Here is a 140,919-nt window from a genome sequence, read left to right as displayed (position 1 = left end):
AAGTAACCAAAGTTTCAGTCGTAACTGTATTGTCGCCAGAACCTAGAAGTTCTTTTAGACGACTCACATGAAAGACTGAATGAATTCCGACACCATCAGGAAGAGCGAGACGATAGGCTGATGACCCAATGCGTTTGAGGACTGTAAAAGGTCCACAAAACCATGGGGCTAACTTAGCGCACTTACCCGTAGACAGTGTCTTAGAATTGTGAGGTACCCGTAAAAATACCTTCTGTCCAAGGTTGAATACACGAGGTTGCCTATGATGATCGGCATAAAAACGCGCTCTATCTTGAGCTGTTTTTATATTATCTCGTGCAATATGCAACATATCTTGCATATCCCGAAGAAAGTTTTGTGTACTTCGCAACTCATCATGATGTATATTAACATCAATCGGGGCTCGTGGCTGAAAACCATACATCAACATAAAAGGACTATATCCCGTCGACGTATGCTTGGAGCTGTTATAAGCAAACTCCAAAATTGGGAGATAACGTTCCCATTTTGTTGGTTTTGCACCAACGTATGCTCGAAGCATGTCCTCAATAATTTGATTTACTCGTTCTGTTTGTCCATCGGATTGAGGATGATCCGTGGAGCTCATGCTCAACGTAGTTTCTAACTTCTTAAAGACTTGTGTCCAGAAGTCACTAGTAAACTTTGGATCTCGATCACTCACGATATCCATCGGTAACCCATAAAAACGAAACAATTCGTCAACGAATTGGTAAGCCAATTCAGGAGTTGTTACCGTGGTTTTAGTAGCAATAAATCTGGCCATTTTAGTTAGTCGATCAACGACAACCCAGATGGCATCATGACCTTTTTGGGTGCGAGGAAGGCTAACAATAAAATCCATGGATATACTTTCCCACTTATTATTGGGAATGTCCAAGGGATGTAGAAGTCCTGCGGCTTTAAGTCACATTTAGTCACATAGCTATGTATGTCAGGACGCATCTTAGGCCAATAAAATTGAGTGGAGATGAGAACGAGTGTACGATGTATTCCAGGGTGCCCTGCTGAGGGTGCATCATGGCATTCAAAAAGAATCCTCTTTTTGACCTCGGGTAAATCTGGAACACAAACCTTCCCATTACGGTAGAGCAAACCGTTAGCAATGTGGAAGTATTCCTTCGAGCATGTGGTGGTGTCTGTTCTAGACTCAACTCTTGCCCAGTATTTTGCGAAATAACTGTCATCAGGATACTTTCCTCGAAGGTGATCATAAAGATATGATGATATTGCAGTGAAGCTAAGTGCATCAGCGACAATGTTCATGGAACCTTTACGATATCGTATGGAAAAATCAAAGTCCTGGATGAGATCAGCCCATCGTGCCTTACGACCTTTCAGGTCTTGTTGGTCACAAAAATATTTCAAGGACTCGTGGTCCGTAGTTACCACAAAGTGATTTCCATAAAGATAATGGCGCCATGTTTTGAGCGCATGTATAACTGCAAATAATTCCTTTTCTTGAACGGTATACCGACATTGAGCAGAATCAAGTTTCTTACTCTCGAATGCTATTGGTTTACCATCTTGATACAAGACAGCACCTATAACATAATCGCTTGCATCGGTTTCAACCTCAAAAGGTTTTGAAGGATCAGGTAAAAGAAGTGAAGGAGCCTTGCAAACCAGGTCCTTGAGTTCCTTAAAGGCGAGGTCTAGTGTAGCATTCCACACAATAGGTTTTGTAGACTTACGCGTTTGACCTTTTAAAAGATCAGTAAACGGCGTCGTCAATTGGGAGTAATTACGAAGAGACTTTCGCAAAAACCCCACAAAACCAAGGAATGATCGAACTTCTCGAATATTCCGAAGAGTGGGCCAAAGCTTGATTTTCTCAATGCGAGAAGGATCAATTTCAACTCCTCATTCGGTTATGAGATGTCCTAGATAAGTAATTGATTTCTTGAAGAACTCACATTTTGAGATCTTCGCATAAAACTGTTTGTCACGCAATGTTTGTAAAACAAAGCGGACATGTCTAGCATGTTCTTGTAATGTACGGCTATAAACTAAAATATCATCCAAGAAAATAACGACAAAATTTCCAAGTTGTTCTCGGAAAATGTCATTCATTTCTTGTTGAAAAGTAGCCGGAGCATTGGTCAAACCAAAAGGCATAACCAAAAACTCGTAATGGCCATAGCGCGTACGAAATGCCGTTTTAGGAACATCGTCCTCACTTATTCGTATTTGATGGTAGCCAGTACGGTGATCAAGTTTCGTAAAATACCGAGCTCCCTGGAGACGGTCAATTAGATCGTCAGCCCGGGGCAATGGATACGAATTCTTGATCGTCACTTTATTCAAGCGTCGGTAATTAATACACATACGCCATGTGCCCTCTTTCTTTTTAACCAAGAGAACTGGTGCACCCCATGGAGATTTACTATAACGTATATAACCCATTCGTAAATAGTCCTTGAGTTGCTTAGATACCTCATCTTCTTCGGATCGACTTAAGCGATACGGAGGTATACTTATTGGTGCAACACCAGGTACAATATCTATACGATGGTCTATATTATGTTTAGGAGGTAACCCATCAGGTAGTTCACTTGGAAAAACATCATGAAAATCATTTAAGATTTCATCAAGTTGTTGTTGTTCAAAATATGTTAATTGAATCGGGATATTATCGATATTGTAAACGTGAATGTCCGGATCAAGTACACAATAAAATAACGCAGAACAAGACAACTCAGATATTGATGGACACGAGGAAACAATCGAGAGGGATTGTTTTTTTACACATTGAATAAAATGCGTACAATCGTTCAGTACAAAAGAAATGGAATGACGAACCCAATCAATAAATAAAGAAGAGTTTTTATTATAAAACCAGGGATAACCCAGTATTACATCGGTGGTACAAAGATTCATTACATGGAAGTCTACTTCCTCTATATAAGTATCAATAGAAATTCCTAATGAATGAATCGCCCCGTTGATGTATTGTACACTTCCATCAGCCAAGTGCACCGTGTAGGTGTGATCACTTACGGTGGGTTGGATTCCCCATATCTGAACCAAACGATCATTCACAAAATTGTGTGAGCTTCCCGAATCAAATAAAAATTGTACGGGAGATCCATTGATATACCCGTTTGCACGTAGTAAATGATTGGGACGCAATACATAGTGAGGGAAAGAACATTGACAATTACTTAAATGATGTGTATAGACCTGAAGGACATTAGGAATCTGACCTTTATGGTCTGCAGCTTTAGCTTTGTTGTTGTGCTCTTTCCGTTGGAGCTTTCGACATTGATCTTTTGTATGACCCTTCTTTTTGCAGAATACACAAAAAGGATGTTGTCACTTACAATCGCGATCCAGGAATTCGTTGGGTGTCTTGCGTTTCCCAACAAATTGCGACTGCTTAGTCCCGGGCGCTTCGTTGGGTTTGTTATGGTCCTTCTTCGAAGTGCGTTGATAGCGAAGAACTATTTCAACGGCCTCTTCGAAGGATTTTGGATCCTTATCTTGCACTATCCAGTGATAGTCCGAATTGGGGATGCCATTGACAAAACAAGCTATCAACGAATTGTCCCCTTCTAGACCCGATTTTTGGATTTGGGTTCTAGCATGGTGAACATAGTCTTCTAGCGAGGAAAATTTCCTGCTAGAGAGGTTCATTAAAGCTTGTGCTGCCTCGGTTCAAGAGGGAGGTTGCAGAAATTGGCCCTTAAAAACCGTGACAAAATCTATCCAGGTATCGGGCAATTTCCCCATAGTACGGAGGCCACGCCACCAGGCGGCGGCCTTACCCCCGAGTTCTCGGCCGACATATGCAATCTTCGTACTATCTGGCGTGGGATAGAGCTCAAAATGAGACTCCCATCGTCCCAGCCATGTGCAGATTGCTTCTTCGGTTCTTTCCTTTTTGTCTCCGGTAAATGGCTTAACGACAAATGATGGTTCACCTTGTCGCTCATCAGGTCTATTAGTCTCACGTTGTAGACTAATAACACGTGCCTCAAGAGCACTCTGAGATTGCCGAAGTTCGGTCATCTGTTGAGCGGTGAAACTAAGGTATTGGGTTATTTGTGCCAAATACATCTCAGTGGACATTTGTCCAGGAGGATTCCCTTGAGTTCCTTCCGCTTGAGCGGATGACATCGGGTCGTTAATTTGAGCCATTAAAGATTATTTCTGGAAAAGAAATAGGATAAGGTCAGAGATATAGTCATAACATCATGTCGTGATGTAAACATATCATGGGCGAGCATTAATCGATATCATTATCTCACGTCAATACCCCTCTAGACGTATGAGATGAGGTTCAAGATCAGGTTACTATGGTAACACAAAGGTGTTTTAAAAACCATGGGGGTGACAAATAAATGTCTTTCCCTGATCTCTATATCGATTTTTTTATGGTGGCTCCCCGAGGCTCAACCATGTATGTTCGCGTCATGAATTGTTTATACACGAAAAAAATGTTAATAATCAACTATGTTTCGGTGCCCACACATGTGGTTTCGGCTCTTTAAGTCCTATTACGAGGACCCCGAGGTGCACTTAGACCTTAAGTCTAAACATGTGTTATAGTCATATGTATCAAGGATGTTGTATTGTCTTGGTCATATTTGAACTCGAGACCTCGAGAACAAATACATTAAACACTTGAGCCAACCAAGTAAGTTGCTCTTCTCGAATGCTTAATGTTTGATGCGTATAAGAGATATGCGAGGCAATTGATCATATATGTTTTTTTAAAAGAACATATATGTCAAGGGTCCTTATTTCGCCCTCATTTACCAAAACTATGTTGGTACGTTACCTATCCTCAAGTCTCGTAATTACGATGGCATACGCCAAAGTGCAACCTAATGGTGAAGCCAAATGAGCCCTTGTTTCGTAGTAGGCTCACGTGGGCCATCACATGGTCACGTCATTACGAATGCCTCTCGTAAGAACGAGCTCATGGTGGCATCGTATCCATGTAACGAGGGAGGGATGTTGGATACGTGCGTCATTGGAGTGACCTCACTTGAAGTGGGTCAAGCCCTACGTACTCAACATCATTATGGCTATTGGCGTTTCTTTACGTAACGAAATCGAGGTCATCAACGGGGTTATCAACAATAAAAAATTGTTGAAAAAGGGATGGTGACAACGCCATTCTCACAAAAATGTGACGGCCACCAACATCCTTTTCCCGACCATGACAACTTTCGACATAATCACGTAATAACGAATATACACATATGTTTACTTTTCACATATATACGATCAAATACGTATATATGTGACCACATATGCCAATATTAAACATATCGTTATATTAAATAGCCACAAATGATGTGATCGAGATACGTAATCGAGGTATATACCTCTACGCACACGAAACATCCACAAATAAGAGATCATCGTAATACGCAATTGAAGTATTGACCTCTTACGCATACGAGACCAACCGCATATCGTTTACAACAAATCAAGGTATTAAACTCATACGCAAACGTAACATATGTTCGTGAAAGTAATACGTAATTGAGGTATTAACCTCGTACGCATACGACACTCATCACATATTATTAATATGTCAAACGAGGTATTGACCTCGTGCACATATGTAAACGTTTTAGATAATCAATTAAAGACCACTACAACATCATTGACTTAATGAAAAAAATTACATATAAACTAAACACATGATTAGATGGGAGAAGAGAGAATAGAAAGAAAAATTATGGAAAGAGTTACCGAAATTCTTTGTTGATCGTTGTCTGGATCAAGGTCAACCGCACAATGATCGATCAGCATCAATCAAAAGACAAATGAAAAACAAAGAAACATTAGTACAAAAATCTGATACCAAATATTATAGATCTAGGTACTAAAGTAAGCTTAAGATAAGGATAAAGAAATGAAAGATAGAAAGGAGAAAGAGAAAGAAGGGTGCCGATCCACCCGACCACCCCCGAGCGAAGGGATCGAGATGGACTCGAGCCTCGATCAGCGTCCCATACCACCGTCGTGGCGTCGAGTCGTACCTGGTGCTGGCGCGCTCGCTACAAGAGTTGACCCACCACACGAGCAGAGTCTCGATGTAGTCAAAAGATCCTCAAATGAGGGTAGCTAGGCCTCTTATTTATAGCGATACCCAAGGCCCCCAGGCAAGTTCACACTTGACCTAATGGGTTGTCTCAATCCCGAGGATTAAAAGTAATCCTCCCCTTCTTTACACTCTCGTTTAACCCTCACACTTATCCACGTGTATAGAATACTACGGTAAATTCTCACCACGGGATATTATATGGTCATGCCCGTAACAGTTTGTTTACATAGAGAGAAGCTTGAAAAATGCAAAGACTTGTCGAGAGAGGTTCAGAACAAGGGCAGTGTTAAATGTGGAAAAGCTATTGTTGAAAAGGTTACACCGCAAGGGCAATGTAAATTCGAGATCATGAATGCAAGATTATGTTACTCTTGTATACACGTGTAAGCCGTTGCTTGGGCATGTAGAATTCATGTACCCATCAACTTTGACACTTGAGATAATCTATATTACAAAGGAGAGAATTTCCAAAATCATGGTTCCAATTTTTTCTTTTAGTAATTGTTACAATCACCAAACAATCAGAAAGTTACAACACCAAGAAACTTGCTTTTATGTTAGATCATAGAGAAATAAGTATAATATCTACAATACTGCTAATACTAACCTATCGTGTTTCATTCATAGACAAGCATACACAACTTAAAACTCAAATATGAAAAGTACACATGAGTACCAGATGTTTGATTAAACATCAGGATGTTAGGGAAAACTTTGAAATGTCCTAGGGCTTTTCTTTATTTTCACAAATGAGACCTTGAGTTTTTGTTCTTTCCCCAAATATCTATAGTCAACTTGAGGAGACAGAACGAGGTGATAGGTCTACCATATAGTTGCCCAATGACGTAAAATTTGCCCTTGCATGGGCTTGACCAAGGACATTCGGGGAACAAAACGTCATAGCATTTGGAGAAACAAGGAAATGTGCAACAAAATTTCAAAGTTTTTCTCTAAACTATGTACACATTGGAGGTTGAAAGAAAATGCAACAAATTTGAAAAGGCGACAGCTTTGAGTTCTAGGAGCAAAAGATGATGTAATGTTGGTGAAGTTTTAGCTTTCGATGAGTCAATGTTTTGGCAAGATGATGGAATAGAATATCCTTACGAATATGTCCTAGTATGTCTACTACATTTTGTCTATGGATGGATGCATGTTCGCAAAACTGCATGCCATATTTAACTATGATCTTCACTAATGGATTTCATGTATGTTTTAGTACATTTATATTATCTCCACAAATGCCCTCTTGTTAGCCACATTTAAAGCAATTATATGTCATATTTGAGCAATTATCCAGTTCAATATGAAATTCTTCTTCTCAAGTATCAACTATCAATGGGCTACCTTTTCAATCGATTCACAATATCTCCTCATCTATTGTATGTTTTGTCTATGGAGGATGTTCATGAAACTCTAGTGATCACAACAAATAAACAAATATCATTAATAGCCTTATCATATTTATTATATTTAGAAAACATCCTTCTGCAAAATTGAACTATCATTAAAATGTGCAATTAGGGAACTTTCAAGACTAGTCGTGGATTAATCAACATCAATGCGTCAATTATAATAGAATGCAATCACATAAGAGAAAATATATGGGTAATAATCCATCAAATGTTGTTATATTTGCAATGATAAGTGCCATAAGCAGAGAAATTATTAGTGTATTTCACATTGTTATTAGTTTTAATATTGAAAATTTAGATGAGTTCTAGTGGTATTAAGAATCTCCTTCTTAATGTTATAATGCTACGACATTTCAAATGTCATAGCATCCTTGTTTTAATATGAAGATTTATATTATCAAACTTGGATGAGTTCTTTAATATGAAATCGATGCACAAACATTGGTGAGTACTAGGTGTGTCACCTTCATAGGAGAAAACTCACTTCTTGAAGCGTAGAGCTCACTAGAAGAAATCCTTAGAAAAACGTTGGATAATAGAAACAACATTCTACAATTACATATATCTTTGTGTGATTTCAAATACCAAGTATGGGTCATGTTTCATGAAGAGAAAAATACACATTCAAAAGCTCATCAATATTTTTACCAAACTCTTGCTTGCTTGATGTTGAGTCGAAGATACCCTAGGCATTTTGCTAGTGTCTTACATTTGTTGGGGAAAATAACCAGCTCCATCAAAAACCTAATTAATTGCAAGACCTAATCAATTAGGTTTAGCCATTATTAATTAGTTTGATCTTATCACACTACTCTAAATAGGTTGCATGACTATAATTAATTTTATCTAATTAGTTACATGATAACCTAATGTGGCTGCACCATAATGAACTAGGTTGATCAAATTTGGCACCGATAGCCTAATCAGTTTGCTAAAAAACGTTTCCTTTGGACCCTCTACACTTTTGCCAAAGGTACTTCTGATATGATAAAAAAATATACAGCAGGGCCATAATTGATAGTACCCAATATAGGAGGGAGTATTTATGATATTTCACCTTGGATTCATGTTCAAACTAGGTTTGCTACTGTCTAGTACGGTTTTTCGGGGTTGTCAATATTTTACAGAAATTGTTTCTGCATCAAATCTTCCAAAATTGGAAAAAACACGCTATGTTATTAGAACTTAAAATATTGGAAAATTTGACATTGTTAAAAATGACAGATTTTCTGAATATGAGTCTTCAGCATTTATAAGTTTTACAACAATGCCGAGTTTTTATTGTTACTAGAAACTAGAATGATAACAAATGTACATAGATGAGGAATGCATGTGCCATCCATCTCTGGATTAGGAAATTCACTCGAGACACATTGACAAGCATTTGTTTTTACTCGGAAAGTAATCCTTTCTCTTGTAAACTTCTAACCGTATCTTGAATGACCTTTTCTCTTGAACTGAATGAAAAGCCGAGATCTACTAACTTCTTTGATGGATTCACCACGCGCACGAGCTCCGGATGAGTGTCTTCCTTAAACCTGATATCATATACAGCATTAAAACTCTATCTCTATATTTGCAGATAGCCCTACAAACTTTTTACCAATTTGTTCACTCACTTATACACATTGAAGTGTGGGTACAATTGGCTAACTTCTTCAGCGAAATCACTGAAATGAGTGATTTCTTCAGTGCACAAATGTCTGCCTTTGGCATTCGGGGATTCATAAAGCAAAATTTGAGCTCGCACAACATCTTCGACATGTACAATACCGAGCCAAGACAGCTCCTGTTTGTCAGTAGACCCTGATAAAGAAACATTGTAAGCAATAAGATTTCTTATTTGAAACCCTAATATGTATTTTTTTCCTTTTTCATTACAGAAAATAGAACAATGAAAATAAAGAGAGAAATTTGAAAAGTTTAACATTAGACTGAATCAGATGGCACACAAATTACAGAAAACAATGCAAGTGAGAAACGAATGGTGAAGTATATTGATATTGTGTACATATCATTTTCCTAGCTTATATATTAGCCTGCATAATCTTTCGAATATATGTGAACACTTGTGTTATGTGCACATCATAACATCAATTAGGGCTCTATTTCATTTGGATTGTTTTGTTTGGATAGCTAGGATCCAAACACTGGACTGAGCGCTTATGAACATACAAGGGTCAGATACATACCCTCTTGTGTTCTCAATTCCATTCTAACCTATTTTTCCTCTGTTCTATTAGTTGTAAAACCTCAAGCTACTCTAGTGCACATACATCCCTGACATAAGATACCTGGGCATTTCTGTTGAGTGGAGTGTTCATCATGAAGCCTTCTGCCTATAAATCATGATTACCTTTACGGTTGGGGTGGAGAGTTAATCTGTCAGACTTCTATTTATTAATCATGATTATCTCATATGACCGACTTTATTTGAATCCAGTCCTAACACTTAAAAGTGTTCCATGTGGGTACAACCCCCTCTATATGTGAAAAAATTTCACCTATGGTCCTTAGCAAAACAAAAGGATGAACAAGAATATCTCCACATTTTGGGAGGACATTATAATAGTCTGGCAAATCCTTAAATAAGGTTAAAATCCAGTTCCACTAAGAGTTTCAAAACCTATAAGAGCATTGTAGGACAGTCTTTTTAATAAACTTTGCATGCCTATTGTCTCTGGAACTGCTCAATTCCAGAAAACTCTGATTTTCAGGAGTATTAACGATTTGAACTGTGTCTTAACCAATCAAAATCCTTGGTGTCTTTGCGATAAAAGGAAAAACTTTCCATTTTAGGTCTATATCCATTCCCTGTTTAGGACTATACATGCGACTAGAATTTAAGAGTATTTGGTGTTTGTCTCTTAAATGTTACTACATCTTAGTGGGACATGGTCCTAATCAAAATTATTTAAATTTAGGAATCTATAACTGTTAAAAAGGATTAACAAAGTACAATACCGTTTATCATGTTCAGAAAAACAGCACTACTGGCATTAAGTGCAGGTTGCAATGAGTACCCTAATACGCATGTAGGGTTGATGACAACCACATCCAGCCCATTTTCTTCCGCAAACTTCCACGCAGCTTTCTCGGCGAGTGTCTTTGAGATTGGATACCAAAACTGCATTCCAGACATTTTTTTCTTGGTCAATGGGATATCCTTATCAGGGAAAATCACTCCATTTCTCCTGTAACATGGCTAGTAACACTAGGATGGTCTGTGAGATAAGCAATATAAGGTTTTGTACCTATCAAACTACACCCTTGATCAAAAAGGCAGGCTATGACCATAAAAATTTAATGAGTTATTTACTATAAGACTAGAAACCCTTGGCTTAATATAACAAGTTAATTAAGTGAACATCAGACTAGAGTTGCGGAATCAAGTTTCAGGAAGCGAGAAGGGTATAATTATTCCACTGCTTGCAAGCAAAAACAAAGTCATCAAACCCATTAGTGCTTTAAATTCAAAAGTATCTTCTGCAAATCAGATTACTGATATGAACTGAATTGCTGATTCTGCAGTCTAACATTATTAACTATATACTCAACTTTTTTACCAATGGGTATAATTTGGTATTTCCCAAGGGGAATACTTTTAATATTGCACACAAAAGGGAAAAGCATTTTTGAAATTTTTTCCTCTACTTTCTGAATTGCATGATTAAGAGCATTCCATGGTGTATAACTTGGTATTTCCAAAATCTTGGGAACACTTTTCATATTGTTAACACAAAAGAAAACAGCATTTTTGAAATTGTTCCTCTACTTTCCATCTTCAAAATGAAGACAAACTTGTCCTACCTATAATGTGCAATTTCATCAGGAAATGGTATCTCTATACCTCTTTTTTTTTGCAGTATTCAATGTCAGTCCAACTATTCTCATCCACAGCAGTGCCTGGAGGTAGTTGAGGATTTGGAAACATTGCAGAAATTGAAGATGTCACGACAACCTTTTTTACTCCAGCTGCATGTGAAGCTTTCAAAACATTTATAGTGCCTTGGACTGCTGGATCAATGAGCTCAGCCTACTCAACAAAATACCAAAAAAAACGAAAGAACAAATCATTGTCCCATGGTTATACCCCTTCTTAATTGGGCATAACCCTTACACATCTCTTTATAAAAAGCCAATCAAGAAAAATGAAGTATACTGAAAAGCCATGTTTTAAAAAAAGGAGCAGAAACCTGCAAAGAAACCTTATGCAGAATGGTTTCTGTTTGAAACAGTTTTACTTAAATATGTATATACACTGCCCTGAATGTACAAACGCAATCAAGATTTACATGGCTATCTATACATAAGGATAGTTGTGGATCAATGAGCTCAATCTACTCAATGAAACGTCTAAATCAAGAGATGAACAAGTCATAATCCCTAAGGTTTGTCTCTTCATTAATGAAAGCCTTTCTATAACTCTTAATAAAACGCTATCAAGTTGTATGCAATCCTACTTTCAAATGACAGGGCATAAAAACAGTACAAGGATTTCTGTTTGAAACATCATTATCTAAAAGTTAAAATGCCAGTCTATCTACCCTATTTTGCAAGAATACCACTCATTTTGAAAAATCCTTATTTAAAAGTTAAAATGACAGTGTATTTACCCTATTTTCCAAGTAGGCACAGCAATTAACGCGCCTAAAGCATTCTGCCAATTATTAATCCCCAAGTGCTCTAACTAATATCGCTACAGATTAGGTCGAGATTTGCCTACCTCTAGTTAAGAGAGGCACTACTAATTATGCAACATTACTTAATTAATTATGCAACATTACTTAATTAACTGATCCACTAATTAACGCAAAATAAATTATGCAATGCACAGAATCAAAATAGTTATATTGCATATTTAATTATATTTTTGACCCAGTAGCTGCTATTGCTCCCTCTGAGGCAATGATAGCCGCTCCTACTCCAATTAATTTTGTCGATTAATCAAATACCTTTAAATATTTCCATCGTTATATATATAAGCAACATCCTTCTAATTTGCAACATGTTTACTTCCATAAAAGAACCCTTTCTCTTTTCACTACCTTTCTCACATTAAAGCCCTGAGAGACAACATGTGCAGCTAAAGTTTTACTAAACTATTTATCCTTTTCCCTTTTAAACACTAGTACTTAATCTGAGAGAGATTATGAATGATGATAATTATAATGTTTGTTGTGATGATGGTGATGATGATGATTACCTGTGGATCTTTACATGGATCCAATGTGCAAGGAGAAGCCAAATGGAAAACTCCATTGCTCTTGCCGATGGCTCTTCCCAATGTGTCAAAATCCAGTAGATCTATCTGAAACAGTTCCAAATTCTCCTCTGCTCCCTCGAGACTCATCAAATGCTTGGTCTCTCTCTCATTTTCTGCAAATAAGTCACAACATGTTTCCAAGCTTGGTGAGAAGATGGGAATTGTGGACTTCTAATTAATCCATTGATAAAAGACAGAATGAAAGGAAGAAATTGAATGTTGTTTCTGAAGCTTGATCATGAGGCATGGATCCTTATGAAACCAAAGGCAGAAGAGGTGTGGACTCCTATATTGCGTCGATAGAATAATAAAAGACAAAGGGCCCAAGGAATCCTTGACAAACAGATCTGTAATTATATATTCCATAGATGAAAAGACGGAACGGGAGAAAAAAGCACATTTTTTTAAGGACTCCCTGCAGGCCATGAGTCATCAAGAAATAGGCATTGAAAAAATGGAAGAAGGAAACGCATTTTCCTAGAAAATAAAAAAGCTTGACGATCATGAAAGCCATGGGAATCCTCAAGGAAGGTGCCAATGTTTCTAATTCTAATTCGCCAGGAGAAGAAAAACACATTTCCAAAGAAAGGAATCCATTTTCGAATTCCTGGTGTTTAGGGTTACAAAAAAATACAAAAAAGAAAAACCATGTAAGCATGAAAGAAAGAAAGAATCAGAGAGAGGGAGAGGTGTGTTTCGAGCTACCTATGTTTTGCACAGTGCCTCGGACGCGGTAGCCTCGTTGGAGAAGGAATCGTACGAGCCATGAGCCGATGAAGCCGCTAGCTCCAGTCACGCACACGACCTCCATTGCCCTCCCCACACGCCTTCTCTCTCTCTCTCTCTCTCTGTCTCTCTCTCTCTCTCTCTATTTCTCTATCTATCTATCTCTGCGTCTGCATCTCTCCATGAATTGGATGAAACCTTGCGGGAACAGGGGAGATGTGAATGCCAGACAGTAAATCAAAAGACAGTAAAACAAACTCTCTCTCTCTCTCTCTCTCTCTCTCTCTCTCTCTCTCTCTCTCTCTCTATGCGGGGACAAAAACCGTTGATCAATGCTTTGTATGCCAGAGCTAGACTAGACTAGATTTTTGAAGTATATGTATATGTATGTGTGTATTCTATGTATGGTAAAAAAAGACGAGCCTACAGATACAGAGTTATAAGTTTCATTTGTTTGTTTTTGGGAAAACGTCGTAGCAATAACGATGGCAGTCACCTTCTCGCTCTTCGAAAACTTGATTAATGGAGGAAACACATTCGAAAGATAAAAGGATTTACATGTTTTGTTGTTTTGTGGACTTCGCCAAAAAACTTTTCAAATGTGGTCCCTCGCGAGCATCATTAGAGACACATGGATGAGCTTGAGATTTTTATTTTGAGGGAGGGGGAAAGAGTGAATAATATATGCTCACAATTCTTGAGTCTATGTCAAGATGATAGATAATGCGTTGCGTGCATATGGAATATGATATTTCAGATTTTTTTGCAGTAGCTCTATTGGTCTCGAGTGAAAGAACGTCCATCTCTCGATGGGCAACCCTCTTTGGTTTATGCATCAATTAATAGAAAGAGTTTGTAGCTCAAGAATGCATTGAATAAGTTATTACTGAGAATGTAGTTATATACACAAATGATTTTGTGGTTTCCACCAATAGTTTGGAGTATGATGAAAAGCTTACAAGTGCATAGTAAAACTTTTGTATGTGTCTTAAAGATGGAGCATCAATTACCCCAAAACAAAATAGGGAAAAGTACCAGGATACCCCTGGAAGTTCGTCTATTTACTAGAATGCCCCTGGAAGTTCCAAATTTACCAAACTACCCCTATGTCCAAAAAAATACACTATATAAAGTAATTATACACTCAAATCTACAAACCCTATTTACCAGAATACCCTTCAAACACAAATTTCTTTATTTAAGAGATTCTTTGGGTCCTTTGTACTTACTTTATAAAGTGTATTTTTTTGGACATAGGGGTAGTTTGGTAAATTTGGAACTTCCAGGGGCATTCTGGTAAATAGACGAACTTCTAGGGGTATCCTGGTACTTTTCCCAAAAAAATATTATGTTAGTACGAACTCAAACTAAAGATAAACTATACATTGTCACAAGAACAAGCCACATGAAAACGTAAAAGGATTAAATATGTTGGGCTTATCGTTCCCTCCAATCATAGATGGGATGAATGTGGTACTCGCCACTTGGAATAAGGAAAGAGGGCTTATTGTGCATTTAAGAAAATGTGCAATGGTGGAGAAATAAATTTGGCACATTGGTAACATCCATGCTTCTTCGTGGTAGGTATGGGGTACTAACATCCTTGAGTCCCCATTGAAAACATTCTAAAAATGTCCAAAAACACATTTTTATAAAGTTTCTTCAAGTCAAAGTACAACTATATTAGAGCTTAATTCTAATGTAAGCATATGGTAAGGAAATAATAGATAGATAAATAAGAAACGAGAGAGAAAGAAGGGTGTTGATCTACCCGACCACCTCTGAGTGAAGGGATCAAGACATACTTGAGCCTCAATAAGCATTCATACCACTGCCTTGGCATCGAGTCATACGTAGTACAGTACATGTGCACTCGCTACAAGAGTTTGATCACCACAAGATCAGAGTCTTGACGTAGTCAAAATGAGGTGTCGAATGAGGGTAGTTAGGCCTCATATTTATAGCCAGGCCTAAGGCCCCCAGGCAAGTTCACACTTGGCCCTTATGGGTTGTCTCAATTCCAAGGATTAAAAGTAATCATCCCTTCTTTACACTCTCATTTAACCTCACACGTTATCCATGTGTATAGAATACTACGATACAACTTACAACGGGATATTTTATGGTTATGCCCATGACAAATTGTCACATATGCTCGTACTTTTTGAGGCTATATCACTTCCCATTGAAACTATGGCCATGGAAAGGGTTGCCGCATACATGCGTCGGGTTTAAAAAAATAACTCACATTGACTTCTTGGAATCACACAAGAAAAACTTCCACATATTGTCAATTTGATCCACTCCATACATGCAATCCTCTCACAATCATGTTGTGCACGATCCATTGTGAATGTTCTTAAACTTCAATAATTACTACTTCATTTTGCCCGTACTATGTAAAAATGTTTCCCTACTGGTCTCATAGTAATATTTGTCATGTCAAGATGATAACAAGATCTACATCTTTATCCTTGATTAGCGAATCATATTCTCTCATTTTAATGAATTAATCTTTTGATTAGTGGACCAATCCTTCAAATTGTAAGTTATTCTTCAAACTGATTTATTGTCTACTATTTCAATTCAAGAATGTATCTTTAATTAATAAGCTATATGTACACATGAACTTGTTATTTCACTTACTGAACTTGGATTAATGAACTAATCGGTTTAGGAAGAAATCTTTGCTTAATGCATTCATATTTGAGTAATGATCTAGTCAAAATTTAGGATCTTGATGAATGAATTAACTTCTTCATTAGGACTTTGGGCTGGATTACTGAATTAGCATTTTCATTATGAACTTTATTAGTGACGAAGGGTGAATGTTCTTTGATCAATGACATGTTGTGTTTGTTGTTCATTCGGTGGGGAACGTGAAAGCCTACATATTTATACGATGTGAAAGCAAGGTCATAAAATATAAATAGTGGGAGATAGTAAAGTGGGCACTTTTAAAATGGTAACATCTTCATTCCTGCTTAAATATCAATAAATTATTAGCCGATCGACTCTTATCATTGTAAGACTCAACCACGCACTCCTTAGATTTAAGTGGGAAGTGACAAATTGGATTTGTGATGCATGAAATAAATACATGACTTAGGTTGACACTACAATCATGATGATCGTCACCTTACTGTGATGTGAGTCGGGTCATAAGTACGATATCAACAAACATCGTCATTTCCGTTATAAAAAAGATGATCAAGGTAATGGATATAGAATCAAGAGGTTCGTGATTGCCTACCAACCCATCCTATTGCTACGACACTAACTCATAACAAGAAAATCCTTGACATTGACCCTTGATTCCCCACGGAATATTTAAGGAACTCAATTATAACCCTTAACCACCATGCGTGCTTTGCCTAAACATGGGCTGTATCATCTTAATAATCACAACAAGTCATCCACTCAAATTAGTGCAATGGCCTTGACTTAATGAAGGAAGCTAACCCCAATAATTCATTGCCCATTATACATGCTACCATTTCTACAAGGTTAGCCATATCAAGAATCAATGATTTGATTAGACTATTGCTAAGTATATGCGTTCCATGTAGCCAATAAAGCAACACAAATGAAAATTGGTCAAAATATGATCACATCCATCAACATGTGCAAGAATGGATTCACAATGCTAATGTCAATAATACAAAATAGATAGCAATAGGCGACATGGAGCAATCAATGCTCGTCATGGGAGAACGCATCAAACCCATTCACTCCATTACATAGGAGTTTACCCGACTACTACAACATGCTCTCTTGGTAGGGTGAAGATGGCTTTTGAACAAATCAATGTGGATGTGTGTGTTGGGAGACAGGTCCCTCCGGATGGGAAGGGAGAAGAACAGTGTCGACGAACAAACTCGGCCGAGGCCGAAACGGTATGAGGAGTACCCGGCTACAGAGAGCCGGATGATACAGTCCCGGTGAAGACCGGATGAGGAGTACCCGGCTACGGAGAGCCGGATGGTGTAGGCCCGGTATGAACCGGATGAGGAGTACTCGGCTACGGAGAGCCGGATGGTGCAGGCCCGGTATGAACCGGATGAGGAGTACCCGGCTACGGAGAGCCGGATGGTGCAGGCCCGGTATGAACCGGATGAGGAGTACCCGGCTACGGAGAGCCGGATGGTGCAGGCCCGGTATGAACCGGATGAGGAGTACCCAGCTACGGAGAGCCGGATGGTGCAAGCCCGGTATGAACCGGATGAGGAGTACCCGGCTACGGAGAGCCGGATGGTGCAGGCCCGGTATGAACCGGATGAGGAGTACCCGGCTACGGAGAGCCGGATGGTGCAAGCCCGGTATGAACCGGATGAGGAGTACCCGGCTACGGAGAGCCGGATGGTACAGACCCGGTGAGAACCGGATGAAGAGACATATTCGTAAATATGTTTCTGAGAGCCCATCGAGGCTACATTTGTAAATAGCCGAAAAGTCATATTAGTATAAATATGACTTAGGGCAAACTTTTAGTTGTTGTTGTCATTTTCTTGTTGGTGCAAGAAGAAGAGAGAGTACGTAACGTTGTACAGAGAGAGAGAGAGAAAGAGGTCGTTGCCTCTGTTGTAACCGCCGCGTGTGGCGAAGATCTGTGAGCACGAGGTCGTTGCCTCAGTGAACTCACTGTTGTACATTCTCACATAGTGACAGTTTGCAGCCTGTGGGCTGCCGTGGTTTTTCCCTCTTTGGGTTTTCCACGTAAACCTCCTGTGTATCTTCCTCTCCTTTGTGTCGTGTTTTATTTCCCGTTTTCTGTGTATCATTCTACGCTCGGTTGTGGCCGGGCGTCGCGCATAAGGAACGTTGGGTTCCCGTCAGTGTGGAGACGACATCGACCTTAGTCACTACAATGTTTATGATGAGCCTTTCGAGACGATGTTGCAATCTTGCACGAGATTAAGAGACTAGGATTATTCCATCAACCTAAGATGTCAATTGCAACACACATACAATATGAATATGAGTGACCTCATGGGAAGATTGCTCCCCTACAAATGGCTCAAATTGAGTATTCCTCATTATTGTAGGCACACTTGATGAAAGTTTATCCCCCCACTTACCTGCAAAGAGTCACACAACCATATTAAAATCACTCAATGGATAGTTCCCACAAATGTAAGTTGTAAAGATTTCGTTCATTGGGGAAAGGAAGTCGGTGTTGCTTCCCTACCTAGCAAGCTTCACAAAGTTGGGCCTTCCGGCCACTGAACTTCGGCAAGCCGAACATGACTTGTTTTGCTTGTAGCTCCTAAAGCCCTTGGAAGTTGACGCGGCGAATCCGCTTATGCCACAAGTCGATAGCTGATTCGACTTTTTGCCTTTTGGTGAACATTGTGGTGCCTATGTCGTTTGTTTCGAGGATGAATGTCCTCCCTTCTCGTCGCCCTTGCGCGATGATTTCTTCAACGAAGCAACCTAGGTGGGTGAACCAAACCTGCATTCCTTGGTCGATGATTTGTCTGACCGATACCAGATTCTTGGTGATCATCGGAACATGCAAGACGTTCATTAGGCTCCCTTTCTGACCGACATGGCTCAAGGGGATGTCATCGACATGCTCGATAAGATGTGAGGTGTCGTTGTCGGTTTTGACGACCCCCGTTTAATCCGGTTTCTCAAGATATGAGAACCACTCTTCGTGGCTCATCACGTGATTCGATGCTCTGGAATCAACATACCACACCTCGTTTGAGTTTGAAGTGTTCGTCTTCATTGAGTTGACTTTGTGCTTCATTAAGAAGGCAATATCCGTTTCGTTTTGCTTCGTGCCTTCAGCGAAGTGCGATCATTGTCGATTTCCCTGCACTTTGCCCAATTTGGCTTTGTCAGAGTTTGCCTTCTTCTTCCAACACTCACTTTCCCTGACCCTTCCGGCCACAGTACCAACAATTGGTGGCTTTGTTTTGCCTGCCTTCGGCACCACCCTAACTCCCCCTGCTTGTGGAGGGTTCACTGTTGTCGGCACTCCCTCTGTGCCCCTGCTTCTTCTCTTGTCGGCCGCCACCATTGTGTATCGATCCACCGCGTTCTCCATGACCACGAGGCCTATCTGCCTTCGTGTACAACATCTAGCTCTCCGACTACATGCTTCTTGACGCACTTTAGTGGTTTTCTTCGAACATAAGCATTGATTGTAGATCAAAGAACGACGATGGTTTCTCCCTTGTGCAAATAGCCGTCCAGATCGGCCCATATCTCGGAGCTATAACACCAAGGCAGATCTGTACCATCTCTTCCTCGTCTATCGACACATTGATGGACCCTAAGGCATCACCTATCTCCTTCATCTTCGTGGTGTAGTCGGTGACAGACATATCCTTCTGTCAGATATTGTTGAGCTATGGGTAACCTGCAACTTCTGGGCCATGGTACTTGTGGCAAAAATCTTCTTCAGATTTTCCCATGCCTCCTTCGGCATCTTCACATTCTGGATGTAGCCCATCATCTGATCCTTGCACACAAGTTGCAAGGCAATGCAAGACTCTACTTGCTCCTTGCTCCCAAAATGGGAAATCCTTGTATGTCGATTATCGTGCTACTTCATTTTCTCCTTGTTTGTAACTCTAGTAGCCATGCCTGAGTAGGTGCTAGTGCATCTTGTATTCCCAAGATGCGTAGTTGCTTCTGTTCAACTTCTCTGTCGGAAGAGCACTACCCATGCCTTTGTCCATGTTTCTGTTCTAGAGCCCCGCTAATGACTCGTCTAAGAAAGCTATGTCGAGTACGGAGGATACTTCTCAACCCTCATGCTCTGATACCATGTAAAGATTTACAATATGCGGAAGCTTGTGAATCGATAGTCGGTTAGTTATCCAGAAGATGAATAGTTCATCAACACAAAACACAAAGTACAAGAGAGATAGTAAGACCGAGTGAGAGCAATCAACAAAACTTCTATTACAGAAAAATGCTCAGTACCTTACATAGTGCTTATGTGCACTTTATATATACAAGCCCATCTGCCAGGACCATTAAGACTTAGTACTGGCATGTACTTCAATGCTATTAAAAGAGCATCTGACACTATTTGCCTACGTTGGACCTATTTAATAAAATAGGACACGTCGGCACGTGTGACGTTCTGCCATCAAGATCTGGTATCCGACTTTGGAAAGTGGGCATATCCAACCACATCGATTCCGGTCTGACCTACGGGCTTATCCAACCGGTCCGGTCCATGTTGAGCTTGCTCGCTCAACATAACCCCCTTATGATAACAATGGGTAAAGAAATGTGACATTCACCACATTACTAGAATAGTGCAATGACATTTCAATGTTATGTACATATGCATATTTAGGCTCTAATCATCATAAATAAGGCCTAAGCAACATGGATCAACAATGAATGAGAAAAACAGGATAGAAGGCAATTTGATATTCACGCTAACAAATAGAGGGTCATTACAATGCCATCCATCTAAGTACCTTTCTTTGGTGCTAAAAAGAGTTCCAAAATTGCGCAATTGGGGCAGCGGGAGTAAGAGTTCATGGAAGGACTAGATCATCCCTGGGGGCGATTGGAGCTACGAATGACAAACAGAGGTTTGGAGGTTTGATTTTGAAGTATGGAGGGGGCGGAATCTTCGTGGTGGTGGTGGTGGTCAGCTTTGTTTCCCAATTTATATGCGTCAAAGCAGCCGTAGACGGAAGACGACGAGATCCCTGCCAAATATTCGGAGAGTCTCTACATCAACAGGGATGCCCATGCCATGCCATTCCATTCATAGTAACACGGGTTGGCCCGAGGAGTAGGGATGGGCGGGCGAGAAACACCACGAGAACTATAGACACGAGAGAGAGAGAGAGAGAGAGAGAGAGAGAGAACCAGATGGCCGGCCGACTGGCCGGACGGACGGACGGACGGACGGACGGATAGAGAGCAAAATAGTTGTGTGTGTGTGGCGTATGGTTTCTCCGATCCGATCCATTCAGTCTCTCTCTCTCTCTCTTTCTTTTCTCGTCTTCGTCTTCTTCTTCTTCTTCTTCTTCTCCTTCTTCTTCGTAGCAGCCGGAGCAGGAGCAGGAGCAGGAGCAGTGTGCAGAAGTCTCTCTGACACATCCTTATCCCCTTCCTCTCCTCATCTCCCTCCTTTTCTTTCTTTTCTTTTTCAATCCATCCATCTCCATCTCCATCTCCACGCACGAAGCTCCCATGGCGGACCTCCCCGCCCCTCCTCTCTCCTCCTTACGTTCTTCCTCCTCTCCACGAAGCTTCCACGGATGATCTCACTGCCCCCCCCTCTGACCTATCCGTCTGTCTTTCTCCTTCTTTCGTCTTCTCGAAGCTCTCGTATAGCGAGGACTGACCCTCGCTCCCCCTCTCTGATATATCGTGCTCACTCCTTCATTCTTTTCTTTTCACTTTCTTCCACATTCTTAATATAATGCGAAGCCTTTTCCTGTCCTTTTCTGCATCATCCTTCACCTGACTTCTTCTGCAACCTCCATCTCTAACAATGAGAAGGAAAAGGCGTATTCGCAACTTGTGCAGAAGTCGAAGCATTACAAGCGCTTGAATTTCGACAGGGAATTCTTCACACATATACATAGATATACATATACAACCAAACATAACACACACGGATTCAGATGCCATTGTTATTTAGTGATGGCCTCAGAGATGGATAACGATAACGAGTCTTCGTCCTCAAAACTTCAAGCTAGAAAAACAGTCCTAGTCGTTTTTTCTTGTTCCATATGCTTGGAAGCCATTTCTGAGGAATCATGTGAACGATCAATAGCCAAACTGAAATGTGGTCATCGTTTCCATCTTGGTAAGATTAAAAGTCTTTATGGCTTTCTTTATCTTTATGTATACGTAGTTTTGTTCTCAATGGAAGGTATGTTTGTGTTGATTTATGAACAATCTTCTTCCTCTTCTTCTTGGAACTGAAATTAGGTCACTGTTTTGATCTCTGTAAACTTACAAATTTCTCTGGATTTCTTTCTTTGTGCTTCATAAAATTTGGTATTTTTGTCAAAACTCGATGCTTCAATTGTAGGCATCATATACCTGTTATGGATAGGAAGATCTTCTTCCTTTCAAAATGCACTCTGCCAACGCTTAAATTCTCTGATGTTCTCTATGTTCGTTTCATTGCTTGTCTGTGCTAACCATCTCGTCTCAATTGTAGAGATATTTCTTATTCTTTTTGAACTGAAACGTTGTCGCCGTTTTGATATTGGTGTGCTTAAAATTCTGTATGCTCCATCTTTATTGTCTTTGCCAGAAATGATCTTCGTATCATGAAGTAAAAAGTGTGCTTCCTGTGTCCATGGTAGTATGCATAACTTTCTCTGATGTCCTTTCCGTGTGCTCCATTTTTGTCCCTGTCAAAAGATTTCATCTCAAATGTGGTGATATTCATATTAAGAAGTGGGCCGTCTTGTTTTTTGAGCCAAATTTGTGGTCCCACTGTCAAAATACGCCTCATACAGATACTCTTGAGATGAAGCAGAAAGACTTCTTTTTTGAAGTGAAAATACCACCATTTTCATGTTGTTATGCTTAATTCAATGCTGTTATTATGTTCCATTTCCAAAATATGTTTCTTACAGATATTCCTGTGATGAAGCCAGATGTTATATGTTTTAACTGTAAAGGCCACTGTTTCCATCCTAGTATGCGTCTCTGATATTATGCATGCTCCATGATTGTTTTCTATATCAAACTTTGCTATCTCAATCACAGAGATAGTTCCTGTTATGAAGTGAAAGATCTTCTTCGTTTGAACTGAAATGGGGCCACCATTTCTATCTTGGTATGTGTATGTTTCTTCGATGATCTATGTGCCATTTGTGATCTCGATTTCAGAGACATTCTCATGATGATTGAATGTTGTCCTTTTTTTTGCAATATAAATCCTTCTTTTTAAAGTAAAAAGCCTTTTCTTTCAATACCACATAGAACTTGGAACATAATGATGTTTCTATGGTTCTCTTTCTTTTTTCTCATGTCTGTTTTCTAGCATAACATTTAATATATATATATATATTAAGCTGAAAAAAATTATTTGGAAATTTGTGGTGGGAGTTGCTCTCTTTTCGGGTTGTAGGGATTTCTGCTAGATTTACACGTTTGAGGGTGCCCATCATTATCCAGTGAAGTCAAAGAAACTTGATGGGATAGTTCATGTACATACCATTACTTCATATATGGATCTTAACTTGCTCTCAGATTATATGCCGAGGAATGCTATAGCCTCAAGTCCTTGCCATGCGGCTTTGCTATGCATAAGTGGCTGGCAATTTTATGCATTTGTATAAAGTGGTAGGTTCACAGCTATATGATGACAACTCCATTCTTAGTTTGTGCAATTTCTTCTAGGGGACAATTTCTGTACTAGATATCTCTACAAGTTTTAATCCACAACTGAGGGTATAACCCCCTTTCCAAACATTGGGCTTTTTTAACCTTTACCCTACACCTCTTAGTATGTTAGACTTAGCTTCAGAATTCATGCTAGAATCATTCTCTCTGGTTGGCCTCATGACTGCTCCACAGTCATCGGCCTTTAAGTGCTACCAGGATTGTTGATGTAGCCTACCTTATTGCACCAACCTTATGATGTATTGGTATCTGCATGCTAACACCATGTTAGACAAGTCTTTTTATCCCCTTCTGGGGGACCCCTTATTGTAGGCATTTTGGATTCTAACACGGTATGTCAGGTTCATAGTCATTATTCCTGATGAATTAATCTGTGCCCTTTGGTGCTTTTTCTTCTTTGTCTCATGAAAGATATTGTTGGTATTCACAAATGGAAAATTGGTCGCAAGTACATAGTGTGGACATGGATTCACTTCCAGCATTTGAGTATAACCTTGACTGTCCAGTTTTGTGTATGATTAAGTGAGAGAGAAATAGGACATTATTTCAAATGGCTTTTCATACCGGAGATCCCACTACTTGTGAATTATGGCGAATGTTGAGATTTTGGAACTTCTAAATCTACCATGAATCCATGTTTTGCTTAATAATTTATCATATTTGATAGACAGTTTCCTCTGGTTCTGTAGTCATTTGCCCATGCATGGATGGTTCCTGGTTGATGCTTGAGAGTGTATTGCTTGAACAATCAAATAACTGTTAAAAGTAGTTTATATGATTACTCTTAGGATCTCTGCCTCAAATTTGTCGTGGAAGTAAAACGTTTTTGAAGAAAGGTAGCATTATGTTTAAAATCTATTTACAACCTGACTTAGCTTTTTTACTACTTTAAGCTTACATAATGTGTGGCCGTTGTAAGGTTACATTACAATTTACGCTGAAACATGTCATATATAAATATTTAAACCTAAGATGTTACATCCCATCCATGACCGTGGTTGCAACTGTGCAAGGGACTTTGTTTGTGATTGTCTGATAATAAAGCATTTTGTAATATGTTTCTTGCAGATTGTATTGGATCTGCCTTCAATGCAAAAGGTAGGATGCAATGTCCAAATTGTCGGCAAGTGGAACAAGGACAATGGTTATATGCAAATGGTTGCTGTTTAAATGAAGATCTTGTTGATGATTTCCCTATGGAGGAGGATGTGGAATCCTATGGAGGAGCAACCACGCTGGTAAATTTCAAACATTGGCTAGTAACATTCTTGTATGCAATCCAGAATATCATGACTTCAACCGACTAGTTTCCCATGTCCTATAGAAGTCACTTTTAAGGAAGAAGTTTCCCATGCGAACATGTTTTTCCACCTTTTGGTATATATATATATATATATATCACATATTGAGATATTGTTAAGTATTATGTGAATCTTTCCAAGACAATGCTAATGGTATTACCTGAGATCATCTCCTGTCATTGGCAAGGTCTTAAGATGAGTACTATTTTCTGCAATAACATATTGTATATTTTAGTTGTAAACACATTGTACTAAATAGCTATGGCCTGTGAACTATTCCATGTAATCATTCATCGTCTTTGATTTATGTATTTCTGTCACCACAACCTTGTTTAGGACTATCACCCTTCCTTCCCACGTTACAAGTCAATCATATTTTGGGTTGTCTATTCTCTCTTTCACTTGGAACTATCGTAGTGGAGTCTTAAACACATATGAAAAGGGGTGAATGATGAGAACTGGAGAAACGATGTAGGGTGGCATTGTCTACGGAGAAACCACCCCAAAGCCGGGTGACTATGGTATCTCCTACTATAAATATGACACTAGCTGAGCTGGTAATAGGGAACCAGCGGTACGGCCAAATATAACGTTAGTGCTATTTTCCCACTGAAAACGATTTCTATACTCATTAAGAGGGCAACTTCTGTATCTATAACATCATTGGCAGGGAACCTGGTAGCCAATCATACTGAACCTGCAGTCTTCAGGTCATGAGCCTCACGAGTTGGCCATTTACTCCACCCCGCAAGTAAGCAAGCCAAGGGATACATGAGAAGGGTTTCAGCCATGGCATTGAAATGAGTTATAATAGATTGGGCAACAGCAAATTGTAAACTGTGATGCATTCAGACCATGAGCATCTGGACCATGGCCATGTTACCTTTGTTATTGACAAATCAAGGTCATTATCACCTGATACAAAGGGGCTTTCCGTAAATGTGCATATGATGATGGTGGCGTGGTTAGAGCCAAAACACTAAGGGAGTTGGCTGCTGTGTGAGGAGAGAGAAAGTAGAGAAAACTGTACAGAAAATGGAGAGGAAACCCTAGCCGCTAAAGTCCCCCTCTCATTATGAGAGGTTTGGGACCAATTCTTATTGATAAGTAACTTTTAGGTCATTTGGGCATGTTCACACATGGCCAATGACCAAATGTTATAAAGATAATGTAAATTCCTATAACCCCCCAAATTGGGGCCAAAAATGTAGTAAATATGTGTCTAGAAAGCTCTCGAAGGGAGCTTTCATATGGATCAAAATTGTACAAAAAGGAGAGTGCTTGGGGCCTTTATCCCCAACATTCCGTGTGTCAGAGATATCTCCATCTTGAATCCACCCACGTTAGAGATCTTTGAAGACAAAAGGTTTAGTCCATGAAAGGTCACGCTTTTATATGCATAGCCACCATGACTATTCGGTATCTCAGTCAGTTTTACTAATGTTGCTATATTTAGTCTGGTTTATTTTTCTCCAAGACATGTATTCTTAAAACACATCGATATATATTTTTTGTTATTTCTTTCTCTCATTCTGGTTTCTTTAATTTCATCCTCACTTTTTGATTTAATCACTTGATTCAGTGGTTACCATAGGGTTTGGTACATTAGCAAACACCACCAGGCTCACAGGCTCATTGTCGTTAGGTGGTGTAGATGCGATTATGAAATAAAGATGATGGAAAAACACTGTCGAGTTCCTAAAACTCAGAAACAGAAACCTCGATTTTTTTGGGGATTATATTAGTAAAATTGTATTTACTTTTATAAGCATTTACTTTATAAAGAAAGAGTTTTGCAAATAACAAGCATATTTTAATATTTTCTAAACAAATCTGAGGCATGGGCACTCAGGTTGCTTCTCGTAAATGCTCGAAACTGTTCATGTTGGGCTCTTTTCACTTGATCACATATTTAAACAAGTTCTGGGCTTTGATAAAATAAAAACTGAGGCATGAGCACTCGTATTGCTTCTCATAGATGCATGAAACAGTTTTTTTGGGCCTCTTCACTTGGTCACATGTTCACACTTGATTTTGACATTTGCGATTCCTCTTGATAATAACAGTTTAATATCAATTGCCTATGGTTATGGGCAGCAAAAAAATGATTGTGGTTTGTGATGTATATTACATCAAGGCTCATTTATTTTCTTTCTGTCTCTCTGATTTTATTTAAGTTAGTGTTAGTCCAGGCCAAAGGACAGGTGTATATAACATTCAATTATTTTTTGAGTTCTTATTCCGTTCTCTCATCCATCCCCTTGCATATGAATATCAAGAATCAGTGGATTCATTTGATTTTATAACATGTTGAAAGGTAGTAAAGATAATAATTAATCATGTGGATTTGAATGCATAGACTACTTACTGGCGAAGTTTTCTAAAAGCTTTTTTTTAGCAGCAATATATTCAATTCCTTTTATAGATCACTGACACAATTATGAAATTTTTGTGCAGCAATTCATGCCAACTCCCTGGTGTCCTCATCAGAGCACATATGCACATTTCTCATTGACACTAGAGTGAGTTAAAGCATCAGGCAATTTTGTTTATAAATGTTAAGAAAGAACTTCGTTCTCTTTTTTGGCAATAATATAAAATCTAGGGAAGAACTCTGAAATACACTCTATTGTTTTTTCTTTATTCCCCAAATGCCCTTTCTTTTTTCTTTATCTATTTCCCTATAAATTAAGCATGACTACTCTAATATTTTCTGGATTTGAATTTTGCCAGGGATTTTGATAACTTCCGAATTGGATGTAAGTACATATTGCTGACATGATTGTTATAAGTTTCTGGAAAATGTTTAGATATTTGTAAATGTAGAAGTATTTCTTATCATGTTATTAGTAAATGTAGATATGGATCCAGTAGGTAATGTGAGGAATGGTTCAAGAGTTCATCCTGGAGGACATCATATTTGCCCTTATCTTTCTGGGCGAGGTGTTTCCGTTGGGCAACCATCTGTACATTTTGAAGATTTTTTTGGACTTCACACTGGTCATCATCATCATACTAGTAGAAATACAAATCAACCTACAAGTTCTCATTCATTGCAGAGAAATTCTAATCAGAATCAAGGTTCAGGAATTTCTAATACTACATCAATATATGAAGGGTTCACTCAGAGCTTCCATGGCAGCAGACAACATAATATGGGGATTTCCCATTCTTTTCATGGAGGGTAAACATAATGGCTACGTGTTGTGGACATTGTTCTATTCTCATGTCAAACCATCATTAAAATTTATGGTGAAGCATTGAATGCTTAAAACTAGTTGGTAATTATCAGAATACTCCCATGTTTAAAACAGCTAACAGAATACTCCTGTAGTATGAAATACCAAATAGTTTACTGCTACCTAATGGTATTCTTTTAGATTTCGAAAACTTAACGTATATTCTGGCAAACATACAAGTTAAGAGTATGATTGTGTTTCATATAAAAATATATGAACCTTTTGCTATATTTCAGGAATGATTAATTTCGTTTCTTTTTCAGAATTAATCAAGTCGGTAATGCGGTCTTTGGTCAACCTATGCACATACATAATGCTCATTCTCGAAACAGTCAGATGAATGCAAACAGGATATGGCAAATGGCATTAGGTGAGAGGGCACCACAAGGATGGAATACAACTGAAAATCTAAATGAATATAATACACCATTAGTTGTTCCTGCACCTCATCCTCTTCCATTAGGCCAAACATCATCAACGCCACCACTAGCAGCTACAAATGTTGGTATGAACTGGGTAACATCAACACCACCGCGACATAATCAAGTGGATCCATGGATGTCTCAAATGTATGCATCTCGGGTTTCCTTGGGAGCTTCAAGCAATTGGTGGCCCTTGGTTTCTCATGGAAATAATAATATTAGTCAAAGGCCTGTAGTACCCAATGTAGTACCAAACCCGTATCAGAATGACGGTCATTTTTTTGGCTTATTTCCAGGTCCTACATCATCTCCACCACGAGGAGGCTTTTCTGATCAAACTTCAGAAGGCCCTTATGCCTGGGTGTTCCAATGAGACAATCTATGCTATTTATATATCATATATATACATCACAAAGGCTTATTGATAGGTAAATCCATGACTGGCTTGAAGGAAAAGGTCTTGATGTGACTAAATCTCTTTATCTATATAGATAGATAAAGAAGTCTCCATATGCTTAGTTTGTATTTTTTTAAGAAAGAAAAGGAGAACAAATGATGTTTTACAATATCACTGTTTTACAATACTGCCACAATTGTGCTAGCAACAGATGGCTTTGTGAAATCATCATAAAAAAACTGCCTGAATGGTTTATTGCCGTGATGGTCTTTAAACAATTATTTATATGGACCAATTGTAAATAAACATTCAGTTAATGTTATCAAGCACTAGAGTGCTTGATGTATTTCTTGGTACCATGTCCATGATTTGGATTGTTAGTGGATTGTCACTTTTGGCTAGGGAAAATATTCAGAATTATTTTTTGTTAAATATGACTGCACATTTAGTGTTAAATTATTCAGAATTGTTTTTTGTTGAGCATGGCTGCACATTTAGGGTTCTATTTGTGTTGAAAGTCTCCAAAATGAAATAGCTGAAAACACTAAGATTTCTTATTCTATTAAGATTTGGTCCCCTCAACTCAAAATCATGTTTTCAATCTTTTATTCATTACATATATTGTGATACAAAATTAGAAAGTTGATTATTCTTTTGCTTTTTTTATTTGACATATTAGCTGGGATATTTTCAGGTGTGTTATTGTTAGAGGCATGCCAAAAAAAATAAAGCTCATTATATTACTCTTAATTGAAGGATACAAAGTATTTTCTAAGTGCTCTTGAGCTCTTTATGTTGTTTAATTACATTTTTCTGTCTATTTAATTTCCAAGAGATTTGATCATTAATAAATTTAAATTCACAGACATCATATCACACCACATTATGCTTTGCATATCGGAAAGTCTCCATATTGAGGATAAAACCACATCCTGAAAATTTTAGCTGTGCTAAACAGCTTGTACACTACAAGGAGAACAATAACAAATCATAATGTAAATATTGCTGCCATTGCTAAACAGAGCTTGGACACAACATCCACATTGGGAAGGCAGAGGTCCATCCCAATGTGGCTAAACAGCTTGTACACTACAAGGAAAACAATAACAAATCATAATGTAAATACTGCTGCCATTGCTAAACAGAGCTTGGACACAACATCCACATTGGGAAGGCAGAGGTCCATCCCACGTTCCCACATGCTGAAATAGAAAACAAGTGGCTAGAAAATATTGAGCAGAAGAAAATGTGTCGCAATAATATTATTTTCTCTCATGATATACATGATTAGGTATGTTACGTAGAAATATAACATACCTAATCACTGCACAAATAATGCCTACATGTGCCTTTCTTATTCATATGGCCTTACATCATCACTTTAAAATAACATAACCAGGAGCTGCTTCTTGTGACATTGTTTCATGTGTATAGGTCATGCTTATGATGGTTTCATAACATAGTGGCATAACTCCGAACACTGGCTTTCAAAACTGCTGGAAGTATGTATATTTTAAGTTTTACAAATCTTGGAACATAGCTTCTTCTTCTTCTGTCAACATGGGATAGCTTTCCATCGGAGGACCTGGGCTATCCTCAAAGTTTGATGTGTCACTTGGAGAAACCTGTAAACAGAATTCAAGGATAGACTTAAGAGTAAAAGAAGATAATATGTGCAAAGCCAAATGTGATGTAGTGCCTCTTGTAAACACTGTGTGGTGATTGATTAACCTTCCGAAACCCATCAGAGAGATGGAGTTATTTGAATATTCTGTATAAATATTGACATGATCTTTATACATGTTTACGCGACCTTCATAAATTAAAGTACAACTTTTTTTACAGATTTTTGGTTTGTTCTCAAACACGAGAAAACATTGTAATCTCTTGTTTTGTCTTATATTCCATTTTGACCCCTTAAAGGCTGTCAATGTATCTTTCTTTCATTAGAGAGGCAGTGCTAACTATAAAAACGCACAGGAAAATTAGAAAGAAAAAAAACGAAAAATTACCAAAGGTTTTGGTCTCAAGGGAGGTGTCTCTCTTTTGTACAATATATCATCCCATCTGACACTAGAAAACCAAGCATGCTTCTTTATCTCATTCACTCCCTCCTTCAGGCATCCAATCCTGATGTTCGAAGTATATATTATTTGAGTTCAATGCTATGGAAATTGTATCAATTACATAGCATATTCACGCATATAGTGAGAAGTACCTCTTGGTTAAGTCTTTTGTCAAGAGCCTCTGTATAAGATCTTTGGCACTGCAAACAAAATTATTTTAGTTATAATTCCTATCAACAATTTGGTCAGAAATTGGGAGGGCAAGCTTGATAGAGAAGATCATGAATTTGTAAAACATAAATAGTCTTCAAGAAAAGTTCTCACTTCTTTGAAAAATGGCTTGGAAAAGCCAATTTTCCATCCAATATTTTCTTGTAAGTTCCAGAAATATCTAGGAAAAAGAAAATGTACAATGTTTTATTATGAACCAGAGAGATGATTATTACTGAGGAATGTTTTAACTTTAATAATATTACTGACTCAAGGATGTTTTACTAGGAACCGGCAATATGATTGTCTTCCTGACGAAAAAATGATCGTTTACTTGACATGAGGGAAAACTACCATCAATTTAGGAGTTATTGATTCACCTTCAGAATAAAATGGGGGATATCCGGCTAACATTTCAAATATCAGCACTCCAAATGTCCACCTGAACTATCTACAATAACATTAGCATCAGAATCCCTACAGTATGTGACATGTCACAGATCCTCTTGTTTTGATTGAATTTTCTAGACCAACAAAGGTCAAATCACGATAGGAAAACAAATTGCTGGATTATAAAGGAGTTAGAAGAACGAGAAGGAATGACATACTCGTAATAGTAGAACTATAACAATGATGGTTAGCACATCATGATTGAAGATAGTAAAGACAGATACCTGAATCTTCCAATTATGATTAAGGCATTAAAACACACTCATACTATTATGACGTAGATAGAATATTATCTTACCAATCTACAGGTTTTCCATGTCCTTTATTAAGTAATATTTCGGGTGCCAGGTAATCTGGAGTTCCTGCAATGTGAACAAAAACATTTGACATTGAATAACTCTATGAAACAGAGAAGAAAGCATGAATCTATACTACATACATTATTAACCTAGCTCAATTTTTCCAATTGAACTTGATATTATAAAAAGCATTTGTAAGTTAACGAATTATACTGCCATTGGCTACAGTGAAAAATTGCATACCACACAAGGTAAATGTTCTATTTTCTACTTTTTTGGCAAATCCAAAATCAGCGATCTTTATGTTTCCTTTCTCATCCACTAAAAGATTTTCTGGCTGTTTATGTGTTGACAAAGTGAAGAAGAAAATATATTTACAAGATTAATATGAAGATTAACCCACAAAATTCCAGCTATCATTAGGTAATATTTTTGTTCCAAGACAACAACCTTACCTTAAGGTCCCTATAGATAATGTTCATGTTATGGATGTACTCAAACGCAAGGAGAACTTGTGCTGCATAAAAACGCTGCAAATTCCAGAAGTTGCCAAACATCCAGTTAAACTTCTGTATCTATTTTGATTCAGCTGTAGCATATTTGCGTGCCTTTCCATATAGTCTGATGACCAATTCAATGTATTTTACTTGTATTCTAGACATTTGAAAAGGCCACAAAGCCTCACGACATCAAAGAGCTCAACTTACAGCCGTATTTTCATCGAATTTCTCCCTGTCTCTCAAGTAACCAAAGAAGTCACCTCTGGCAAAAATATAAAAAATCGTAGATTGATTCAAAATTTCCTTTCATATAGGCTTTTTGTAGATACTAGAAATTTTAAATGCACATACCCACTAATATACTCCATAATAAGATGCACACATTTACTGTCTTGACAAGAACCGTGGAGGTTCACAATGAAAGGAAAATCAATCTCCTGTAGACTGCCTTTCTCAGCCTTTACATGGTCTAACTGCAAACACATGTTTGAATGTATAGCAGGTGTTAACTTCGAGAGATAGTACACTTCTCTGAACCATACAATGACAATGAATTGAGCATGTCAAACTGAAACCACGGTTATCAAACAAGGTCTCATTTACATCACATTCAATCGGTGATTAAAGGAATCTACACATATGGAGATCCATTGTTTTTGTAGTACAACTAAGATGTATGATAGTAGAACCAATCCTTGGCTATTTCATGAATTAGTTTATATTCTATTTAGTAAAAAAATTTAATGCAGTCGGAAGTTTGAAAATAAATCCAACATGGATAACCATAAAGACGGAATTTCCTACTTATCAAATATTTATTATCTTCCATGGATATCTAGCCTCATTTGTGAAGAACTTGTAAACAATAAAAAGAGCACAATTTTGTAGCTACATTGATATCAACCACACCTTCAGCCTGTGAAGTATTTAACGCAACTTTGCACTGAAGAACATGTAAACAATGAGAAGAACAGAAATTTGTGCCTAAACTGATATCAACCACATCTTCTGTCTACAAATATCCAGGCAACTTTGTAGTGAAGAACTTGTAGGCAATAAAAGAGCACAGAAGTGTGGCTAAATTCTATGAAGCAACAAATGCAACTTTGGACTGAAGGATTGATAAAGAATAAAAAGAGCACAAACTTGTGGCTAAACAATGACAATATGCTAAAAGGAACTATCAGTGGTGGTTCAACAGAATGAATTGTTAAGAGCTATTTAAACAAAGACAATAATTTACCTGTTTAGATTTTAGAATAGCAGCTTTGGAAAGAGATTTCGCTGCACAAACACATTTTGTTTTCAAGTGTGTAGCCACACAAACTCTACCAAAACTTCCTGCTCCTATGAGTTTGCCTAGTTCAAAATCTTGGATTTTACAATCATTGAACCAGACCTATAAATGCACATTGAAAAACCCAGAATTAGATTATTTGTTGGAAAAACTCTAAAATATTCTTGAGGTTTCTCTATTTCCCAAGCAAACCTGGTCTATTCATGAACGAGAGAAGGGGATGAATTGAGCATAATTGCTCAAATAGCAGATATTTTTGTGGGGCTGAATTGATTACATAATTGATTAAATAGCATATATATGATTAAAATGGAGGTGACCAAGGGCATTCGATGAAATAAAGAAAAACTTGGGTATTTCAAAGTTTTTCCTTTTATTTAGCTTTCTGCAATAGAAACTGAGAAAATAGCTTCTTCTTTTATACCTTTGGAACAGAAGGTGGGTGTGGTGGAGGTGGAGATGATGACGCTCCCACAATCTTTCGAGTGATCATTCTCATAAGGCTTGCCATGGTTGAGAATATGTAATAATAACAATACCATGAATTGACACGGATTCACAAGACCATGAAGCAGACTATCCAAGAATTCAATGCGTGCATCTTCTTAGATAGCATTTCCTGTTAAATATATAATATGACCAAATCAAACATCAAGACAGTTTATAACTCATTTCCAGCACTAACATTTCTTGAATAGAAGTAGAGTTCACATAATATCCATAGCTATGTGTATGTGTATGTGTATGTGTATGTGTATGTGTATGTGTATGTGTATGTGTATGTGTATGTGTATGTGTATGTGTATGTGTATGTGTATGTGTATGTGTATGTGTATGTGTATGTGTATGTGTATGTGTATGTGTATGTGTATGTGTATGTGTATGTGTATGTGTATGTGTGGAATTGAAGAAGTTAAGAGTTCATATAATATCTATAAATGTGTGTGTCTGTGTACACATATGTACCATCCTTGGGAAGCCAAATATGATCCGTGCAACCCACACACCAATACATATCTAGCTATCTACCCTCTATTAGAAGAGGCATCTAGACTTTGTTAGCTTGTCTCTATACTATAATAGTTGAGCTACAGCTTTCCAAAATGCCACCCTGAACTTTTGTTAAATTTGTGCACGTGTAAGAATGAGAGAGAGAGAGGGGAATAATAGATATGTCAGTATTCCGATGAGGTTTTCAAAACATGTACAAGCAGAGACCACTGAAATCATTCATACAATAAACAAGTATTTCTTCATAAAACCTGTGTCATGAATTTGCATCTGTAATCCATGTTAAATAAATCAAAAAAGCTTTCTTATTAGATTTCAGACTAATTTGCTTGGTTTCACGTGATAGAATGCATAAATTCAAATAACACCATGTGCCCAATACATCGCATATTTCAAAATTGGTAAACAACGCTCGCATATTATCTTTTTCCTCCATTGAATGTTTCATGGAGTACTATTCTCAATGCAGATTCAGAAACAATAGCCAGTTTTGACAAAGTTCTTCTCGCTTTGCATATATAATGTCCATACAGACACATATGGCGAGCATGGTTCTCAATGCATTAAATGAATTTCCACATCCATATATCAAGATAATTCGGAATCTCACATAATTTGAATTTGATCTGTTTTATAACGTTTTCCATAGAAGCCTATTGCAGCAGAAAAAGTTTATCTGAATAATTCTCATTTTCCAAACGAAAATCTCCCAGATTTCATGAATGATGCATTTCTCCAAAATTAGGAATGATTTTACCAGGGAAAAAAAAAACATGCTGTGTCTTTCATCAATTCAATGCACACATTCAAGAATGCAACAAATTGTTTCACAAGATTGATGAAGTTATGGGTGAAGACAAGATTCTTAGGCCATAAAGCACAAGTAATTCAATTGAGTGCCATGAGTTCTCACCAATTCCTCAAGAGGAATCCAATCAGTATATTATGAGGGTTTTACAGATCATATATAATGCATACAGGTCCCTCGCAATATGATCCATAGGACAGAATTTCATATCTAAAGGGTGCTCTCCTTTACAACACCAGTCATTTGAGCTTGCCAGCTGGAAATATGTAAACATATGTATTGTGTGAAAGGAACAAAATCTAAACTACATATCTAAACTGTTTTTACAGATTTTCTATGATTTTATGGCATGCTTCTCATAGTCTCTGATTATCCTATGCATGAATGGAACTTCACAAAACGAATAAAGAAGGAATTGATAGTAAGGATAGTGTACGGAAACATGTCCATTGTACGTGAAACCACAAGAGGCTGGTCCATTCACGTGGTGAATGGGGTGAGGCGTGAGCATGGCAGGATAGCTGGGTGTTTATACAACTTTAAACCCTAGGAAATGTGCATGAATGATGTTTATCTAAACTTCAGGTATCATTAGCGATCAAGACTCCATGCACCCATAAAATCACCTGATTGTTGATTGGCCTATCTTTAACCTTGATTTTTGACTCCGATTTTTTTTTCACATATTAAATGAGTCGTCAGATGTGTCCTATGCCCAACCAACAAGTTTTCAAACTCCAAAACGTCATACAGCCACCTGAATATTGATTGCTATATCTCTAAACTCAATTTGATTCCCAAATTGCTTATTAATGTGTACTTATATACATCAATAATGTTATCTAAATTCTAGATCGCCCAGGCAGTATAAGGCTGCCAGAATGTTGATTCGTGAATATGATATACTTGATTAAATCCTCATCTCATATTCAGTCTAGTTATATGTATGCAAATAAAAATAAGAGGTGTAAACTATGTACAAACTTTGTATTCAGACTATAGCTATCCAAATTTCAGGTGTCCATAAGGCTACATGAACATTGAGTAGCGATTTCTAGCCTTGATTTGACTCCTGATTGAATACTAGACATGTAAATGTGCATGTATGTGGTATATGTTCATAACAAACAATGCGTTTTTAACACATACTTTAAAATGTGTAGTAATGCAAATTAAAGGCATATGTTCATGAATACCATATTGATATGAGGAGCTCTTGATAAAGCCTCAAAGAAACAACGAGAATTAAAGGGACAAAAATAACATTTTGAGCGGTGGGAAATGCTGAAATACTGAATTATGGTCTAAATAAATCTTCATACTAAGGACCTTTTTTTGCTTGTTTCTTTTTCTTTTCTGAAGCTTGCATCAGAAGGATGAGAATTTAGGGGAATTTTTTTGAAGAAGATGTTTGTGGGAGAAACATGGGGAAACACATTTAGAAATTGTATAATAGCAATAAAAACATGATCATGAAATATGGAGAGAACATACATGAGGAATAACGAGACAGGGAGAGAGCTTACATTTGATGAGAGGTTCAGACACAGGAGAAGAGAAGAAAAGAAACAGAGATAGAAACAGACAGTACCTTACAAGGGAAATGGAAGGTTCTCCGCTCCATCGCGAGCCGGAAAGCGGTACATGGAAGCGTTGAAGCGACGCCATGGATACATATATTCATGTGATACATACATACATATGTATTATTATGTAATGTACATGTGTGTCTGTCAATGTATGTACAGAAAATGAACAAATGACTTAATTACAAACGTAGGCCTCACTGACGCTTTTCCTTTTTAAGCTCCTTTCTTTATTTAGACACTCCCCTCCCACCATTTTGCTCGATCGAATCAACCCACACAAATGTGTTCCAACGATTTATATGTATAATGTGACCCATGGTCATGATACACCCTTTCTGGGCGTTCTGCCCAGGGGAGCATTCGAGAGAGCATAGAGGCAAACTAAATATGGCCGCCTATGTGTTCCAACGATTATGTGATCAGTGATCGTGATGCACTCTCTTTTGAGTGTGTTGTGCCCATGGGAGCATTCGAGAGCGCATAGGCTAATGCATGCAGTGAGACCATGGAACTTTAGGTTTGTTTACTTGGTCGATGCACTCTTTTCACAAAAAGGTATGACACTAATTGAGCTCTCTCTCTCTCTCTCTCTCTCTCTCTCTCTCTCTCTCTCTCTCTCTCTCTCTCTCTCTCTCTCTCTCTCTCTCTATGCTAATGCATCCGATAAGACCATGGGACCTTAGGGTTGTTTTATGTGGTTGATGCACTCTTTTCAGAAAAAAGGTATGACCCTCACTGAGCATTTCGAGGAGACCGACCGTAATACCTTAGGGCTATTTTTACACAATGTCTCCAAGGCTATATTTATATGCTCATTGCACTCTTTTGAAGGTATGACCTAGAGCGTTTTTAAAAATTGCGAGGACTCGATGCCTATTTTGGGAGATAAACAAAAGTTGGGCACATAAATCATCGTGTAACACAACGACCTTCTTGTGTTACGATGATTGTCTTGCAAAATCACTAGTGTATAACAAACATAAGTTATTTTTTTCTTGGAGGTACTAGAATTGTTCACATATCCTTGAATGTCCATCATCATTGTATAGTTAGTCATATGAGGTGTACCACAAAGGCACGTGAGGGTCCATGCAAAAGGTGAATAATTGTCCAAATTAGTGTAGTGATGGAACATGTTGACACTGGAAATCGTTTTGAGGCTCTCCTATCTCGAATCAAGGTTACCTTTTCTATCAATCATGGTTAGCATCGTGGGAGTGCCATCCTTTGATTTATTGTGTTTATTTGCTTCGACTTGTTTGTTTAGGTAACATGCATGCCCATTCATCTTATTTGGTTCAATGTAGTGTAAGAGAGGTTTGACAACTCTCTTCACTTGTCTCACCAACAACAAAGCAGCATGAACCCTTGACAACAAACCAGCAAGAAGGTAAAACAGTTAAGCAAGTGTGTGCTTGACAGATATATTAGTAGTATGTTGCAAATGTGTCATTCATTGCTTTTTTGTTGTTGGGAAAAGGCCACGTTGCAGAGGTTTACCCAAGCTTAGCTAATGCCCAACATGAAACTTTTCTTTCAATCTCAAGTACCATATTCAAACGTAAATCCATTCATAATAAATCTAATTTACACGTTGGTATTCAATAAGTAGTGTGATCGGTGATATTAGATCAATGATTAACATTGCGATTAGTAAGATATTTGCGATGATATATGTCACGATTAGTGGTAATTACAAGGAACACTGTGATGATTAATAACAATGATCACAAAATGCTAATTGCTATGATCAATAAAGCTCGCCATACTAATTAATAGTAGGCACAATGTTATTGATGTCCATTAATACTAATCATGACTAGTGGGAATACTAATTACATAGAAACACCCTTATTTTGATTTTGCTCCCAATAATTATTCGAAGTTTACTAAACAATCGACATGCATTGCATTCTTTGGACTAATCATTAAGCAAAACCGATGTCACCTCATTTCCAAAACAATAGTGTCACGTGATGGAAGCAACCTTTAAACCACGCTAACCACAAATAACAATTATTGGCACGAGTGGTGATTACATTCTAGTCCGACACAATCCCTCCTAACGAAGCACCTATCTCGACTACTCATTGGTTGACAAGTGCTAAGATCGTTTCCACAATATGTAGCCATGTGATATTGGGCAACTCGAAATCGCATTGATCAATCACACATACTAAACAACTGGTTAGTAGCCCTAGCACCGATAACTACACTCGATCGAAAGAAATCGCACTGATCAATCACGCATACTAAACAACTAGTTAGTAGCCCTAGCACTGATAACTACACGCTTTCTACTACTACTACTACTACTACTACTACTACTACTACTACTACTACGACTTCTTCTCTCGTTCTTAGCTCCTCCGCATGAAGCACCCTCATTTTCTCACCATTTTCAGCTACCGGAGCTCACAAATAGTTGTCGACATGCACTAGATTGTCTCGGCCAATCGTCCGCGGACACGTGTGATCTCTTCCACGTGGCTGGCCTCACGTGACTGAGATGTCACGTGCGCCTCTGCCCCCCCCCCCTCCCCAAAATCGCGCACAGAAGCAATAGAGAGAGAGAGCGAGCGAGCGAGAGAAGCTCTCTCTCTCTCTCTCTCTCTGGACCGGCGGCGGCGGCGGCGGAGATGCTGAGTCGGCGAGTCTTACGCTCTCTCCTGCTCGGACACGAAAGACGACAGAAACCGCCTCCTCTGTTCTCTGGCCATGGTTCTGCAATGCAGCCGCAAAGATCTCTGTATCTTCGTCGCCCTTCTTCTTCTTCTTCTTCGGCATCGTCTTCATCTTCCAAAACCATCGCTGAACCTCCTCGCCCATTCTTTGCTCAGTTCTATCTACGTATGCTAGAGAAGCGCCCTGTCCTCACTAAGAGCATCACTGCTGCTACCATTTACTTCTTTGCAGATACCACTTCACAGGTGGAGTGATTCTTTCTCTTTCTATTGGTATCGCATTGCATGTTGACTTAGAGTCAGGGTTAATTCTAGGGGTATTGTCTCAGGGATTTAGGTTTTAAAATAAGGGTTAAGGTTTGTAAACAGCAGAGTTTGCTTTTTGCAGTACTTAGATTCCTTATGATGAGGAGGTTTGCACAGTGTAAACGTTGTTTGTTAAAGTATCACAAATTTGGACGTTTTGAGCCATTTCACTTTTCATTGATGGTACTCAAGCTTAAAACCCAAAAAGAGGTTGATTTTGATGGTTAATAAGTTAGGGTTTTTACACTCTATAAAGGTTGGCTTCTGCACAAGGTAATTTTTTTTTTCAAGTAAACAAGTTCTTTTAGAATTGCTAAAATCTTTAGGCGTATAGTTTTTGTTCACAGATGAAGGTTGTTTTAGTATCCATTAATTTCCCAGGGTTAATGTTTTGCATACAACGATGGAGTAATTTTAGCATCATTTAAGATCCCTAGGTATATGGTTTTTCAGACCATAAAAGTGCTTTTTATCATCATTTAAACTCTCTAAGATTTAGTTTTTGTACAAAGTAAAGTTTTTTGGGCATCATTTAGATGATTAAGGTTTTGCACATGCTAAATGTTCTCTTAGCATCACAGAAACCAAGGAGAAAATGCGGTATGAACATGACCTTCTGGATCTCATGAAATATTACTAGACAGTTTTCTACTTTTTTTTAGTGGATATTGCACCTCTGCACTTTAGGACATATTATGAACTTTTGTTGTTAAGGTGGATCATATCTAGTTAGGTTGTGGACCCTTGCACACCTAAGATCATAATGCGAAATACTATAGGGAAATATGAAGGAAAGTGGCTCTTTTACACATAGGAAACGGCAAGGTGGGCTCTTTCCCCAATGGGAGAAATTTATAGAGAAGCTCACAATGTTAACCTCACAGTGTTGAGCACTACATCAAACTGAGAGAAAGTGGGATCTTTCCTACATGTTTAAACACTTCTTTGACTCTTGTAGAAAGCCAATATATTAAACCTTATTGGTTATAGCAAGGTAAAGTGGACTCTTTTTCAGTGGGAAAAATATCAAAATCTGCTTGCAAGGCTCAGAAAAACTCATAATTGTGTCTTTTGTTAACAAACCACAAGGCAAAATGAGCTCTTTTTGGCAGAGGAAAACTTATTCTGAAGCTCCCATAATCTGAATGTTTTGAATGTTGTTGGGAAAACATGAGGAAAAGTGGGCGAGAACATCAGGTGGTAGCATTCATCCCTCTCCCTGGGCTTGATAAAACTGACGTGTGGAGCTTCCAGAAGGCATTAAAAAACCAATCAAACCATCACTTTAACTAAATTTGCTTCACTGGAGAAATCTTATATAAGCGAAGAAACATGTCCAACATGTTGATCCCAATGGCTTGTGTCCCTTTCAGTATTTCCTTATTAATAATTAATAGAAGAGGATACAATAACAATAGGACAAACCATAAAAACACAATCGTCAGTTTAGGCCCACCTTTGTGACAGCCACTACTATATCTGTGACAATTTCAGCAACTAAAATCTGAGTGTAGAGCTTTCGAGATAATTCTCTTGGGCATGGTAAAAAGAAAGAAAATCAGCTCTAAGACTTGCTGATTTCAGCTCTCTAAAATAATTCCCGACTTAGGTCTAAAGCTAAATTTCGAGTTCTACATCAAAAGGTATTTGTAAGGATAAAACAAATCTTGTGTTTCCAAATGTCACATCTTCCAGCAAATATCTTACCTGTCAAGAATCTAACTCTCGTAGAGTTGAGTATGTGGAAGCGAAGTGCGTGTGTGAGAGTGGGTGTATGAGCAAGAGAAAGGAAACAAAGAAAACAACCAGAAATAATAAAGTACACATTAGGGGGATGACAACTTATGTACTGAAGTGAAAACTATATTAATCAACTAAAGATCATCAACAAAACACAATGGTCCAAGGGGGTTTTATATACAAGTCCTCAAGGGACTGCCACATTAAATGTGGTGGGTGGAATCTAATCAAGATATCCACTCGAGTACAATTCTATCATAAGAATATCTGATATTCGTTGACCACATTTACACTTGACAACTACACAGATTACAATAAAGTGTGCTCATGCACTTTTTCGAACATTGTGGTTCTTTTCATAAGCACATGGTCACACGAGTTGAGCTTGATTCTCAACATTACCCAGTCACCTATGACTTTAAATGACTTTATGCCAAACCTAAAGCAAATTTTTAAGGCACAACTTTATGATTGGATGTGCAGAACTCTACACTCATCAGAATCAAATGCTAGTTGGACCAATTGCCTGCTGATCTTGGGTACAATTGGTCATCGGATATTTAATACTATCCATGCAATGTCGTTTTACCAGATTTAAAAAGTTCAGGGAGAGCAGCTGAAGAAAGAACTGATTTAACAGCCATAAAAGAGCAAAAGTAACTGCCTCCTCATTGTGACGTATGGTTGGTCTATGAGGAACACCCATAGGTCAACCACCCCACAAGAAGATAATTTGCATTTCATAAACAATCCTTCATATCTTGGAGTGAATAGCCATTTAAGGCTGTTTCCAAGCACATCATTATTACCAATGTTGAGTTCCCCTAATAGGCAACTCCTATCTTTATACGTAAACACATGCTATGTTGAACACATGACATACACATGTGTGACCCTTTCCTCTACGACAGCAATTAAAGTTTCAAACACAACGTTCAAGAGGGGTTATAACGGATCGGGCAATAGAGGTTTTTCATAGACCTAGTCCATCTGGACATTCTGGCACCCTTGTTGTAAATCAAGGCCATTATCGCCAGACAGGAAAAGGTATTTTCCTTGCTTCGGAGACTTTTTCATACAAGATCAGCTTATCCTGGCGACCTTTTGAAGGAAAGGCTCGTGATAGTAAGTGCTTATCTAACAGCAATATTTGTTACCTGCCCTACGCAACTTTACTCATCCAGTTATATTTTATTTTGGTTTATTTTGTCCAAGATGACACAATATTTAAAGTTATAATTTCTCTTTTGGTCTTATAGGACATTTTAGCCTCAAATCTTTCTTTCTTCCTGTGCAAGTTGCATCTATTTGAGATGAAGTATTCTACACTGGCTTTTCTTTCTCGTTTGATATGGGGTACTAAATCTGATTGTCCATAATAGTAAATTTCTTTAACCGTGAATCTGTAAATGCTAATTGCTTTCTGATGTACCATTGTTCTCATTTAAACTCTGCCCTTCTACTATGATTTATGTATCCCAGAATTTTTGCATTATACCTCAATCTCTTATATAGTTCATATGTTATATATATGTAGGTTTCCTTCTCAACTTCTTGATATCTGACTTCCTATTTAGCTTACTCACTTTGAGTGTGTGCATGTGTAACTGTTTTGCTTTGTGTATATAGTTATTTTTTGTAATCTCTTCATATTGTTTCTTTGCCACAACTAGAAAGCTCTTCATGTTGTTTCTTTGCACAACTAGAAAGCTCTAACTTTTCTTGTTCTATATGACATCCAATTTAAATTGTTCACTTCCAGTTGTGGCATGTGCACATATAATTGTTTTTCGTTGTGTATATAATCATTTTCTGAATGCTTCTCATATCTTCATTTTTTGGAAGACAAGACAACATTTTAAGATGTAATCCTTTGTTTTTACATGCTATTTTGGACTCTTGGATGTTAATATATCTTTCTTTCTTGCTGCCACCCATCCTGATTACACTTGTCTTTTGGTTGAATCAAAATATTGCTTGTGTCGCCATTTTGCCCTTTATAGGTTTCCCACCTTTTAACTATTTTTGAGCAAGATTGCCCTTTCCGTTATAGAGAATACCTTCGTTTGATATTATCGCCTTGTTCCTGCTAATGATGTTATCATCTCTTTTCTATGCGCATGATATAGTATATGATATTACCACCCCCTTCTATTGTTCTATATACTGCATGTATCACTGTTAGGGGCTCTTTAGTGTATTATTCTCTATCAAACGCCAGATCCCCCAAGCAACTAGAACTCATTAGCTGTCTAGAGCAGTTTATGCATCCCATACCACTGCAACTGCTCGTACTCAAGAGCATATGGTGATGTCCACAATATGGATGATCAAGCTGTACAGTATGACTTTAGTGTAGAAGAATCATGAAAAAGACATGCAAAGGGTACCTAACTCTTTATATAATCACAAACCAAGTCTATGTCAAGACATCAGTCATTAAGATTGTGGCTAGCCAAAGGCTGTGGATTCAATAATGTGCCAACTGTTTAATCTCGATTTCATTAACTTGAAATGGCTCAGAAGTCACATCCTTCACCCTCTCTTCTTGTTTATACAGAATTGAATTAACCCATGTCGACAATTCACTCCATGCCATTGTAGCTGATGTGATGCAGTATGCCACTAATGTTTGAAGCAAAAGTTGAAACTGAAAGCTATGGGTTCATGTCGTTCAGTCAAACCGAGAAACCATCTCTCATCAGTGCGAGAAGATGAGTCTCTATAAAGGCACCTTTATCTCCAATGCATACATTGGCCCCCCATGTCCTATTTCATCTAAAGATATTCTAGAATAAATTTCATTTAAAAACGTGTCACTCTTGAGACACCTTTATTCTTAAAGTATGATTCAATGATTAGGTCCATAACATGGCATGATTTCTGGGTAAGTCTTTTTCGTTAAGCTCAAAATATCAAATTTAATTGATACACAATCTAGTTTGACTGGCCAGTTTTGGTTTGGCTCTAGAAATACTATTCAGATGCGTTTGTATATACTACCCTTTAAAACATTACAGAGTATCAGCAAGTGGCAATCAGAGCAGCCTGAGGAAGTTGGGTGGGATGTTAAAAGGGCAGCACGCATGTTTGCTGCGGGGCTGTTCATATCAGGGCCCTCATTGCATTTCTGGTTCAATTTTGTTTCAAGACATGTTCCGAAGCGCGATTTGGTTAGTACGCTGAAGAAGATGGCAATGGGGCAGTTGATCTATGGCCCAATATTCACAGTGGTTTTCTTCTCACTTAATGCTTTCGTTCAAGGTAATAAATAATACTAGTGAATTGCAGATGACTTTTTTTTCTAGGACTTTAATGAATGAATATTATGGTAACAATTCTTGTTCAAGAAATTAGGACTTAACAGCCATTTAAAATGCACTCTTTTTTATTTCCTTTTTCTTAGGCGAATCAGTAGATGAGATCATATCACGTCTCAGGAGAGACTATTTTAGGACAATTAAAAGCGGACTTCTATATTGGCCCGCATGCGATTTTGTAACCTATCGTTATGTGCCAGTTCATCTTCAGGTAAAACACTTCATGAGATATATTAAACACATAACATCATTCTTCTATTTGGCTTTATATATATATATATATTCTTACAATTTTTTATCTGTTTTGAAACGCAGCCATTAGTGAGCAATTCATTCTCTTTTCTTTGGACAATTTATTTCACATACATGGCATGCTTGAAGAAAGTGGAAATAGTCGAATGCCGAGAGTGAATATATTAAAGAGCTCTATCCAAAGAATTACAAGCGAGGAAAGTATTTTTACTGCTTGTATCTTATCAAATCCAGTGGAGAGCTTTTTAGAGGCAATCTTGAATCAAAGCCCTTTTACAATAAAAGTCAATTCTTTTCTTTTGATTGTTTTGTATTCTTACAAAAAAAAATTTGAAGCTTGTTTGTAAAGAAAATGTTGAATCGGAAGGATGGAAAATACGGTCTTATTCTGATTCAGTAAGATCATATAATGTATTCATTGATTATTTAATCAGAAATTGTTAATTAAGTTATCATCCATATGATTGGATTCATTTGTTTTCAATTGCAATAAACTGTGTCTGGTGTACAACATCAGAGGGTAAATAAGTCTTTATATTCACGAAAACTGAACAGAACTCTTGAAATGTTTGTTATAACACTTACTCTTCATCGTCTAATCCTGTATCAATTATGCGCTATGCTTTGTGTAAGTGTAAGCTTTTGAAAAAATAGGAGCATTAAATAACTAAGCCGATATAAACTGCTCTTGGTATGAGATGATATGAGAGCAAGATGATGATGTATTATTGTTTGCCAGAGTCAGTAATGGGATCAATGGAAGTCATCAAAATGTTTCAAGAGGACAATCCCTAAACAGAGATCAGGTTAGTGTGATACTTTGTGACAACTCTTTTCTGGTTTCTGTGAGTTATTTTTTATGCTCAGAGTAGAGAGCATGCATGTATATATACAGAGTTAGTGCATAGAAGAGCAGGGTTAATCATCTCATCCAAGCCAAATATTAGGGAGATCATGGATTAAGTATTTTAATCTTCACTGTGTCATTAGTATGTAGAGCCGGTCAATATAAAACAATAAACATATATTATCCCCAAATCGTCATTGTTCATTAGGAGAGCATGTGAGGCCGCATTGCCTGGAGGTGGGTATGAAGTGTGTGGTATGAAGTGTGTGGTATGAAGTGTGTGGAGATTTGTTATTTGTTGTCATGACAACCAACTATTCGATGGTTTTTAAGTGGGCACAATGGCATTGCTACATTACCCAAGGGCATTTTAATGATAATATTTTCATTAAGAAACTTAGTGACACACATAACAAAAAACAAATTTTAGTTATGTTGTGAAGAATGAATTTGTGGTCAAGATTTCAGGTGAGCACATTGACTATGACTATGGATTCCTCTTGCTCAAAGAAGTGGCCGCAAGTTTTTAGTCTTATATATACATGTATAATGTTCTTATATATATATATATATTGGATATCTCCCATTTGTCCATGTCTCCATTTTCTGACCTTCAAAAGTTCTATTTAACCTTTCATCAATTGGATATCAGATTATCATCACCATCATCAGACTCATTCACTCACGCGAGATTGCAATGCAATATCAAGTTTCAAGAGACTTTGTGTCTCATTGGTATTCCATGGAAATGCACATTTTTGGTCGCATCGGTTATGTTTTTCCTCAAAGAACAAATAATAACTCTTTGATATGTGTCCTATAGGCTCCAAGGTCAATTATATCATCATCATCATAATCATCTCTCTCTCTCTCTCATTTATTGTGTTATTGATATGATGCATACATTTAAGAATGTTGCATTTCAATTTGGAAATATACCATGGGAATTATACCAAACGTTGAGTATGTAATAAGTTATGTGCAAGATGCGTTGGGTGTTACTAAAGGTAAAATGGAAAAACGTTTGAAGTCTCATCTCTCATCTCTAAATCTAGAACTTCCAATATGTACAATACTTTACCCCTAAAGGTATTCACAAGCAATGGGAGTCTATTGGATTGAGCCTCGACTTGAAATAACATGATTGTGAAGAAATGAACGCATAAGTATTGTACTAAGAAGTGAAATTTGATACCATCATAATTGTGCTAATTTGGATTTGATATGTGTGGAATTGGGAGGTAAAGAACATTTCCTAGAAACAAGTACTATAAACACTTGCAAAGTGGAATCAATTAATCACCTTGTGCCGAACTTGGAATCAAAGATAAAGAACACATCACCAAGTGGACGTTGAACTTGTAATCACATTAACATCTGGTTGTTTTTGGGTGCATTCCAATGTGAACATAGATAAAAATGGAAAAAGTTATGTGTGTGTGTGTGTGTGTGTGTGTTTGTTGGGGAGGGGGGCACTTAGGTTGTGTCTTTGGGTTTAAAAAGTTAGTAATAAATTGTGGATAAATATGGATAGACAAATCCCCCAAAGAAGCGGCTTTTGGGTAAGTATAAATGGCAAACGGAAAGCTCTAGCTACTCGTGTGGATATTTCAGCCCGTTTTAGAAAGATGACAAATAAATTTGATAAAACAAACAAAAATAAATGCGTAACATAATAACTACTCCACAAGAAAAGTGAAAGAGATGATGATTGACTAAAAACTAGACCTTTGTGCGGATGTAGAGAAGATTGCATGTACAAATAGGACGCCCCCGATGTAAGTATGTCCAGTCTTCATCATCAAGAAGATGGGACCCACGTGTTGGGTATGTCGGTGCAAGTGTTGGGGTTTGTGGAGTTGGTCACTGCCGGCGGGATTCTCCTTGTCATTGCGGTCGCGTCTCTTGTATGCATCACACTCATATTACTTGTTGCAGTCTTCTTGAGCCCTGTGCTTGTGCCACTTGGTGGCCTCTTATTGGTTGGCATCACCTTCACCCTCACCTCCGGTGGTGTCGCCATCGCCGTCGCATCTGCCATGTCTTGGGGCTACCACTACTTCGTAGGTCATCATCCTCCAGTTGTCCTACGTTGGCTCTTGCCTCACAACGACATTGATGAGGCTTTTCATAGATCCCATGTTGCCCCTAGTGCTTGATGTAAAAAAAACTATATAACCTTTAATTCATTTCGATGCCATTAGAATTATAATTTCTATACACCTTGGCTTGTGTCTTTAAACTTAACATCCACATCAATCCTTCCATTATATTTGTCGTTTTCCTTTCCCTATGCATCACATCTATATCCAAGGGATATGGTTCATGTAAACTTTTTCTAAATCAAAGTTAAACGGTATTCACCGTGTATGCTTTGAATTGTTTGGTATATGCACTTAGTGAGTGTGCTCATACAACCTACAATTTATGAGTGAACATGATTTGGTCTTACATATTATGCTTGAATCCTTCTATTTTTGTTTCATCCTTTTATATAGATAGAAGAATTGTGTGATGCCAATATGATCTAATAGTTATGGCAGGATATGATTTGATCTTACATATTATGCTTGAATCCTTCTATATTTCAAGAATTTTGCTATTAGATGTTGCAATTGAGAGTAAACATTTTGATTGTGGAAGGAATGTGTGTACAATGAGTGGATGGAGTGGACAATGTGTACATTGCAAAATTGAATGTGGTTGATTGTAGCACATTGTATCAAAGTGTGATACTTTTAACTATGGCACTTGGTTAGGGAAAAGATTGCATGGTTAACGAGTATCTTCATTGTGCCCCAATGCTCTATCTCACATTCAAGAGAATGTAAGCATAGTCGTATTGAAGCAATGAAGTAATGGTGGGATTGGCATAAAAAGGATGAGCGCTAACATATGTTGACAATGTAGTTTCTTGAACCAGAGAAGAATATGGTGGTATAGTTTGGTGCAACATGTCTCATTCATGGAGGAATCTATTGATGCATTGGTGTGTGTGGAAGAGAGAGAGCCCCTTACTTGGTGGTTTCATATGATCAAGGTAGATTGGTGTTCCCGGTTTATGCAATTTGTTTAGGTAATCATTTGGAGAGTTATGGTTGGAGTTTTATCATTGGGGGATGCATTAAATAAAAGAAACATTGTTAGAGGAATGTGTTGTTTTTATTTAACAAAATTGGAACATAGTAGGAATTTATTTCTTTCATGGATGTTGCCTATAGTGGTTTGGAGGTTTATCAATTTAGTGTGGATGTCTTTGACTATAAAACTATCTTCATTCAATCAGGTTTTTCCACGTATGGAGAACAATGGAGTGATGCCTAATTTCCAATTTATTTTAGTGTTCTTGAGGTATTGTGGGCTATGGCTCAATTGGAATATGCACAATGTTTTCACTTTTGATCCGCATGTTGGGGTAAGAAAATATGTTGTAAAAGTTAAAATGACTTTTTTGTGGCAATTGATAGTGTTAGAAAAGTCATGGAATCTCAACTACAAAGAGAGAGCCAACTTTGCAATGTCACATGTCATCATACTCGACATTTGAATTGGTGTGGGGGATGGGATTGAGTTCGTAGTAGTATTTAGATTCTTAGAGTTCTATATTTCGTTGTAAGCATCATTGTGGTGTTTTTTCTTTCATAATGAAAGAAACTATTTATGAAAAAAAAAAAGTATACCAAAGACAACACCTTGTACTAACAAATAAATAGAATGTCATGATGAGAACATTCCTAAACATATGCCAAAAATAAAGAGAGGGGCTTGGTTTATATATTATTCAGCACATTCTATCATGAAAGAGAATGGGTAGAATATCATAATATGTTCTTCATTGAATACCAACAATGTCCCTAATTGTATATGATAACGATGGTGACCATTGGCCACACATGACATAAGGTGGTGGTCTTTAACGCACGTGTGCCCCCACCACTCATGCATTCACATGTTTGGTTCAACTTGATATCTCAACACACCCTTTCTAGCTCAGCTACATTGTATTATCATGTGGACGAAGAGCTTGGATTCATTTGATTTTGCAACCCGCTCAAGTTCATGGACTAGTAGAATATAAGTTGAGTGTTGTTGAAAATTGTCCAAGTTTATCCACTTCAAATGCATTTCGGATGTAGTGGTAGTGCACTTCCATGTGCTTTGTGTGCACATGGAGCACTAGGTTCATGCCAATTGTATGTATGTTGATGAGGTTGTCACAATAGATTTGAATTGGTTTGAGTTATATGTTGACGTACTTTAGGATTTGCATGAGCCAAATGACTTCACATGCAACAATAGTTATTCTCCTCTATTGGCCCATATGCAAGAAAAAGCCAGAATAGGTTGCTTCTTATTTGTCCCAGGCAACAACACCACATCATATGCAAAATGCAACACTTAAAGTCAATTGATAATCTCTCGATCTACCAACCCAATGGGCATCAGTATACCATTCTAGTCAAACCGAAACTTCTATGTCATAAAATATATAACAGTCCATGGTGCCTCTCACACATCTCATCATTTGTTTAACATAATGCAATTGCATTTGGAAGATGTTGGCATGATTTTTCTAAGAAGGTGATGGTGTAACGTTGATTGTGTGGCTACACTCCAACCCGACTTCTTGTTGTTTTGATAATAGACATAAACTATGACGTCTTTCCCTTTCCTTATTGAAAGTTACTTCTTACTCGAGTGTTCCTATTGAGAGCCTTATCGAGGTTGATGTGCAGGGACATACCATCATCTACCCTTTTGTTGGCAATATGGGCGAGAATGATTGTCAATCACTACCAAACCAATTATACATAGATGAACTACTAAAGCAACTCTAATCTCACTTTATGATTTTAATGATTCACGATAGACAAAATCTTACCACTTAAGCATGAAGACACTTTACCACATTGCGAGAGACAATAAATCATCAGCTCAGGCTACATTCTATTACTCTATTTAGAATAATTACAAGCTATGAAGATTACAAAAATTAAGCTTATAACTTACAATTAAGGAGATGACTAACAAGAGAGAGAGCTTAGACCCACCTTATTCTATCGTTCACTTTCTCATTCTGCATCGCCTTTAATTTAATCATTTAGTTATTTTTCAATTATACCTACCTTTCTATTACCTCCGTTATTGTAACTCTAATGCCTTCTTTATATTGACCTCATTATCCCCGTCTCATTGACCCTTTGCATCATTATTACCCCCATAACCTCTTACTATGATCCTCTACACCACTCCATTGTACCCGCCACTCTCGACATTATCATTTTTATCCATAAAACATCATCATCAAAAGCCAAGGCACCTTGAAGTAAGAGACCTCGACACACTCTATAGTTCGGTGGATCATGAACTAAAGTTTGATGAACATGTTACAACAACTAAATAGTAAGTCGCATGGATTTGGTTGTGGATGTATGATGGAATCAATTAAACATGTATTGTGGTCTTGTCCTAAAATTACGCAAGTATGGAAGAGAGTATTAAGGTTGCTGATATTGATACATGCAAATTGTTTGATCACTTGGGGTGCAATTAGGTGGGGCATTCTAGAGGGACAATTGTTGTTATATGAGAAGGAGGATATGGTGGAAGCCTTTCACATAGTTCCTCCTCGTATGTAAATGGTTCAACCTTTTATGTTTGATAGTTTGCAATTTAGGGATTATATTATTTGGAGACAATTTCATCATTCTAATGTGGGTAATTTGGAAGGCACAATACGATGTACAACAATTTTTTACAACGTCGCTCATGATGTTTCTGTTATAATAATTGTTGAATTCCGATTGTTACTTATTCATACATTACGTGGTCAGTACGAATGGTTTACATGCAGTGTTGATGTCATTTTCAGGAAGCAAATGCATTTTAAAAGGTTACGGGATTCAATGCTCATTTTTAGGGAAGATGGAGATCACATAACATGGATGTATATTGTTCCCATCATTTTGGGAAACAATGTCTACTAACTTTGTTTATGGATTCTGTTGCTACAGATTACATTGCATGCTCATTTGGAGAGCGGGAGGAGTAGACCATAAAAATCTTGGAGATATGGTGTACAATATGTGTAGTTTTTCTTTTCTTTTCAAAAGAGATACACCTTGGTATTATAAAATCACAAGAAATACAAAAGTAGTGTTAGATCAAGGAGAATACTAACCGCCTCCATTGTGCTCACATCATAGCCGATTTGATGTGTATATACAAGAACTACACATATTTGTACACCATATCTCCAAGATTTTTATGGTCTACTCCTCCCAAATTGCAACTAATCATGCAATGTAACCTATACCACCAAAATCTGTAACAATAGAGTGTCCATAAACAAATATGTGTAGTTATTGTCTATACACATCAAATTGGCTATGATGTGAGTACAATGGAGTCGGTTGGTATACTCGTTTATCCAACACACCTTTTGTATTTCTTATGATTTTGTAATACCAAGGCGTATCCCTTTGAAGTTTGACGAACATAAACGAGACTTGTGGTGCTACGATGAAACATTCTTACAAGACTCATCAAACATAGGGCAAAACAAAGGCTTGTTGTTTTGTAAATAAAGAACTAACATTGTCTAGCTACCCCTACAACATTGGTCATAGAACATACAAATCCCATGATTTCAATATGATAACGCAACACTTAAGCAAAAATAGCACGTTTGTAACAAAGAGTGTGTTCTCAAACCATTGCACTTTACTTCTTTAGCAAAAAGCTATTGCTTAGATTGCACAAACATGCTCTAGTAAATACCATGCATTCACATCACATCACCTATTCGGTCTAGGAAAAAAACATGCTACTCACATATTCTAGACATGTTCTAATGCGACAAGCATGTGTTCCCGCACAACACCTAACAAAGAACACATGAGCCCCATTCAACTTAAGGTTCAAAGTTTGGCTAAATGACGAGGGCCTAGGCTTTGTGACGTTGTTGTGGTTAACCCCTACATTGCACAGTAGCATCTACTAAATTAAGAAAAATTATGTACAATGCAAAAAAGGGTTGTGAATGTCAAGCCTTGGACCCAAGGCATTGTGTTGGTAGTCTAAGAGCTTTACGACACACAAAGAGAGAGATGTATGAAGTATGTAATAGAGAAGTGAGAGAATTGGGTTTCGAACCCAAGACATAGTGCATGTAGTGTAAAAACTTACCACTAGGGTAAGCTAATTACGATGAGAGAGAGAGAGAGAGAGCCCTACATTCCACAGTGGCATCCAGTGAATTAAGAGATAAGTATGAAGTATATAATTAGAGAGGTGAGTAAATTTGGGTTTCAAACCCAAGACGTAGTGGCTTGTAGTGTAACAACTTAGTAATAGGGTAAGCTAATTAAGAGAGAGAGAGAGAGAGAGAGAGAGAGAGAGAGAGAGAGAGAGAGAGAGAGAGAAGTGAAGGAGCACCAAAAGTGACCTTTATAGTATTTTTCAACATTATTTGGGTACTTTTGCAGTGTAGTGGCCACAAGATCTTTGTCTCTTCTTTTTTGTCACTTGCCCCTTTATTTTGAATCTAGGCTCGATCCTTTTGGTAGCTAGTGCCCAACCAACATCACCGTCATCGGAAAAGATAAGGCGAAGCGGGCACTAAATAGTTGGCAACTAAGTTAGAAAGCAATTAAGAACGTGGAAATCTTGAACTGTTTCTCCACGTAAGTAAACTCAAGGCTGCATCTCGAGATTGTTAATGTTGTTGATGGAAGGCAACACAACACGGCTTAAGCCATAGATTTGTTTGTGTTTGTGTGTGATTTTTTGTGTGGTGGTGCCGAATAAGTGAAGGGGGGGGGGGGGGGGGGGAGCATAGTTTCGTAATTTACCATAAATTGCAAAACAAAAAAAGAGCACAACCTCTAGGCTCTCAGGGCCCAATTCTTATTTTAAATAAAATAAACTTACATAAAATTGGCAAATAAAGCAAGAAGAAAACAAAAACACTGTATTATTCCATTCTTACAGGGAAGCTATCGGTGGAACGCAGGTATCTCTCTGTCTATCTGTCTGTTTGTGTCTCTTGTGCTGTCTGATCAAACTCTAATTTCTCTCAGAAGAAAAAAATACAGGGAAATAGACCGTCTCGATTTTCTTGATGGTCGATTTCTTCTTCTTCTTCTTCTTCTTCTTGTGACTTTGTCTATTTGAATGATTCGTTCATTTGCGCTTTTGTCCTCTTCTCTTGTTTGCATTGCCATTTTCTGTTCAAATCCATACTTCTTGGACAAATCCGTCTATAATGACGCACAGTTTCATGTACAAAATGAAATCTTTTTGAATAATCAATGGGTTTTTATGTATCTGATTATCAATATGTTTAGATTCTTCACTCTTTTTTATATAGATTCTATTTGTTTTTTTTACTTTCCATGCCCTTGAGTATTTGTGTTGTTTCTCTCATCCGTTTCAATTCTAATTATATCCTTGTTAATTATACATAGATTGATTCTTTATGATTTTGTAACTATTTCAACTTGGTCTTTGATATTAACTTACTATTTCTGCCTTGCGAATCATGTGTATGAATGTGGTATATGTATAATTTGTGTTAACAAATGGCATATGAGACTTGGGCCTCTATGTTGCTAATCTGTTTCAGCTCCATCATTGTTGATCTTAAATACATTGAGCATGTATGCTTTTCATTTGTATCAACTACATCCTTATTGACCTTACATGAACAATTATGCATGGTTTTTCCACTTTCTTTGACTCCATCATTATTAACTATACATGCTTGATTATGTATGCATTTTCATCTGTTTTTAACTTCCTCATTGATACATGACTAACACATGCGTGATTCTATATGTTGCTCATCTGTATTGGCTTCATCACCTGTGCTTCTCTTTTAACTTTATCACTGTTAAACACACATGCTTGATTATGAATGTTGCTCATTTGTTCCAACTTCGTGATTATTCACCCTACTTACTTTCTAACCTTAGATATATGTGAATGTATGTGGCATATAGGTACAAATTGGGTTATTGATATACAACAAAGAAGCAAGGGAGACAACGTCGATCATTTGTTCTTTTCACAAGGTGCTTGAAAGTGTTTAAAAACCATGGAAGACTATGAAGAAAGTGAAATAAGCCAGACGATCTTCCAGAATGCAGATCCCATTGGGTCTATTTCCAGAAATACTCCTAGTGTTTCAATTGGTCAGTCCGTTATTCCCTTAGTGAACAAGTTACAAGACATTTTTGCACAGCTTGGGAGTGCATCCACTATCGATCTTCCTCAAGTGGCAGTAGTTGGAAGCCAGAGTAGTGGAAAATCTAGTGTTTTAGAAGCCCTTGTGGGTCGTGATTTCTTGCCTCGAGGAACGGATATATGCACACGTAGACCTCTTGTATTGCAATTGATTCAGCTACCTCAACGTCAAGATGAAAAGTCAGAGGTCGAAGAATGGGGTGAATTCTTACACACTCCTGGAAAGCGCTTTACAGACTTTTCGTTAATCCGCAAGGAAATTCAGGTTTCTTTTTCTTTTTGTCTTACTTTGTTGAGGTTTTTCTATTGATGTAGAAATTCTTAATTGGGAAAAAATCTGAAATACCAGGATTTCCCCCCACTAAATGCACCTATTTTTTGTTGTTCCCCCAAATACCTTGGTCAACCCATGGGAAAGAGAAGAAGGGGATGTATTGACCATATCATTGCGTAAATAGCATTTGTAATGGGGAAATAATGAAAACTTAGGGGTATTTAGGGCAATAAACAAAACTCAGGGGTATTTCGCTATTTCTTGTTTTCTGATTTTATTCTAAGATTGCATGGTTGCTTTTCTTTGAACTTTAAGAGAATGAAAAAGCACTTGCTATTGCCTTTGTTTATGTTACAAACTTCTTTTGCCTTGCAGGCAGAGACTGAGAGGGAACTAGGATCCAATAAAGGCATATCAGACAAGCAAATTCGGCTGAAAATCTTCTCTCCGCATGTATTAACTATAACGTTAGTAGATTTACCTGGTATTACTAAGGTTCCAGTAGGTGATCAACCTACTGATATAGAGTCTCGAGTAAGGGCTATGATTCTTTCCTACATCAAACACGAGACTTGCATCATTTTAGCAGTATCTCCTGCCAATGCAGATTTGGCGAATTCAGATGCCCTTCAAATGGCAAGAATGGCTGATCCAGATGGTAATGAAATAATGAACATACTCTGGAATATGCTTCAGTTTTTCTTTGTTTCTTCAAATCTCTTTGGTCAATCTCCCAAAAGAGAGCAAAAGGGATATAAAATGGACCCTAATAATTGGCACATTTAATTGAGGAAAAGGGTATGCTATGATTTGGCAATATAAAAATTCAAAAGAGTGTTCATCAAGGGTATTTAGAGAAATAAAGAAACAAACAAGGGTTTTCAATGTTTTTCTTAAATTCAATTGTTTTCTTCTTCTTTCCATATTCTATTTAGTCTCTCAGTTCTTTTAAATAGGATTTTGTCTCTTTAAATAAATTATGTATTCACTCTTGGTACTGTTCTAATTTTATTTATGAGCTCATTTCTTACTTAATTGGAAACTTCATTTGCTAGGATCACGTACAATTGGCGTAATAACCAAGGTTTAAAATCTCCACTTCACTGGATGTAAGTCTCTTTTGGAGCTTTCACAATTTGGCTGTTCTCATTATTTCTTAATTTTCATGCAGTTGGATATCATGGACAGGGGCACTGATGCTCGTAACTTTCTTCTGGGGAACGTTATTCCCCTTCGTTTGGGTTATATTGGAGTTGTGAATCGCAGTCAAGAGGTAAATCTTGCTGAATATTTTCTCTGTCTTCATGGAAATTGAATCAATATTTCATGTTAGCATGTACATATGAATGAATATAAAGTCAATTATTTTTTTAGAAGTCAAATGAAGCAGTAAGCTGTATGTTTTGCAATTTTCAATTGTGGGCATTCAGTCCTCCATTTACAAGAATATCAGAAGCACAGGCTTTTGGCCAGATGCTGAATACTTTAATTGGTACCTGGAATTGGATGAAATTTTTACAACATAGTTCAAGAAGTTGTCTAGATTAACTCATTAATAAGAACTCTGGAACGCTCATTATGTCTTAGACATTTCCCACATACTAGTGAACCTGAAGTTTGTGTTCTTACTTTTATTACTATTCAAAATCTGAGGAGTGTTTTTCATATTTTCATATTTTCATATTTTCCCTTGTTTTTTGTATTATGCATGAAACAGTTTTATTGTTTCAATAGTGCACTTGTGATTATCTTTGTGTACTATCTCTGTACTTGATGTTGGTGTTTTTTGATTCATCATAGAGTACAGACATTTCCATAAATAGAAAGTAGATGAGACAAAGTTTTCTTGAAGCTTTTATTGTTGAACATAGAGGTCAATCTAACGCAACATCACATTTAATTCCTTAACTGATTTGTGTACAATAACAGGATATTGTCAGAAACAAAAGTATTTGTGATGCACTTGTATATGAGAAGAACTTCTTCCGCTCCTTCCCAGTGAGTTGTCGTGTTCAGTTTTGCCATTTCCATATCCATTGAATGTCTTCCTGATTTATGCTATGTTTCCAGGTTTATCACAGTCTAGCTGATCGTTGTGGTATTCCTCAGCTAGCAAAGAAATTGAACACTGTAGGCTTGTGAAATTGTGCTATTTTATTTATGTTTGTTCTAATGTTGGCCAGTAGCCAAGGGTTTTGTAACATTGTCTTCATGCGTTGTAGATCCTTGTGCAACATATCAAGACAGTCCTTCCTGATATGAAAGCCCGTATCAATACACAGATGGTTACCCTTTCAAAAGAGTTGGCTAGTTATGGTCAAGGTACAGATTCAAAAGTAAGTAATTGCTTCTGCAATTTATATTTCCTCCCCAAATGCAAAGAAAGGACACATCATACGTCTATGAGATACTTGAAAATCATTTAGTCCTAATTATCAAATTTCTTCTTCTTATGGCCAGTCAGGTCAAAATGTATTGCTGCTTAATATCATTACACGATATTCTGAAGGTATGATGCCAATAGCACAAGTTATAAATAAACTTGTATACGGTGAAGCAATCCAAAGAGATTTTTAACATACCATTTTATAAACAGGATTTGCATCAATTATTGATGGTAAAAATGAAGAGATGTCATCATCAGAGTTGTCGGGTGGTGCTCGTCTTCACTATATATTCCAGAACATTTTTGTTAAAATTCTTGATGTAAGTAAAGGGGATTAAGATACAGATGTGCATGTGATTGAAGCTAATGTGGATACTTTGTATCCTTTGATTAGGACTAGTCATCTTCATTTTTTGCTTAGGGTTTACATTTTTTGCTGTTGCTAGGACGTTGATCCCTGCGCTGAGTTGACAGATGAAGATATAAAAACAGCTATTCAAAATGCCACTGGAGCAAAGAACACAATTTTTGTTCCAGAGGTGGGTTGAGAAGTATTTATTCTACTGGTTAATTGATATGTATCTATAACATTTCCATTATTGTTGAGACAAGAAAATACATTTTATTTGTCTTATTTTCATTTTTATGTTTTGAGTGTCTGGCATAATGCCCAAACCATAGAAATCTTGCTTATTTGATATTTGATATTAGCCCGAATCTACTCTTTAGCATCAATGATGTCAATGCTTGAGCTTACATTCGAAACTGAACTCAATAAATTTATTTTTCTTTCATTTTCTGGGTTTCTATTTGCTCCTTCAAACTCATAAAATTCAATATGTTATTTTGTAGTTATAGATGTATCCATTGTAACGCATATCATATCAGCTTTTGATATAATGATCGATTCACTATTCTATTCTATCCATAGTTCTAGCCATACGTCCCATTCGTGTCATACTCAAACGCCAATATTCGTATCATACTCATACGTGAAAAGGCTCCAAGTATGATTGAAATCCATAGACGGTACATAGATATATACATATGGTGTATATGGTGTACATAGTGTGTGTGTGTGAGGGAGAGAGAGAGAGAAACCCTGTTTTGCATGTGTGAGGAGACAGTGGTTGAGTGTATATCTAGACTCTAGAGAGAGAGAGAGAGGAGCTATGGATTTTGTGTGTGTGAGGGAGTGTGTAATATGTATATTAGAGATCTAGATTTTGTAGAGAGAGAAGATCTGTCAGTTCTCGTGTGAGAGAGAGAGAGAGTGTGTGTGTGTCAGACGTCTCTTCTATTCACAAAGAATTATGAATATCAAAAATTTAAAAACCCCCAAAAAAGGGCAAAAAAAGAAGAAGCCAAATATATCGCGTATCATACGCGTACGTTTGCAAACGTTCGCGTACGTCCAGTAAATTGGACGTACGCGAATATTAGGAACTATGATTCTATCTATTGTTTGAGAGGTCTAATTATTGGCTGGCTGACAGTTATATTTGAATGGAATTATTATTTATTTAGAGAATATCCTTTTTATTCAGTACCTTGTGATTTGCTAGTCTATTCACATTCATATGGATATCCATACATTGATCAGAATTTCCAAATTATAAATAATCTGGCTAACTAGGATGCGATTTCATACGCATATTATTTTGGTTTTTTCAACCCGTCAATAGCTTTGAACTGTGTTTTGAGGCTGTTCTATTTATATGTCAAATTTATCTTATTATTCTTGCTTCTTTGTTTTCATTTCTCTGTTTAGAAGTTTAAAATCTACAATCGGTATTCCTACTGGTATCTGATGATGGATGACTCCTATACGAAGAATTTTCATGACTTATTTAACATGATAGGTACCTTTTGAAGTCTTAGTTCGCCGACAAATTGCTCGATTGCTTGATCCGAGTCTGCAGTGTGCACGTTTTATATATGATGAGCTTGTCAAGGTAGCTTTTTAGATTTTTGTTTATGGTTTTTTTGTTAAAAGTCAGAATTTGTGTTATGATTTGATGAGCTAGGATTATACTGCGTAATAATCTGACATGTGTGCTGATTTTGAGAGCATGCTGTTAACATTAATTAGATGAATTTAATATTTTCTATTTTGCACAGGTTTCCCATCGATGCGAGTCTTATGAATTACAGAGATTCCCTGTCTTGCGTAAACGAGTTGAGGAGGTTGTTAGTAGCTTCTTGCGAGAAGGACTAATACCTGCAGAAACAATGATTTGCCACCTAATTGAAATGGAGGTGCAATGTTTGGGTATTGAAGAGATATGCTGTGTTTATGTGTTTTTCTTCCATTACTGATGTTTTTAACACAGTTTTAATATATTATGCCAGATGGACTACATCAATACTTCTCATCCATCATTTATTGGTGGCAGCAAAGCTGTCGAGCTGGCTCTTGAGCAACATCGAACTACCAGGATGTCCACACCTATTAAGGTTCGATTTTCTTTGTGTATGTGAACTATTTAACAATTTAGTGGAAGATTACAAATACCTCCAATGCTCTTCTTTGTTTCCCCAGATATCCCCTAGTCTTTATTATTTCCCAAATGCCTTTGGCCAGACATCTTGAAATTTTGTTGTTCTACTAAATATTCTGTAAGATTCATGTGACTGCAACTTTCAGACTCATAGGCCACTCTGGCCTTTTGACAATGTCAAGGTTGTCTTGTCTCCCTACACTGTATGATTGTGAAGTATGGTGATGTCATACAAAAGCAGTTGTACAGGAATACACTGCAGAGATATGTTTGAAAACATCTGAAAACTTGCTAACTTGCCTTGTAACTGATAAATTTAAAGCCAAAACTAAAAGAAAATCAGGAATTGTGAAAGATGTTAATATAACCTCATATTTCATTTCATTTTTCTCCTTTTCTACCTTTCTCAATGAGAAACTGGGCAGAGAGAATTGATATCGAACAGTGATTCTGTACATTGGATCACGTAATGACCCTTCAAGTCCATATCGAGGAAGAAAACACCATAGGAGGAGAATTTTTATGGTGCTTCATGGATTTCTTGAAGACCTTTGACATTGTGTTATGTTCTCAGCTCATGCAATGACTAGAGTTCCCAGAGTACTGATGCACATGCAATGGGGGATCTATGCATTGTATGAATCAGTGTCAAAACTTTGACAGAGGTCTGATTCTCTTTGTGAGAGGCTGTCTGTGCTTGACTTTCTCATGGTTATGCAGCCCTCTGTTCACTTGGAGACAATGAATGTGCATATAGTTCCAAGTATCACAAATCTGGTGGTTCAATACACTAAAACACCAACTCTTCTCTATGGGGTGGACATTTTGAGACCAAGCCTTCAAGAGGCTGTAGACAAGTAGAGAGACCTTTAGTTTTGAAGATTGCATGTGTGATGAGAAGCAAGCATCATTACCACATGATATAATTCAGACTGAAATAGAATCAGCCCCAATAGTGACAGGCAATTTTCAGTTGAATGATTTGCATCCACCAGGTTTGGGATCGCCCAAGCAAAATATACTTGAGATTCGCATTAAACTCTTTAAAACAACTGGCATAACATGGAGATAGTATTGGTACATTGAAATTCAGGGATGGTTACATGGATTATCAACATGTATACCAACAAAATGGAAAAGAATCAAGTGCTGAACTGATATAATTTGATAATTAAAGACCATGGAACAGCCCCACAATGATGCTTGTAGGAAGATACCTCACAATTAGTCCATATCCATACTGTTGTATGCTGTATTTATTATTAGGCCAGACATATGAAAGGGCAGCATAGGACGTTTTTCACATCAGTTAGAGATTGAGACAGATATGCCTACAAAACGATGGAGGAAGGGCTCCAGAAATCATGCCTTTGGGATGCGGAATCAACAGAATCATATGTTTGCCATTGTATAATTATTATGATGTACAGAGAGATGACATTCCCTCTTACCAGAGTCTTAAGCCACCCTGCAAGGTAATGTAATACTTTATGTCAGTTAGAAATTGAATGTGCAGATATCCATGAAAAGCTGAGGAACAGACCTGCTAATTGTGCCATTGGGATGTGGAATCAGAAGAACACTTTGTTTTTCATTGTATTGTTATCTTTAAAATAAGGGGGAGATAACATTCTCCGTCACACAATTCTTTGGCCACTTGACAAGACGGAAATGGAAGACCAACTATGTTTGTGATTGTTGCAAGAAATCCAGATCATAGTATGAACCATACGTACCATATGTGCATTCACATTTGAGAATGTTTCAATCGTTCGAGTATGGTAAACACCCTTAAAGTATGGTAAATACCATACTTTTGTATTCATTATTTATTATGAGGTAGTTTATTTTTTAAGGTAAGAAGGTTAAGGTAAAAAGTGTAAAAAAAAACATAAGAATGTTTTGATAGCATACGCATTCGTATGAAAAAAGTCTGCCAATGCATTTGAGTATATTACGTACTATGATCCAGATACATAGAAGGCAGTTATTGAAGAACAATATGGCCATAAAGCTACATGAACAAAGAACAAAAGCGTTATTTGATTGAAACTACCCTAATTTGCTGGAAATAATAAAGTAGACCTTTCATAGAAGATTGAGGTTTTAAATGCTTTTTATTGATAAAATCTGGGTTGGATAATATCAGCAACTTCATGACTCTTGGATAATCCTTCAGTAACAACTTGGTCTTCACAACCTCCCCTGCTGGAAGTCAATCAAGGGCTACCCAAATAGAATCTTGATCACAACATTCAGAAGGTGTTGCAATAGATTGGACAACGACAATTCTTGATCCATGTAGACCATGCCCATCTGAACCTCTCCCTCATCACCCTGTTCTTTTAGGAATCGGCAACAGTTTGGTTAAGCCTTAACCGATTTGGCCTTGTTCAAGCCAAACCGGTTAAGCATTAAAAAGGTTTTCTAACCTGAACTGAAGCAGAGCGAACTGATCCCTAAACCGGTTAAGCCTAAACCGGTTTGGGAACCTGTTTGGCCCAGAATGGTTTGGCAAGACTCAAGCTGAACCGAACTGAGTGAAGTTTTTGAATGTAAGGTTGTACCAGAAAGTGTGAAAAACTTCAAAATGGAAGGTTGCAGATAGTTAACTAATGTGAAGGAACCCAGTGAACAAAGAGGGGATGCGTGCATTACTATAGCACAATATTTGTTTAGATTGGAATTTGGCAAGATAATCTGATCACGATGCTGTACAAAAAAGGCAATAGAAATCAGGTCAACTATCACACTATTAGGCTGGGAACTTGAAAAGCCAAAAATCTAGCAGCATTGATGTACATTAACTCTGTGAATGAGCTGAAAAACACAACAGAGAGCTGTGGGGAAAATTGTTCTCAACCTAAGCACAACACTTTTGATCTTGTTTTTGTCGACAGATTGTAATCGGGGATAGTTTGCTGAAAGGACAACTATTGTAGATTGCAAGCAGGCTTTCTGCAGAACCCCAAGGGCAAAGATATAGGAAAAGAAGAGAATTTTTTTGGATGATGCACATTGAGGAAATGAAAGAAATATCTATCTTAATGTCTTTGAAGAGGCTAGAATCACCTCTAAGATTGAACAAGAGACTACATTTTAAAATGCTGCTCGTCTTTGAGATCAACAAACACAACTAAATGTAATCAAGTATAGGGTACTAAAGAATCTAGCTATCTAAGCAATTAAGATTCTGAACTTAGATAAGACTGGAACTTTCTTATTAAAAAAATCTCCAAAATCTGCCACTCCAAGATGGAGAGATCACCGAAGAAAACAAAGCACCTTCGGTGCAGGTGATAATGGCTCTCTTTTGTCAATGACAAGGGTGATGGAGCTGTGCTCTAAATAAATGCTTGGGGCCTATGTCCACATTGTAACACGAGTCTATGTTTTATTTGGGCACATTGAAAACTCTCCACGTGGAATGGAGAACAACCCAACATAGATCAAAGTTTTGAGTACTAATGCAGCCACATTAATGCTCAATATTGTGAAAATTACCGAGGCTTGCTGGCTGGCTGATGTCCAAGCTCACATCCAGATAACACAACCATGGCCAAGGGGGGGAGTGAGTAACACACGTTAAAACATTGGAACTGGAAGTACGCTTTACATTGAGCTGTGAAAAGGAAATATACTTACCAGAAACAAAAGAATGTCACCTTCGAATGCTTTGCATTGAGGAAATTAGTCATGACTTTGAAGAACTCCTAATGTAGATGGAAGCATCACCAATGATGCTAGGCATGCTCATCTACTTGAGAAACAAACTCATCAAAGATCAAAACAGTGAAATTCAGCAAATAGCTTGGTTTTTTCCTAAGCTTTTTTGCATTACCATTTAAAAATCCCCCCCCCGTACGTAAGGATTTTTGCTTTCATAGGTTATGTTGCTCCCTTATTGATGTTGATACAAACACATTCTGTCTCAAAAATCACTGAAAAGTAGATTGTAAATCTAGAAATAGAGGGACCTGATCAATGGCATTCAGGGAAATAATGACAACTTGGGCAGATTTTGGAGTTATTCCCATTGATTTATAGGTCATTGAAAATATCATTTGTCTACAGGATACGAGCGAGTTGAGGGATCCTTTAACAATGAGGCTTTCTTTACCAGCAGCTTCTGAAAAAGTGTCAAAGTCAAGAGCCATCCTTGGGAAGGCAACTTCAGCAGATCATGTTTGTATATGTCTATGCATATAGATATAGATATAGATATATTTATATATTCCTATGAATTAGAATGACATATCCTCTCCCCACTCAAATCTCATTATCCATTTTGTGGGACTTTTTCAGGGGAATAAACCTTCCAATATCCGACCTGATACTTTAACAGGTGTTAAATTATTTCAAGAACTTAGAATTTCAGCCATCCTTGAAGACGTTTGCACTTTAATCATGTTAAACTTTTAGCTGTGCATATTTATTTTCTTCGGGTTATTTTTTATTAGCTGTTCCTTCTGGGGGAAACTGGGGAATTTCATCAATTTTTAGTGGTAACGAAGCAGCTTCGTCAGCTCGTTCAAATTGGAAGGATGCCACAATTACTAAACATTTCAATGAGCCAATTCCCAATTTCGAACCAGCATTTGCAGCAATTCAACTCAGAGAGGTACAATTCTTTTGCCTTTGTTATGCATTATTATATATGCTTGGTATATGGTGTTCTGAGAGGTTCAACATATTCTCATTGGTTATGAGTTGCTGTATATGCTGTACGAATTCCTAAGTTTTCTGTTGCTTTTGCTCTTTTTCTCAATCTTATCAACATGTTTCAGCCACCTGCTGTGCTAAGGGCAACTGATGCTCAATCCGAACAAGATTCTGTGGAGATATCTATAACTCGATTATTGATCAAGTCCTATTATGACATTGTCAGAAAAAACATTCAAGATGGGGTGCCGAAAGCCATCATGCACTTTCTGGTAATTTTGGCATAACATTTTAAAATATCAAGCATATACTTTGAACAATATGGTTTGATGAACTGTTTCACTCTATAGGTCAATCACTCGAAACGTGAACTTCACAATGTATTTATCAGGAAGTTATACAGGTCCTTCACTGCCTTTTGTGATGCATATCTGTCTGATAAACATAGGAATGATTTTAGATATAGAGGGATACTATCAATACACCTGCATGTATTGAAAAGTGGAATTTGAAACTCTTTGTGAAAAATATTCCTTTGGCAGAGAGAACCTCTTTGAAGAGATGCTGCAAGAGAGGGAGGATGTAGCAGTGAAAAGAAAACGATGTAAAGAAGTGCTCCATGTCCTTCAGCAAGCAGCACGTGTAAGAAAACTGCAGAGTTAACAGAATCGTTTTAGACATGATTCTGATATGGAAATATAGAATATGTCAGGAATAAAAGGTAAATTGTAAGCAAACGTTTCTATCCGTTTGTGTGCAGACATTGGAGGAAATGCCTATGGACTATGAGGTATCGTCTGGACGAACGAGCATAATGGAGGAGAGTGGATTATCTTTTAACTTGAATAAAGGTTCAAGTATACCATTCTCAATGAGTTAGGGTCACAGAGTCCAAGTGCTGCATATACAAAGAGCAGCAAGACCAGAAAGTCTTTCTTAGGAGAGCAACAATCACTTATAAATGGAAGCTACCTTGCTCATGGTGGTGCTGTTGGAGGGCCTTTTCCTTCAATTTACACTTAATTGTTTTTTCCTATGCATCGAAAATCCTCTGATCCTTGCGTGGTTTATGGTTCATGGTGTAGACAATAAAATACGTGGAAAGTGTTTATAAGTAGGGAATGTCCCCAATCTTGTACATCTCATTATTGAATGAGATGATTATTATTCATTCTTTTCTCATATGTATACAAGCAAAGCTTAGAATGAATAAGTATCTTTTTACATGATTTTTCTAGGAAGCCTTTATATATAGAGGCCTCTTAACATATGTACATCTCATTATTGAGTGGGGTGATCAATGATCATCATTCTTTCTTTTTCATTTTTATATAAAAAGCTGTGAATGGATTAAATATCTTGCTGCATGGAATTGTCTCAAGATGCTGTGATGAAGGGCTTGCTAGTCCCCACTATATAGCTCAACATCTAAGGGTCCTGGAGACACCGTGTTCCCATGTGTAATCTCGGCTATCTCCATCAGATGAGAGGATTTTACGTCGTTTGGGTTTCCTTGTACATTTGATCTAGAGTTGCATGTGCAAAATGATATAAGAATGTGCTAGAATTTCCTTCACATGTTGACCACGTTGATGTACTCCTACATGATAATGTCAATTTTGATGCGTCTCATTCATGACTTGAGATGACTAAGATGCTGTGATGAAGGGCTTGCTAGTCCCCTCTATATAGCTCAACATCTAAGGGTCCTGGAGACACCGTGTTCCCATGTGTAATCTCGGCTATCTCCATCAGATGAGAGGATTTTACATCGTTTGGGTTTCCTTGTACATTTGATCTAGAGTTGCATGTGCAAAATGATATAAGAATGTGCTAGAATTTCCTTCACATGTTGACCATGTTGATGTACTCCAACATGATAATGTCAATTTTGATGCGTCTCATTCATGACTTGAGATGACTAAGGGGCTGTTTAATGCTTAAACATGCAACATGTCCTAAGCTTTCCCAAGTCATCCCACAGCATAGCTTGTGGAGATACTCTACTCCTTGGAGAACTTGGATTTCAATGGCATGTGGAAGTGCTCAAAATTGTGTTTGATGTCTATGTAAGCTGTGTCTTGCATTTTGATTTGAATAGAGACATTGGGTAATCTGATACAGTCTAGAAGAAGTGATAATTGATGTAGCAAAAATATATGATAGTAGTGACTTGAACCTATGACCTTATAATTATAACCAAATTGACCATCACTAGGGCAAGCAAACAATTAGAGAAAAAGAGAGAGTGAATGACATGGGTATCTTAATTGTTTTGATTGAGAGGTTGTTAGTTTGATATGTGGCATGTAGTTTAGGAGTGAACAAATATTGAAACTAACATTCATGGAAACACAACAATGTCATTCCATGCAAATAGCTTGTACTTAGCATTGTGAGCTTGTATAATTAAGGAGCAAGAGAGAGTATTGAACAATGAGACTAGTTATTTGAATAAGCGTAAATGGTGTAACAAAGATGTATGAAGGTACATGCATTTGAACCGATGTTGTAATACCTTACATTGAGGTAATCCCATCATGAATGAAAATGGAAAAGATTAATGTGGAGCAATGTAATGAGATAAGTTTTGAAAATATTAGTGGGGGAGGGTGGGCTATTATATGATGTAAGTTAGAGTACAAGGATTTGAACCCATTGTTTAGATAGCTTACAAGTTAAGTCAAGTCTATCTACAATGAAGAACGTAAACATAACTACAAACATGGGGGTAATTGGTCGGGGGTTTTTTTCACAAAGACATACTCACATATGGGTATTATTTTTGAGAGGGTTCACAAAAACATATGCACATACAAATATGCATACATACATACATACACACATACATACATACATACATACATACATGCAAGGGCATTGTGGGGTTTTTCATGAAACAATCGAATAGAGCATTAGAAAAAGACAGGAGGGTATCGTTGGCAATTTCATGATGAATACAACGGGGTATTCGTTACACAAATAATAGTGGTAATCAAATTAGTATGTAGTGTCATATTCTTGAACTTGGTCGGAGGATGGTTTCCTGATTTATGTATGAGCCAAGCCACCTTCTATAGTCAAGAAGTCTTCCTGTAATAATCTCTCCTTCCTAACTAATGTGAACGGAGCTTCTTTTTGGGAAAAATAAAATAAAATACTAATCAAAATAATTAACGAAACATTTACATTTCTACAGGAAACCCCAGCGCTTCTTAGGGTAAATTCTTTCTGCACTGCGATGCCGATGGCGAGCTCGAACCTCCTCTTCTTCTTTTCCTGTGTTCTCCTTCTCACTACATATCCTTCCCGCGCTTTCTACCTGCCTGGTGTAGCACCTCAGGATTTCAGCAAGGTAAAGCTTACCTTTCTTTTTCATCTTTACTTTTTTGATCGTCTCGAGATTGATCGCAATCGATGTCTTGATTCGATTCGTTTCGGATCTATGTCCGTTTCTTAATCAAAATCTGTGTCGTTTCGATCACTCTTTTCATTGCCCTTTTTTTCACCCGATCTTTACTATTTTCGAGTCGAGATCTTTGTATTTATATAAATATTTTTTTGTTCCAATAAGATTGATTTTACTGAAAAGATCTCATCTGATTTTCGCTGCAAGATGTTACTTATACTGAATTTTGTTTTACTCGTACCCATGAATTTCTGTTTGGTGAAGATGTTTTCCCCTTTTTGATCAGTAGTTTATACCTTAATTTTGTTTCCCAAATGACTTGATTTTGTTGAAGCAGCTAAAAAATTGCCTGAATTTCCTTTGAAGATGACCAGTTTCTCGATTTCATTAAGAAACGTACCCCTGATTTTTTATCCAAGATGAATAATTTTTACCCTTGATGAATAATTTTTTCCTGTATGTGTGCAATAAACACTGTCTTAACTATGTCTGATGTGTAAATTCCTATATTATTTTCGTTGGATATAAAGTCCACCTTATTTTGTTCCAAGATGATTGCTTTTACTTGTTTAGTTGAATGGATGCTACCTGATTTTCTTAAGAAAGGGACATCTTAAACTTGTACTGATGAGCAACTTTTGGTTTTTGGTCCAAGATGTCTGTTTAACTTGTTTCGTTGAATTATTTTTACGATCTAAATGTTTTTATTTGTTGGACGAATAACTTCTACCTGATTCTTGTTCAAAGATTAATGCCTTTACTCATTCAGGTGAATACGTTCTATGAATGCCTTTATTTTCTATGAAGTATAATTGATGAATGATTTACCTGTTGTAATGAATAAGCTCTACCAGTTTTACCTATCAAGATGACTTATTTTGTTCTTCTAATGCATAAATTCTTCCTGATTCAGAATTAAAGATAATTTATTTACTCATTTTCATTACATGATTTCTTTGAAATATAACTCCTTTAACATGCAGTGATAAACAATATCTACATAATTTTCTTTCCAAGATAATTGATTATCCCTCTCTGATGAATAAATTTCTCTGTTCTGCACACATCAGGGGGATGATTTATTCGTGAAGGTTAATAAACTAACCTCTACGAAGACACAATTGCCATATATCTACTATGATCTTCCTTACTGTAGACCAGAAAAAATAATTAACAGTGCCGAGAATCTTGGAGAGGTGTTAAGAGGAGATCGCATCGAGAATGCACCTTTCTCGGTATAGTATCAAACCTTTTGTACCTCTAATTTATGAAATTCTGGAATAGATGTTCTATTGAAGTTCAGATAAGAGATAGCAAGATGTACATCCCGTATGTCATAAACATTTGATCTTAGTTAAGAGATGGCAAGTGCATGCTATGTGATGGAACTATGTGGTAACTTTGCTTTAGTTGCAAATAAGAGATTCCAAGTTTTAAATGATGCTATGAAACTAGGAAATAGCTATTGGATCTCAGTTGACATTGTGAGTGTGCCATCTGTGGTATGATGTACATTATGTAATCCCAACCATTTTTCACCATTTACTTCATGAAATAAATTTTCAATTTTAGTTCAAATAAAAGATAGCAAGATGTAGAATGTAATAAGAGATAGAATGGATCTTTTATGCCTTGTTCATAATTTTTATGTATACTATTGCTACCTGATCACTTTCTTATCTCAGTTTCAAATGAGAGATAGCAAGCTATGCAATGTTATTTGCAAGATAGACAAGCTTTCAGCTGAGGATGCTACCAAGTTCAAGGAAAAGATTGAGGATGAGTATCGAGTCAATATGTAAGTGAGTTCGCAACTACTTTGATTTGGTTGTAGCTATATTTGTAAGTATCTAAACACATTATTTTTCATACTTTCTCATGCTAATGCTGTTCAGGATTCTTGATAACCTGCCTGTTGCAATAAAGAGACAAAGACATGATGTGAGCTCTTTCTTTTATGAAAGGGGTTTGCCTGTTGGGTTCAATGGGAAACTTGGTGATACTGAGGTATGAACTCTTTTTAGTAGAAAAACGAGTCAATTTATGCAATAGAAGCTGTCGATGTAACCCTTCTTCTTTATATCAGAAATTGGAGTATTTTATCCATAACCATCTCGCTTTTGAAGTTCTATATCACGAGGATACTAAGACAGATACATCTCGAATTGTAGGTTTTCAGGTGACGCCTTACAGGTATTTAAAAACTGGTTTCAAATTCGGGTTAGGCTATTCTTTGCCGCGCTAAATTTATTTATTTTGCATTACCATTGCATTCAATTATATTTGTAGCGTTCATCACGAATATGAGAAACCATGGGATCTTTCAAAGCCACGCCTCACAACATGCAATCCAAATTCCAAAATATATGTTACAAATGCTATGCCACCTCAGTTGGTTGAGGAGGGCCAAGAGATCATTTTTACATATGATGTCACATTCATGGTACTGAATTGTTTGTTGTCCCTTATCAATAGCTTCTATATTCTGATAGTTTTTCTCGCCCACCAATAAGGTTATATCTTTTCTAATTGTTGTAATACTACCATTCAGGCGAGTGATATCCAGTGGGCTTCACGCTGGGATGTCTATCTTAACATGTCAGATGATCAAATCCATTGGTTCTCTATCATAAATTCCCTCATGATTGTATTGTTTCTATCGGGTATGGTAGCCATGATAATGATGCGAACTTTGTATAGGGACATTGCCAAGTATAATGAATTAGAAACACAAGATGAAGCACAGGAGGAAACAGGATGGAAACTTGTGCATGGAGATGTGTTTAGAGCCCCACCACGTGCAGGGTTGTTGTGTGTCTATGTTGGATCAGGTGTACAATTATTTGCAATGACACTCGTCACAATGATATTTGCTCTTCTTGGATTTCTTTCGCCAGCAAACAGGGGCGGTTTGATGACAGCTATGTTGTTACTTTGGGTATTTATGGGACTTTTTGCTGGGTATTCATCTGCCCGTCTTTACAAAATGTTCAAAGGATCTGAATGGAAGAAGAATACATTGAAGACCGCTTTCTTATTTCCTGGTGTTGCATTTGCTCTATTTTTTGTTTTGAATACATTGATATGGGGAGAGAAGTCATCTGGAGCAGTTCCTTTTGGTACCATGTTTGCGTTGGTATTTTTATGGTTTGGAATCTCTGTACCTTTGGTGTTTATAGGAAGCTATTTTGGGTACAAACAACCAGCAATTGAAGATCCAGTTAGAACAAACAAGATTCCAAGACAAATCCCTGAGCAAGCGTGGTATATGCAGCCTGTTTTCTCAGTGCTCATTGGTGGAATATTACCATTTGGGGCGGTGTTTATTGAGCTTTTCTTCATACTCACATCAATATGGCTAAATCAGTTCTACTACATTTTTGGGTTCTTGTTTCTCGTCTTCGTGATCCTAATCGTGACGTGCGCTGAAATAACAATTGTACTATGCTATTTTCAGCTGTGTAGTGAGGATTATCACTGGTGGTGGAGAGCATATTTAACATCCGGCTCTTCAGCGATTTATCTTTTGCTCTATGCAGTGTTCTATTTCTTCACAAAGCTTGATATTACAAAACTCGTTTCAGGTTTGCTTTACTTTGGTTACATGATCATCATCTCCTATAGTTTCTTCGTGCTCACAGGAACAATTGGCTTCTATGCTTGCTTCTGGTTTGTGAGGACCATATATGGATCTGTGAAGATCGATTGAATGAGTACAAGTTTGAAATGACAATTTTAAAAGAGAGAGAGATCTTGGATGAGCTAAAGCCATAATGCAGTGATACAACGGTTTTTTGTTAATGGACTGTGGATGCATTGGAAAAATATCTGCAAGCGATTGAACCATGTAATGCTATTTCCCCACTTCAAATATATATGTAAGCATCACTTCCTCTTCTTTCTGTGCAACCTCTTACCTGAAACAGATGTTTCAGGATAGATAGGAAATTGTATGAGGAATTATATACATATGTTAGAAAACATCAGCATTGTAATGATTAAACCATCTTTCTCTGAATATTTCATTCTGTGGTCTTTTATGTTCTGAAAGGACAGGAATAATTTGATGTTTATAGACCTAACTGACTACCTGTGACTGGTAAAATAGCAAACTCAACATATCCTCTTAAAATCATTATCATGTTTGTTGTTGAAACTGATAGCACTGGAAGTTTGGTTCCAGAATGTTATGATAATCTGTGTTGAATATCAAACCACCTTATTCTATAGATTTTAAGTTGCATATGGCTGTTTTGAGGGTGTTATGGATCATGTTCATATATGCAACAACAATATTTGTTGGCATTCATTATTAGATTACTAGCAAGTAATTGTATGGCTCAGAATGTAACTCATATATGGGCTCAACATACCATTCAAAACAGTTGCTTATGATTGTGGGCTCAATATATGATCTATATCAGAGCCAGTTGTGTTGATGTGAAATTGTAGGGGATTGGCATGTCTTGAACAAGGCCAATGGAAAATGGATAGGATATGAAGGAATGGAAAGCTATATCCATGTAAAAGGTTAGAGAAACATGTGAGGCAAACGAATTTACAAGACAGATGGGTATCACTTTATGCCAAATATATTAAGAATACAATCACTTGAACAATGCTGATTAGGAATGGAAAGTTATATCCGTGTTAGGGTTAGAGAGTGTGCAGGCACACATACGCAAAACCAATTGGTATCACTCTATATTGAATATATAAAGAAGGCTATAATCATTATCTTAAAGAAGGCCAATAGCAAAGGGAAGTGTTATGAAGTAATGGAAAGGTGTATCCATGTTAGGGTTAGAGAAAATATGTGAAGCACACAAATATACAAGAGCAATTGGCATACCTTCATATTGAATATATTATGTATTTAAACCTCTATGCTATCACTTAGTATTGTATCATTTTGCCATCTAATTTCAAATTTACTGGTAAAAAGTATTTAAACTTATATGCAAGCACTTAGTAGTACCATTTTGCTATCTGGAAGGCTCGGTGCTCTCTCGTTTTTCATTAAGATAGAGCCTCACTAACTGAAGGGTCAATGGGATTCTATTATTGGAAATTCTGATGATAAAGTTGCTCAGCGCCATCAGTTTCTTACTGTGGAAAGCTTCTCCACTTATGTCCTTGAAGAATGGCACTCCTTTTTGGTACTTTCAGCCAGAATGGTTGTTTCCTCCGACCATCACATGGGAATCAGGATTCAGAACTTTATAATTTGTTTACACTAATGAATGGATTTTCTTTTTTTTCTTTTAATCACAGATTGAACTGGTATATATCTAATGATTGTATTGAATATTACTTGAAACAAGGAAGATCTTCAAGAGATAGAGATGATGCTAGGTCAAAGTAATATAAACAAATTTAGGAAAGCGCCTATCCATTGTACTTGTATATATGTAATGATTGGATTGAATTTTACATGAAATAAGGAAGATCTTCAAGAGATAGAGGTGATGCTAGCTCAAAGTGGTATAAACAAATTTATGATAGTGCCTATCCATTCACACATGGCTGTAATCCAGATAATCTTTTGATATGTCAAAAAAAGAAGAAGAATTGTATGTAAACAATAAACCCCTCTTCGAGTTATGTTGTGATATCAATGGGGCATGAAGAAAAACCTCGGATAGATTAGTAAGTTGTAACAATGTTGTAACAAATGTTGTGGAGGTCAAAGAAATAACTAACATTGTTTATTCAAATATTTAATGATATTATGAGCCCTATAAAAAATCCATTTTTCATGCTAGGAGTCAGGACCAAACATATAAAAGTCTACTATCATTATATTGATGAAAAGGTGATTGAAGAGTCATAAATCTAAACTATATCACAGACCGAAAACCAAATCGCAAATATTCTCACAACCTTCTTTATAAAGCTAGGTTCTTCAAATTTTGGGAAAATTTAGAACTTTGTTATCTAAATATGTGCTTTGGGGGGGGATATTGAATACAACAAACAATGAGAGCTACAAATAAAATTTATCAAAGGAAAAGTTTGTCTAGACTCTTAACCAAAGACCCATTTGTTATGAGTCATTGTTATAACTCTACATGTCTCATGTAAGCGCTAGAAAAGCAATTTTATATGATGCCCTCTCACTTGACATTTAATATGAGTGACATATCATATGAAGATTTGATGAGAAGAATATTCTGAGTAAATCTTTATATTAGATTTAATATGAAACATATTATGTTTATGGGAAATTGAGATCCTTCTCTATCTGGACTTTTTTTAATAAAAAGGTCTATACTAAACCTTCTATTAAAAGAAGGCCAACACTTTCTTTGGCTATACTTGCTCAACTTTCTATAGAAAAATATAGGCAACACTCATTGGAAAGTGACCCCTTAAGGGAGGCACAACATTATTAAGTAGGAAGTAATTACGCACTACTTAAGGTGTACTTTCCTATTCAGCTATAAAACCGAAGTACACAAGTCTTAACCATTGGTCTAACGATATTGAGAAAATTAATATACATTTATACCATTTTTTTCTTGAGAATTTTACTTTATATTCTCTAATTTTGCATCTAACTCCTTACATGAGATTTGCAATTACGAGGTTATGTGCATAGGATGTGTTTCAAGGTTTTGGAGTGGTTCCTCCGTGTTGTATATATTGATCCCACTGTGGATTTGGGTTGAACTTTGTTTATTCTGTTTGCTAAATAATGTGAAGTAGTGTTTTTTTGGTAAAAAAGAGGATGTGTTTCAAGGTGATAAAATCACAATGTTATTGAGCATGTACTCCGTTTTGGTGATTAAATAGAACAAACAAATATTCTAGTTGGGTTAGTGAGCACTTGTGTGTGATTACCTTAATCATCCTTTAGATACTAATAATCACACAATAGAATGAGGGAGAAGACTTAGAAAAGAGGATTCGCAACTAAAATTGAACTAGAAGGTTAGACCAATGCCCAAATTCTTTTTTTTGGGTGATATATCCTATTAAATGTGGGGCTAACTTTAGAGTGTTGTTAATACAAGTAATACTATTATGCGTGTTGTGTGTGATTGTTAACTAAGACATATAAGTACCATACATGTTTGATATTTGTATGTTGATAACATTTTCTTGATATTCCTTGTCCAACTGTCAACATTGTGTGCAAGCTCTGTTTTTATATCCTTCATCACAAGACAAATGACAACTATGCATGATTCCTTGTCTAACATAATGTCCACAAACTATGCCCTCGTGCACTTCCTCGGAAACATTGTTTTCCATGCAAATAAATTGAGCTAGGATGAGACATATGAAATGTGGAAACTACCATTTCCTTGCCTATTGCCTGCCACATTATGCCTTATGTGCATGGGATAATTAGGCAAAATAGATGCCTATTGTATATGTATGATATCATTAGTTGTCACACTCTCTTGCCCTTCTTTCTTTAGAATATTGTCCAAAAGGTAATCTTCATGTGTGTCTTCTAACATCCATTCATTATAGTGCAGAATATAACTTTTGGGCTCAAATTAAATTGGGCCTTATAAAAAATGATTTCTCATTGATGTACTTAATGCATTGTGGAGCAACTAACTTATCTTGCGGGAGGATTCAAGAAGTTTGAGGAGTATATTCATTTGGATGTAAAAATTATTACTTTTCTCTAAAGATCAATTCCAAAATGGTTCCAATGGATTTTTTGGAATAACAATTTTGGTTCCAACGGAAGCCTTTTTCCTTTTGGTCGAGAGAGAATAATTTTGTAAAATTTCGAATCTATCATGATGTCCATTTTGGGCCCTTCTAGTTATAAACTATAGCTTCAAGCAAGCATAATGTTTTTTTGCAGCAACAACACCACTAACATCTTCCTCTCAACTTTCATGAGCCTTTTCGATAGATACCCTTTCTCTACAAGGAATCTTAAATCAAGTATCCATCTACCTGTATCCGTGTACATTATTGCTTTTATATATGTAGTGAATTGCTCCATTTAAGTTGTTTGTGTGTACCTACATATTTGATGCCACACACCATAATTTAAATGTTTGAAATCTACTTTCATGAATTTATAAGCGAATTTATGTAATTCTACTTTTGAATTAATTCTCTCTATGTTGCCATGGGTATATTATGAGTCAAAATAGCCAAAATAAGTGTAGAAACTCATAAGCTCAAAATGCTTTTACATTAGGTTCAAAGGTTAGCGAAGCATGCTCTACCACAATAGGATCCACCTTTGATCCCACTTGAACTTGCTTTCCCCACATTTTCAATTGTGATTCTCAACCCATCTTCTAAGATTGTATTTTCGATCATAATGTGCACTCTCAATTGCAAGGCCTATCAACAACATTCTTTAAAACTAAGAGACGTTTTACCAACTCCAAATACATCGAAAATGTTAACATGGTTGCATAGTTCATATCTTAGCTCTCTCTCTCTCTCTCTCTCTCTCTCTCTCTCTCTCTTCATGCAATTGCCCACTCTTGGATATAAAACCTATCTATTTCTCTAGATGATATGCAAGTTTGTTGGGCTAACTACCATTTGTTTGAATCTACATAATCTTCTTCTTCTTTTTTCCAAAAAAACACTACGTATTAGTTAGCAAACAATTACACCATAGACCACCAAAAATTCAGCAACCCTCACTTTGGCCTTCTCTTCAAAGTGGACATAGTCCCCACCTCATTTACAACAAAAGTATCCACAACTCCTATAACCTAGTAATTTGTACCATATCTATACATAGTTACACACCTGGGCACTGATGGAAGCTATTGGGGGAAACAACCATTGGGGTGCTTGGTAGTTCCATTTAGGCCCTGATGATGATCTTCCCACCATAGGAGAACTACCCCATTTCAACAGGAACTTTGACCGAGCTCTTTCAACTGCATCAGATTCCCCCTGAATCGAGTTGTACTGTCCCCGCAGCCAAGATACCATCTCGAACAAGATATTTAACAACACCTCACCGTTAGGGATCTTTTCTTGTTGAAAAACAAACTTACAATGCCTGGTCCAAATGTGCCAAACCGATAAAGAAGCCACCATCATTCATATCTCTTCAAAAAATTCTGAGTTAGTGCCAGGTCGAACTCCTGCACATTGAAACACCTTGCTACCCTACACTATAAATTCATGACCATGGGGGTTTAACTATTCAACCTAGCCTTCCTCTGTTAACTTTAGCCCCTGTATGGAACCCCATACCACTCTCCCATTCACGCCACATGCTGCCACTATCCTGAGACTTCTACCCCAAATGTAAATAGCCTCTCAACAATTCCAAAAACAGTGAGGAATTGATTCCAAAGGGTGTCCACATATCTTGCAACCAGCCTCATCACCATGACACCTGAGCCACTCCCCCACTGGTACCGCTTTATGTTTAAGAAGCCACAAGCAAAGCTTTATTTTTTCTGGCATATCGAACACCCATAGTCTCCTCCAAAATGACTTCAACAAGTCATTAGAAATGCCTTTATCCTTCCAACTATTGCGAGTTAGAGCAACACCCATAGATTTGGAGGCAATGACTTGCCTTCCTAGCTTAGTAGTGTACTCGAAAAACCGTTCCACTTTGTTTGTTCCCGGTTTCTGCCACCACACCTCCAGTGGGTCCCAATCCAACTCACATACGGGCTTGTGTCAACTATCTAAAGCTTACAATAAGATTCCAGCTTCCCTAGGTCCGGGTTTACTTGCCACTTCTTACCTTCCAACACTGCCACTCGCACTGCCAACCACTGCTCATTGTCTGCCAAAGCACTTAGGTTGCCCCATAAACAATACTCATTAGATGGACACCTCACCCTCACCTACAAACCACCCAAACCAGACCCCCTCTTCTTCGTTCAGGCTAGCTAGACCATCAACAGCCTTATCTATCAAACAGGTCACCTTTTCCAGCCTGCCAGTAAACCTAGTACCACCAACCGGACCCTCCCTTCTTTTCCTTTTGAAAACCTCCTAGTCTCTTACTGAACTCACATTGTACCCTACCATTTGTCCCCATGGCAAGTATTTTTTCTAGCCAAGCATCCTACCGTCATCGCTTTTAATGATGGGGTTCCAGAACAATGGTTGACGGAGTTGTTCCTGCCTTGTTTTTGGCTGCATTAAGACCAACCCTCTCTTAAACTTGACAAGGCTCTCATTATGGTGCGGGCCACCCTATCCTCCATGCTAGTCGGGTCTTTTAACTTTAGGCCTGGACTAAACAACCACCACTTCTTTGCCTTCCAAGGGTCGCCATTCCTCAGACACCAGAGTTCAGCTCTGTCCCTAAGAAGCAACTTCCACAATTTTGGTCCAGGTTGGAGACTTCGCACCAGGAGCTTATCGAGTAAAGCCTTACTTTGGTGAATCGAATCCACCATCCCAAGTCCACCTTGATTTTTTGCCTTGATCAAACAACTCCAGGCCACTTTAGCCGAACGTCGTCTCATGGTCTCTACCCGACCAAAGGAACCCTCTCACCATTGCCTTAATATTTTTGATGAAATCTTTATCTAACATCCAACATGCCAACGAGTACCACATGGTGGCCAACAAAATGTGGTTTACCACAACCACTCTACTTGCAAGGGAAAGCTTTACTGATGCCCATAACCGAAGCTTTTTTCTTATTTTGTCTTTCACTTGCTCAAGCTGATGATTCTTTTGAATCTCAACTCCCACCAAAAAGTCCAAATAACCGAAGCTTTACTGATCCCCATAATCGAAGTTTTTTTCTGATTTTGTCTTTCACTTGCTCAAGCTGATGATTCTTCTGAATCTCAACTCCCACCAAAAAGTCCAAATATTTAACAACCCTTCCATTAGGGACCCATTGAAAATCAGCATTAGGACGCTAAAGTGGTCATGAGTTTGGACTTACCCAAAACCCTCTACTTTTGTCCCAATTAATTTTCCCACCTGATGCTTTACAAAACAACTCAATCCGTTGTCGTGAGGATTTTCGGCCATGGTGAGAAAACCAAGTGGGATGGATAAAATGGGGATGTGCAATATTGCACATGCACCTAGAAGATTTGTAAAAGAAACAAATGTAAAAAAGGAAGGGTAAATGTAAGGTGTTAAAAGTGCACTACGAAAATTCATAAAGTGTAAATGTGATGTGCACTTATGTGCACATGCACATGTAGACTAAAGGAAGGCCAAATATTTCCCCATTGAAATAAGGGGGGGTTGACCTCTTCTTTATGTAATGTGCCTCACCCCTTACTACTATAAAAGGGAGTGAGGGGCCATTTTTGAGGGGTTTCCACTTTTTGGGTTTCTTTGGGTTGCCATTAGGGTTTCGGAATTTTGGGTTTTAGGATCTAATTTTAGGGGTTTCATTCTTCTTCATCTTCTTCTTTTCCCCTATCCGGTTAGGGTTTCATCTACAGGGTTTAGATTCGGCCTACACGGCCACAGTTGTAATTGGTGTGGTGCTTTCCATAATGTATCTTGTCTTGTTTAGATCTTATTCTCTTGAATCTTAATATCTTGAATCTTAATCTTTCTCTTCCTTCTCGGTTGAACTCCGAAGCTTCTCTCCCTCCTCTTACTCCCTAATCCAAGACCCTCGTGGTCCCATCCTATCCGACACGCACATGCGGATTTCCGCGACACCGTTTTTCAGCCTGTTGTAAATTAGCACCATTGTCTTGCAAATAGAGCATAGTGCATCTGCATACATGGAGTCCAACAAGTCCTTGCAAGCATGTGGGACAACCAATCCCCGAATTCCTGCATCCGGTCTATTTAAAAAGAAAGAGAATGCCTCTGAAATAAATAAATAAAGATAGGGGGCCAATGGGCACCCCTGCCTAACAGACCAACATAATGGAATTGATGGCCCTAGTTGCCCTAACACGAACACCCTACTCGAGCTTCCTTTGTAAAGGACCAATGCAATTGATATCCATTTGGAGGGTAGTCCCAACCGCTCCATGACTTTGTCTAAAAAAGACCACTGTACTCTGTCATATGCCTTCTCGAAGTCAAGCATGAGACATGCAATATGTTGATTGGTTTTTTTGCTAAGGCAATCGCCTGCCAAAAGGTGTTGACATTATCAATTATACATCTATTTTCCATGAATCTTGTTTGTCCAACATTAATTAGCGCATGCAAGTGGGGTTTGACCCTCTTGGCCAGAATATTAGCAAAAATCTTATAGATTGTGTTGAGCAACGTAATCGGTCTCCTTTGCCTCACATCCGTTACTATACCATGTACCTTAGGAATTAGACATATCAGCCCCTCTTTAAAATGCTACGGGAGATACCCAACATCCCATGCCTCATTTAGACCAACAACAAGGTCAACCTTAATCACTTCCCAAAAAATTTCAAATTTTTTTTTTGATAATCCGTTGACGCATGGACAAGATCTGCTACATATACTTGCCAAAGCGTCTGACACCTCCTCTTCCAAGAGAGGCCCTAACAACTAAACTTGTGCAACCTCTAAAATTCTTGGTTGCATTCCCTCCAATACAAATTCTGTCAGTGACGGTTGGTCTGGGAGACTATAACTATTTGAGAGTAGCCCACTATAGTAAGTTGTGACTGCCTCCATGATCTCCGATACATCCTCTAACAGTGAACCATCCTCCTTAATCAACTTAGGATTGTAGCTACTGTTTGTTCTCGGTTTTTTAAACTTAAAATTGTTGGTTCACCTTGTCCCCATGCCTGCTCCACCAAGTTGTTGAACTCATGAATACCATCTTATTTCTAGACACAATCAACTGTTGTAGTATTTCTTTAGCAACCTCCAGAACTGATCTCGACCATTGACACTTGGGATTTTTCTGAAGCATTCTTTGGGCAGCCGCTATCGCTCTTTTTAATCTCACATCTCTTTCCTTAGACCTCACAATTCTATTTTTAGTCTCTTCATGCAAATACATTGAAGTTTCAATAAACTTTCCTCGAAGATTATCCAGTGCACCACAACCAGCTAGGTTATTTTCCCATATACTCCTTATCTTCCTTCCCACCTCCACATCCTCAAAAAGTTTACTGCTAATCCTCAAATTGCAATCCCTTTTTTTCCTCCTCTGATTGACCATCGTAATCGTAACCGGCATATGATGAGAGTAAGCTGAACCTGCGATGATTTCAACATTGCTACCATATTTTTCCGGTTCCAAGCCTATGTATATTCTATCTATGCAAGACATACAAAAGCCATTTATATTGCAACCTGCTCTTGAGAAGCATAGCGAGCTCCGAGGCCTTTTTAGTACATACCAAGCATCTTTCACTCCCATTCTGCCCATCAACAAATCCCATGCAACTAACTCTGACCCATGCACCCCCGTATGCATGCCCCCCACCTTGTCCTCTATGTGCAAAGTCATGTTAAAATCCCCTGCGAGGATCCACGTATTTGCAATCGGTAGGCCATCGGCCAATTGCCTCCAAAAAAGGGCCCGCATCGCTGTCGAATTGGGCGCATACACATTTATTATTCCAATGATACATTACTACCATCTAACAGTCACATAGATGGCACGTCCCTCCACTATGGTGCCCTGGCCCACAACAATAATATCTGGATTATTCTTTATAGATGTACAAACACCCCCTTTTCTACCATGCTCACCCTGCGTTGGGGACCAAAAAGTATGCCAATCCCGCGCAAGAGGATTGGCAATCTAAATAATCTTTATTGAGGACATAGAGAGATCAAACACTTCAATGCATTAGTAATCCAAGGTTAGTTATAAGGTGTAGTAATGTGGGGCTCACTAGCTAAAACACCATAGAGATGGTGAAAAGATGTTCATAATGTCACACCCTTTTGGTCAAGGCAAGCATTCGATACTCAATGTGTTCTATGTGGCCATTCAACCATGCATCCACCCAATGCACTAGCCTAGCACAAGTTATTTAAGCTAGGTACACTCACTATGTCTCTTAGGCAAATAAATGTTCACTCTACTCAAGCATAGACTTCTAGTAAATAAATGTGCACTTTACTCGAGCATAGGTGTGAGTCATGACATGCAATTTAGTAGAGGAGACTCAATTCCAATCCTTTCTTGGATCTATAAGTCAAGATATTGGGCACCTCATCATCATCTCTTTTTGTCTTTCTCTCGTGGGCATACCATATCTGATTGGCATACTCTCATACTCTTTTTCACTTGTTTTCGAGGGCCACTATGTTTTTTCCCCCAAACAATGTTTTTCATTTGGAAAAATAATATAGAAATCTAGAATTGCAAAGTCAATTATAAAATAATGAAAAATTGAGCATTCAAATACATACAGAAAAACAAGCATAAGTTAATTCATGACAAAACCAAAAAAAGGGTTGGGAATTGAGAATAACACATAGGAAATGAATGTATATAATATCTAAAAGACTCATTCCAATTGTTCATGTTGATAAGATATGCAAATTAATTGGAGACCCATGTGAACCTTCCTTCATAGGCTATTATCGTCTTCTTCTAGAATAACTCCACTCACGAGTTGTAATGTAGTAAATGTTTCTCTTATTCTTCTACATTCTACAAAGATTGTAGCATTGTCACTAGGTCTTATGTTTTCTGTTTGCATCTTTACTCTTGTTTTTATTTTCCACCCATACATTTTCCCCAAAGATAATCTCCTTACTTTCTTTTCCAACATCTTTGCCTATAATGTGCGATTTTAGTTGGCCTTTGATCCACACACTAACTTCCAACTACATGGCATACAAGTAGGAAATTTTGGCATGCCCTCATTAATTGAAATTAAAGGCTAGATGAAAGGAAAGTTTATCATCTTATGAGTTGGAAATATCATTTGAATGCCTCTGTGGGTTTGTATCTTATCACCATTGTATTAGGATGATGCATTTTCAGCCATAGTAAATCTTCTCATGTAATTGTTGGTTCCTTTGCATGGCATTGTGAGGAAGATGCATAATAAAAGCGTATCTACCAAAGTCTCAACCACTTCACCATGCATATGTGACAACGTGACATAGCAAATCATCAAGTAGCCCACAACACTATACTAATTTCTAATGTATATTGGGCCTAAAGAGTATAAATAATTTTTAGGGAGGAATATCTATCTCAAATACAATATTGCATAGCAAGGTTCACGTATGTGCAATTGGTAATGCGAATATTCGTGAACCCAAAAAGTTTTTATTCCTATTTTGTCTCTTGACTTTCATGTACATGATAAAACTTTCTCTATGTACATACATATATGTAGCTAGTCATGGGTCATGTTAATGTATTTCACGTTTGCTATCAAAATTGATGGAGAAAATGAGTTTCCAAAGAGATTAATACTATATTAGTCTCTTTAACTTAGACAAGAGTGCATTTCAAATTGGGATATTTTGAAGACTTCAATCTAAATATGGGTTATTAATAATGTTACTAAGGTTATCTATATTGGAATATTGTGTAAAATATTGCAACACACACATACAACGAAAGTCATATGGAGTCTTGTTTTACTATGAGTACGTCCTAATGTTAGAGTAACTCAACATTTATATATCAATGTACAGCTTTAACTTTAACCTTCTTGTGCTTGGAAGCATTTAATGTGCAAGAGTCGTACATATTTAGACCTTTCAAAGGCCTTCGAGCCATGCATAAAATCACATCACCGAAGGTTCCATTTGCACCGCATAAACATAACCTTAGAACCAAAATGAAATGCTCATTGTGAATGCCTCAGGTACAAGACACAAAAGGTGAACCTTAAGGTTCCATATAAAAATAAATCAGTCATTTAGAGATGATTTAGAAGTGGTGGTGCATATTGATTATGATACTTTAAGGAAGTGCACATGGGGAGAAACAAATAGTTCTAATTTGAAAAGGAGAAATAGAAAAAGGAACAAAAATACACATCTTGACTTTGGATCTTTTATTATGTTGTGAACTTATCATTACATTTTGGATTAGTTGGAAAGGGGATAATTTTTAATATTTAAACTCAGCTCCATTTGTACGTAAAAATCTATGGATCATGATGTCAATTCTACGCTAAGAAGAAGAATATATGTAGGGTAATACAAAGACTCTTTTAGCATGCATTTTCTAATGGAGGGGCATTGTGCATATGTGTGGTTAGCAATAAAGTGTGGAAAGTACCTATGAAATGCTAGGGACAAGCGAATTATTTTGCCATTCAATCATGAAAAGGAGTGTCTACCCAATTCTGAAAAAGAGCCAACTCGCTGAAGGAGAACAAAAGCCTTTGCTCTCGAGAAAAAGTTTGTGTTGCGGCATATTATGCCATCTCAAAAGCAATAGTACAATGCTTGGATGTTTGTTTTAAACAAGAAAAATGCACATAAAGTTATGCGCTTAGTGCACCCATTATATCATGTGCAATAAGAGGGTCTGTATTCTAAGGGGCATCCATATGAAGATCAAGAACTTGAGCTTTACAGAATGGAGAATTTCCCTGTGATGTTAATGTCAATCATTGTGATACTCATAAGTTGTTAACAATGGTGTGGTACTCTTGTGCAACTACATTTCAAACTAGATGGCCTTGTTCTTTCCAAGTATCGTGTACCTGTTGGTTTATTTAGCATTGCCTTTAAATGGTACATGGATGAAGTAAACATTCATTGACTGATTACACCCACATGATTAATCAGTGGAAAAACTTAAATCAAAAGTATGGGTCATGCATTATGTCCTTCAACATAAAGGGGGATTTTTTGAGCCTCGGCATCGATATGTTCGAATCTCATTTCAATTTGTACAAAATTATTTTTTGAGGGCACCACATATTGATGGAACCCTTAGCCACGTACCACCTTGACACACCATAAATTTGCATCTCTTATGTAGATCTACACACCGTAAATTTTGCATCTATTTTGTGAACCTTGACCTAGACTAGTGGTTCTATTGTTGTGTTTCCAGTCTTGATATGAATGCTTTATAATTTATATCAATTTCTAGAACATTTCAAAAATTATGCAACATGTTTATCATGCCGAAGCTAGGCAATGGTCGAATAAACATCTTTGATAGAACTCAACATTAAATTAATTTTTGAACTTTGATAAAAAGAATCGCAACAAAGGTTGATCTTGAAATCTTTGGATTATTTTAAGAAACTTCTAAAGAAATCAGGAATGAATATTTGACAGTATGTATATACCACTACCACAAAAATATTTCGATCCTCAATGTGAGGGAAGTTGATATGTCTATGTTTAGAGCAATAATATCAATAATTTATGACATGATTGTGTCAATGTATTGCTATCACCACGTGCAACAAGGCCTAAAATGACCACCTATGTGTGATATATTCTTTTGCTCAAAGTTTCAATCATATGCTTGGTATGCCATTCTTTGCATATTCATAAACATTCCAATGAGTTACATTCTCTTTACTATTAATCGATATGTTACAATGTCAATCTCAACTTTTATACACAACAATGAGGTCTTTGTAACTACATTTGAAGTGTCATTGCATTAGAATGAGTGGTGTGCCCAATGGACATACGTAATCTCTATGATACACATATCGTATACAAAAGATTTGAATAATATGCTTACAATACTAGTGAATGTGTTTGAAACAAAATGATGAAGGCACCAAACCCAGTCAAAGAAGTTTTTAAGACAATATAAAAGTGTTCATTGGTGCCCATTGCCTATGCATGACTTTGAAAAGCCAAACAAGAGCCATTACTCTACTAAATATCATAAAATGAAAAGATATAGACTTCACCAAATTGGAATTAGAGCTTTCAATGCCGAGATACGACACTATGCTATAGGTCGATTCTTCAATGTAGTACTCGAGATGAATCTCCATGTAAAAGAAAGTCATCTATCATCCACACCATTGGGCTAGGCAAACACTCTATTCGTGTGTTTAGGCATTGTGCATACATCTATTAATTAAAGGCTAGATATTAGCTCATAATGTGACCCCGATGCTCATATAAAATTTTGGAGGATGTTCGCTTATATATATTTTGGGTCCCATGTAACTTTTTAGTTTAATACAGTGTGATGCTTGAGTGTTTTGACATGGAAAGGCACATCCCAACCATCTATTATGTATGTGCCCCAAATTGTGATCTCAACATGTCAACGATGTGCATTTTCTGTGCTAACTCAACAATTTTCTTGCATTCTCCTAGCTCGGTGAATTTCAACCTGCCAATGATGTTATAACTTCTTTTGAAGTTACACCTTGATGTTTGGGGTGGGGGACAAACGACCCTACACTAGCCATGAATATCCCTCCAAAACGTACAATCAACCTGTGGCCCCCGAGAGAGGGTCTTTCTATCTTTACAAACTACATAGCATCGATGGATGTGACGACCATAGCGTGTATCTATCCATACGTTGTCTTCCCCACAATAGTGAAAATTTGGCAAGCAATTGTGAGGAATGTTAAAAGAAATTGAGGGGTGATTCTGATATAGGCACTTTGGGCTCAATGCAGGATTGTGAATGGGTAAGGGTAAGTAAGGCACACACATAGTGCGTGTATTGTATTGTATGTATAGCTGATACATAGCATCATACATCTGTCATCTATTGAAAGAAAGTGAATCAAGAGAAAACAAGCAACATTTATAGAAGGAAAAAACAAATACCCTTCCAATTTCATTGAATAAAATGAATTCGAACTTTAGAACCTTCACTTCCAATTGCTCATAAAATAAAAATAGTGATATTTAAGAAAAGCAAATGATATCTTTCGTTATGTGTTTCTTGGGACTGACTGCTTTCTTTTTCTTTCATTAAAACGAAAATGTACACAAAACGAGCAACGTGTTGGGAAGGCATATACATACATATATATATAATTATTTTGTTATTAACTAATAGATATTATAATTATTGTTAATAAGATTTGACCCTTTTTCCTCTTGAATAAATATGTATAAATATGCAGAGTCATGGCTCTGTCTTTTCTATTTTCTATTTTATTTTGTATTTAATTCACCAGCTGTACTGCTTTTACATCACAGCTATTTATTTCCTCCATTTTCTTCACTAGTACTTTTACTACATAAATGGTACTTTCTCTGTTTCTTACACATACACATACACATACACATACACATACACATACACATACACATACACATACACATACACATACACATACACATACACATACACATACACATACACATACACATACACATACACATACACATACACATACACATACACATACATAACACCTTGTGACATCGTCGCCCTTATAATATATATATGTACATACATATATATACATACATGTATCTATACATGTGTATATAGTGTATGGTGGCATCATGCGATCATTCTACATACAATAATGGATGATCATTTAATTAGCATTATTATTTCAGCGTCGCATTCTACCTTGAATATTTTTCCAATCATTATCTCTTCCATTCGTTTGATCATCCATACATGAATTACTTACTACATTGCTATTTCTGACCTTTAATTCCAATCCATCGGCCTACAGTTGAACCACACTAACAATTCTCTCTTATCTACAATTGAATTACACTAACAATTCTCTCTACTTACAACTGAATTACACTAATCAATTCTCTCTATCTACATCAGCATCCATACAAGCATCGCTATAGAAAGTCTGCGTGTTTATAAATTGGGAAGATTCTTATTTGATGGTAGGATGGCCGACAGATCTTCGTCTAGATCAAGTAGCTGGCCTTGGAGGAAGATTAAAAACTCATCTAAATCATCATCATCATCATCGGCAGCAGCAGCAGCAGCAACAAGCTCAGATCAGCATCATGACAAGGTCTGATTAAAACTAATATATTATCCACAAAGACTAGTTCGATTCCTCCTGCGCCAAATCCACTCTACTTATTATCTTCTCAATCCTAATTACTTATGTTGCGCCTAAGTGTGAAATTAAGTGCTGCTGATTAATCAACATGTTTATTGCTAACCGGAAGGATTAATTGCTGTGTATTAACAATTGTTGCCAGGACGACAACATTAGTGCTTCAACTGGTAGTATACTACCGAAGGGTAGTATGGATGTCGTGAATGGCGATCAGCTGGCTATGGCATTATCTAGTGCCACATCGTCTCTGGTCCAAGAGCTTGCTGCTGCCCGAGATGAGATAGCGGTGAAGGAAGCATCAGTGAAGCAACACCAGAAGGTGGCTGAAGATGCCATTGCTGGTAACCATAATTTCGAGTTAAATCTTTCTTGAACAAACAATCCTTAAAATTTTCCAACATGCACTCACATCATCACTGGTTTGTCTCGCCCTTGCTTCTCAATCAATCGATAGTCCGAACTTTTTAGCGTTAATTGGGGCCAATACTTGCTAATTAGGTGTCTTGACAGTGCGCAATTGATTGGATATATAAAGCAAATTTGCCGTCTGTATGTGATTGGATATATAAAGAAATTTTGCAGTTTGATTCAACCTCTCTGCTACATACATACATGGATCTTGACATTCTAGTTTGAAAACAATCAATCGAATCGTGTGCATAGTCGAAACTTAAATTAGTGATCCAAAATTTTAAACTTGTTTTTGTTTTTCATTAACTGATCTGTGATGCTATATATATATATATATATATATGGATGGGATTGGGGACATTAAAAATGGTTGCTGTAAACAGGATGGGAGAAGGCGGAAGCAGAGGCACAGTCTTATAAGCTGGAGCTGGAGGCATCGAAGCAACAGAAATCGATATTGGAGGATCGAGTGGCGCACCTGGACGCGGCGCTGAAGGAATGCATGCGGCAGGTGCGGCATGTGAGGGAGGAGAACGCAGCGAAGATGGAGGAGGCGATGGCGGGGAAGAGCAGGGAGCTGGAGAAGATGAAGTCGGAGGTGGAGGAGCGGCAGGCGGAGCTCCAAGGGAGGCTCATGGAGTGCCAGGCACAGAACAACGCCATGGCCAAGTCTCTGCAGGAGAGGGCCAGGAGGATCTCGGAGGCCAACGAGGCGCGGTCCAAGGCGGAGGCGGAGGCGAAGCTTCTAGAAGTGAGGCTGGGGTCGTACGAGAAGGAGATCGCCTCCCTCAAGTACGAGGTCCACGTGTCGGCCAAGGAGCTGGAGATCCGGAACGAGGAGGTGGAGTTCGTGAAGAGATCCGCGGACGCCGCCCACAAGCAGCACCTGGACAATGTGAAGAAGATGGCCAATTTGGAGGCGGATGTGAACAGGCTCAGGGTTCTGCTGAAGAAGAAGCTGCCGGGCCCCGCCGCCATCGCCCAGATGAGGAAGGAAGTGGAGGGGCTGAGGATAGTGGAGAATGCAATGATCACAGATCCAAAGCGAAGGACCAGCACCGGCATAATAAGGTCCTCATACCATACTCATACTCATAATCATTCCAATGTTAATGTCAATGGTAGCACCAGCACTACTAGCCCTAGGAGCTTCGCTTCTTCCATGTATTCTACGAGCCCCGGGCGGCACAACGGAAATGGTATCACCGGCTCCTCCTCCAGCGGCCATGCGGAGCAGCAGCACGAGCGGGATGTGGAGATGCTCCGCGACCGGATGCTTTGGATGGAGGAGGAGAACAACCTACTGAAGGAGACTATGTCGAAGCGGAACGAAGAGCTGCAAGCCGCGAGGCTTCTGTCCGCGAAGATGGCCAGCAAGCTCTCGGTCGCCGAAGATCAGCTCGAGACACTCGGGCTGTCATCATCCATGAATGGCAATGGAGTTAAGGTCCCCGATAACATGGTGCATATGTCCGACGGCCCGACCAGCCCTGTGGACGGCCATTTCGTATCTGAGGATCATCCTCCCTTTGAAGAGAGCAGTAATGGCCATGGTGCTCCTGATGGCGATGATGATGGCGACGCACAGGAAGTCAGCTGTGCAGAGTCCTGGGCTTCCGCTTTGATGAGTGAGCTCGCCCATTTCAAGAAGGAAAAAAGCATACCCAGCATTGCTAATCCTAACACTAATTGTACTGTAGAAACTACTAACGATCAAACCTCCCCAAAGGTTTTGACTCATCGATTAAATGTAAGTAGCAATCCCAACGCTGATGAATCTTGCGACCAGATTGACGCTAACTCTAATCCCATTGCCGTTAAGGATCATCAATCTCATGATCCATCAGAGTCTCTTAATACTATATTAGAAAATCATTCCGTTAGCTGTAATGGTGAGAAACAGAGCATCCCAACTATCCATGGAGACACCACCGTAGCCTATATTTCGCTTCTAAATACGTTGTGTCAAGATCTGGGCAGAAAGCTTGGCGCCATCGAAGAGCATCTGAAGCCTACCGTCGCCATATCCGAGAGTCAGATGCCATCTAGGGACAACGCAGTGAGCGTGGTCATTAACAATGACAATGAGGAGAGCAGATCAATCAATCAGGAGGAAGCAGCAGCAGATGAATCAGACAATAGGAATCATAATAGCAATGGCGATATGGGTGATGGTAATGATGCATTGCTTCAGGCTATGGTGGATGACGCTCATAAGAAATTCGCAGAGCTGGAGAAAGAAATCTATGCATTAGCAGGGATCCATATCCATAGCCATAGCCATAGCCACAGCGACAGCGAGAAGATGATCAGCAAAGAGACTGACATACAGGAGCTGAATGATACCATTCATGAGCTGCGGGGGGAGCTGGACAAGGCCAAGGCTGACGTGGCCCTCCTCGTGGACACCAAGGCGCAGGTCGAGCGTGACATGGAGGCGGCCAGGGCTGAGGTGGCAGCGGCCAGGGCCGACGTGGACAGTCTCAAGGCCGACGTGGCCTCCCGGGAGGAGGCGATGGAGCGGGAGATTGAGAAGTCGCGGGCCGAGCTGGCGTCGGCAGGGGCTGAGGCGGCCAAGCTGCGTGTTGACGTGGCAACGCTTTCTGCCGAGCTGGCGGAGCAGAAGAAGGCGTACGATGACGTGGCGGCCAGGTGCGAGGAGCTGGAGCAGAAATTAGTAGCGATGCAGAGGTTAGTATTATGTGTTGTGAATAATTAAGGGAAAATTCAAGTATTACCCTTGCGAACTTTTCTTTATTTCCACAGATGCCCTTTTTTAAGTACCCGTTTTATGATAAGCTTGAGAGCAATTATATTTCGTATTTCACGATCAATTAATTAATTAGGAGCAATAACGAGACCTTACCCAACTGACTACCCGTGGCAAAACAAACACCCATTAGATTGAGCAAGTATTTCGAGAAGTAGTGAGAACTTAGGCGTGGCACTTATGGAAATTACAAGAAAAATGATTTCCTGTCACATTGTCCTAAACCTTTTGCTTTTTTGGGTTTTTGCTATTGCTTTTCAGCTTTGATGACTCCAATGGCTCCAATGGAGACCATTGTCCTAAACCTTTTGCTTTTTTGGGTTTTTGCTATTGCTTTTCAGCTTTGATGACTCCAATGGCTCCAATGGAGAGGACCCCGACTCTCGAAAGGTAAGCGAATAAAACTTATACCTAAACGTATTACTCTAGAAAAATGCATGTTTGATTATAGACAACGTAAACTTGTGTTGCATTGGGCATAGTTAAAATCATATTCATGAAACCATCTTTTTTCTCGTGATGCTATGGACAACGACCAAGGTTTCAAACGTGATTGCAACCCTATGATTTACGTTCAATTGGTGTTATGCGAGAATCTAGATTCCCATGCTACTTTATGGATACTAGGAGTTTGTATTACCAATCGTAGTAGCATGCCATCCCCATGTTGGTTTTATCAAAAATGTTTCAAATAGGAATGGATGCCACAGTAACACTTCCCACTTAGCTAGTTCAAAATACAAAGAGGTATGTTCTTTCAAGATGTATAATTTAAGAAAATGCTCCCTGGTTGCAAACCAATGTTGCACATTCAAATCCTTTTATGTGGTTTTATAGGAGGGTTGACTTTTGTCGGTGGGCCAAAAATGAAGTTGTTATGTCATCTCCTAGTACACATTGATAGTCTCTCCACCCTTGGTTGTGTGTGAATCCTTCATCTAAGCTTCCTTTAATTTCGTGAACATAATTATGTCAATGGGCATTGACATTATTTTCGCGGGCCATTGAGAATGAATGTTTTTCTTTTCGAATTACATGTTGCCATTCTCTCCATGTCTTGTTGCACGCAAATAACTCTAAATCACAACCTCGTGTGTCATCACATCAAGACTTTCTATGGTTTCTTAGTTATGCTTACTCTAATAATGCAGATTTCCCTTTATACTTGTAGTTATACATCACAAAACATGTTCTTAGCTTATCATGATTTCTGTGGTGCATTAGTACCCAACACCCTTGATAGTTGAAATGTTAACATCGATCGATTAAAAAAATATTTATATGACTAAAGATCCCTTTTCACTTTGATGTCTTTCTATAAATTTACACGTCATGGAGGGCCCTTTCACTGAACTTGACATAGATTTATATGTTAATACATTTGAGTTATTTATACCATGTCATATATATATAAGCTCTGTGTGCGTGTGTTTTGTATGTATCATGACTCATGTGTCATTGTTTGTGATTAATAGCTTGGTCTTTCCCCTCGAATAAGTTGTTGAGCCCTGTTTTATATAAATTTCATCTCCCTTCACGACTTCTTTATCGTTTCTTTTCCTCCATGTTTTTCTTTATCTTCGGTTGTTAAAAGATTTAAATTAAATTAAACAAGTGCTTTCTAAGCCAAGGAGAGGCTTTTCAGACTCTATGAGTTAGGAAAGGCTCATGATTTCACTCAACAAAGTTGGTGTTTTACCACAATTAACGTTTCTTGTCATCTATATCGAGATTTCATCCCATGAATTACTTTCTTTGTCTTTGGCTTCTTCTTTAAAACCATTACATTGAGTATACTTGTCAATTAGCAAAGTACCATTCATATGTAAAAAGTCATTTCCCAATAATCATCCAATTCATACCAATACTGAACACCAAGGTAGTCTGCAATACATATAGGCAAATTTCATTCCTTTTTTATTTATTGAAAATTGTGTGAAATTAATGCCCCTTCTTTGTTGATGCTCCTTTGGACTTTTAACTTGCGGGTTTCCTCACATGTGTGCAAATCATCTACCCACTTTTAAATTTGTCCTTGCATTTTGTTTCTACATCAATTTCACAAAACACGCACAAAATCACAACGTATGTGTATGTTGTGTCAAGTTCTTCATAAATCACAACACATAATATATATACCCATTGGTTTAAGCTCTAATTGATGGATGACCTAAATGTTTTGAAAGTTTCCTAGGATCTAGGTCAAGGATATGTTCAATGTAAAGGAGTTGTAAAATTTTCCAAAGATTTACAATCAACGTACTTTGAATGTTAGGTAGTGAAGGATAAACATGAAGTAAATAATTGATGGGAGGACTAGTCAGAATGTCTAGAAGTTACCCTGATTATGTCATTAAAATTCAACAGAAAATTTCTTATGGGTTTTTGAAAGGGGAGGTTTGGGTTGACGCATTTCTAAAACTTATTAGGTCGATGTTTGTCAAGTCAATTTAATGTTAAGGATTGGTATAATGGATTCATGAGAATGAATGTATATGTAAATAAAAGGGTCATCCAAATGTTCAAGATTGTTAATCATATCCTACATTGTGCATTCAACATCATCTATTGAGAAGGAATTGGAAAACCTATCCAAATCATTGTTTTTTAATGAAATGTTGCATTGAGTAAAAGTGAAAACAGAAAGTGCTCACTTTGGTAACATGATGCATTCTAGAATACAACTAATGCACATGACACCAAGAATAGACATCTATCATTAGTAGAAAAAGGAAACTATAAATATATGCCTTATATTCATTAGTAGGTATCCCGTAAATATGCTTTCTCTCTTTAAACCTATAAATTATATGGATGTGCGTAGTCACAAAGTGAGCCCAAATATATTTACTTCTACTCCTTTATGAAACTAGGTGATTCACTTTTGGATCAAAGTGCATATACATGACATTGAAAAAGATGAACCAACATACTTTTTCGGGTGTGTAAGAGTGAGCACCCTATTTTTAATAACTTGGTCCCTTAAAGCAAGTGACAAATATTTGGGTTATCGGATTTACACATGGTTGGCCACTTTCATATAAGAGAAGACATCAAAAGTGCCCATTATAGTACTCTGGTACTTGGTAATTTTAATAAAGATACTCATCTCATAAGGTAATTATTATCATACGGTAATTAGAAATTAGGCAAAACTTTGTACGGTGTACCAATGCATCCTACATCGATATTATTAGACCTTGGTCAATATTAGCCCAAACACTCAATCAAGCTCCCCTTATACGAGCACATGTTAGTGTTTACAAGACCTTGTCGACATTACCCTTTACACAACCACACAATGGTATTGAATACCAAACCTTGTCAATATTATCTTGATGTGAGCACGCCAGAGTTTGTGTGATGTTTTTTCCTCCATTTTAACGTCGTGCCGAAAAGGAACGGAAGTGTAGTAAACCAAATGGTTAAATTTTAGTATTTACCATAACATCAAAGTGTACATTACATTAATAGATTTGTGTGTGTGTGTGTGTGTGTGGGGTGTGAGTAGGAACGGGAGCTAGTGGCAGCAAAAGAGAAGCTAGGGGAATGCCAAAGGACCATCCTAGCCTTGGGGAAGCAGCTTACTGCACTATCATCCCCTCCCGGGTGCCATTCACCGGGAGGCTCATTCGATACCGCGTCATCCTCGATGGACTCCGCGTCCCTTCTCGCGGCCGCGGCAGGACACCCATACTCTAACCAACACCACCATACCAACACTTACATTAACATGGAGGAACCCAATCCCCCGTCCTCGGCCCGGTACCACCATAACCACCACCACAACATGAACCGCCGGCACGGCCCGCCCCTCACACCCCCCCGCATCAGCTCCGCGAATTGGTCCCACAATGGCAGTGTGCCTCGCGGTGGCAGTGGGGCCTTATATGATGTGGATGAACCGGCCCCGCCTCGGAGCGGGTTCCCGCGCTACACCATGTCAGGACCACAGGGTACCCCACCACCGCCCTTCCTCGATCAACACCACCACGCTTACGAGCAACAAGCCGCGATGCGGATGTCCGGGCAAGTCTACATGGGGCCGTCCCCACAGTTCTACACGAATAGCAACCGGTATAACGGTGCGGGATGGGCCCCACCCGGAGACGGCCCACTAGATGATGTGGAGACCGACGGGCACCAGCTGGCATTGACATTGTACCACAGTCCACATCAGCAGTCCAGTGTAATGTCGCCAGCTAAGTCGCCTGCCCGCTACTACGACCAATTGAACAGCACGGGACGCAACATGGCCATGGACATGGCCTTCCATCCTACCAATACTACTACTACTACTACTACCACCACAACTACTAAAGAGCCATCCCCATCCGGTTCCGGGTTAGGCCGTTTGTTCAAATCTAAGAAAAAACACTAAAATTTAAGCTCTGCTTTCACACTTGTCCGCTTAGCATTTAAAATTCGTTTTTTTATACACATTTTTTTGTATAGACATGTTATAACAAGCTTTTTACATAAACCACTTTGTTCCGCAACATCCAGCTCATTTACACCAAGGATTGTATGGGTGCAACAACTTGATATTCTCGCTCTCCGAGTGCTTGTCACTATCGATCTTCCTTTAGAACCTTTCGCCCGTCGGCACGAAATGCAGATTAATATATGTCGCCTTGCCTTTTGTATATGCCATCCGTATGACACACACATAGGTCTATCATTCTCTTATCTGCTTTTACCGGATTTCGTGGATCTTTAGCAATTTACTCCATTGTAACTTCTTGCAAATATGAGGTTGGATTGATGCAATATTATTAAAAGTAGTGCAATCTACACTTTGTATACATACATTGTGACTTGACATGCCATTGCTCACTTGATGGTTGGTGATACCTTTCCACACATAGTCCACATAGCTTTCGATGAATTTTTTAAAATAAGGTTGGTTTAATTCATTAAGAATATAATGCTACTGAAATTTGTCAAAACATTATGTTACTTCACAGAAAAGTAATCCTTGTTTGCCATAGGCAAAAAGTAATCACAATGTTGATCTAGTACAACCCTCACTTTTTATTTTTACAAGATCGTGTCCCTTTAGAAAGAAATTCTTTCTCCACTACCACGCTTTTGGGATGCTATGAGTCTACGTTTAGATATAGTTTATTCCTATTCTTTTCCTTAGAATCGTTTAAAGCTATGGGGATATTATAAGTAACAACATGTTTCTTCAAGCTATAGAATGTGTTACTAAATCTCCCATAATATGATATATAACCGTACATACTCTATTAAATGTTAATTTCAACAATATTCTTGTAATCTGTTCTACGTTTTAAAAGTAAAGCTTGTACAAATATCGAGTAATAAGAGTCTAAGTGTTGGGTTTGATAGTCTAATCCCCCAAAACATGATGCTAGTACACAATAAACCACTTGATAAGTTCATATGAGATGATCATAGAGACATTTCTAATCATACAATAGAGATGAAAGGAGAAAACTTCGGCACAATTCACAAGCACATGGTTTTTAAGTCGTCCAACAATGGGATCCAATGTTGGACAATTGGGCATTTTATTCATGTATTTACTTATTGAAGTATCATGCACAGTTGAAATAGTTTTCCCAATCCATCTCATGGAGAGTGTGGTAATTATTACAAGAAACCAACTTTAAAGTTCCTCTATGGTACGTTTAAAAGAAATTACCAAATGCTCAACGTAGCCTTTAGTTAAACATTAATCATGCATAGTCTTATGTAAATATCCAATCCTAGGGTCTTTACATGCACACCTACGCACGACACTGTAGAACATTGTACAAAGAAACCTAGTGTCTCTCTCATTGTATCATTTTCGATCACATCCATTGTAGCACAAATTACATATTTCAAGGTATATCCAAAGTTTATAAGTCAACTAAATATAGGAAGTCGAGAGGTGAACTTGATGTAGGTCACATCACTTGCAACCAAACATTGATAAGAAATCCTTAAAGTTAATCTCTTAAGTACTTCAAAGTACACTTGCAATTAAACTTCTATTGCGTCTACATGAGAATATGAAGAAAGAACAAGATGTTTTAGCCATGTATATAATTGATAAAAAGAAGAACACAGAATAAAGTGTGCATGTGGTCGATGATGATAGGAAGGAGAGTTGGTTACCTAATGTTGGAATAGGTGGTATGTCTTACATCGTTAGGCATCTAGATTGACTTTCCAAAGTTCAGCTTTTCATGAAAGTGACCTAAAATGACATTAGGACCTCGTCTAGCACGTGTGTTAACTTACTTGTAGGGAGGTGTGGTAGTAAGTTTATTGGTTGTAAACTCCTCAATGAGAAACCAGGCTCAATTGCTTTAAGGTTGGTGTGAGATTGACATATTTGTTCGATGTCTAAATGTTGTGTCTAATGTTCACCTACCTTTGATGAGGAAGATTTCCAATTGTGATTTGCAAACTTTCATTTGTTGAATCACACCTACCTTTGATGAGGAAGGCTTTTGACCATATAGGTCCACAAGTGCCCAATGACAGAAAGTTGTCGTAGTCGTCATTTAGAGTTTTCATCAGGTGATAGAGTTTGATCTATTGCAGTTATGTTTTTGGATTGGAGGTTCATGTTCCATTCTCAAAGAGTTTGGAACGGAGGACTAACACGATGTAAGTCAAGTTGAAGTTGATGAAGACTAGGAGCTAAAGTCCAAGAAGATCAGCGGTGGGATCCAAGAAGTCGAGGATAAGGCAATGTTTTGTGTAAGATGGGAAATTATGTGTTTGGGAAAGCTCATAATCAAAAATTGAATGCCAATTGATGGGGGTAGACAAGAATAGTAGAGGAAGATATAAGCAAAAGACGAAGAAAAAGGAAGAATATGTAACAAAAGTAAAATAGGCAATAAGAGAATTGAAAGAAGCCGATGAACAAGGATATAGATCATTAAAATTGAAGAGATAATACCAATAGATAATAAATATGCATAGATCTAAGGGTATGCCCATGTCTACATCCATATCGAAAACATTAACACTTGCAAAAAGGCGAGAAATCTAGTGGTTTGTCATTTTTTATACTAGTAGTAGTGGAGAATGAAAGAAAACTGAATGACAAGACATTTTCATTCAAGAGAAATCGTCATTATCTACTTGAAAAGTAAGTGGGTTCTATTTTCATCATGATTCCACCAATATTTCATATAAAGATGCCTTAATTAACTATCGAGAGTAGTTTGAGTTTAAAGGTGCAAGTGCGATAATAGTAAATGAGAAGATGAACGTGGAAGACTTACTTGTAGTTAAACAACATGATCTAATATTTTGGCAACATAATCTAATAATTCTTGACCAAAATTTAGTCACAAGAAGAATATAACGTGCAATCATCTAACGAGCAAGCGGTAAGAGAGCTTCTTAATCAGCGAGGTGAATTAACGCCCGCTGAACATATCCTTGAGTAGTGAGTAAGTGTTTAGAATATATCGATTGGACCCAAAGGTGTAGGCATTTCGTCATTAATCCAAGTAGAACGAAACATTTCAAGAAAAAGAGTGTTTTGTCTTGGGGGAGTACATATGCGAACCCTTGAGCCCGGATAAGTGTCTGAGTTGATGAAAACCCGAATATCAAAATATATATAAGAGATTTGCTGGACAATTCTCAAGAGACCATTAGTTAGGGGGGTTTGCCTACAAATTCTAAGATATAAACTTGTTTCTTGAAAAGTTCTTCGATTTGTAAGCCCTAAAATTTGAAACTCGGAAATAGAAAATAAAGGAACCCTAGTTCTTGATTAGAAGACAGTAAATGGGACACCCCAACTTCTACTAAAGAGACAAAACAATTAAGAGAAGGTAACGTTCGATTGAAAAAGACAAGCGCTTAAAAACCCTAATTTATTACTTCATATAACATATAGAAGACCAAAGTGTCATAACAGCCAACCCTGACCAGAAACCCTATTTTCTCTAATCTTAGGAGGAGAAGTATCGTTTACCCAAGTCAGTATGCACTGTGAAACCATGGCTTAACGGTTCGGTTCGGTTCGAGCCGAAACCGTGCCCATTGCTATATGCACGTTAGACTCAACGAGCTGGTATTGGTCGCCCGTGGTCACAATTCCCATTGTGATTCAATCTTGTGTTCACATTGGAGAATAGTATCAAACTCAAGACGTATCTATATCCAATCACCGCGGTTACACAACATCGATTCAAGAGTGAGTGAAGCTCACTCACACTCGAGAATCATGGATTCGCACACATCGTGATTCACTTGAGCCAATAAGAAACCCACACGTAGTACTTTTGCTTAAAACAAATAATCATGAAATGTGTTGGCATTGATACAATCTCTCGCCAATTATTCTTATAAACCTATCTTAATCATTACAATTAACTTAAGTAGCTCACTAAAACTACAAATTACCTATGATCTTGATACCCAATTGAGAAGCATCTACGTGTACATTGAGATCATAGCTGTACATAGTTTGGGAACTACCAAGTGCATCTTGTCTATTGGTAGAAAGCATTGGCAATAGATCTTCATGTCCTTATCTTTTAAAATACTAGATTTGCTTAGCATGATTTATCAGTTTAGTTTTATAGACCTAGACTAATTTTGGATTATTTTTGTTAAGTTCATTTGGGTAATGACATCTTGAGGTTATTTAGTGATTCAAAATGTTAAGAGATGGATGTGTAACGTGTTTACACATGTTTGTTCTTTTTACTACATCACTTCTCTTTGTTTCTCGTAAGCCTACTTGATTGGTAACTTGAATCTTTTTAAAAGCTTGTGATTCATATTTGCTTTGCATGTTGGATTTCGAGACAACCACTACTGATTATTTAGGTAATGTACACCGATATGAACTGTTGTGATGACAAATGTGGTTATTCAGGTTGTGTACATCTATATAAACAAAATATTGCAATTTGACAAAAGGTTATTCGAGTAGCACACACTTATCCAAAGAATTTAGGTTTCTCTTATTCAAGCACACTTACAATTAATAACAAATCGTATATCTTAATATATTCGTTGTTTTCAAATCAACTCATTTCTTTCAAAAAATAGATAAATATTTTGAATATCCTAACTAATGCAATTTAATTGATCTACCACTACATCACCTTTGTGTCTTGCCTTTCTAGGGTTTCTCATAAGCTCACTCACTCTTGTACATGATACCTAATTTCCCAACTAAAACATTATATCACATACAAACATTGTACCACTCCATGGATGTGTGGCCAGTTTCATCTTAAACACTTTGTTATTTATCATTAAGAAAAGAGAATCACAAACAAACACTCATCATAACAGGACAAGCTTTGTTTAGGGTTAGGGTAATGCAGCACCATAAACTCGTGATTGAAACAATGGACTCTTAGCAAGCATTTGTATGTATATGTCTCTAGAACAAGTTTGTATGCACACATCAACATAGAGTTTAGTGCAACATGGATGAAGAAAAGGACTTCAAAGTTCACACCCACCTTCCATGCTTTATTTATTATCTCACTAACAAAAGCATAATTCTGATAGCCGATTTTCTGATTTCTTGAATTTCAAACTTTCAATGAGATGATCCATACGTTCTAATGTTGGAGTCTAAAACAAAATATTGGTCTTTGGCAGTATACAAGTAGAGGACAAACTCCGAAGACAACATACATGCTAGTCACCAATGGATATAGAGAACCCATATATATAGCCTTCCAATTTCTCTCATACATGAAAATCCAATCATGTATTTCAAATTACCAAACTTGGTTCATTCAAAGATTCGCAACGTCCATGAACTTACCCAAAACTCATAGGATTCATTATAATGGTTAGTAGATGCCCAGAAAAGGCCTTTAAGCAAGACTTGACCAAGTTAATTTTATATGGGTCCAAAACACATGTTTAAATGTCTGAGTGAAGACTAGTAACCAAGACTAATTCAAGGTAGTTTTCAATAATTTATCATTCATCAATTGAATGTCTAATGAGAAATAAATATTCATCTATATTTAATCATAAAGTCATGCCAGGTTAACTTCGTGGGAAAGGCCTGACTTTTGATCTAAGGGTGCTTAGGCATACTTTAGATTTGTTACATTGCTGATTGCAGTTCATAAGGAATATAAATTTTGCGAAAACGTTTTTAAAGTTTCATTGAAAATCAGAGAGACAAATATTGAAACAAACACTTCCGATAAGTCTTATCAACATTCTGATTTCATTGAAAATGCTAAATGTAAAGAGAAGTGTGTTAGAAAATAAACCCTTTCTTCAAGTAACCTTGCAAAGTCAATAGGGGCAACCCTTGTCTCACTGAGACTCTTCAAAAACTCAGAAACATCACCACCAATACCAAGAGACGATGGGGAGGACACCTTCAATCCAATCTAAGGAAGCAAAAAAGATGTAGGAATAGCCACAAAGTAATACAACATACAAATTGATTCACAAACATTTTTAGAAGTATGGAGCCTTATGGACTTTTGTGAAGCCCAACTCTCCATTGTTACAATGGTATATACAGTAACCGAGTTTAAAGTATGAAATATACAAAAACTGGACTTGGGAAGCCAATTTTTCATTGGTACAAGGTATATTTCTTGAGACAGAGGACTTCCTAGCACAATAATGTTAAGCAGTATATAAAAAATGTAAGAGTGTGATCATACACAGTTTACATAATAATTTGTAAGGACTGTTATCATACTTGAGGTATGACAATGTGTTAAGAATGTGATCAAAGGATCACAGAAGCACTATATAACAAAGTGAATTAGACATCTAGTATATAAGGTGTATAGCTATGTGATCCAGTAATTAAACCCAAACACTTATATGTGGGTAGATGACCCAATTAGCTATTGGGTCTCCTTTGTTTTTGTTAAAGAGGATTTGATTCATTGATGAAAAGCATCAACTATCAAATGAAAATACTAAAATTGGTCCCCAAACTTTGCTCATTCATCAGCTCACAAGCAAAATTTGTAACAAGGCACTAGCCTTACCCTTGCCTCTAGAGGACCCTGTCTCAAGCAAAGAATAGAGGGAACTCACACATGATTTCATATTCATAACTTGCTCTACTGCCTGAGGTCCTCCGCACATGCAAAAGTTAAGCAATGCTGCGGCTGCATTCTCTCGTGCTCTTGATGTTCCGGTGTCGAGCAAATCCATGATCACAGAAATGGTGGGGATCCCAGAGACCACTTCCACACTCTCTGGACAAGCCAAAGCTTGAGATAGAACTGCTAACGAATCTTCTACAAGCCCTGATAATCTTTGCATAAGCAAAGAGGTGAGCATATCCATCAATCCACTCGTTCTTATCAGCAAAGATCGATTCTCAGCACATGTAGCAATGTAGAAAAGTGCCTTTAGGGCATCCTTCTTGCCTCGGGCCGATCCATTCAGAAGAAGATCGAGAAGGGCTTCTATCACACCATCGCCCTGCCCTACAAGAGGTCGATGTTCTTCTACAGTCATTAGACTCGTGACAAGGGCAGCCGAATTCTCCCTTGTCTCCATGGTATGTCCTGCCATGAGACTGTGAACGAGAACATCCATCACTGCAGGTTCATTAATAATCACTGTTTTGTTGGGTTCGGAAATGGAGAGGTTTAATAAGGTTGTGATAGAATTTTCCTGTATTTTCGGGTCGGGGGTAGAGGAAACTAACTTGAGCAAGAGGGGAATAGCACCTACTTTTGCGATGGCGGTTCGATTCTCAGGATCAAATTTAGCGAGCAATCGGAGCTCCCTCACGCCTTCTCTCTGCAAATCCGTCGATGTCGACGCGAGCTTGGAGACCAGAGGAAGCACCAAACGGAGCTTCAAATCCATGGGCGAGAAGGAAGGATTAATGGAAGACAAAGGGGCAGAGCAAAACGAAAACCTAAAACACAAATGCTATATAGAAAGGTGCCCTTGAAAAGAGATCAATTACATATGTATAAAACACGAGAAGGGGGTTAGGGGGGGAATAATTCAGAGACGAGCCCTAATATCTGTACGGTTACGAAGAAGGACCCTGCAGAAAACCCTAATTTTCTCTTTTCTTCCTCTTCCAATAGGAAAGGGAGAAAAGGAATGTCAACAATTAATTGGTAGTAATAGCAGCTGACTTAGGCAACTCTGTTTCCTGAATTTGTTTTTGTTCCTTACAAAATATATACCCTAAATAGCATGCTTTCACACTTGGATTGGATCAGGATGGTTTTGTCCGAACAAAACTAATACATACCCTAAACATGCTTTCAAACTTGGATTGGATGGTTTTGTCTGAAGAAGGTGGGGGGGCCTTCTCGCACTGGTTTTCAAGGGTCGGCCGTGGGCTACCCTAAAGGTTGGCACATGCTTTCTTTCACACCTCGGATTTGATACTTTTGTCCGAAGATTGACACTGGTGCATTCTCCCGTCTTTGTTCATTCCCATCACCTAGTTGGCTACCGAGAACTTTCTCGCACTAGTTTTCCAGGGTGGCCTTCAGATGGTCATAGGTTATAACCTCATACGGCAAATATATCTCCTCGTGGTCGTCACTTTCCTTATCCTCAACCATCTCTAGTTTCTTTTAGTCCTTAATCTTGCTTGGTGCTTACTATATCAACACTTCATTCGTTCTGACTACACTTTCTTTTAGATCACTTATTTGTGTAGTATTATGGTTTACCACGTCTATAATTTGTGCCATCAAAGCCACTTGTGACGAATTCCAATTTTGAAAGATAACTTACCATGATTGTATTTTGTGCATGGCTAGTGGAAGATAACATTTGGAGATCCTAGGGTTGCATCATCCAATGAGTGAACTTCCCATTAATGGTGATATCATGACAAGTAAAAATAAGGTGGGATGGTCGATGTGGAGGTAGTGAGAGAATTTGTCTACGTTATATAGGCAATTTCAAAGGGTTCTCATTTGGTGGTCGAGTATTGGTCGGCATTGGAAAACATCCAAGATACTAAGGGTAACATTTGGGGTCATACAATATCATCAACATATTTTTTATATTAATTCGTAATGAATCATAAGAGTGAGTGGGAGGCTTACAATGACCAAGGCGATATTGTCGTTGATGGTACACTTGTTATGCTAAAAGTCAAGGATATCACCCCAAAACTCCTCATCCTAAGCCCTTTTTGCCCTATGTAAAGGTTCGGTACAAACTTATGTAGTTTTGATCCACTTTCCCCTAACTTATTGCGCTGTATGGGAATTATAAACAATATATTTATTTATCTAGACTACCTCCTTGGTATTGACATGGTTTAGGAAGAATTGTAAAACGTATGTTGAATTGTAGTTTCAAAAAGCGTGGCGTTGCTCTAGGGCATAGTATGAACCATAAGTGCATTTGCTTTCGAGAATGTTTCAATCATTCAAGTATGGTAAATACCATACTTCTGTATTCATTATTTATTATAAGGTAAAAAGTGTAAAAGAAAACATAAGAATGCTTTGATAACATTCACATTCGTATGAAAAAAGAATGTTTGCCAATGCATTCAAGTATATTACGTACTATGGTAAATACCACACTTTTGTACTTATTATTTATTATAAGGTAAGAAAGATAAGGTAAAACGTGTACAAAAAAGGAATGTTTGCCTATGCATTCCAGACTCCAGTATTTTACTTACTATGCTCTAGGATGCTTGAAAGGAAACCTGCGAGAAATTCATTTTCCCTCATTTGAGGAGCTTCACAATTATTTGTTCATAATTTTGCAAGAAGTTGGATTAAAATGCTCTTTCATCGCAACACTCAGGAGACGATTGTTTGGATATTGTGTTTTTCCCATAATCATCTTTCCATGGATATTGCGTTTGGATAGATAGCAATGAGTTGGGGCTATAGATAGCAATGGGCAAGTTCATCGTAGAGTTAAGTTGTCTAGATAGCATCAACACTCTTCATGATCATGTTTTTTGGAAGGTTGGTGATCCACTAATCTTTTTCGTACTCATGGCATTCGTTCTACAATTGGTAACGATAATTGCAACTAAAGCTTTGGTAGATGTCACAATAGTTACATCAATCACAACTTAATCGTACACTTGATACACATAACTTAGTTATTAATTACTCATAGAACAATTCATCCCTAGTAGCCCCTCAACCAATTGTTAAATTAGAGTACATGGGTAGGAGTCATCAAAGATTAGATAACATAAAAACACTTCGAACATTTTCAAATGCCTTCAAAGTTGCTCCCACCCCATCCTTCAATCCTAGAAATTGTATTATTATAATCAAAGAATCAAAGGATTCTTTCTTGAATACCTAGCGTTTGATTTCTCCTCCATTACATGTGTTCTCAAATGCATAGTAATGTTTTTTCTCACTTCGAAGTGGTGAGTAAAACATTCTTTTTGTTTTATGTCAATATCAAGGTATTTAAAGTCGTAATTAGAGGGATATATGAATTAGGGGATCACGGGATAGTGGTTACCGTATTTCTTATGGCATCACCCTAGTGATTCTTGGCATAGAATGTAATAAAGATTAGTGTTGTGTATATATTATATAGGTGTTAGAAAGAGTATGTGTTTGAGGGCATTTCCATGAGGTCTCATGATTAAGGAGCTTCATTGGATCCATAATATAATTGCAAGAGAGGGAATAAATTTTTAAAGGTATGAGTAAAACCAACTTGCTTAGCCACTCTTGTGGATAGAAATTTGGTGTTGATGAAAAGAGTTGATCCATAGCATATCCTTGTCAATACACCTAAAGATGCAATAGATACATATATGCAAATATATGCAATATTTTCTTACAAACATTCAAAACATACATGTATACATGTCGAGAAAAGGAAGATATTTGTTAATCATATGAGTACTTTTTATACATTGAATGTCTTCATATTGTTTACAAAGTCTTGAAGGAATTTAAGAAAATTGAAGAATTGAAATAATTGTGTATTTATGCCTAAACGCACATATAGGCATGTGCTCAAATAGAGCATCAATACAGTTCTCGAAACAACATACAGTAAGTTAAAATGATGTTAGACACATATGAAAGAAATTTATTGGGAGTCAACTAAAATGTTGACATGAAAAATGCTTCAAACGGTAAGCAATGATGGTAATGTGGTAGTGTGGGTTCCTAAAACTTGAGCTCTTGTGTCTGGAAATGTCTCATAACCAAGCAAAGTTTTAACATCACCGTTTGAAGAAATTGTTATCGGATACGGCAAGAGATGTCCAGGCATATCAACAATGGTTTTTTGAGTGTAAAGATTCCAAAATGATTGAGATAGGGATTGAACCTTGTTAACACATTCAATTCGCTCCGGAAATTTAAAGTCCTCATGTAACTCTCCGAGATGTTCATACCAAAGTGAAAGACGAAACCCATGAACTTGTCCTTCTGGTCTCTTGCTCTCTTCCTCATTCATCAAGTGGTGTGGTTGGAATGCACCGATTGCAATCTCTGAATCACGAGCACCATCCATCGAACGTTGGTTACAATTGGCGGAACCAACAATGATGTATTCATCATCAACTGAAAGCATACAGAAGTTCAATTTGTTATGTATGTTATTGAAATCAATGCATAACTAGATTTTGTAGGCTTTATTATGTCATGTTGAACAAGAACATCATATGACCTTTAAAAGAACCATTCGTCTAGTTTAATTTGGTTAGAAATTTTGAAATGCCAGTGAAATGAGCACATCATTTCTGTATTATTCATGGGAAATCTAATAAGGAAAATACATTCAGAAATTAATAGTACCATAGTCACTATAGCATTTGGAAGAGAAATTGAGAGAAATAATAATTGGCTTATTCAACTAATAAAAAAGAAACTTCATCTATGGTTTCCAATGGTTGATAGGTATTATCATTGGCATTCATGAGTTAATTGATTTACCTAGAGAGTCTCTACATTCTTGTCTTATTTCACAAAGAGGAAGTTACGAAGGCTATATTCTAAGAATGTTTCAAGGTAATTTAGAGGATTCGGTAACCTCACACTATGCTATAAATATTATTATATGGCTCCACCTCACATGGAAGTTTGCTACCAATAATTAGATCAAACTCGCATTGGTAAAAGTGTTCCATATGGACAAGCACGTCTAAAGTATGGAGCAACTTCAAAAGTTTCAATAATGTTACGTTTAAGATCATAAGAAGGAAAGGAAGGTCAAAGTAAAATTACCGATCATAGTTTTTGCATGGACATAGATCATGAAACGTCGATGCAATTGGGCGAGGCCATAATGTGAAGATGGTTTGGGAGGGTGAGAGGGAGTATAGTCATGTGGTTGAGGGACCTCTCGATTTCCTAAGCAAAAGAAGTTAAGAAAGTCTGTTGGTTTAGCGAGGCCTACCAAGCCATTATCTTTGATGGCTTTCGCAATGCGTTTGTACATCATTTGCATGGTGCAATGTTGCCAATGAAGGATGCTTTGGACACTAGAGCTTTCTGGGACACCTTCCGGCCACATCGGGATGACCACATACACAGTAAATCTCTCTCCTGCTTCAATCTTACTAATAATCTTGAGTGTGAGCTCCATGGGAATCAATTGTTGAGCTCCAGAGTTTTGTTGGGATTCCCAACATGTGGCACCACCAACAAAGTATTGATTCTCCATGTAGATGAAGTGCTTTGCTCGACGTATTGCGCAAATGTATGCATCTTGTATGCTTCGATCTATAGTGTGTTCCTTTCCTACCACTAGTCCCATACCTTCTGCCATCTTCGAATCTTCAGGGAAACCTACCACTGCCCCTGCATCAATCGATCTAAACACTTGTCCATCCCATGCTTCTTCATCATCCTCGGAGATAACATCGACACTCATGGGAAGGATGTCTTTCACCTCTTCGATCCTCACTAGTGATGCCGCCGGTCCTCGCAACGTCATTCTACCCCTTTGCCGCCCTTGCCGCTTCCATCTATCCTCAAAGTTCTTGAGAATGTCCCAAGCACATGGCCCTTCTACCCTTGCGTGCACATCATGCCATGGTTCCCTAGGCCCTCCCATGCCAAGGTTTGCATCCTCAAAATTCGTTTGATGGAAATCATTTGCATGCACACCGCCCGCCCCCAATGTTCGAAATAAGGAATGGTGCGGTGTGTCGTACCGTCCATCGCAAAGATCAATTCCCCCCACAAACGCAACCAGTCTCCTCTTGGTGTCATCATCTCCAATGGCCACATCTGTTACGACTGTCTTTTGATGGTGTGTGAACATGAGCTCAGTTTTGATCTTTTGCACCTGACTTGATCCATCATCCGGATTCCGTGGGCACAACACGCATTGTACCTTGGTTCCCTCGAAAAACGCTTCCGTGTTCTCGTCGTGGGTGTGCATAACTCCATTGGTCTTGAGGGCACCTTTGAGCACACTAACGGAAGTGGTGTCGTCCCAAACCAGCAGCAAAACCCGAACCCCTTCCTCGCTCTTGCGCTTCAAGAGTTCCCCCAACGTCACGCCCATCGCGTCGGGGATTGTCCGGCCGTCTCGTACGAGGGTGATGCTAGTGAAAACCGACCATCCGGCGATGTAGATGAGGTGCTTGGCACCAGAGATGGCGGTGTATACGTCCTCCCAGCATCGGGCGGGACGGTAGGGGCGCCCACCCCGGAGGGAGATGGGCGGGGAGAAGTCATGGGGGACATGGGCGTCTTGGTAGAGGTGTATTAAGTTGGCTTTCTTGTGCTTGAAGAAGCTACGGGGGACCAATGGAAGTGTGGGGTGTACCCCACGGCACCAAGGGACTAAGGGGTCCTCGTGGGCCGGGATAAACTTGAGCTTCAAAGATATTCTTCCCCTCACTTTGGAAGGGTTGTTGCAGCTCCGAAGGTCGTAGCAGCCGTCCAGCTGGCGCCCCGTCAGCAGCTCCGACGCGTCCACGTGGCAGAACCCGAGGCACTTGGTCAAGCCCGAGTCGTCGTTGACCCTGACTGTCAGCCCGCCGCCCTGCTGCCCCGGGTCCACCTCGTGCGCGCAGAAGATGCGGAAGGTCTCCTGCCACGTCGGATGGACAGGCTGGCGCTTGACCACGCGGGTCCTTGCCAGCGTGGCGTGCTCCCCGAAGCTGAGCGACACGTACAGATGACTCAGCCCGCCATGGCCGATGCAGTCCGCCAGGCCGCAGAGGCCACCCTTCATTTACACACAGCAAAAAATGAACATGAAAATGAATGAGAAGAGTTAGAATCAGCGAGAAAATTAAGAATCCATCTAGTAGTGATCCTCATTCCTTGCTTTTCATCGTTCATTGGGATGGTCTTCTGTCGATGCATCTGACATTGTATTCTTCAAATTCAATATATTCATTTGTAGTAGTTTCACAAGTCATCTAATGCTAATTTTAAATTTTAAGTCATGCTTACTCATTATCGTTGATGAGTTAATCAAAGAGTAGATTCAGTGAATCTGCAGTTGTATAATGAATTTATGAATGGAAAATCAGAGGCTTAAATATGGTCCAATTAGTAATTGATAAACAAATTTTACAGAAACAATATGATGATGATTACAGTATGAGTGGTTTATTAAGGGTACCAAAGAGAGGAGGCAATCGCAAAATCGCCGATGCTCACGGACAATGTCTTTCGCCTCGCCGATTGTGGCAATGAGGATGCCATGGAACAGATACATATGATCTAATAGTTAGGAGGATTAAGGATGTACTAATCAGTTACTTAATTGCTGGTTGATACTTTGGCTTGTGGATTTTTAGGATATATTAGAAGATTTGAATTTTATGGTAGTTTGAATTGTCTAGATTTTTGTGAGTAATGATACTAGATGGATTGCTCTCAAATATATGTAGTTTATGAGTTTATGTGTAGCCAAAAGTTCTAAACAATCTTATTTGTGTGGGTGTGTTACGGTCGTTGAAAGTGTCATTGGTTTGCTATGTTTTCATTGGAAACTAAAGGGTAAATGATTGATTTGCTTTAAGACGTGAAGGAAAAGCTTTATCCTTTTTGGACTCTCTTTAGGTGTGGGTCCTCATCAACATTGACAACTATACACTTAGACCCCCACCCCACCCTAATGATTCCCCCCAACTCCCCATTATGTATGTTACATCCCATGGTATCAGCATTGCCCCATCAAGTGCATTACCTAGTGGTCCTATCAAGAGAACCATCTCCAAAGACCAGGCCAATATCTCTTTTCAAATATGTCAACGCTAGAGATCAAGCAACGTTATGATACCAGAGTAGATATTTATTTACTAGAGAGCAACAATTACCTCGATGAGGATGAGATAGAATGGTGACCTCAAAGTTCACAAGAGAACCGATTGCATGAAGTGTTATCATGTTTAGAAGTCAAATTTGGACATCGTACCTCGACTTTTCAAAGATGATACTCGATAGGAGACTTTGACAATGGGATGCATTTTATTGGAATTGATTGGGAATACCCTAAATGCTTTAGAAGGCCTAAGATTGAGTACCTAAAGGTTTTTTTGCAAAGGACATTATAGGCAGGAAATGTTAGGGTTGGACGTAGGAAAACTTATCAAACGTTTGTAATCTTCAATGTCAATGAATTAGGATTGGCCATTTTCACATTTGAGGCTTCTTATTAGACCAACATATATATATTAATCTTGCTCGACAACTCATGAGAAAAATCGGTAACTTGTGAGAATATATTGAATTAGGTTTAGGTCATTTTTTTAGCAGGAAAGATGAAGCATCAATTAGGGAATAATCCATGAGGAGTAATTTTTCATCTTAGAAAGAAGAAGAAATCAGAGACATGCCTAACTTTACATTTTCTTTTTGTATAGTGTAAAGGAAATTTTTGCGTGGAGATACATATGCTTTCTGTGTACGTCCACTGCGCATGACAACTTGGGCCATTGATTTCAACATGTAAGCATGCATTTATGGGTTTAACATAAATGTGGGTTTTCCAAACTGTTATGAGAACATTACAACATTTCTTCTAAGTTCTATCCATTTTTCAAGATTTAAGTGTCACCTACGCTTGACTATTTTGGTTCAGCAAAAATGTGAGCTAACGTACAAGGCAACCCATAAAAACATATTGTCATTCTGTCCTAAGAAAAATCTTATTCTACAAACTCCATTATTATTCTTCCATAAAAACAAATATGACCATCATTTACTGTGGACAACTACTTATAATCATTGGCCTTAATTGAGGTGGACAATTAGTTTCTTTCTATTTAATCAACAATATATATATAATAATCGTGTTCTTTAGTTTAGGTTAATTTCGTAATGTTTCAATTCCTTGATACGTACTCCATTTGTAGACATTTTGCCTAATTACATTTTTGGTTAGGAGAAAGCGAGACAATAGGTAATCCTTGTATAGCGCAATACACCAAACCCAATATCAACTTGTTACATCATTCTTATCAAGAACATTTCACCGAAAAAAACAACGTGAATTCCTTTATAATAAGTTATATTCTTTGACTTGTTCTAAAGTTTTATGCTTCTTTAGTTGTATCCAATACTTGACAAACATTTTATGCCTTTGCGGATGACTAGTGAGAATTTTGATTAAAAAAAATATGTGTTGTGTAGCACTAGTCATCTATCGACTTTTATCCACGGATTGAAACACTTCTTATGCCATTATTGCCATTCGGGTGTTCTATTGTTGAAAGGTCCTTGCATTGGAACAAGCCTATTGCCGAAGAATGTGTACATTAGCTCATATGTTACTCGTGAAATGTAGTAATGGGTGTATTCTTGTTTCATTTGTTTGTCAATATATGTTAAGAGATGGATTGGGCCAAAACAAAATAAGACAAAAAGGCGATGTTAGAATTTACTCTTTGCAAAAAGCTAATGCCCAAGGAAAGTAAATATATGTTAAGTTCGCAACACCACAATTTTCTTGTGTGTTTGGGAAGTTTTGGCTATTGGAATTTAGTAGCAATCAAGGTCGTAAAACTGCATTTTTATTCTTGGTTTTTTTTTTAAAATTTATCCAATGACTTACAAACATGTTTAGATTCTCATGTCATTGTGTCGACTCATATGTCCATGTACAATCTATACTCTTTCGGATACAAGTATACAAACAAGTGAAACCCTACCTTCCACCACTATAGCATTTCACATACATCCATATAAGATGATGTAATATCTTCCAAAAATGGAAGTATATCAAAACAAATGGTAAAGAATAAATAAGGGGTCTTAGACAAAATGAAGGGGGCTAATGTCACGAGGGTATACACTCAAATAAATAGTTTATGTATGTGCTAACCTTTAATCGCATTTAATTCTATGTGTATGTTGTAACATATCAATATATGAAAAAAAAATCATAAGTTAATGTTTTTTCTTAACTTGATATGAAAGTTTTATAAATGTTAAAAATACTTTGGTTAGTATTTTTTAAATGTTATGTTTCCATTATGAAATGAAATTGTGATGATTACATGAACACGTAGATCCTCAACATGACAAGAAAGTGAGTTGCATGAAAAAAGTACCCTTTGACGTACTCTACATGTACTACTTAATACAGCTTTGAAAGTGGGAACTTTGAACTCGTGACAACCACTTACGGTTGCTCTAATGGAGGAACTTATCTTTGTGAAATTGAAAATGAATAAGATTGCTTATCTCAATGCATCACGTACACTCTATATTTCCTAGCCATTTCTCATTGAGTATGTTTTACTTGTTCAAATGTAATGTATGTATTGTGTACGTAAGCAATGAGTACTAAATAGCTCAAACATTCAACTTGCAACTATCACAACTACTTAAACCTTTTAAGCATGATTTATAAGTTCAAATGTATTGTGTGCTTGTGCTATTCGTCAACAAGCCAACAACTTCATGTTGCGACAATCACAAAGTTGTCTTATCCCTCCTATGACTTGTTTATGCACATGCATGGTAGGTCCCATGGTTTATTGTAACGAGAATTGTCTACATTAGAGCATCTTTTCATATTATAATTGTAAACGAATCATTTACAATATTGAAATATTGTGACCTAAGATGAAAATCACGTGGTCATGTTTTATGGCTATTGATATCAACACATTCTTTTTGTGCTTACTACTCACATATTGTTCATGTGCTTCCTTATTGATTTTGCGAAGTGTTAGCTAGATACCTCAATTAAAAGACTTGGTCTCACAATACAAATGTTAATATAAAGAAACAAGTAGAAAAAGCCTCCAAAAAATCTTTGGAAGTGCTAAGAAAACAAGCCTCATATGTTTTCTTTTTCCCCAAAAAACTCCCTCCATTACTTATATACAAATCCCTGTAGGGACGTGATAGTTCCATCTTATATGCCCACTCATTCAAGAAAGGGAGAAGACAACCATTGTTGGATGAAGGGTAATCGTTGTCTTATAACTCCATCGGATCCGCCTATGAGGCCATCGTATTGGCTCTTTAGAGTGGTTACAACTTCACTCTAGATCTCTTGCATTAACATTACTTTATGCACGGTTTGGTGGGAGAAGACCCGTTTACATTGTTGTTTCCATATAATCCAAAGAGTTATTGAGCTGACCAATTCCATCGCAACTTGAGCTTTGGCATTAATAGGAGTTGAGTGAATATTGTCAATGTTGGGAAAAAAATCTCTTATGCTTTTATCCTCAAAGTCAACCCCCTCATGATGTTCATACTTGTCAACTAGGGTCTACCATGATAACCAACAGACATTCTCCAACTTGATTGTGTGTTAGTAATTACACCTAGCATAATTGCAACAGGCGGCCAACCCCCCCCCCCCCAATGTTCAATGAGTCTCTAGGCAGTCCCACAAAGCGTGTTGGATTCACTCTATTGCATTTGGGAACACTACACAATTAGGAGAGCTAAGGTTCCCTCATTGCCACGCTCCAAGTAGTAATGACTTATGTATTAATAACCATTGGAACGTGGTAAATCACCTAGCGTGCTATTGTTTCTTCTTCTTCCTCTTTTCCAAAAAAAAACTCCTTCCATTAATTATAAAGCATGCTATTGTTTCAAGATTTTTTGCAAAAACTTAGTGATAATTTTATGGGGAACATGATAAATTTGTAGTAGCCAGCTCTCAAGCGGTTTGAGCGACTAGAATGTGGCGACCCAATCTACTCATGAATTGAAAGAAAGGGATGACTTTGTTTCCTTGACCCGCATAAGGATCATGCATGTCCATTGAGGTTATAAAAAGGAGAAATGTGTAAATATTTTAATGTATATAAGTATAAGAAATAAAACTATCTTTTACACTTCTTTCCCTTATATTTAAGCTTGAGCTTTAATATTTTTTTCTTATAAATAGTAAGTACAAATTACAAAAGTCGAATTACAATAATAGATGGACGATGATTTCCTATCAACTCACCACAAAAACAATGAGGATTATCATGGCATTCCTCATCTCTATCTAGATACATCCATGGTTATGGGGCTAATATAGTCCCAAGTGAGTAAGGCCAATACAAATGACAAACATGATGCCTTGCCAGCCTACAAGTCCCTAATTGCTTCTTGCGTTCTTCTTATTCCTTTATACCCTTGGACCTTTCCACATTGCAACAATTTCTATTATTCATTTGTTTCTTTCTTTATTCTTTTGTATGTTTCATTAGCATTGTCACGGTTTAATCCCAAACACGATGATGAATAGGAAAATAAGAAAACAATGAAAAGGCAAGATTTTGAATTCATAAGAAGCAAGGATTGCAAGAGAGCATTCAAACTGACGTTGAACCGGAATGGTTCAAGAATGATTGCAGCTTCTATTTACAAGTTACATAGTGTGGTTTGAGTCATACACGTTTACCTCCTGTGATCACCACTTGGCATTCATGCAAGCACTTGACTTACAATTATGCCATAGTTTGTGTGAGGTGCTAAGACAATCTCTCATAATATTATCTCAATGCACATGTATTATCCATGTTTATAAGACGGAGAAATAAATGTATCTAAAATATGGCACTAAGTGTTTCTAGTGGTTCAAATCTCTATGATAATCATAACCCTTAAGGGTGTTTATCACACTATCCTTATAAGATGATAGAGTTAAATGTATATTAATATATATGATATATCATATGGTGCCCTAGTGGTTAAGGCTAAAGAATTTATTTTAGTGGTTCGAATTTCTATGATGATCATGACCCTTAAGCGTGTTTATGTCACTATCCTCTCAAATGACAACGTTTTCCACTCTCACCTACAAGTTGAAGGGTATTTAGTGCTCTCCTGTAATATGTTCTTGGTGATAGAAAACCTGGTCTCCTCATTTTCTTATTCTTTGATTCGTCATTGCTTTGGGGCTTCGACCATAACAATTTAAATCAGAATTGCTCAACTATGGCAGAGCTCCTAATTAGATAGCACACTTCAAGTAATGCATGCTAACACACATGATCATCACTTGGTATTCAGACAACCATATTAGTGCTAAGATGACAATATCACATATTATTATTAACACAAACAAATATTTTGTATCCTAACATATCTTGGAAGCTACAGAGAGACAGTTTACTTTAGGTAGGTCATGAATTAAAGATAGTGACCTTGTTCATTTTATGCTAATGACAGTTCCCTCATAATTTACAACCAACATCTAGGTGTGTACAAAAATGGTTAACACAACATAACACAAGCTATCTCAAGCTCTCGCTTTGGCATGGTTTAAATACAAATGCTAAAATTCAATGAGTGCATTGCCTTCATACAAAATATAAGAGCCATGTCCGATCTGGTATTCAGAATGTCAATACCAAAATATTAAGAGGTCATAAATTTTTCCTATTTTTCAACGATAAAGTAATTTTCATTTATAGATATCATGTTACGGTAGCATGTTCTAGGACACACAAACATGCATTTCGGATTTATTGAATGCTAACTAAATCTACCAATGTACAAATATAGCCATTTACAAAGAAATTGAAGGAAGTTTTAGCTAGTTTTCAAAACCATAGATCAATCGTAGAGAAACATGCAAAATGGGATACAGACAATGTCCACACTCCCTGTCAGAGAGATCTGGACAAGACTCTTGTTTAGTGGATGATTCTATAATGCATGAAAGGTGACATGAAAAAGAGCTACATTAGTGCTAGTCTCAGAACTACTACGATGATAAAGTACTTGCATCAACAACATTAATGGTGATGTAAATGAGGAATCCCATACAAACACAAAGATTATCTACAAAAAAGTCTTTTTTATGGACAATGTATATCAAAAACTATGTAGCTACTTGAAACATTCATACTTCAGAGATAGGTGCTTGCAAATCTCATCGCACAACACTTTCCAATCTTCACCATGCGCCACATTATTGTCTGGATGGTAATGAAGGATCGCCTTCTTTAAGCTTTGTTTCACATTCTCTTTAGTATCAAGCTTAGGTATAATATTCCTCTTCAACTCTGGATGTGGATACTCCTCATACACAAACTTCAGGAAAGATTCTGCACTCTTGTTAGCTGCTTCTTCAGAAAGTTTGTTGATTTTGGTCTTCAATCTTTTCACTATAGGTTTTCTACTCTTGGCATATTTGACTTTCTCCTCTTGCACCTTCTTCACTTGATGCTCTTGCACCTTCTTCAGTGAGTATTTGTACCAATCTGATTGCTCAATCCGGGGTGACATGACCGTGAGAGCGAGCCTCACGTATTGAAAGTGGTACTTGTGCGCAGTAATTGCCATCTTATGAACATCTCCATATACCTTTCCGATCCTATGCATGGCGATTGCCTCCGTCTCCATGTCCTTTTCACGTGTGGCAATTGAAGCTTGCCTATAATAATCCAATGAATCTTTCACACTATCCATGTTAAGATCCTCTTCATCCATTAAAGCTTTGGATAGAGCTTTGTCACCCAATGCAGGGTTTCGGAGGCCTTCACATATGCAATGGTGAATAGAGACGGAGTTCTCAAGCATGTGAACCTCTTCAACTAAGCTCTTGTATTCTTCTGTTGCGGCTAGATGCTGTAGATAAGAAATGGCCTTCCGTAAGGGCACATTGCAACCATGGAGCAACCACGCACACGCAGCATAGTCAATGTTGCTTTTATCTGGCAGTTGCTTGGTTAGAGCCTCGTTGAAAAGCGCCTCTGAGAAGTTCTTGAATGCTGGGGTTTTTAGGAAGCTTCAATTTGACGAAGATGCCCGTGATTGTTTTGAGGTATGGCACATGTAGGATGGTCAGAGAAAGCATCGCAAAGGTATTGGAGAAGGGGACTGTGAGGAAATCGAAGAAGGAGAGATGTGTCAGAGATCCATTTGATGAAATCGGTGAACGAAAGGATGAGCTTATCTATCCATGCCTTCGGCTTGCATGGATGATTCGCATCCAACTCATTCATATCAAAGCGGAGCGCAGCAACAAAGTTTCGCACGGTCTCAGACACATGTAGTTTCATGGTGAGCATGGCTTGATGTGGATCTCGAAGATCTTCTTCTCTTTGGACAGGAATCAATGTGTGCTCAACGTGAGCTCGGCAAAACAGATAGCCAAGAGAAGCAAGGTTCTTGGCACAAGAAACTTTTTCATCTGAAGAAGTGCTAGCAGCCATGGCTTTGTGGTAAAGGTCATTCGCGCGATCTAGTTTGGCTTTCCTGAGGACAGGGCCGAATGAACTAGACATGGAAGCATCTACGAGTTGCATGTAGATCTTGTTCCCTTCTTTACGAATCTTCTCGCTGGGGGTAGGGACAGGTATGCTGGCGGATTCCATGGCGATCAGAGAATCTCCCTCGCGATTGAGAGTAATGACTGGCTCAGTAGCACGTATTCAAGTTGCAGGCGAGTTAAGTAAAAGTTAAGGGGTGGAAGAAGAAGAAGAAGAGGGAGGGAGGGAAGACGACGACGACGACGAAGGCGAGAGAGAGAGAGAGAATGAAACCAAATTTCTGTGTATTTATTTTTCTAGCCTTTATGATTTGCTCTGTTCTCGAGATATGCGAAATAATAATGGAGACGAGAAAAATCAAGAGATATATAGGAAATAAAATCAAGCGAGGAAATATTAAACTTGTTATCAACTCATGCATGAAATGAGTCATGCTATATGTATCTTACAGTTACTCTTAAGCTTTAGTTAACAAGACTTCATGATGTAAATAGTATGCATGCATCCGATCGTTTGGTGGGTCATAAACTCACGTATTTTGAATCAGTTTGACAATATAGAGAATAGCATAGCCTATGAGCTCTATCTTAAGGTTATATTGATATGCTATTAGTGATCTGAATTAATATTTAATCGCTCTTTTGATCTTGCTTAATAGTCTATAATCAACAAAACTAACCTTTATATACATATTTGTTTCTCTGCCCATTATGCTTTGCTCAGTTCAAATGTGGAACAACCTCGAATTGGCAACGGTTCGGTTTCGGCTTAACCAGTTTGTCCCAGTCCAAACCAAACCTATTAAGTCTTCACAAGTTTGGGAGTTCTCGAACTTAAACCAAACCGGTTTAGCCCAAAACGGTCTGGTTCGGCTTCAGTCATCCCAAACTGAGCCCAAATCAGTTAAGGATGTTGAAGCCTGAACTTAGCCGAACTGACTGCCAAACAGTTTAGAACAATTAAACGGTTCGTTTTAAACTTGAGTTGAGCCAATGTTGACTCCTAGCCTTACCCCACGACCCAACATTATGGAATCAAAGAAACATTGTTTACGAAGAAAAATCAAACAAACATCACAACATGAATACTCCATTGGGATGTCGTAAAAAAAAGAAATAGGGATTCCATATATTGTTCATCCATAATATTCAATGGTGGTAATTTATTTCATCGTGAAGTATCATGATGAAGTTTTAATGATTTCCCTCACAAACCGTTTCCCATCTACTCTTTGTTATACAAGCTTGCCTCCTCATCAAAACATGCTTTATGTTGCCTAAATGTGTAAAACAGAGAAATGTGGCGAGGTTATCTATGTGATGTTTAATCCATAAACCACATACAAACATACACATCACTTTTCTTCATTGGTTATTACTTTGTGGCACACTCCTCACCCTTGATTGTTGTAAGTAGGAAGCTTAGCCTCACCAATAGAGTCTTGAGAATGCCTCAAGATGTCACGAGAAGGGGATATCTAACCACCTAAGGCTCCCTAGCTACCACACGATCTCTGGTGTCATAGGTCCCTGTGGGTTTATTGCAAATCCTAGGATAAATTGTTTCCCAATCATCTCATGCGTAACACATTACCATTAGCTATAAAGTTGGTCCATAAGGTTATGCCTATAAGTTATAACAACCATTTAACCACAAATTGCACCCATATACTTGTATTCTCAAAAATGAAACTTATGTGTACTACCCCTAATCTATTCTCTCATGTCCTTTGGTTGGGACACTAATATATTATTTTCCTTAATCTATCTTTTATTCTTGTACTCATCATTAATTTGATCCGCAATAGTGGCGATCTAAATCAGTCTTCTCACAGTGATCTATTTTACCTCTTTGTTGCTCTTGGGGAAAAGAGTATGCATATCAAGTATAATAAATGTGCATGAGTATGTGTAGATGTGTCTTTTATACGCGAGAGACAAATCTAAACAAGGGAATTCCATGAATAATAATCACACAAAGTTGGGAAGTCCTTTGTTTGGGGCACTAATATATTATTCTCCTTAATCTATCTTTTATTCTTTCACTCACCATTAATTTGATCCGCAATAGTGGTGATCTAAATCAGTCTTCTCACATTGATCTTTTCTACCTCTCTCTGTTGCTCTTGGGGAAGGAGTATGCATATTTAAGTATAATAAATGTGCATGAGTATATGTAAACATGTCTTTTATACGGGAGAGACAAATGTAAACAAGGGAGTTCCATGCAGAATAATCAAACAAAGTTGAGAACAAGGATCATGCGCATCAAGTGTATTTCTATATGTTGTGTACATGTAAAATCATGGTATTTTAAGTGATAGTCATACATTGAGTACAGATTTTGCATTTTATTCATGAGAAGTTACTTGATGAGTAAAAATTGCACAGATTGCACATGTGCAATCTGTGCATTTCAAAGGGTACTTTAGAGTTATATATACCCATGGCATATATACAACGTACATCAATGAGGGTATAGTCTAGACAATTAAAAACCAGAATAAGAAACTTGATTGAAACATGCTGTTCTTTAGCTATATTGATATCTAGCTATTGTTCATCATATGGGTGTGAAAATTTCTCAACATATTGGCAAAGACATATGTTGACACTGCTTGAAAACAAATTTTTCTTCGAATAGATGGTAGATACATTACACATACTCCCTCTTCTAATTCATGAGGAATTATAACACACCAATGAGTTGAACGAAGACTAGAAAACACGGCAACTGGTTATTGAATAATGTGATAGATAGGTAGTCGGGATGTGAGTTTCAGACAACATTGTATCATCAAATCACATGAGGAATTGAAGCAACCTAATGCTGGAGTGCTTGTAGGATGTAATTTAAACAAGGGTTTAAATTAAATAATGCCATAACTTGTAGGATGTAATTTAAACCCTTTGAAACGGGCGGGCGGTCATGGCAGTGTGTGAAAACGTGAAGGAAAGAGACGGCCGGGGAGGGACGGACACCGAGAAGAAACGGAAACCGTGATCGTGAAGATTGGAGAGAGCCAAAAAGAGAGAGAGGTCGTGAGATTGCTGTCAGGCGGATACAATACATGTGAAAACAAAGGGAGACAGACAGAAACGTTTTATCTGATGATGCACAGACAGACAGATGGACATAGCAACATACATACTTTCGAATGCTGTTAAATCATAAGGCAGCTATGGCGATCTCCTCCTCCTCCTCGACGTCTTCTTCTTCTTCTTCTTCTTCTATGCGGTTTTCTCTCCAAGAAACGCAGAAACCGCTAAGGCGTAGAGCCACGCAAATTCCAATTCCCTCAGAATATTCTCTGTCTCCATCATAACCATCGAAGCATCCTTACCAGAGTTTTGAAGATTTCGTAATATAACAAGATTTCTGGTTGTTTTCCTCCTCTTCGTCTTCTTCTTATTCCTGTTTTTTCCTTGGTTCTGTGTGGAAGAAGAAGAAATCTTCACATTTCTGTTTCTGCAAGTTCTGTGGAGAGACCTAAATGTTAGAATATTAGAATTCAGACCATCTCTTCTTTCTCTTCTTCATTTGCGGTTGGTCTCTCATGTAGAAGAAGACGATATATACATATCTCAAATGCATCTTCAATTGCTTTCCTTTCGGATACGAGGCATGAAGAATCTGTTGTGGAAACTGAAGGGAAAGCTCAAGAAATCTGTAACAAGTTCAAAACATTATCGCTGCGATGATTCTTCTTGTCATCAGAAAGGGAAATGTTCTTGTTATGTACCTGATGTTCCCCATGGATTCTTTGCCGTGTATGCAGGAAGAGAACGAAAGAGGTATGTTATTCCTACATCGTACCTCAATCATCCTGCGTTTTTCCTTCTCCTTGAGAAAGCGAAAGAAGAATTTGGTTTTAGTCAGAAAGGAGGCCTTAACATGCCTTTTGAAGTTCTTTTATTTGAACGGTTGCTATGGCTTCTTGATCATGGTGAACTTTCTCCTCCCTTCCATCTTGACATCCAAGAATTGGAACAATATTACATAGAAAAGTATCGCCTTTGTATTGAACCGATACACCTTGATGTTGTTGATGATGATGAGTTCTGCTCTTGATGATGATGAGTTCTGCTCATGATGATGAGTTTTGTTGCGGCCGTTGGATATGATTATGACAGTTTCATACTTGTCTATCTTGTAAATGTTTTGTGAGAAACATCATCCATTTTGATTCTTTTAATGGCTTCTTGATGACATGTAGAAAGCGTTTGAACCTTGTTTCGGAATTATTTGCACATTCAATGAATCATGGAAGCATTTTTACCATAATTGTGTTGAGGATTTATTTGCGTTTGAGATATAATCATGGAATCTAGTAACTATTTGCGTTGCATTTTTTGTGTGAGATGAATCATGCTTCTTAACAACGGTGTTGAGATTGATTTCCATCTAAAGATATATTGTGTTTCTTAATTCTTGTATTTAGGACTGATGTCTTTACACCTGAGATGATTGATGAATCACCTAAGAATTGAAAGATTGTCTTCAAAAATGGTTTGCAATTCAGGTTTTCATATCATGTATGTCAAAAGGATTTACATCTTATGGATTATGAAATGTGATTTCACAGCTTACTACATTGAAACATACATGTTAAATTCAAATTCTAAATGGAAGCTGTTAGTCAGTTGGGCCTAGTTCACATGTGAGACGCATTTTGGAAGCATTTAATAATATGTTTAAGATGAACTGATTTGAATTAATATTATCATACACAAATATGTCTTAAGTTAATTAATGACCTGAGTCAGTCAATCATAGAAGCATTTAACCTTTGTGGTGGGAGAATTGATTTACTTTCATATGAACCACGGAGTCTTTCAAACCATGTGATTATGATTGATTATATACTTTGTAGAATCATTTTGGAAGCATTTAATAATATGTTTAAGATGAACTGATTTGAATTAATATTAACATACACAAATACATATGTCTCAAGTTAGTTAATGATCTGAGTCAGTCAATCATGGAAGCATTTAACCTTTCTGGTGGGAGAATTGATTTACTTTAATGTGGACCACGGAGTCTTTCAAACCATGTGCTTATGATTGATTATATACTTCGAATGAATCATTGAAGCATTTAAGTCCTGCATCTGACATCTAATGGACAGTTCACATGAGTCATAAAATCAGCTTTACTCTTTATCAAGGATTGATTTAAATAAAATATATGAATAAAGTGCCATTTAATCCAAATATTTAGTATTTTTATTTATATTTTAAAAAAGTTTGAGGGAACGATTCATGTTCTTTTCTATTTGTTGCTCCACAATGTTACATACTACCAAAGACTAGTGGGTTGTGAGGTTATGTGGTTGTGTAAATTATACAACATTTGCAACTCAAGAATACCATGCTCCATGGTTCCTTGGATGACATCTGATCAGCCAATCGTTCGGAGTAACATCTCAATCTTATTAAGCCACACCTTGAGAACCAATGGCACACTTTTTGAAGATATTCTATGATATGTGAGCATGTGCTCTATGGATTCACCAACCAAATCAAACTCATTTAGAGTAGATTTAAAGCACTCGGGAGGAGGTTCCTTTCTTTTATAGTATAAGAGAGTTAGATTTGTATTTAGAAGAAGAATTGATGGTGGATCTTGGATTCTCTATCAAAGACCTAATACAATATCAGTGGTTGAGAAGATATGTAGAATTTTGGGGTATTACATTGCCACTTGTGAAGTTGGTTTGGTTCAAGCTATCTTAAGTAGATCTTGGAGGACTTCCACACCCACATCAATGGAGTAGAGTAGATCTTCACCAAGGCAATGCAATGTCCACTTCAAAACTTTCCAAATTTGAAAAATGTATTAAGCAATCATACATTGTATGAATTGATAAGTACCATCTTCCACTTGAATCATGCAAAAGAAGCAATTGCACGTGCTAGTCCATGTCCCAATGCTAACCCCAAACGTAAACCTTAACCGATACTTTCCAAATGTAGACCTTTGTTATGAGTAACAAATTTGAAAGCCAAGCGCATTTAAATTCCTTCCATCATGCACAATGCTTTCAACCTTAGATAGTTGACATCAAAAAGACTCAATGGAGTAAGGGTACAAAAGATTAGTTGTCACTTGTAAAAAATGAGTTTAACTCTATAAACAACAATGTTGCTCTTTAATTTTTATCTCTGTCTTATACATGTAACTTCTATATCTTCATTGCACTATATAACAAACCTTGATATAAGCTCTATGATTCATTACACTTTAGTGCACAATATGTAGATGAGTGTTTGACATTCAAGGATATCGTATATTGCAAAAAATTTCATCCATCCTTTCTTGGAATGTTGTTGAAGATGTGTTTGATTCCAATGCAAACATACCATTCATTCCCTGAATTGTTTCTATATCTTGTTGTTTTGATTGTCTCATAAAATGAGACCAATAACAAATCCACCATGCATAAGGTATCCCCAATTGATACACATTTATGATCCTCACCAAGGCTAGATTGGCATTATGTTCTGTGTTTCAAACTTCCTGCATGATTTTGAGTGAAGTGTGGTAAACTTCATGTTAATTATTCATGCAAATTGAAAGTATGGGTACATATCTTGTCCTTTCCCTCACATGGACCAATGATATATATATATATATATATATATATTGTTAAGTAATTAGGTAATTAACTAGGGTTAATTAGCGACTAATTATATGGTTACGTTAAAGAACGGAAAATTAGTATGATATGCGCGTGAGAGTGTGTGAGAGGAAGAGAGAGAGAGAGGAAGTTACACTTGAACACAAAGATAAATGGGGGATGATTGACTATATTGAAAAGTGTCATCACATACAAAAATACCCACAATGAGGTATATATACAACCCATGTGCAAAGGTGCACATGTGTGGGTAGAACATAGGTACTTATGTGTAAGTCCTACATTAAATGTACTAAGGAGTGGAGGATCTAGAATATCCCACTTAAGTACAAGGTCCTATTTAAAGGCTTAAGGTCAACACATTAACTAGATTCGATCTAGGTAACTACTAAGTTACATGTGTTGACTAACTAGATTAAACTAGTTGAGCTTGATATCTCAATATATATATATGTGCTTGGCTTTCCTCATAGTCTCCTTCCACAATAGCTCTATTGTGCCTTGTGCCTTTTCGCAAATTAAAGCTTCCTTAATAACATGAGCATTCGAGGACTAAGCCCTTTTCAACAAGAGCCTAACCAAGGAATTAGCCAATAAAACCAACATAAATTATCTAGCTTGTGCTCAATCGCTCCATGATTGTGTGATGTCCTTATGGAAGGTCATCTCTTATACACCACATCTAGCAATAACGACAAAAGCTAACTCAAGCTTAATAGAAATGGTCCATCAGCTTGAGCATTTGTGAGGGCCTTTGAAACATCATATTGGTTGACAAAGCTCTATCCAAATCTTAAATGGAGGAAGAGGATCTTAAATGGAAGAATTGAAAGATGCATTGGATTATTCTAGGCAAGCATCAACGGTCATGGAGATGAAGACAATTGTCGTGGGTGGAATCGAGTATGTACATGAAGATGCTCCATGGCCAATGTATGAAGCTCTCTTACACTAGAATAGTATGGGTACTTAGTGAAGAAGTTAGCATCAAGAGACTCGCGATCCAAGCACAAAACATTGAACATGCCAAGAGTAAAAAGCATGTTGTGCAATGGTTGAATATCGAAATGAACTAACTTTGAAGGTAACAAGAATAACTAGTCTTTCCTAACGTTCGAAAATGTCAAGCATCCATATCTAGCGATGACGAAGAATGTTATGTGAAAGCTTGACACAAAGAGCATATACCAATAATGTTGTGAATGATACCAATGTTTATTTATTTCACATGGGCATTCATATACACTTAGAATTATCTAACAAATTGTAGGTACCATTGCCATCTTGCCCAAAATGTGTGAGCATCGAATTTGTTATATTTATATTTTTGCTCAACATCCACTTCTTATAAATTTGTTGTTGGTAGGCTCACCATTGAACATGCACATATGGCTCTTAGAATATGCTATATAGTTCTACAACACGCCATCTATAAGTTTAAATTCTTTTACGAATGGGGTATTTTTTGGTACTATGTTTGGATACATAATCTTCACTATAGATACTTTGAGGCATGTAAGTAAACCTACAAATATTTCCTCTCACATTTCGAACAATGGGACGAGATTGTTATAAATGTTTAGTTTTTAGTTTAGTTTCATGTGTTGGATTTTAAACCCTAAAATCCATATGTGACATGTCCACTACAATCCATAGGTGGGGCATAGGTGGAAGTGAAACAAAGAATGGTGAACCCATGAGTCGAGAGGTTCATGGGTACACTATAGTTTCTACCCATGATTCATACAATGCTAGACAAGATGAATACTAAAATGAGGTCAAAAATCCTATGTAAATGACATGGTGGTATCTCATCGGGCTCAAAAAACTATGTGGGCCCAAAAAATGTAAAGGGAATTTAGATGTCTCAAAATGAGGTCAACAACTATGAATCACACTTTGTCTAATCACCACTTCACAAAACTGTAACCTACTTACTTACCTCTTTGTGGATGTAAAGCGTTTTCATTCTTGACCTCACCTTTATGTGTGAATTTGTGAACCTGAACTCAAACTATAAATGAGATCTATGATCATTGAATGTGTGAATGTTGAAAGGAAATTGTTCTTCAGTGACAAATTTGAGCGACCTCAAATGCCATTCCCTTCAATATACTTGTAATGCTGGTAATTTTTTGGGACCTTCAGAGTATATTGTAGCTTGATTTAGCTATTGCCTCTAGCACAATCTCGCAATCAAACAATGCTAAGATATGACATTTGCTATATGGGACTCTTTGACCATGGTGCCCTCCTTCAAAATGTGGGGAGGGTTAAGGTTAGGTGTTGCGGAGATTCGGAAGTTTTTGGGTTGCATCAACTACAAGTCTTCCATATAATTATGTTGTGTGAATCCATTTCTTCTTCATTCAGCTTCTACCTTTCCTACCCTTATCACAGTTGTTGCTTATTGCAATCCACATACATGTACACACAAATAGAGCCATGAATTGTAGTTACAAGAGAGATTCTACTACTAGTGTTGAGAATTAAGCCCACCCAGGCTCCAGTCAATTCCATGTCACCGTTATTTCTCCTATTCAAGGTTCCTTTTGTGCCACCCAATCAACCAGGGAAGATCCACCCTGTGCGTTTTGCCTTAATTCTCAGTGGTAAATTATTTGTATTTTTTACCTTTTTTGTCTCTCTATGTCATATTGATTCTTGACTATGAAGAAGCCTTTGAATTTAAGTCGCTTGGTCCAATTGTGGTTTTTGAAAGACAAAAGCTATTATAGCGTGCATGGATTGAAATGTGTGTGCCATGGCATATTGTCATACATAGTCATTCATGCATAAAATGGAACTAACAATGATCAATGATATGTACATTCTCTCAAGTAATATACTAAGGTGTATCTTTCTCGAAAAATTTTAAAAAAATAAAATGATGAATGATGTACACTCTCTATGACACAAAATATACATGTCATCGATATGGTTATGACACAAAATATACAAGTCATCGATGTGCTAACCACAATAAAGTTATTGTTGGCATAAAAGGCCGACTCCTTCCACTTTGTATCCTTACTAGTGTGAACACGTCCAATAGTTAGGGTTTGCAGTATATAAGCCCTAACCCAACGTTGTAATACAGGTTGTTTGATCATTCTTGTATCTTGATTCTTGTAGAGAGAGAGAAAGAAATAGCAGAGCTTCCATTAAAGCTTAAGAGCGTGTCTATCTACCGTTTAATCTGTCATACTTTCTGTGTTATTTGCTTAGCATAGTTCGATAGGTCCTCATACACACTTCCGTGCATATCTGTTGTTCAATTGGTATCAAAGTGACCTGTTGTTTGGCAGCAACAAATAGCAAAAAAAATTGAAAGAGAAAAGATCAGGTTAGTGAATCTCACTTCCTAAAAGCACATGCTTCAACATGCAATACAGGAGTTGAGATCCGAAAGTTCAACAACAAAAACTTTGCCCTATGGAAGGAGATGATGCAAGATGTCTTGATCATCAGAAGATAGGTCGAAGCCATTCAACATAGTGAAAAACCTGCATCGATAAAAACCGAAGAGTGGATATTATTAGATGAAATCGCGCGCTCCACCATTCGAATGCACCTAGCCAAAAACGTCTATTTCATCATGGCAAAAGAGACGACCGCATTCTCATTGTGGGAGGAGCTACAAGCTATATACGAGAAGAAGTCCTCATCGTCAAAGCTGATATTGATTAGACAACTATTCAACATAAAGATGAGAGAGACCGATCCAACAACCTCCCACACCAACAACTTCAGTTGGGTGTTTTCTGAACTCTCTTCCCAAGGGATCAACTTCGAAGCATAAGTGAAAGCCCCTGCCCTCTTGTGGAGCTTATTGGTGAGTTGGGAGATATTTTGCATGACATTCGCATATAACTGTCTAATCCTAAATCTAGATGAGACAATTGGCCAAGTCCTCAACGAGGAAATTCAGGGAAAATCGATGGGTCCACTCACCATCGACGAATTGGCAGAAGCCCACAACTCGATCGAGTCGATCGAAAGAACAAGCCGACAGATCCGCTCGGAATACCAATCGATCAAGAATGAGGGGAGACTGACAGCGGTTGAAGTCGAGAACGGGCCTATCAAGCAAATTCTACACTCACAGCAGAAAAGCCGGGCACAATGTTTTGGACTGCTAATTGATCAAGAGGAAAGAGAGTGGTCGGCAATCCGAGCATAATCGAGGACGATCCGACTTGAATCACTCTCCAATCGGCAACCAAGTCAATGTTGTCGACACCCGATCAAGAGAAATCCTCTCCTTAGATGACTCGATGATCGGAGAAGTAATCTATAATGCACAAGACGCACACACGTGGTTAATGGAATCCGGTGCCACACCTCATGTGACCCCCCAACATCGAATGGTTCTCGAACTATTGGGCCGGCGCTAGCGGCACAGTTTGACTATGCAATGGGCAGGAATGCAGAGTAGTAGGAATTGGCAAAGTACTAATTCAACTATCAAATAGCAACACAATTGTCCTGCACCAAGTTCGGCATGTACCTGCACTAAAAAGGAGTCTGGTCTCCATCAGCATGTTAGCCGAAGACGGGTACATAATGACTCTAAAGGAGTCAAAATGGATGATTAGCCATGGAAACCTGAAAATTGGAAATGGACACAAGTACAACAACTTGTATTCAATTATGATGATCAATCCAAAAGGGGTCGTGAATATAGCCGAAAAGACCAACCCGAACCTATGGCATGACCGACTCAGCCATATGTTTGAGGTCTGAAGCCGGCTTAGATTGGTTGATGGAGGATGGTTACATTCCAAAACTCCAAGCGAAGACAAACGTTTACGAGCATTGTCGCTACGGCAAACATACCCAAAGTCTGCAGTCTCCCCATTATGAAATGGTGCGACAACCCCTTAGAGCTCGTGCACACAGATAAATGTGGGCCTATGGTTGAGCAATCACTAGGAGGCTCCCAATACTTCATCACATTTGTAGATGATTGTACAAGGAAAATTTGGTCCTATTCAATTAGGTTGAAAGACGAAGCGCTCGAGGTCTTCACTCGATGGATAACTGAAGTGGAGAACCGGCCAGGATACGGAGTAAAGACATTTTGATCCAACAAAAGAGGAGAATACACCTCCCAAGACATCAAACAGTATCGGTCTGACAAAGGGATCATACATCAGAAGATTGTTCCATATTGTTGAGAATCAAGCTCACCTTGGTCTAGTGTGTGAACTCACCTTGAGAGTGAATAGACACTCCAACGGTCAAGAGTCACCATTATGTCACCTCTTTGTATTCTAGCATTTAGTATGAGTTATAGAATCATATTCTATGACACATAACTTATGAGCTTTCACATTCCCCATGCTCCATGAGTCTTGTAGTTAATGAAGAGACAGGGTGACTATATAAAGCACCCTCCTCCCACCTTGTATTTAGTTGAGTCTTTCTCCTTTGTTAATATACTTAACCTTGCGTACTCTCTGTGTCTTACTCCTTGTCTCTTGCACTCTCTCTCTCTCTCTCTCTCTCATACACACACACACACACAGTTCACACCTATTCCGCTACACAAGAATCATACCCGATTCTTTACATGGTATCAGAGTGATTTGGTAGCTCGATCTAGCCCATTCGCCTCATCGTGATCGTGTGTTGTGCTCTACGTCGACGACCAAGAACCGGCTCATCGCTATCGTAGCTTCGCTACATAGCTTGCATTCGAAGAGAGAAGAAGAAGAAGAAGAAGAAGAAGAAGAAGAAGAATCGACATAAAGAATACTCAAATGGGGAGCGCTCTCCCTACCGAGAAGTTGGATCGAAACAACTTCGCATCTTGGGAGTACAAGATGCACCAATAACTTGTCGGACAAGGCTATTGGAGCTACATCAAAGGAGAGCACGAAGACCGTCTCGCCGAAGCGGCTCCCGGATACACGACATGGGAGTAAGCCGCAAGCCGCATTGTCGTGAAGAATTTCGGCCAGAGGCGGAAACTGGGAAACATTGGCTACATCGGCGGGGTGCAACGTGTGTACGCACCCATGTACGTTTAGTGTGAATAACGAGGGCGCCTTTATGGCGCCGAAGAGTAGTCAAGTCGGGACAAACGATCCCATGTAAGTTGGGATTTATCCCACATTGTAACGCATCCCTCTCCTTGTTCTATAAAAGGAAGGGAGCGGCCTTTGTGAAAGGGTTGCCCATTTTTGCGTTATAGGGTATACTGTTAGTTTAGGGTTAGTTACTCTTCTTCTTCTTCTTCTTCTTCATGTTCGCTTAGGGTTTGCTTCAGCTCGTCTCCTGCGCAAGACCCCGCTTGGCGCAACAAGCCGTGAGCTCCCCGACCGGCGGCTTGGCAACCGACGATTGTTGTAACCTACCTTGGTCCGGCTCGACGCCGGGAATGTATTCTTCCCTTTATATATATATACGTTTGCGTCTGTCTGTGTATATTCGCGTCTTTGTTGTTGTTGGGTGCTTCCCCTTTCCTGCATTTCCTGTACATAAGGGCGTGAGTCGGGTTGGCCTATGTGTGTGTGTGTGCGTGTGTGTGCGTGAGTCGGTGTTAAGCGCGCGCTCCCTCTCTCTCTCTCTCCCTTCGGTTGCTTCCGGTGTGCTTCGGGGATGCCCCGGAAACGGTGAAGCACGATTTCCTACTCTCCATCACTCCCTAGTCCAAGACCCTTGTGGTCCCGCCTTTCTCCACGCACGCGCGTAACAATGCGACAACGTGATGTATTGCTTGGCGACATGTGTTCACGATCACATGCTCGGTGACATTGGCGAAGCCAAGACGCCGAAGGAGGCATGGGAAAATCTACGAAAGATTTTTGCGGCGAACACAACCGCAAGAAGGCTTCAACTCCACCAAGAGATGAACAACATTCAACAAAGGGACATGTCCATCACGACATACACCGTGAAGATCAAGGAGCTTTGCGACTCGCTCGGATCGATAAGCGTAAGTATAGATGATGATGAGATGGTGCAAATATGCCTCGGCGGCCTCGCACCACGGTTTGGCGTGATGCGAACCGCCGTTCTAGCAAGGGAGAAATCTCCCTCCTTCTTCGAGCTCCAATCAATGCTATTGGTCGAAGAAAACCACGCGCGTACAAGGAGCAATGAGTCAGAAGGCCACATGCACTACATGCACTCGAACGGAGGAAGAGGACGCGGACGAGCGAGAGGCCGATTCGGTCAAGGACAAGGCGGACGAGGTCTAACCTACGACAACAACTCCCAATTTCGGCCGCAAAACGGAAGCCAACGAGGAACCTTCGCAAGAAGGGAGAGCTTCCACTCTAGCCCGAGCCGTCAAAACACAACGAAATGCGGATATTGCGGAAAGCTCGGCCACCACGAAGAAGAGTGCCGAAAGAAGATGCACGAATCGGCTTCCACAAGCCGACAAATCACGAATTACGCGGACAACTCTGACTACGAAGATTGTGGCGGAATGTATGCACACAACTCCGACCGTGGCGGAATGTTCATGATGAAACATAGAGCAAACTCTATTTCGGCCTCTACCTCAACTAGTGCCTCCGGTCCGGAAGACGTATGGTTCGTTGATTCCGGTGCCTCGAACCATATGATATCGCATCAAGAATGGTTCCGAGAACTTCGAGAGCCGGACCGACTCGGCTATGTCAAAACCGGAGACGACACTACGCACCCGATTCGGCACATCGGCAATGTTCTGTTCGGAAAAGAAGGTAAGCAAAATTACATTAAAAATGTCTTGCATGTACCGATCATTACGAAGAATTTGGTTTCCGTCGGCCAAATTGTAGAGCAAGGGATGCAAGTTCGATTTAATCAAGGTGGTTGCTTCATCGAAAAAGAGGGCTGACTCATCGCACACGGACAAAGAGAGGGCCGAATGTTCATTCTCGACTCACACGAGATGAAATCGGCTATGTTTGCAAAGGGCATGAAAGCCGACTCTGACATGGAGCTATGGCACAAGCGAATCGGCCACATCAATCTCAACAAACTCAAAGCAATGAAATCAAAAGGAGTTGTCATCGGACTCTCGACATTCAAAGAGAAGGATATTGAAGGTGTATGCGAAGCGTGCATATTCGGTAAGCAACACCAACACCCATTCCCGAAAGAGCGGAACGTGAGCAAAGGTCTACTCGACGTAGTCCATTCTGACGTATGGGGACCGGCGCAGATGGCTACATTCGGCAGATGCCGATATTACGTACTCTTCATCGACGACTTCTCTAGGCACACTTGGATCTACCCGATGCGGCAAAAGAGCGAAGTGTTCGGGCACTTCCAAAAATTCAAGAATGAAGTCAAGAAAGCCACGAGCCGACATGTACGATGCCTTTGATCGGATGGCGGCAAGGAGTACTTCTCAGACGATTTCACGACATATCTCCGAAAGGAAGGAATTTGGCGAGAATTCACTCGCCGACATACTCCACAATAAAACGGAGTAGCCGAGCGCAAAAATCGGCACATCCCCGAAGTGGCGCGAGCCATGATGAACGAGAAGCATATGCCCAAGTCATATTGGGCCGAAGCTGCAAATACGGCCGTCTACCTAATGAACTGGTGCACAACATCCAGAGTGCACGAGGTCACTCCACACGAAAAATACTTCGGAAAGAAGCCGGACTTATCGCACACCTGGATATTCGACGTGATTGCGTACGTGCACATCCCCGACGAGAAGCGTCAAAAGCTTGACCCGAAGTCGGAGAAATGTATCCTCGTAGGATACTCACTAGAGAAAAAGGGGTACAAGTGCTACAACCCCTCAACTCGAAAATCTGGAGTAAGTCCAGACGTCGTCTTTGATGAGTCTGCATCCTGGTACGCACCAGAGACAACTTCGACTCCGACTCCGCTTGACCCGGAATCCGTTGAACAAGAGATAGAGGATGAAGATCGCCTTACACACATGTTCGAAGAAAGTCCGATCACAACCCAATTGAGCGGACCACAAGAGCCTTTGAGCGATCAAAGCACATCACGGCCTAGCCCGAAGATGGACAAAGGCAAGTTGAAAATGATGGAATACGGCGACGATCGCTTCGATGACGATGAGTCGACTCACTCACTCGACGGTGAGTTCGGCGGCTTCGATGTACCAATCAGAGCTAGGAAAGGCCTCATCTTTGCAAATGAAAAGCTCCGTCGCTCCACCCGTGAAAAGAATCCGGTCAGCTGATTCAGCTACAAAAACTACATGGCATATCACTATGCCTTTATGATGAAGGTAGCAACAGTACGCGATGGATCGAAGCAATGAACGAGGAGATGCGTGCATTACGCAAGAACGAGACATGGGATCTCGTTCCCCACTCATCGCACAAGAAGGCAATCGGTTGGAGATGGATCTACAAGGTGAAGTATAACGCCGATGGCTCTATAAACCGCTACAAAGCTCGACTCGTAGCGGAAGGATACGCTGAGACACATGGCGTCGACTATGAAGAGACCTTTGCCCCGGTGGCAAAGATGATGACGGTGTGGACCGTGATCGCACTTGCAATGGCAAAAAGATGGCACCTCCACCAAATGGACGTAAAGAACGCCTTTCTCCAAGGCGAATTAGATGAGGAGGTGTACATGGTACAACCACCCGTCTTCGAATCGAGCATTCATCCAAAAGCCATATGCCAACTCAAGAAGCCACTCTACGGCCTTAAGCAAGCACCGCGTGCTTGACATTTGAAGATAATGCAATATCTACATCAAATCGGCTTTCGTATGTCAAAATCGGACAACTCCCTCTACATACGAAGTGATTCCGCCTGTCCGATTGTCATCATCTTATATGTGGATGACCTAGTCATTGGAGGTGAGCATCTCGTCGAACTCAATAAGGTCAAATCCCTCCTTTCCGACAAGTTCGAGATGACGGACATGAAGGAGCTCCACTACTTCCTCGGCATCGAGGTAATTCGGACTCCGGCCGGAATCATGATCTCTCAACGACACTACATCCTCAACTTGTTATACAAGTTTAGGATGGCTGAGTGCAAATCCGCGACAAACCCCGCTCGATCGCAATCTCAAACTAGATGCGAACTCCAGCACCAAAGCATCTGAGCCAACTCAGTATCGACAACTCATCGAGAGTCTCATCTACCTCACAATCACTCGACCCGATCTCAGTTTTCTGGTCGGTCTCCTTAGTCAATTCATGCAAACACAGCGCGATACTCACTTGGATTGCGCTAAGCGAGTCCTACGATACGTGAGCAGCACAATGGATTGTAGCATCCTCTACAAGACCGCGATGCCAATACGACTCGAGGGGTACACAGACGCCGATTGGGCCGCCAACAAAGTCGATAGAAGATCAACCTCCGTATTTGTTTTCTTCCTCGGCAGCGGAGCAATATCCTGGAGTAGCAAAAAAAAACCAACCGTCGCTCTTTCGAGCACAGAGGCGGAATACAGGGGCGCGATAGTGGCCGCATGTGAAGCCGTATGGCTCAAAAGGATACTCAAGGATCTAGGCGTACCCATCAAGGATCCGACTTCCCTTTACTGCGACAACATGAGCAATATCTATTTGGCTCGGAACCCGGTGTCATGGAGAAAACTGTCCCTAGGCAAAATCGGAGAATATCGAGAGAATCGGCGGTGTGCACCATGTGCACTTACCCTTGTAAAACATGTGAATAATAGGAGTGAAGTCGGGACAGAGGATCCCATGTAATAAGGGATTTATCCCACATTGTAACGCATCTCCCTCCTTGTTCTATAAAAGGAAGGGAGCGCCTCTTGTGAAGGGGTTGCCCATTTTGAGTTAGGAGGGTATACCACTTAGGTCTAGGGGTTAGGTAGTGTTCTTCCTCTTCCTCTTATTCTTGTTCCCTTAAGGTTTGTACTTTGGTCTTCACCCTATTTCGTTTAGGGTTTTGTCTTGTCTTGTCTTCTTCTTCTTCCCCTTCGTGTCTGTTGAGGGTTTAGCCCGACGAGGAGCTTGTATGTTTTGTGAGGGTTTACTTTTGCTCGGCCTCCTGTGCAAGACCCCACTCGGCACGACAAGCCCGTGAGCTCCCCGACGGCGGTTTGGCGGCAGGCTGTTGTTGTGGCCTTGCCTACCTCAGTCCGGCTCGGAGCCGGAGATGTAACTCACTCTTGTAATATATATATATGTGTGTGTGTGTGTGTGTGTTTGGTTGTGCACATCCGCGTCTTTGGTGGTGTCGGGAATTTCTCCCCCTTTTTGTTTCCTGTACATAAGAGTCGGTGTTGTGCGCAAGCTCTCTCCCACACTCTCTCTTTCGTGTTTGGTTGCCTACGGGACGTGTTCGGAGTCGGTTTTCTCGGCACCCCCTTTCTTCCTAGTCTGAGACCCCTGTGGTTCCGCCCCTTCTACACGCACGCGCGTAACAACATGTCATATTTGGTGAACCCGACGTGAAAGGACGGCAAGGGAGAATGGAGTTGGAAGAAGACGACTTCGCGCAACTTTTTGTCGAAGCGGTGAGGGAGTTTGGACGAGCTACAGCAAGACGAGAGTTGGTGCAACAAGCGGTTGAGTGAGGGGTCGAAAGAGTCGGCCGTTTCAACGGGGACAAGGTCCCATTCTACTTGGAAGCCTACAACGCGGAAATGGAGGAGCGAGACGTAGACGAGGCGTTGAGGCTGGAGTTCTTTTGTCGGGTCGTCGTCGTCCGTATGCACGCGGAAGTGAAGAGGCACTCATGCATGCATATGGAGGACGACGGAAGAGTCGGGGACGACGCGACTTCGACCAGTGGGTTGCATCAGTGAAGACTCACCAGGGTGAATTGAAGGCGTTTCGAGAGTTTGAGCGGCAGCGTACTCGGCTCTCGGAGCGGGAACAAGTTTGGTGGGGGCGGACAAAGTCCTGTTGTTCGTCAGGTTGATCGACCGAACGGAACGGGAGGGAACCGGAATTGAGCTCGAAGACGAGGACAGAGCGAATGGCCTTACGGAGGACTAGTTGAAGGTCGGAAGGGTATGCCAATGGTTAGATGACGAGCGGGCCGAGAAGGCTAAGAGGAAGGCGCGCGACGGCGTGCCATCACAGCTAGAAGAGGCCGAATGGCAAAGAGAGTTGGCGAGGCTCGGCTTTGGGGCCAGGATTGCGGAGGTGTACACAACTCTAGAGGCAACGCTCGAGGAAGAGGAAAGCTCGAGGCCACAAACCGAGGCCGAGGCGACGAACTTGCCCCACAAGGAGACAGAAGATCGGTATGACGGTACCATGGGCGAGGGTGCGAAACATAACGCCCTCTCGACTTGCGGAGAAAGAACGGCCAAGGACAAGGCCGAGATACCGATCGCAGAATCGGAGCGTCGGGACCGGCGGTTTCGGGCACGTCAGCCCGGAACTCCGGACATTGGAGAAGCAAGCCCAAGCAGGGCTTGCGCGATCGGTAAAGGGGTGACCACCGACCACGAGGAGCCGGTGGCTACGGACAAGGGCGTAATTACGACGGGCGATTCTTCGCGTCTTCCCACACTTTCTCCCGAGACGATGGCAGTCGGGCATGAGTGCCCACGTGAGCCCCAAGAGGAGGAAGGCGGCGGCGAGGGACCGAGAATCACCAACGAGACGATACGGGGAAGGAACGAACAAGAACCCTCGGGACAGGTTCCGGAGAACTCAACATTCGGGCCCTTACGCCCATGTGAGACCGAGGAGATGGATGACAGTATTGAGGAGTCCTGGCACGATGCCAACGAAGAAGGATGGGAGGTGGCCCGTGAGAAGGTCGACGAAGAGACCAAGAAATGACCTGACTGAGGACCGAACAACGCAACACTCTGATTCGGTTGGAGCGCGATCCAGTCGTGGATTGTTCGACCGGGACCAAAATCGGCATGAGGGTGCCGATACGGGAGAGGGTGCGGAACGAGCCGCCCTCTTTTACATGGGGAGAAAGACCGACCGGGCGAAGGTCGGGAATTGGAAGGAAGGTGATCAAGGGTTTAGAACGAGTCCGGCAAGGTCGGCATGAGAACCGAAACTCCAAACATTGGAGAATCAAGCACAGGAGGGGTTTGGTTGATCACAGAGCGGATGCTTTCCACCGACACCACTAAAAGGGTCGGTGGCCCCGGACGAGTCGCTGAAAGATGTTACGAAATCGATCACCCCACGTCTTGTCCGGAGACTTCGACAGTTCGGTCGACATGGCAACATGAGACCGAAATAGATGGGAGCAAAGCGAGGAGAGTGACGACGAGTTAGGGAGAAGTACAAGGGATGAAGCGGAGAACGAAGACCGGTCCTACGGAGATCCTCCCAGCGATCCGGCTGTCAGCCCGAGTGCCAACGTGAGTCCTATAGGAGAGATCGGTGGTGACAGAAGAACGGGACCTGACAATCCAGAGACCGACAGACCCGGACGAGAACCGGGTGGAATGGACTTCCGGATAACTGATCCGGAAGAGAAGAGAGAGCAGGCCTACGAAGAGGCCGGGAGCACGGTACGTCAGTACCACGGGGGAGGGTGTGGAGCGAGCCACCCTCTCGACTTGCGGACAAAGACGTCCCAGGATAAGGGTCAGAGACTAAATGGAGGCCCAAGGAGGATCTTTCACATCGGTTCTAGAGACTCCGGCGGTCGGCCCGAGAGCCGGCGTGAGACCTAGAGTGACGATCGGTGGCGGCGAGGGGACGAAGGATAAGAACTGCAGATGGGCGGTTTGTGGAGATCCTCACACTGATCCGGCTGTCGGCCCGAGTTCCGGCGTGAGTCCTATAGGAGAGATCGGTGGCGGCAGGAGAACGTGACTAGCCGAAGAGGCCGATGCGGAGGTCGGGAAGACGGGAAGCGGTGCTGCAGCGACCTTACACACACCGGTTCTAGACACTCCGACAGCCGGCAACGAGGTTCAGTGTGAGACCTAGAGAGAAGAATGGAGGCAGCGGCAAGGCGGGCAACCGAAGGCGGAAGGGGAGGTCCCACGAAGACCCTCACACCGATCCGGCGGTCGGCCCAAGTGCCGGCGTGAGTCCTATAGGAAGGGATGGTGGCGGCAGGTGAACGTGATCAGACGATGGAAAGCACGGTGAAAGGAGGAATGAGGCCGGCGAGGTGGCCACGATCCGAATACGGACCCGACAGGCAGGGTCGGCAAGACAAAGATCAGACGCGCTTGGTATGCGAGTCGGTGACCTAACAAAATGGAGGCCCCAGAAGGATCCTTCACACCTGCTCGGAGATCCCGGTTGTTCAGCCGACGTGGTAACGTGAGACCGAGGGTAATGGAAGGTGGCGGCAAGGGGACAAAGGCGGCAATAGCAGAGGAACCGACCAACCAAGGCGTTATGTGAAAGAAGGAGGCCATGCGGGCCAAGACGTGGCAAGGCTGATCTTCCAGTGAGCTACCGGGGACATCCGGTTAAGGAGAGGTGTGTCGAGCCAGAAACGGCACACCCGAAAGTGGAATAGAAGACGTGCGTGTGGCCATCGAGGGCCAAAGCAAAGCACGGGTACAAGACAATGTTCGGTATATAGACGGTGCCAGACAAGGAGGTGTGGAAAAGAAAGTACGCCTGCGGCGGATGGTCGCTGTATCAGGAGATATCGGGTAGAAGGCCATAGAGGGATCCTCCACACTAGTTCCGGAGGACTTGGCAGTTCGAGCCGATGTGGCAATGTAAGACCAAGGAGAAGGAAGGTGGCGGCGAGGGGACAAAGGGGATGGGCGATCGCACGGGACGACAACCGGGATCACACGGACGATCGACTGAGGCAAGCGGGCCACGAAGGGTGTTCCTCAAGCGAAGAATACCAGGCGTATAGTGGAGAGCGGAGCGTGCATATGGCCGAACGAAGGGCCAACAATGGGGCACGCGTGCTACGGGGTCGCGGCGAACGAGCCTACGGAGAGGCAAGCGGCACGAGGATGAACCGGACCCGGGTGACTTGGATAGCGAGGACGACCGGTTCAAAGCGAATGGCGATCCGGAGGACGAAGGGTACGCGCGTGCCAGTGTTGCCAGTGTTCTCCGGCAAGAGTCCAGTTTGGCGCAAATCGGTGGATGCGCGGTTAGGTGGGGGCGGATGTCATGGAGAAAACTGTACCTAGGTGGAATCGGAGAATATCAGGAGAATCGGCAGTGTGCACCATGTGCATACCCTTGTAAAACATGTGGATAATAGGAGTTAAGTCGAGACAGAGGATCCCATGTAATAAGGGATTTATCCCACATTGTAACGCATCTCCCTCCTTGTTCTATAAAAAGAAGGGAGCGCCTCTTGTGAAGGGGTTGCTCATTTTGAGTTAGGAGGGTATACCACTTAGGTCTAGGGGTTAGGTAGTGTTCTTCCTCTTCCTCTTATTCTTGTTCCCTTAAGGTTTGTACTTTGGTCTTCACCCTATTTCGTTTAGGGTTTTGTCTTGTCTTCTTCTTCTTCTTCTTCTTCTTCCCCTTCATGTCTGTTGAGGGTTTAGCTCGGCGAGGAACTTGTATGTTCTGTGAGGGTTTACTTTTGCTCGGCCTCCTGTGCAAGACCCCGCTCGGCACGACAAGCCCGTGAGCTCCCCGACGGCGGCTTGGCGGCAGGCTGTTGTTGTGACCTAGCCTACCTCAATCTGGCTCGGAGCCGGAGATGTAACTCACTCTTGTAATATATATATATATATATATATATATATATATATATATATATATTTGGTTGTGCACATTCGTGTCTCTGGTGGTGTCGGGAATTT

General features: G+C 38.8%; 10 protein-coding genes, 1 long non-coding RNA gene and 1 pseudogene across 13 annotated transcripts; 6 read left to right on the top strand and 6 right to left on the bottom strand.

The window, feature by feature from the left end:
• Positions 1-8,672: 8,672 nt before the first annotated feature.
• On the bottom strand, positions 8,673-13,647 carry LOC147858431 (NAD(P)-binding Rossmann-fold superfamily protein). Its single transcript, XM_087327220.1, has 6 exons — positions 13,469-13,647; positions 12,704-12,876; positions 11,348-11,533; positions 10,462-10,624; positions 9,117-9,303; positions 8,673-9,035 (listed from the first exon to the last, which is right to left on the bottom strand). Exons 1-6 carry the CDS (start codon positions 13,572-13,574, stop codon positions 8,888-8,890), a joined length of 963 nt encoding a protein of 320 aa, XP_087183346.1. The 5' UTR covers positions 13,575-13,647; the 3' UTR covers positions 8,673-8,887.
• Positions 13,648-21,539: 7,892 nt separating this feature from the next.
• LOC147858430 (uncharacterized) lies at positions 21,540-29,533 on the top strand. 2 transcript variants are annotated; one of them, XM_087327427.1, is made up of 6 exons: positions 21,540-22,283; positions 24,908-25,077; positions 27,598-27,662; positions 27,874-27,899; positions 27,991-28,324; positions 28,643-29,533. In XM_087327427.1, the coding sequence occupies exons 1-6, from the start codon at positions 22,118-22,120 to the stop codon at positions 29,172-29,174; spliced, it is 1,293 nt and encodes a 430-aa protein (XP_087183553.1). In that variant the 5' UTR covers positions 21,540-22,117; the 3' UTR covers positions 29,175-29,533. The 2 variants fall into 2 exon arrangements, with proteins under 2 accessions (XP_087183553.1, XP_087183554.1); XM_087327428.1 differs by having other exon boundaries at positions 21,541-22,283; positions 28,000-28,324.
• A 990-nt stretch (positions 29,534-30,523) lies between these two features.
• On the bottom strand, positions 30,524-34,632 carry LOC147858429 (uncharacterized). Its single transcript, XM_087327895.1, has 12 exons — positions 34,445-34,632; positions 33,967-34,122; positions 33,075-33,196; positions 32,931-32,985; positions 32,679-32,753; positions 32,467-32,560; positions 32,223-32,286; positions 31,855-31,916; positions 31,589-31,655; positions 31,417-31,464; positions 31,211-31,328; positions 30,524-30,823 (listed from the first exon to the last, which is right to left on the bottom strand). Exons 1-12 carry the CDS (start codon positions 34,529-34,531, stop codon positions 30,719-30,721), a joined length of 1,053 nt encoding a protein of 350 aa, XP_087184021.1. The 5' UTR covers positions 34,532-34,632; the 3' UTR covers positions 30,524-30,718.
• Positions 34,633-40,025: 5,393 nt separating this feature from the next.
• LOC147858428 (uncharacterized) lies at positions 40,026-46,189 on the top strand. The gene is made up of 4 exons (XM_087327543.1): positions 40,026-40,358; positions 45,179-45,422; positions 45,565-45,689; positions 45,794-46,189. The coding sequence occupies exons 1-4, from the start codon at positions 40,068-40,070 to the stop codon at positions 45,887-45,889; spliced, it is 756 nt and encodes a 251-aa protein (XP_087183669.1). The 5' UTR covers positions 40,026-40,067; the 3' UTR covers positions 45,890-46,189.
• Positions 46,190-54,511: 8,322 nt separating this feature from the next.
• LOC147858427 (dynamin-related protein 3A-like) lies at positions 54,512-66,966 on the top strand (annotated as a pseudogene). Its single transcript, XR_015530443.1, has 21 exons — positions 54,512-54,591; positions 55,580-56,088; positions 56,473-56,755; positions 57,153-57,181; positions 57,269-57,370; positions 58,027-58,095; positions 58,168-58,227; positions 58,320-58,433; positions 58,558-58,606; positions 58,694-58,803; positions 58,930-59,022; positions 60,346-60,438; positions 60,605-60,742; positions 60,836-60,940; positions 65,059-65,169; positions 65,290-65,329; positions 65,445-65,605; positions 65,772-65,918; positions 65,997-66,049; positions 66,189-66,288; positions 66,407-66,966. The product of XR_015530443.1 is annotated as a dynamin-related protein 3A-like (transcript).
• A 1,874-nt stretch (positions 66,967-68,840) lies between these two features.
• On the top strand, positions 68,841-73,091 carry LOC147858426 (transmembrane 9 superfamily member 7-like). Its single transcript, XM_087326963.1, has 7 exons — positions 68,841-69,001; positions 70,126-70,290; positions 70,741-70,853; positions 70,951-71,062; positions 71,142-71,248; positions 71,345-71,498; positions 71,607-73,091. Exons 1-7 carry the CDS (start codon positions 68,888-68,890, stop codon positions 72,762-72,764), a joined length of 1,923 nt encoding a protein of 640 aa, XP_087183089.1. The 5' UTR covers positions 68,841-68,887; the 3' UTR covers positions 72,765-73,091.
• Positions 73,092-88,363: 15,272 nt separating this feature from the next.
• On the bottom strand, positions 88,364-88,825 carry LOC147858425 (uncharacterized). Its single transcript, XR_015530514.1, has 2 exons — positions 88,574-88,825; positions 88,364-88,540 (listed from the first exon to the last, which is right to left on the bottom strand). It is a non-coding gene; the product is annotated as an uncharacterized LOC147858425 (long non-coding RNA).
• A 189-nt stretch (positions 88,826-89,014) lies between these two features.
• LOC147858424 (uncharacterized) lies at positions 89,015-96,546 on the top strand. The gene is made up of 4 exons (XM_087326951.1): positions 89,015-89,207; positions 89,661-91,968; positions 92,389-92,437; positions 95,559-96,546. The coding sequence occupies exons 1-4, from the start codon at positions 89,057-89,059 to the stop codon at positions 96,426-96,428; spliced, it is 3,378 nt and encodes a 1,125-aa protein (XP_087183077.1). The 5' UTR covers positions 89,015-89,056; the 3' UTR covers positions 96,429-96,546.
• A 5,888-nt stretch (positions 96,547-102,434) lies between these two features.
• On the bottom strand, positions 102,435-103,966 carry LOC147858423 (U-box domain-containing protein 1-like). The gene has a single exon (XM_087327911.1). The coding sequence runs from the start codon at positions 103,859-103,861 to the stop codon at positions 102,986-102,988; it is 876 nt and encodes a 291-aa protein (XP_087184037.1). The 5' UTR covers positions 103,862-103,966; the 3' UTR covers positions 102,435-102,985.
• Positions 103,967-106,832: 2,866 nt separating this feature from the next.
• LOC147858422 (phospholipase D alpha 1-like) lies at positions 106,833-110,875 on the bottom strand. Its single transcript, XM_087326975.1, has 3 exons — positions 110,558-110,875; positions 108,199-110,155; positions 106,833-107,535 (listed from the first exon to the last, which is right to left on the bottom strand). The coding sequence occupies exons 1-3, from the start codon at positions 110,651-110,653 to the stop codon at positions 107,096-107,098; spliced, it is 2,493 nt and encodes an 830-aa protein (XP_087183101.1). The 5' UTR covers positions 110,654-110,875; the 3' UTR covers positions 106,833-107,095.
• A 6,164-nt stretch (positions 110,876-117,039) lies between these two features.
• Positions 117,040-118,781, bottom strand: LOC147858421 (uncharacterized). Its single transcript, XM_087327327.1, has 2 exons — positions 118,163-118,781; positions 117,040-118,130 (listed from the first exon to the last, which is right to left on the bottom strand). The coding sequence occupies exons 1-2, from the start codon at positions 118,722-118,724 to the stop codon at positions 117,235-117,237; spliced, it is 1,458 nt and encodes a 485-aa protein (XP_087183453.1). The 5' UTR covers positions 118,725-118,781; the 3' UTR covers positions 117,040-117,234.
• Positions 118,782-121,659: 2,878 nt separating this feature from the next.
• On the top strand, positions 121,660-122,690 carry LOC147858420 (uncharacterized). The gene is made up of 2 exons (XM_087327597.1): positions 121,660-121,937; positions 121,976-122,690. The coding sequence occupies exons 1-2, from the start codon at positions 121,777-121,779 to the stop codon at positions 122,688-122,690; spliced, it is 876 nt and encodes a 291-aa protein (XP_087183723.1). The 5' UTR covers positions 121,660-121,776.
• The last annotated feature ends 18,229 nt before the right edge of the window (positions 122,691-140,919 follow it).

This window comes from Azolla caroliniana, unplaced genomic scaffold (genome assembly GCF_043228905.1).
Source record: "Azolla caroliniana isolate FFs.n. ecotype wild unplaced genomic scaffold, voAzoCaro1.0.p SCAF_11, whole genome shotgun sequence".
NCBI lineage: Eukaryota > Viridiplantae > Streptophyta > Polypodiopsida > Salviniales > Salviniaceae > Azolla > Azolla caroliniana.
The sequence above is the reverse complement of the archived record's forward strand: the minus strand, read 5'-3'. Positions and strand labels throughout refer to the sequence as shown.

What these genes read in the sequence shown, in the direction of transcription:
- LOC147858431 (XM_087327220.1), bottom strand. Translation starts at nt 13,574, where the DNA reads ATGGAGGTCGTGTGCGTGACTGGAGCTAGCGGCTTCATCGGCTCATGG. An exon ending in AATACTGCAAAAAAAAAGAG is followed by an intron (nt 10,625 to 11,347) that starts GTATAGAGATAC and finishes TCTGGAATGCAG; the next exon opens with TTTTGGTATCCAATCTCAAA. An exon ending in TTTTCTGAACATGATAAACG is followed by an intron (nt 9,304 to 10,461) that starts GTATTGTACTTT and finishes TTTCTTTATCAG; the next exon opens with GGTCTACTGACAAACAGGAG.
- LOC147858430 (XM_087327427.1), top strand. Translation starts at nt 22,118, where the DNA reads ATGGCCTCAGAGATGGATAACGATAACGAGTCTTCGTCCTCAAAACTT. An exon ending in CATTTCTCATTGACACTAGA is followed by an intron (nt 27,663 to 27,873) that starts GTGAGTTAAAGC and finishes GAATTTTGCCAG; the next exon opens with GGATTTTGATAACTTCCGAA. An exon ending in TCCCATTCTTTTCATGGAGG is followed by an intron (nt 28,325 to 28,642) that starts GTAAACATAATG and finishes TTTCTTTTTCAG; the next exon opens with AATTAATCAAGTCGGTAATG.
- LOC147858429 (XM_087327895.1), bottom strand. Translation starts at nt 34,531, where the DNA reads ATGGCAAGCCTTATGAGAATGATCACTCGAAAGATTGTGGGAGCGTCA. An exon ending in TTATCTATAGGGACCTTAAG is followed by an intron (nt 32,561 to 32,678) that starts GTAAGGTTGTTG and finishes ACACATAAACAG; the next exon opens with CCAGAAAATCTTTTAGTGGA. An exon ending in CATGGAAAACCTGTAGATTG is followed by an intron (nt 31,917 to 32,222) that starts GTAAGATAATAT and finishes TAGATAGTTCAG; the next exon opens with GTGGACATTTGGAGTGCTGA.
- LOC147858428 (XM_087327543.1), top strand. Translation starts at nt 40,068, where the DNA reads ATGCTGAGTCGGCGAGTCTTACGCTCTCTCCTGCTCGGACACGAAAGA. An exon ending in TTGCAGATACCACTTCACAG is followed by an intron (nt 40,359 to 45,178) that starts GTGGAGTGATTC and finishes AAAACATTACAG; the next exon opens with AGTATCAGCAAGTGGCAATC. An exon ending in ATGTGCCAGTTCATCTTCAG is followed by an intron (nt 45,690 to 45,793) that starts GTAAAACACTTC and finishes TTTGAAACGCAG; the next exon opens with CCATTAGTGAGCAATTCATT.
- LOC147858426 (XM_087326963.1), top strand. Translation starts at nt 68,888, where the DNA reads ATGCCGATGGCGAGCTCGAACCTCCTCTTCTTCTTTTCCTGTGTTCTC. An exon ending in CACCTCAGGATTTCAGCAAG is followed by an intron (nt 69,002 to 70,125) that starts GTAAAGCTTACC and finishes TGCACACATCAG; the next exon opens with GGGGATGATTTATTCGTGAA. An exon ending in CATATGATGTCACATTCATG is followed by an intron (nt 71,499 to 71,606) that starts GTACTGAATTGT and finishes ACTACCATTCAG; the next exon opens with GCGAGTGATATCCAGTGGGC.
- LOC147858424 (XM_087326951.1), top strand. Translation starts at nt 89,057, where the DNA reads ATGGATGTCGTGAATGGCGATCAGCTGGCTATGGCATTATCTAGTGCC. An exon ending in GGCTGAAGATGCCATTGCTG is followed by an intron (nt 89,208 to 89,660) that starts GTAACCATAATT and finishes TGCTGTAAACAG; the next exon opens with GATGGGAGAAGGCGGAAGCA. An exon ending in AGGACCCCGACTCTCGAAAG is followed by an intron (nt 92,438 to 95,558) that starts GTAAGCGAATAA and finishes GGGTGTGAGTAG; the next exon opens with GAACGGGAGCTAGTGGCAGC.
- LOC147858423 (XM_087327911.1), bottom strand. Translation starts at nt 103,861, where the DNA reads ATGGATTTGAAGCTCCGTTTGGTGCTTCCTCTGGTCTCCAAGCTCGCG.
- LOC147858422 (XM_087326975.1), bottom strand. Translation starts at nt 110,653, where the DNA reads ATGTATCTGTTCCATGGCATCCTCATTGCCACAATCGGCGAGGCGAAA. An exon ending in GCGATTGCCTCCTCTCTTTG is followed by an intron (nt 110,156 to 110,557) that starts GTACCCTTAATA and finishes GTGTAAATGAAG; the next exon opens with GGTGGCCTCTGCGGCCTGGC. An exon ending in CCATGCAAAAACTATGATCG is followed by an intron (nt 107,536 to 108,198) that starts GTAATTTTACTT and finishes GTATGCTTTCAG; the next exon opens with TTGATGATGAATACATCATT.
- LOC147858421 (XM_087327327.1), bottom strand. Translation starts at nt 118,724, where the DNA reads ATGGAATCCGCCAGCATACCTGTCCCTACCCCCAGCGAGAAGATTCGT. An exon ending in ATGTGCCATACCTCAAAACA is followed by an intron (nt 118,131 to 118,162) that starts ATCACGGGCATC and finishes ATTGAAGCTTCC; the next exon opens with TAAAAACCCCAGCATTCAAG.
- LOC147858420 (XM_087327597.1), top strand. Translation starts at nt 121,777, where the DNA reads ATGCTGTTAAATCATAAGGCAGCTATGGCGATCTCCTCCTCCTCCTCG. An exon ending in TCAGAATATTCTCTGTCTCC is followed by an intron (nt 121,938 to 121,975) that starts ATCATAACCATC and finishes AGAGTTTTGAAG; the next exon opens with ATTTCGTAATATAACAAGAT.